This window comes from Neopelma chrysocephalum, unplaced genomic scaffold (genome assembly GCF_003984885.1).
Source record: "Neopelma chrysocephalum unplaced genomic scaffold, ASM398488v2 Primary Assembly neopelma1_73b, whole genome shotgun sequence".
Classification (NCBI taxonomy): Eukaryota; Metazoa; Chordata; class Aves; order Passeriformes; family Pipridae; genus Neopelma; species Neopelma chrysocephalum.
The window spans coordinates 4,128,689-4,270,297 of record NW_020897734.1 but is presented as its reverse complement, the minus strand read 5'-3'; the positions used below and the strand labels follow the sequence as shown (position 1 = coordinate 4,270,297).

At 45.5% G+C, this 141,609-nt stretch overlaps 4 protein-coding genes, 2 long non-coding RNA genes and 1 other non-coding gene across 13 annotated transcripts in view; 4 read left to right on the top strand and 3 right to left on the bottom strand.

The window, feature by feature from the left end:
- The window catches only part of LOC113969537, a 30,373-nt gene extending 13,675 nt beyond the window's left edge, over positions 1-16,698 (bottom strand). The window contains exon 1 of the long non-coding RNA XR_003534885.1: positions 16,596-16,698. This is a non-coding gene — a long non-coding RNA (uncharacterized LOC113969537). The remainder of the gene's footprint in view (positions 1-16,595) is intronic.
- A 6,354-nt stretch (positions 16,699-23,052) lies between these two features.
- On the bottom strand, positions 23,053-51,091 carry LOC113969451 (transmembrane 9 superfamily member 2-like). The gene is made up of 17 exons (XM_027687162.1): positions 50,890-51,091; positions 50,444-50,511; positions 49,051-49,144; positions 47,247-47,374; positions 46,894-47,023; positions 44,643-44,770; positions 42,656-42,767; positions 40,178-40,257; positions 39,176-39,284; positions 36,776-36,908; positions 35,444-35,563; positions 35,209-35,266; positions 32,995-33,154; positions 32,224-32,375; positions 30,610-30,721; positions 30,031-30,202; positions 23,053-23,676 (listed from the first exon to the last, which is right to left on the bottom strand). The coding sequence occupies exons 1-17, from the start codon at positions 51,004-51,006 to the stop codon at positions 23,609-23,611; spliced, it is 1,941 nt and encodes a 646-aa protein (XP_027542963.1). The 5' UTR covers positions 51,007-51,091; the 3' UTR covers positions 23,053-23,608.
- Positions 51,092-51,145: 54 nt separating this feature from the next.
- LOC113969452 lies at positions 51,146-52,792 on the top strand. The gene is made up of 3 exons (XR_003534860.1): positions 51,146-51,240; positions 51,937-52,104; positions 52,457-52,792. It is a non-coding gene; the product is annotated as an uncharacterized LOC113969452 (long non-coding RNA).
- A 2,643-nt stretch (positions 52,793-55,435) lies between these two features.
- Positions 55,436-68,987, top strand: RBMX (RNA binding motif protein X-linked). Of its 4 annotated transcripts, none has more exons than XM_027687288.1 (11): positions 55,436-55,544; positions 56,819-56,945; positions 57,137-57,243; positions 62,628-62,799; positions 63,888-64,004; positions 64,359-64,473; positions 64,588-64,713; positions 64,805-64,893; positions 65,395-66,637; positions 67,531-67,625; positions 68,227-68,987. In XM_027687288.1, exons 2-9 carry the CDS (start codon positions 56,837-56,839, stop codon positions 65,700-65,702), a joined length of 1,143 nt encoding a protein of 380 aa, XP_027543089.1. In that variant the 5' UTR covers positions 55,436-55,544; positions 56,819-56,836; the 3' UTR covers positions 65,703-66,637; positions 67,531-67,625; positions 68,227-68,987. The 4 variants fall into 4 exon arrangements, with proteins under 4 accessions (XP_027543089.1, XP_027543088.1, XP_027543087.1 ...); XM_027687287.1 differs by having other exon boundaries at positions 64,790-64,893; XM_027687286.1 differs by having other exon boundaries at positions 64,338-64,473.
- On the top strand, positions 56,993-57,066 carry LOC113969546. The gene has a single exon (XR_003534889.1). It is a non-coding gene; the product is annotated as a small nucleolar RNA SNORD61 (small nucleolar RNA).
- A 3,050-nt stretch (positions 68,988-72,037) lies between the features above and the next one.
- Positions 72,038-112,489, top strand: ARHGEF6 (Rac/Cdc42 guanine nucleotide exchange factor 6). Of its 4 annotated transcripts, XM_027687280.1 has the most exons (22): positions 72,038-72,248; positions 73,273-73,356; positions 81,442-81,526; positions 86,308-86,435; positions 86,856-87,057; positions 89,621-89,691; positions 91,107-91,201; positions 92,665-92,760; positions 93,592-93,714; positions 95,008-95,146; positions 96,998-97,057; positions 99,201-99,347; positions 100,174-100,260; positions 101,165-101,243; positions 102,072-102,205; positions 102,490-102,615; positions 105,408-105,428; positions 106,240-106,333; positions 107,432-107,521; positions 108,243-108,342; positions 109,196-109,250; positions 110,149-112,489. In XM_027687280.1, exons 1-22 carry the CDS (start codon positions 72,084-72,086, stop codon positions 110,287-110,289), a joined length of 2,322 nt encoding a protein of 773 aa, XP_027543081.1. In that variant the 5' UTR covers positions 72,038-72,083; the 3' UTR covers positions 110,290-112,489. The 4 variants fall into 4 exon arrangements, with proteins under 4 accessions (XP_027543081.1, XP_027543082.1, XP_027543084.1 ...); XM_027687281.1 differs by lacking the exon at positions 105,408-105,428 and having other exon boundaries at positions 72,039-72,248; XM_027687283.1 differs by lacking the exons at positions 72,038-72,248; positions 73,273-73,356 and adding an exon at positions 78,469-78,487.
- A 4,060-nt stretch (positions 112,490-116,549) lies between these two features.
- CD40LG (CD40 ligand) lies at positions 116,550-122,442 on the bottom strand. The gene is made up of 6 exons (XM_027687225.1): positions 122,233-122,442; positions 120,315-120,452; positions 119,726-119,765; positions 119,399-119,455; positions 119,036-119,098; positions 116,550-117,130 (listed from the first exon to the last, which is right to left on the bottom strand). Exons 1-6 carry the CDS (start codon positions 122,386-122,388, stop codon positions 116,766-116,768), a joined length of 819 nt encoding a protein of 272 aa, XP_027543026.1. The 5' UTR covers positions 122,389-122,442; the 3' UTR covers positions 116,550-116,765.
- Between the last annotated feature and the right edge of the window lie 19,167 nt (positions 122,443-141,609).

Genomic DNA, 141,609 nt, shown 5'->3' with positions numbered 1-141,609 from the left:
TCCTTGCCCCCTTAATCTCCCACACCATGGAGAGCACTTTCCCCTCAGTGCCTGCTACTCCATCCTCTTCTCTCCTGTCACCTTGCCCTCACCTCAGTTTATATTTTAAATGATAACAATCCCTCACCCAGAATAATTCCTCTGAAACCAGCAAGAATGAAACACCAGTCACAAAACCATCCATAAGCACCAAATCCAACCCACTCAGCTGTGCATGCTCCATTGCTACCTGCAGTATCACCTGTGCTTGTGGTTTCTCACTAGCTTTATGTCCTGAACTTTTTACATCCCCTCTCCTGCCTGCATCTTTCTGCTGTGGAAAACACACGTGCAGTGCCTGTCACCAAAGAAGGAGCTGTCAGAGGGCCAGCATCACTGTAGGCTGCACTGAGGTAGGCTTCAGTTTTAAGGAGTAGGGAAACAGTGGAATAACTCTCAGGGATTTAAATCAAAATTAAAATAATTGCTTGCCATTGCCTTATTAAGTATGATCCTGTGGAAAGCCTCAGGCTCAGCTCTTGGAAGCATTGCTGCATCACATCCCATATAGGGACATGGTTGTGTTAATACCATTCCACCCCAAAACTAACAGTTAGAAAGTGCCTGAAAAGCAAAATTCAAAGCTAGTGGTTATGATCACAACTTGCTCTTCCCTCTACATGGTCCAAAACCTCAGTCTCTTTAGAAATGCCAGTAATTGCCATTCCAACAGCAGATTATTCTCTATCATACATCACTCCTACACACTGAACACAGGCATGTCTTTACTTTTCCAAAGACTCTCTAGCAGCTGTTTCTCTATCACACCAGATTCCTAATAGTCTCTAGGGCACAAGGAGGAATGGCAACTATCCTGGTGTAATTAAAATAAATAAATAAACCAGCACTCAAAATGCGGTTTCAGTGACTTTTACAGAAAAAAATTATCATTTCTTGCAACATTCTGCTTTGCTGAACTGCACACCCTGTGAGCAGCCTTCAAAAAGCAGGTGGGAGAACTAGAGCAATCCTACTGAAAAGTAAATATAAGGATCAAGCACTGAGTTATCAAACCCCACCCCTCCCATTACAACTAGTTCATACAAAAATTAGGGAATAAAAAGTCTGTTACAAAAAAATAAATCAGATGTCAAACACTCCAAATGTGAAATATTTGGTCTTTGAAGTGCTTGAGGTCTAGTCTACCAGATCCTTAATACATATTTACAGACCATTCTGTGGCTGGAGATGCTCCAGGTTCCAGTGCCAGGGGAGCCCTGGCTGAGCTTGCAGAGCCTGACTCTGGTGAGGGCACCTTCCCACAACACCAACCCCGTGGGATGCATCACCCCGGGAGTGAGACCACAGCCTGGTGCTCCCCTGATTGAAAACACTGTGAGATGGAAAGGGGTGTACAAAGATGTACAAACAATAATGATAAAAAGGATAAGGCAGAAGCTGGGCTGGAAGCAAGAGGAGATGAGACACCACAGCGATGGCCGCGCATGAAAGGGAATATCCCATTAGGTGATGACATCTTTGAAGAACATGTACTGAGACCACAATACTGGTAATCATTAATGTGTCATTAAAACCATTCCTGTTTATCAAAACCACGAGCACGTGCTGAACTGCACCAGAGAGTTCCCCCTCAGTGTCTGGGCTGCTCGAGCACGCGCTGAATTGCTTTGCTGCGTGTGGCCTCAATGACGGGGAGCTCTGGTCCAGGATTCCTGCAGGGAAAGGCCTCCATCAGCATCCAAGCAGGATGAAATCCTCCGAACTTACACCAGAGCCCACGAAAATTTTGCTCAGTGGTAAATGTACCTTTCTGCCGGGATCTCCCAAGAAAGCAAATCGTCTCAGTGGCTCATCTCCTGGCTTTTTAATCCGGTATTCAAATCACATGCACGCAAAATCATGTATAACTATCAAGATTAATAATGTAATCAAGTCTCATTTGGGCAAGATATCATCTTGCTTGTACTAATATTTGATTTCTATTACAAATTCCTCATGGTACTAAACCTTCCCCTCCGGACTAGTCTGTAACACTTGCTGCTGAGGATGGATGTAGGGATGAAGAAGACAATGGAAAATGCCAAACCCCCACATCGAGGCAAATCTCAGATAATTATTTAGTGCATTTACATAGAGATAGTTCCAGTTTTACAGTAGGCTAAAACACTGGACCATGTGCAGAATTAATCTGACATAATGAAGATATTTTTCTGGGCTTATATATCACAGATCTCTCATATAGGCAGATGCCAAGGACCAGAAAGGTTTTCAGATGGCAGCACTGCTGCTTGGCTGGCAGCTCATTAGCAACTGAGCACTTGTTTCAGCAATGCTGATGCAGCTACAAGTGTTGTATAAACTCCTATTAGGTGATGTGGGCTTGATGCCACACGTTTCTTTAATAGCAGTTGTGTTTTTCAGGGCAAACAAATTTTATTCCTTTCATGTTCAAATATGAAACACTTTCATGCCACATAAAATTATGTTAAAACACCCAAACTTACACACTGAAGTTTATTTTCACCAGAGAGGCATCAGACATGTATAGATAAAATGGAAGGATATTTTTGAGTTGTATATTATAAATGTTCATTGAAGTCAAACAGAGTGGCTTTCACTGACTTCAGCAGACACTGGATGATATCTTTGAAGATCAAAGGGTACAATTATATCTTACTTGCTGCTGTGAATCTGAGTCTTAAACAAATTATTCTGTTGGTCTCTTTTTTTTTTTTTTTCCAGAGCATAGCTCTGTTCTGAAATAGAAAGGACAGCTTTGGGGTTGGAAGCTTGCAAATATCGAAAAAAGAGAATTGCTGTGTTGCCCAAAAGACATCTGAGATACCTGCCCAGCTCCTCTAGGGTGGGAAAATTTATCTGTAGAGCCATATTGCAGCTAAAAAGCCTGGGGGAAAGTGAGTTGTGCATGTAAGCACACCCAGCCCCTCTTCATCATCAGGGAGTTGTGTGGCATCCCTGGCACCCACACAGCCTGGGGACACCACAGCTGCCAGCTGAGGGTGCCCACGATGTACGAGTTGTTCACCAAGGGCAGCAGAGGTTGGAGGTGCAATGAGGCCCATCATCCTCATGTCTGACAGTGGGTGCTCTGGATTTTTAAAGTGAAGGGGTGACCAGCAGGATGGGGCATTTGCCATAGGATGGGACAGGCTACAATTAAGAGTAGCTGATTTTCCAGAGGACTGGAAGCACTGTGTGACATCAGTGATTGCACCAGGGTCAGGCTGTGTCCCAAGGAGGCCTCTGCTCTTGCAGCCCACCCGTGGGCAGGGTGGGCCCTTGGCTTCTGCTCATTACCTGAATTACACACTCATTACCCTCACATGAAGGAAGACTGGCAGTGTGCAATTATTTATTTCATCAACTAATCCCTTCCAATCCAAGTTTCCACTTGACTTCACTTATTATGCAATTTTCTGATGCACCTTACACACAGTTGAGCATTTCTCCTTCCAGGGACACTGGTCACCGCGGGAGTAAAAGCCCAGCTTGTTTCTCCAGTGATGGGCTGTCTCCTATAGAGTGTCTGCAGGCTGGGGACATGGCAGATGACAGATCTTCTGCAAGATGTAATTACACTGCCAAGGTACACAGGCACGGCAAGCCCCAGGAAAGGTGCAGACCCATCCAAGTACCTTGTTCTGTACAGGGCTCTGTATCCACTGTGATCCGAAAGAAAAAACAAAAATGCATTCCTATTGTCCAGAGTTTGGATGGTTCCAGATCTGCAGCTGCCTTGGCCAGTTGCCACCTCCAGTTTCACATGACCATCTCAGGGTGGTTGGTCAGTGCAGCCTCACAAAAATCCCTGCACTCAGAGGTCTGAACCAGCCCAGCTCCCAAAGGACCTCGCTGGATACAGGCTAAGGACCTGAGGTCCCATCCTCCAGGACAAGGGGCATTTTTAAACCAGCCACAGTGGTATCAGTCTGACTTTCACCCAGCTGGAGCAAATCTAGCATCTGGATAGTTAGCTAAAACTTCGCTGAACCTCCTGCACTTTATCCTTCCTCCCATCCCGAATTCAACCTGCCCTCCTAATCCCACAGCCCAGGCATTCCCCTTGCCATTCCTCTGTCCACAGCCACGCACGCCCCAGGGACACAGCTGTATCCCGACATCCCAGCAGGGCTGGGACAGAGGCACTCAGCGTTCCACCACCCTCGAGAGCCGCGGTGGGTTTTTACTCAGTCGACACTGTCACCAGCAGAGCTACACAAGAACTGCAGCTCCGGCGGCAGCAGCCCCCGCGGTGCACAGAGACAAAGCCGGAGGCTTTAAGGAGCTTTCAGTGCTCAAACAAACTTTCACCCGCCCCAGAAAACCGAGAGCTGTGTGCAGGGACTGTCCCTTCCTTGGTCCAAATCAGGAACCCAGTGCCACCTCCGTGCCTCTGCCCCCGTGCCAGCACAATCATCCCAGCTGCAGGGCAGGAGCAACCCAGAAATCCCACCTTGGGCAAATACTGGTGGCAGAAACCCTACATGGCAGTAAACTCATGTTTCTTCCCAAAATAAAGACTGCTATCAGACAATTCCCAGCAACCAGCCCTGACTGCTGCTGGCCCTCACTTTCCATAGGTGGAAGCAGCCAAGCACTCCTAAATGTGGCTAGTGATGAGCAAGGGCAAGTCACTGACAAACAGGTCAAATCAGGTGGGATTAATTAATTAACATCTGTAAAGAAGTCTGAAGGTGACAAGGACTCGTAGCTGTTATGTGTTGGACTCCAGTGGGCCCTCAAGGTCAAAGCCCCTGTGCCATCCCCTTTCCCTTCTGCAGGCATTCCTGCGGGTATGACCCACCCCAGGGCTGGGATGGCTCCAGGGGCGCAGTGCCACACCTGGGCACATGCCTTTGCCTAGCAGTCCCCAAGGCTATTTAAACAAGAACAGGGAGAGCAGAGGCCCAAAGGTGCTGATTTTATCCCCCACGACGCTCATTCATTCCAACACTCCCTCACTGCTCCCGCCTGGGAACTGCGGTTCACCTGCGCCCCAGCTGACAGCAGACAGTGAATGAAATTTGCATTTATATAGCACCCTCCATCTATCAGTATCTCAGTGCTTTGATTAAAAAATAAAAAATTTAAAAAATCACCACAGCAGAGATTAAAAACCAGTGGTGAAAAGTGCGGTCGCCCCTCACAGCCCCCCCCCTCCTCACAGAGCCCTTTCCTTTGGCTTTCCCACTGTCCCACACAGGTTAACCTTCCACCTGCAGCTGGAAACACTTACATTTAAAGTGCAGCCTTAAAAATAAAGCCCCAAAACTTTCCTTGTGCTTGTGATCAAACTCTGTAACACGGACAGCAAGTTTCCTCTAATCAAGGAAGTAAAGTAAATTATTGCAATAGCACCCCACAAGTTGCAGCAGAAACCTTCCCAGTTCAGAGGGTTTCGGGTCCAGCTGCCCATTTGACAGGCAGATTTTAAACAGATAACGTGGCAAAGATTAGTATAATTAGCCCTAAAGTAAAGAGTCCCTCTTTAAGTGCGTTTTACTGCCATGTGCCTGAACGGTTTTCTAGATGAGCTCGAACCTCTCCTTTCCCCCAGCGGGAACCCCTAAGTTTGTGTGTATTCATTAAAATCCTGTCCTAATTGCTCCCTCATCAGCTATGAATCTTAAGAAGCTTAACTGTTAAGTGGTTAAATTGTGTTTACTGACAGAAAATAGAATATTCACTAATGGGAGATGGTGATGACTCAGGATTATTGCGGGGCCTCACACCTAAGGCTTTGGAGATGAGGTAGTAATGCTTATGCTGGGATTTTTGGTCCTTTAAAGATGAAACACAGGCTTTGTCCAGACTGTACAGTGCAAAACACAACCCTGCAATGCTGCTGGAGTCCCCTCCAGCCAGGGAAAGCTGGAGCTGCAGCCTGCAACCCTAAAAACCATCTTCCCAAGGCACCTACCTGCCCTGCAGGAGCAGGGCCCCCAGCAGCCCAGCACAGGGTGCACCCAGTTTGACACCACCCCTCCCATTTCTGGGTGACCTGCACATCAGTGAGCTCAGTTTTTTAAGATTTAACCCAACAGAAAGTCACTGCTGAACACAAATATTAGTTTAATTTTCAAAACTCCCATCCCCTGGCTTGGGCTCGGTGGTGGCTGCTGTGGGGCAGCCCCGAGTCAAGTACTTGATATATTTATGAAGTCCTAACTTCCAAAAATATTGCCAGCAGCAGCTCATAATTCTCTGACGTGTGACCTATGGTTTTTAAATACTGACCTGAACAGACTGGCTACTGGGAATAGATGTGTTTCTTTCCTTCCCAAGTTCTCCTCTGAGACATATTTACTGAAATACTTTATTACCTCATCACTGAGCATAATTTAAAACTGCAGTTAAGCACTCAGCATTTAAGTAAGAGCATGCATCATTCTGACAGCCTTCGGCTGTGAGGGTATAAAAATCTCACAAATGCTAGCCCCAAAATTTCTTAAAATCCTCAGCAATTTGCTCTACAAAAATGTTCTGACTTCAGCACGTTCACTGACGTGCATGTTGAAGCTTTAGCTTTAGCCTTCTGTGTTTCAAGGTAACTGTTATGAATTGGCAAAATGTGTGAATTTAATTAGTGTAATCTAAACAAAAGAAGTTGCTTTAATCCATATGAGACCAATATGTTGATTTGTCAATGTGAATTTAATTAGTGTCTTCGAGTCTAAACTCCAACTCCCCCTTCTTTTATCTAATTATCACATTTATAAAAAACATTATCACATATTCCTTGGCCTAACTGTTTTGCCACGCAGTCAGACTGAAGTCCCAGAGTCAACATGCACTTCTAATAAGCTCAATATGTTTCAAGAGCACCGGGCTGGGCTCAATAGCATCCCATACAGCCACTGCACACTCCCTCTCGAGAGGCCGAGGACAACTCCACCAGCATTGTATCTTTTCCCCTCCTTTGCCATGCAAAGAAAGTGAGATCCTTCTGGTGTAACCATCAGTGAAATGCATCAATTATGCACCATTCTGGGGACGGCCACTACGAGGCATTCACTTATATATGACTAATTGAGCAGAGAACAATTGCTATTCATTTCACAAGTGGTTCCCAAGGGCTGCGAGGGGACTGCAGCAATTCACTCCTCATCGAGTAAACATTCAAGTCATAAGCATGACCCAAATCTCTCCCAGGTGGTTAAAGAAGTTCTCATTTCTCCCTACAGCCCATATTTGTTAAATCCAGCAAGGCAGTTCCCAAGGCCAGTGCTTCATCTGGAAGTGGGGTGCCAGGCCCTGGGGAGTGGGCAGCTGGAGCCAGGGTCGGCTGTGACCCCAGCAAAGCTCTCAGTGCCCAGGGATGTGCAAAGGAGCCCCGGGGCAAGGTGCTGCACCTCCACTCAGGCCACCTGGGCAGCAGCAGGGAAGCTTTTCCATACAGAGGGAGACAGTGCAGGGAGTGCCCACCTGGCCACACCCTGACCCTCCAAAAGTGTTGCACCCACACTCAATTTCTCTGCATGCCAGCAGCACCAGGCTCCAAAAACTCCTTTCATCACTTGCCAGAAGGCCCCATCCTTAAGCTTTAAAGACGAGCTGACAAACTTACATTACAGTGAGCAAAAAATGTGTAGTTGGGCAAACTCAACCTGCTGGAGCCATGCAAGGAAAGGCTGATGGCTACACACCTGCACTAGGGCAACGGATTCATGCACCCCCAGCTACAACAGCACTGCAATGTGCCTTTCCCTAAAGCAAAGAAATCCATCTGCAGGTTATTTTTCAGGAAGCTCAGCAACATTGTTCAAAGGGGCTGTAAGTTTAGGGCCAGATACTGGGCTTTTTTTCTAAGTTAGGCAGATTTCCCTAAATGCAACCTCTTGAAGGTCATTCAAATTATATGTGGTCAGTGATACCAGATCATTTTGTTCCCTTTCACATTAGAAATAAGTCAAGATCCTGAACTTCCCTCTTTTCCCCAGGATAAGCTAAAATCCAGTGGGTCAAGGTCAAGGGCTGGATTTCAAATGAGCCCTCCTCCCCAGTACAGCAGCACCCCATCCTCCAGGTCATTCTACTGCCTGTCTTCCTTAAGCAGGGCAGCAAAATACAGCACAGCAACATGCTGAGTGATTTTTCTTCTGCAAATAATTATTGTATTTGAAGATAAACTGTCCTCACTTTGTCCAGTTGTGATTGTCAGGCAGTTTGACTAAGAGATACTGTGAAGGAACTTAACCACTGAGCTACTGAAGAAAATCAGAGCTTTACAAAAGCACTGCTCAGAAACAGGCAGACAGCTCTGCTAGAAGAGCAAAATTCTTGAAATGCTCTTTACCGCACTTTAAAAACTAAAATAGTGCCTGGATTGGTGCCCATCTGAGGTCCTTGGTTACCTCTGCCTGTGCTACCAGCAGAGATCCCCCAGGGGTGGAGAGGAGCTGAGCTAGTGGAGGGGAACTGCACACCCACCTCAGAAACCAGGTGTTGGAAGTTAGAGAAGAAAACTTGAGAAAAGTGGCCTGGGAAAGTTAATTAGGTCAAAATTCTCTGCAAGTCTTGAACTACAGAGGATTGAGGAGCCGTTGGCCTCTAGAGACCTTGCCTCATGCACACTGAATTTGGTCTCCTTGAAGCCAGCCTGGGCAATGGGATAGGACAGAGCAGGCGATTTTTGGGAGCTCACTTACACACATGGTACAAAGAGGAAAAGCCTAGTCTCACTTTGGATGAAGAGACTTAGGGAAGTATCCCAGCAAAGCCAGGTTCAACTGATAGCAGCCAAATCATTATGAAGCTTTCTGAAAAGCAAGGAGACTCCAGGACAAGGCCGGTGCTGCAAGCAGCAGAGCTGTGCAACGTTCTCCAGCAGCTGAGCCCAAGCAGCCCAATATTGAGCTTGAGGAGCAGGTGCCAGAAATCATAGGAAATGGAGCTAGAAGAGATGCCTCGTCCATGCCCCCACTTCAAGATAGACTGTATAAGCCTGCATGGCTGCAAACATACTCACCATGCTGCTCTCACACCCCACAGAGCCCCAGATGCCCTGGGCAACCCCATCCCTGGTGACTCTTTGTATCTAGGAAAGGTTTCAGAGGATGAAGCCTACCCCTTGCTGCTGCAGCCCAAAGCCCTGACTTCTCACCTTAGCCCTTACAGATACAGGGAACGAATTACTTGTGCTTCCTGCAGCAGTTTTGGGTATTTGACTGCCATGTGTTGCCTCCTGCATGTGTGCGAGATGGGGTGGCAGGAGAGGGGGAATCTCCATCAGCAAGAGCCAATCTTTGTCGTGCAAAAAGATGAAATTCTGCTTTTTGGCAAAAGTGAATTTTCATTAATTCCCCCAGCTGGAGGTTCACCATTTTCCAGAGGAATTTGGCCATTTTCCCAGTGTGCAAAGTCTCTGTGGGTTAGCACCAGCAGGGTTTCATTTTCACAAGATCAGACTCCAAGTATGCAATACAGCCTATTGTCTAAATACAGTATGAGCACAGCTCAAGCCACCTGATCGGGGCCTGCTTTCCTGGCATTTACTTTCTCCATCTGTTGGCTTTTAGCATAAATTGAAGCACGAGTGCCTACTAATGCTAGTCTCGCATATGAACGTGCTCACGGAGCCATAATCTAACATGCAGAGCATATTGGACCCAGTTCAGTTTGTGTGAAATGCAAGGCACATCCCCAAGGCAGAACTGGAATTGCTTTGAGGGTGTGTTCTTTGCCCAGACCTCTTTCTGCTGCACATGCTGGAGAACTCTTCTTGAAAAGAGAGAAATGCACGTAAATGGGAGCTTCCCTCAGGCTCACTCTGATCCTGCTTCGTTTCTCATCCGACTCCCAATCACGTTCCAAATGAGCTTGGAGAAATCAAGGCCGTTATGAGAGAGACACGGAGTTGTGAATGATGATCTCCCCAATTTCCTCGCACGTTAATGACTTGGATGTGCGAAGCAGTGACGCAGCCCCGCGCAGTGGGATGGCTCCCTGCAAAGCCACACGCCATCCTAAAGCCAGGCTGGCGTTTCCATGCTGCCCACGGCTTTTGTAGCCCTCAAGAATCCCCTCTGCTCAAGGGCTGCAATAAACCTGAGCTGCTGGGCCAGGTTAAACAGCTACCCTCCTAAAAATGCAGAAACCGAAGCTAACGTTTCACTGCCAGTCATTTTCAAAGGGCCTTCTCTAAGCATCACAACTCAGCACTGTCTTGGGAAATTGAGACTCTGGGGAGTTGGGGTTCGTTATCTGCCCTTGACCATTTCCTTCATTCTCCTGCAGGGCCCCTTGCATGCCACCACACAGCCCTAGGGATTGCCACGCTCATCCCCGACACGGGTTTCTGAAGGTCAGTTTCCCCACAACCCGGGCAAGGAGGGATCATGCCAATTAAGAAGCTTACCAAAATCAGCACCTAGACCTAACCCACGAGGCTTTTCTGGATTTGTGTGCCTGTAATTTCAATAAAGGAGCTTCTTCCATATGTGCACCTTCTCAGCATCTCGATTTACCTTTATCTCTTTGATTCATCCTTAAAAACAGCCATAAAGGTTTGCACCACATTTCATCTTCTATTTCCAAGAAGTGGCTCCAAATGACAGGGATGCACCAGCTCCCTTCTCAGGGATGGGCAGAGTGTGATTGCACTGATGGAACATATACATCCCTGTATCTGCACTGGGTGATGTATCTAATACTGCTCCAAGGACACCTCTGGGCCCTGCCCTTTGAGCATCCAAGCAGCGGCACTTTATTCTTGATGGATCCCGTTCAGGATGTTTTGCTTTACTTTCTCCACTCCCACGAAACCATGCTATTTTCTACTTCATGTTCCTTGGGAATTTCAGACAAGGTCTTAACCGCATCCTTGCGTGTAGACAGCAGACAAAACTCCCCTCTGAGCCCAAATCTCCGTTCATCTCCTTCCCCCAGTGCCACATGCACATTTTGTCCTCCCTCAGCGTTGCAAGTACTTGAGAAGCCAAGCAGGCACAAAGCCAAACGGGCAACATGGGGCTCAGCAGGAGGGCTGTGAGCAGGTCTGACATAGTCTGATGTGGTCCCAGGAGAGCTGCAGCACTCGACAGACAGCAGTGACTCATGGACACCGTGATGGTTGCATCCATAAGCCAGCTTTGTGGCACTCCCAGGGTTGGGGCAGATGAAGGGGCTCAAAGGGAGCAAGAACATCCCCAGATGATAACAAATATCTATCACAGACCCCTTTCCTCCCTTCCTTGCTCCTGCCCAGGTCTCTGCCCAAACCCCAAGTGTTCAGGTGTATTTTTCTAGAAGAACTTTCACACCAAAGCTGGACCCAAAGGAAAAGGCATGGGTGCCCCACATATCCTGAGTCTCTGGCCCAGGCAGCTGTCTGCTCCTGGCATGGGGCCCTCAGGACGGGGTGTCATTCCCCCAGAAAATGGTACTTGGCAGGGAATGTCCTGTTCCTCCAGGGTGTGGGTTTGAACAGCAGCACAGACATCTCCGTATATAGCCCTGTGCTGTTCCTATCGAACACAGCCCCTGCCCACCCTGTGCTCACATGCTGCACCAGAGGCACAGTCAGGGGGGTGCCCAGGGCACCACAGCAAGCTGGGAGAGAGTTCCACAGCATCAGGACTGTTTCACGTGCCCACACAGGGTGCCTCACAGATCCCAGCCCTGCTTCCACCGGGAACTGTGCAAACGTTCACTAAGTGATGCCACACCCACATGGGCATTGCCCCGACAAAGGTTGTGCACAGCTCGGCCAAGCATCTCTCCAACACAAAACAAAGGGCTTTGTGACCCCCACGTGCCCAGGGCAGCTCCAGCTCCCCACAGACAACGTTCTCAGCTCTCCCCATGGGCACAGACCACACAGGGAAACAGTCACTGCTCTGCAATGCCAGGAGATCCACTCCACCCTGGAGGGGTTTGCAAACTGCATTTGACCAGCCCTGAGGGCACACACCACTTCTGCCCCCTGCCAAACTCCTTTTAAGAAAAAATAAATTCACCTCTCAGAGCACCAGCAATTGCTTCGCAATGCATCTAAAACCACCATTAATGGAGCCAAACGGCCCAGCCTCCTAAGTAGAAAAGTGCACAGGATATGGCAGAGGGTAGGATTCATCAGCCAAGGTAGGAAGGTAATGGCATCGTGGCTTGGGGAGTACTTACACTGCAGGGGATTTAGCTGACTACACTGCAGTGCTCAGTGTAAGTCACATAAGCCTAATATTTCTCAGTAAATACACTCTCTGCCAAAAGGAAAACATCACTGTAAAACTGGATTTGCCCCCAGCTCTGTCTTTTATTACCCCAGCAGGCAGCTTTGGCTTTTCATGGAGATCAGGCAAAGACATGTGTCCTAAAGAGGAAACCTCCCTGGCCCAAAATCTAAGTGGAATTCAGTCCAAGCTGGCCACCAGCTCAGGGTGCTGCTCTCTGCCTCCTCTGTATTGCACCTGCAGCACGGGGTGCCCCTTCCCACTCCAAAGCGCTTCAGACTGTGGCTGTTCCACACCTGGGAGTGACTGCACCACCTGTCAGATACGATTCCCATCCCTGTCTACCTCTGAATGTTCAGAAACAGAGCAAAGTCCATGCCCAGGTGGGGTTCTGGATGCCATGGCTGTGCCTGGGCTGGGTTCTGGATGCCATGGCTGTCCCATGCAAAATACACCACCAAGCTGTCACCTCTAGGGATCCCAAGCTCTGTCCCAGTCCTGGGAAAGATGTTCTGAGCTGTGACCAAGGGCACCAGTGTTACCCTACTATGAACAGTCTCTTCAGGCTACAACATAACTTTTCTTTTCAGCAGAGCAGGGCTGTGTCCTCCTCCAAGCACAGGTAAATATTACATGCTTTTAAAATACAAAGCACAGCACCCAGCCCTCAGGATGAAGTTTTTAAAATGGTCAGTGTGATGTGAACCAATATGTATTATAGATGTGTCATTCAATATTCAAGGCTAAGCAATGATTTTTTGAGTTTTACAAGGTAAAACCCCCTTTCAAATAGCAGTTTTGTGGCAAGAGCATCTTTCCCAATGGCATGGAAAGGGGCAGCTGGCAGGCACGGGACTGAATACCTGGTGCACTCGAGGAGGTGCCTTTGCACACATAGCGTGCGGAGAACCCGAGCTCCTGGAAAAGCCTGCCTCAGTCAGACAAATCAGGCTTATAAACTCACCCCTTTTTGGGGAGGAGGGAGTGCAGGGAGGGGGCTAATGGCTGCTTTATTGCATTAGTCAGTATCTTCATTAAGGCAGAGAAGAGTAACCGAGGGGAATGTGCACGTAGCGTGACTTCTTTGCTAGAACCCCCCAAACCGCCAACTGGCAGCTCCCTGGCTCCCAGCCACCCAAATCCAAGAGACCATCTGGCAGCTAGTTCAGTTATCCCTCCCCAGTTAACAGATGTACGCTAGATGGTGTGGGAACAGCATTTTGCAGAAGCAATTAGTTTAATCCTCAGCTAAAGAGTTTAAATTCCAAGTGATTTGGAGGAAAAAAAAAGAAAGAAAGATAAAAAAAAAAGGGTGGAAAAGAAAATCCAAAAAACAAACCAAGTTGCTTCCAATTTCAGTGAGAATAACTAATGAAAAGCCAATTTAGCTGGTTTCATTGCTGATGTGTGCCCATGGGACTTGTTCTTATTCCCAGCTCCACATGCTACACACCAGAAATCCTCCAGATTTATTCAGAGGCTGCAACTGCATGGCCACCACTTGCATGGCCTTGCAAGAGCTGCACCCATTGTCCCATAGACAAAATCCAACTGGGTAGAGGCTGATCTCTGAAACACAGATCTGTCCTGACTTCAGCTCCTTGTCTGGCCTTGGGCAAATCATTTAACCTGGTTAAATCAATTTGCCTGGCACACACACCTCCCTGTCTCCAGAAAATGAGGTAAATTATGTGGTCCTGCTACAGGGAGTAGTAAGGTGGAATCAATTAGGGTTTGTGAAGTACTTGGAGAGTCTTGAATGGGAGAAATCATAGAAATAGAGAACATCCTTATTAATTACACTAACTGATTAATTATTATTAAATTAGGACAATTTTTTCTCTTGAGAGGAGAAAAATATGTTTTCCAGCCATTTCTTTTGCTCACATCCTTAAAAGAGTGACTTTACAACTGCAGAAGACTGAATGAGGAGCTTAACCCAAATAAAATAAATTGCCAGTAATTTCTGGTATCCCCTATGCCATTATTGAACAATTTGCATTTGAATTGGGGCTTTTTCCATCACAATCCAGCTTCACCTGATCCTGCTCTATAATCACCATCCCCATTTATGAAATCCCAGCATGTTGCCACAGAAATTATGTCACAAATTCATCATTATGACTTCCCCAGCAGGAGCAATTGGAGCTGAAGATTGGCTGTAAAAGTTGCCTTTTTACCAGTCCTGCTTTAAAGATATTTTAGTATTTTTTTTTTAAGGTACAGAAGTGAGATTAGCAACCATGGGGAATTAGATGAGCATGTCATGAATATCCCAGGGATATAAGATTACACCCGTGAGTCAGAAGAACCATAAAATATGATCAAGGGACTTTATAGAGGATGATCTTTGAAATCAACTCCTAATCTCTGAGCAGTTTACATAAAACCAACTATTGGTTTTTTAAAAAAAAGTAATTCAAAATTCAAAAGTGAACCAGACTGATAATAGCAAGTTACAGCTATTCCTGTCAGAAAGGCTTATCTGTCAAGCCACTCCAAACACCACAGCTTACAGGTTTGCACACTCCTTTGATAACATGGTAATTAGTCAGGTACCATGGCAAGAAACATTCAGAGAGTAAACTTTTGAGGTAAATAATTTATATTGAAATATTTTAGGCTCTTCCTGCTAGGCTGCACTCCTCTCACTGACACTTGTCAAAAGCTGGCATGAGTTGTATTTCCTAATGAGAGCCACTGAAGAACTCTGACATGGGAAAATCTCAAAACAAAGACTATGCTGTAAGAAATGCACTTTCCCAGAAATTGTCTTATTAGCCCTCTTAATTATTGAGAACAAACAACATTGGAATAAAACTCTCTGTTTATCGGTGCTAAAACTGTGAAAATTCATTCAGTGAGGAAACAGCAACACCTTACAGAGAGTGCAACACCCAGTTTGGGGACCACACACTGATGTCTTTGCATGAGCTTGAGTCTTGATCCACTCACACTTTCCCCCCTTCCTACCAGTCACCCATCCCTCCACACGGCTGGAGCCCTCCCACTCCTCTGGGTTTTGCAGCCAAGCCTGGGTGGCTTGAGAAGTGGCTGCTCCTGTGGCAGAGGAGATCAAAACTACCATGTGCCAGGCCCTCACTGCATCGGCTATTAACTCAAACTGCCATCAATTCTCATTTGAGCTAACACAAACTATGGCAGCTGGAAAATTACCCAGCCATAAATCACCACTGCTTGGTTGTCAACCATCAGTCCTCCCGTTGGATGCACAGATTTCTCCTCCTCTCCCCACCAGCTTTCCACCTTTTCTAAATTAAAAACGAGCAAACTAGCCAGCAGATATGTCCTGTATTTATTACAAGAAATCTCTTTGCAATGTTGTTGAGCAGTCTGGCAGGTTAATTAGTTCTTTGAGGTATCCTACACAGCAAGGTTTGATTAGTAAGGGAGACACCATCCATTTTTAAACCAGCTAAAAACATTCAGGACGAGCAAGAAACCCCAAGACTTTGCAAAAAAAGCCCTAACCAACCAGGGAAAAGAAAAAAAAAAAAGGAAGACTATGACACAGGCTCAGGCCTCCCCAAGTACCCAGAAGAGCAGCACTACAAGCAGTGAGTAACCACCAGGCTTCAGGTAAATAACAGGGACTTATTTAGCTCCAGTAAGCCTGTTACACTACAGTGGAGCCCTTCCACTTCCCAGCTGTGACAAGCAATAATTAATTAGTAGCAAACACTCTAATGGGCGTTTGATCCTTACTCCAGCAATTAGACACTCTCAGCCAAGACGTCTGTCCCAGTGCAGCACAACTCATTAAGGGAAAGAACGGGAGGAAACTTGGGAGCCATTCAGAGCTGGAATAAGAGGGAGGTAAAAAGGCAAAGAGGCCTGGTTCCACGCACCCTGTGGCAAGATCTCGAGGAGCTGGGGAAGTGGATCAGCACTGACGCGCGATTTTTGTACACAGGGAGCTTGTTTCTGAAGCCTGGACACCTCTAGTCAGGCTGGTTTGGGGTTGAGTCACAAATTCGGGAGGTAAAAGACACCTTCCTCCCTACATCACCCAACACAACACTGTCCTACAGGGTCTGCAGGAGTTCTGCATGCCCACAGCCCTTTCACAAAGTCCAGCCCCAAACACAATATAGGCATGTCTTCCCCAGACACAGCACAGGCCACAAGGTGACAGGAGAGAGATAAACAGAACATGTGCCCCGATAGCCTCTCCTGGGCAATCCCAGCCTGGCACCAAGGGCAACATTCAGCCACCTCTGAGGGGCAAACATTGCAGCCACGGGACAGGTGCCATCCTCCAAACAGAAAAACCCAGCTGAAGAGGGACACTGATGGGGTTTCATTCCTTGCTTTAAATTTCCCTATTTGGACACTTCACCATGAAATCATTTGGTCCCTGTTAAGCACAGGACAAGTTGTTACCCCACTTCAGGGTCCTGCAGCACCAGGGTTTTGCTGTTTTCCAGGCAGCATGTATTTGCCAGCTCCTTTGGAGGGACCCAGTCTGTCACAGCAAGCTGTGACAGTGACATCACAGCCTATGGAACACCCAGCTGGGACACACCACAGCACAGCCACCGACCTGCCCAGAGACACTCCATGCTCCAAGGGAGCCTCAGAAACCAGCTCCCACCTCCCAGATGACCACACAGCCCACTTCTGCCCAGAAAACCCTACCCCAAGGCAATATCACCCCGTTACTGCCACAAACACCCCTTCCCCCCCATCCCTCAGAGAGGGGAAGTTCAACAACTGTGGTTTGTTTAACTCACACCTTGTTCTGCAGTTTGGGATCGAGGACCAGCAGACGCTCCAGCCAACAGCCCAGCACACGCAGCCTCCCCCAACTCCCCTCCTCAGCACACCTGAAAGCCCCAACAACCCTGGAAAGTTAAAGAGTCTTACGGGCTCTGCTGCTTAACCACCCTCAGCTGCACAATCACCACCAGTTCCCCCAGTTCTCTGCTTTCCCTCTCGGAGGCTGGAGCAGCACAGCTCCCCCAGCCTACCCTGCACAAGGCTGTCCACACAGCCCCCCGAGACACATGCTAGACCATTTCACCTGCTTTTACTCTACCTCTGCTTCAGCTTCCCTAATTCCCACAAGACTTCCCACAGCACAAGCTCACCCTGCAGCACACAGAGGATGACGGGCAGCTGTTTCAAGTAAAGCATCTGCCTTCTTTTCCCCTCCTTCTTAACCAAAGCTTCCCCGAGGATGCAGCCTCCAAAGGAGGTGTTTGGAGAGGAGAGACAGGAGAAAGCTGGAAGCCAGCTGAGGCTGTGTGGAGCCTGAGGACTCACAGTCAGCTGTGTGACCCCACTTCCCATCCCTACTGCTCCCAGAGGGATGCCTGGCCACACGCAGCCATTTCACCCTGCTTGAACATCCCAGGACCCTTGCAATGCTAACAGTAGTTCTCTTTCTGCTCACACACCACTGCCACTGAGAAATCCAGAGGGTCTCTCTTGCTGCTGCCTGGAAGCATCAGAAAACATCTACTTGCTGCACCTCTATTTGTTCATGGCAAATAGAAGACAGACCAAGAAACAGTAGCTGTAGCAGGCAGGATGGAGATCATCCTGAGACACCCAGGGCCAGCAACTGTAGGAAATTTGCTAGAAAAAGTACCCCATGCTAACCTGCAGGGAAAACCACATATTGGCCCCTTCCAATCTGATGGGTTGTCTCCTAATCTGGATTAAATTTAACCTTGAGTGCACATCCAGGCTGTACAAAGTGAGCACCTGTGAATGTAAAGGCATGAGCAGCATCTGCTGGATGAGCCGAGCCAAGTGCAGCTGCAGCTTCTGCAGAGTTTGGGAAAAATATTCTCTCTGCTGGTCACAGCACCTCCAAGGTGACAGTGTTTCCCTGCAAACTGTTCTAAAATACCCAGATATCACTCACATCAGTATTGCAGAAAACCCATGAGGCAGGGCTGTGGCAGTCACAGGGATTTCAGGACAGCGGTGGGAAAAGCTTTCCAGGTAGAGAGAGTGTCTTAATGAGTAAATTTGAGACAGCCAGGACACCCAGCTCTGAGCTGTCCTCCCCAGCTCCCTTCTGCTGACCAGGCTCTGGCCATGATGCCCCAACGCTCCCACCTGCTGGGGTTTTTGTGAGCCACCAAGCTCCAGCTTTCCCTGCACAGCCATTCCTGCTCCCTTTCTAAAAAGTGAAGTTTCTTTACTGTATCTCTTTTTACTTGCAGTTCACCGTCCTTTGGGATGAGTGTTTTTGAGGTGCTGACATCTCACTGAGAGCTCCAATGCAGTTCAGGAGCATCAGCTCTCAATCCACTGCCCAGCCATGCTCCTGGGATTTCCTGTATTGCCCTTCTCCAGGAGAAGTTTCAGCCTATGGAGAGCTCAATTGCATATGTTTCTTCTCTATTAATAGAGGGAGATAAGCAACCTCTGAACATACAAATGTAATTCTCATCCTGTGGAGTCCAAAGGACTTCTGCCAGGGCTCCCAGGACTTTTCATTCTACTGCAGAGATTGTCAAGGAGCAGCACAGGAGGGAAACAAAACCAGGAAATATGGGAGGCACATGTGCATGTCTGATTAACTCGACGTTTTATGATAAACAAAGCAGCTCAAGGGCCCTGTTCTCTCTGTCCCTGTAATAAATCTCCCAGTTTTACTGTTTTATGATGTCAGACATCTAAGAGCTTTCCCCAAGTTGCAAATACAACATAAATTACCTTGGGTAAACTCTGCAGACGCTAATGTTATCTATAAAAACCCTGGCACTAATAACTTCACAGAAAGTCTGAGGGCTCCCAGTTTGTATGAGCAAAGTTAATTAGTGTGTGCAGCCTGTAACTCAGAGGCACTGAGATTAGAAGGATGAAGTGCCAAACTGTGAACTCCTGAACCACAGCTACTTTGGATGCCAAAAGAGATGGTGACCCTGACCCGAAGTTTTGGGTACAGGCTTGCAGCATCTCAACAGAACATGAAAGAAATCCATCCTGCTTTTATCCCAGCAAAGTCAAAGACATCCCACCCGGGTGCAAAGAAGCCATACTAAGAAGGATGAACCATGTCTCCAGGAGAGTTGCATTGCTGCTTATTATCTTAGGGAAAGCCTAGGATGTTGTTAAGCCCTTTCCCACCCAGTCTTTGCCATAAAACTGTCCTCCACAACCAAATCACACCGTGGGCAAATCGTGACTTTGGCCTTAATGAAGAGGCTAAAACAGTTTGATTGCTTCTCATGTGCACTGTGCTGCAAGGGCTGTGTCCTCCAGGATCAGTTCTGGGCTCAGTTCCTGCAGCAGTGCACTGGAGAGCTCTGGGAAATGAGGTCAGACCCTCTTTTTCACATGTTTCTGGCAAAAGGAGCTCTGCTCAGGGCAAAGTGGTGTTCCCAGGCGTGAAAGAGAAAGGGAAAATGGAGGCCACAGAACCCAAAGCCACCCACAGGACCCAAAACATATTTTCTAAAAATAATGGTTAGTGGTCAGATCATATTTAATAAAAAAATAGGAATACTGAAATCACTCAGCTCCACGACATGAGTTTAGCAGACACCGTTTTTAAGATTTAAATCTAAGTTTAGTTGAATTAAAGTTACAATTGCAGTTGAAGAGCACAGCAGCTTCATCTCTCCATTCTTAAGCCTGGAAGCAGTGGCAGCTGTTCTGTAGAAATGCTGTGATTTCAGTCCTGTTTGCAAGTGAAAATGCAAAGTGATATCACAGCCATGAGAGAAACAGCAACACCCCCATACTGAACTTTAATGCCATATTCATTGGGTTTGGTGATACAGCTTATGGGAATGGGACAGCAGAACATCTGGTGGAAGACTATAGAGGACACCACACATCCAAGAACCACCCTTTTCTTATGGCTTGTGACCAACATGACCTAACTTTTCCCATTCACTTCAGCAGTCATGGACCTTGGTCCCAAATCTTACAATGCACAACACTTAACATTCTTTTTTTTTTTTTTTTTAATTCATGTGTGATTTTCATTGCTGGATCTTCAGGTGGTGATTGTTGTTAAAGATCTCACAGGTCCCAGAAGCAATCCCATGTCTATACCAGCATTTAACTGCATCTAAATTTGGTTTAGATTTCCTCTCTCCCCGTCCTTTGCAACAGATCTCTGTAAATAATCGAGCTATCGGCGTAACTTAATTAGGAGACAGATTTTAAATGTGAACTGGGAATGTGTTACCAAACACAAAAGCACAACTGGTATAAGGAACATCAAGCAAGCCACTGCAGACAAGTTTATTGCTGTTCATCAAACATCCCTCCATCACAACTCGTCATGAATGTGCCACGTGTTCCCAGCTCCCGCAGAGCAGCACCATTCCCGGTGCTCCAGGAGGTTCACACAGGTGTGGGCGTGGATCCCACACACACACTGCCCCTGACTCCCCTCCTCGCTCTACAGCTCCATGTTCTTGGCACTTCCACTCGGGAATGACGACGAGGCTCTATCTGTTCAACACTGATCAAGCAAGTGGAATGAAATGTAAAACATCAGCACGGAAATCCCTCCTGCCTTTGAGGTTCTGTTGTAACTTGTCAAGTTTCACTTAAAATATGACAAACGTGACATTCTACAAAGTCTGCTGGATTTGGGTGGTTATTACCAGAGAGTCTCACACGGGAGATGTTTTACCTCATCTATTACTGGAAGCATCACAAAAATGCAACGTAGATGCACACTTCAGAAAAGCTGAAAATTAGCCCAATTTTTTTCTTTTTTAGAGAGAGAAGGCAGGCTCAAGTATCTGCAACAGGATAGGGAATGCTTTACTAAGCCTCTTCTCACGAGAGTAGATAAATAATGGTTATTTCCATGTGACAACTATTATTCATAAATTAATATAAAACAGATTAGATCTCAAGGCACCAGTTACTGACAATCCATGTACTTGGAACATTCATGTCCCCATTGATGACCATTTCTTCTTCAAAACCCATCACTCTCAACAGAGTGGACAAGACCTTTAGTCATAGTTAAAAACCTCCCAAAGGTGCTGAGAATGCTCATCCTGTGCTCAATAAAATTAAAATTAAGAAGTTTGTCTACTACTTTCTGGTTAGGGCTTACACCACCTTTCAACTGGCAAGTGCTCAGAACCACCTCTATTTAACTTACAGCCTAGGGGTTTTCTCTCTTACTACCAAGCCAAAAGACAGTTGGCAGGTTTTCCTTGGTCAAAAAAAGATACCAGAAAACAATGTTAAAACAATGAATTATGCCAGATTTACACAAATAGGGCCTATTACACACACACACAAAAGTTCTCTGATAAAAGCTTGACAACCAATTTTACTTCATAGCTTTGACTCTGGACTACTAGCAAGCTTCAGAAACCTCTTAAACCCACTTTCTACCTTTTAGCTCACTAGTAGTCACAGTAAAAGCACCATAAATACAATTTTACAACCCATTTTACTTTGCCTCTTGTGAAATGCATATTTATTAATCCGGCAAAATATCCTGCTGGGAGTTTATGGCAACTGTAGCTCCAATTCTCTCATGAATTCATTTCCCTTTGAACATGAAAAATTAAAAAGCAGCTTCATGCAACAATTTATTTTTTAAAGTACTCAATAAAATCTCCCCAAACTTTAAATATAAGATTTATAAGGAAGGACCTTTATAAACACAGCAGCACCAATTTCAAGAGCATGAAACCTCTAATAGAGTGACTGGTGCTCTTGAACCAGCTGATAACCAACCGCAAGCTGATTTTCTCTAATGGCAACTCTGTTGTTTCCCACCTCTGGGAGAGAAGGGAAATGGAGATTCTGTTGGTAGGAGGGGAAAATATTTGCAAGGCCAAGGTGCCATCAAAAGCATACCTGAACCTCACTAGAAACTACTGTACCAGCTCCTTCTGGTACACCAATGCTTGGTTCTCCTTATTAAATTGCCTAAAGCCTCACTTTTATGCCACAGGCACTGCTCAAAAGCTGTGGCTTGGTACTCATCCCATCTTAGGTGATCTGTCCCAACAGTTCAGTAACCTGGAAGGAATAACTACACAGAGGGGAGACCTGAAGTCCTCATACCAAAGATTACATTTTGGAAAGGGTATTAAACATTTAACTACAGTTACCTGGTATTTATATGACTATGAAGAGATAGAGAGTCATTCTGGGTCTTGTTAAATGGTAGGCTTAGATGGTGCAAAGCAGCTTCCAGCGATGAATGTTTCCATATGCCAGTTAATAAGCTTCGAGTATCTCACCCATTAATCCCAGTGAACATCCCCCTACTCATCTCCAACGGCATCCGTGACACAGCCATTGGAATTAGGTGTCTGTGGTGACCCTCTGCTCAGCTTCAAGTGAGATTTTGGGGAGCCTCTTTAAAACCCTGACATTCCTGAGAGAAGAATCCCTGCAATTCTAAAGCTGAAGAGGCTATTAAGATACTCCATCTCATGTAATCCAGCACTTAAGCACAAGCTCTGCAGAGCAGGAAAAAGGCTTCACCTTTATGAAACACCCATTCCCCAAACCCATCAGATTCACAGCTAAACTTCCCAACAAGCTGCATCAATCTTCACAGGATGAAGAACAAGGAGATGGATGTTTCAGAGGGCTAAAAGAAGGAAAAAGGGTTTGATCTTTGATAGAAAATAATGGTTTGTCCAGCAAAAAATATTTTGGGGAAAGTAGAGTAACCACAGAGCTGAGTAAGTTCAGAGGCCCCTGCCCATCCTCCAGCCATGGATTCAAGTGACCCACCAGTCCTGCTTGCACAGACAATCTGCAGCCAAAACCATGGTCAAACTGCTCATAAACAATACACATCTCAAAAAGCATCAACTGGTCAAACTAATGTGATCTGTGTCCAAGCAGTGAAGGCCTAATTAACAAGAAAGGAAACAAGTCAGACAGAGTTGTGCAGTTTTATTTGAACAAAAACCAGTGTCGATATTTTTAATAAAGTCTACCTTACACTAAATGCATGTACATTTGTAAGAAGATACCTAGTTGTAAAGAAGGTGCAGGATAATATGTACAATCATAGTTAAGTTAAAAAAATTCACATTTTATATAGATTTACTTGACAGTCCTATGCTTTAATGGTATATAAATGGTAACCAAAAGAGGTAACAAAAAACCCCCCCAAATCACAAGAAAATTCAGCTGGAGGACTGCACACATTTTTCAAATAAACCAGTTCACAGAATTTTTATTTGTCCTAAATCAAATTCTGGATATAATTTCTGAATTATTGGAATGAACATGTTCAATGAGTATACCGACATTTTTGTTTTTATCAAAATGGCAATGGTGCCATTTCCTTCCATAAAAATCCGTATTTTATGCTGTAGTCTGGTCTTCAGTTTTTACAAATTAGAATAATTACACAGGATGATTTTCAATACATGGTAAAAATTATCAAACAGCAAGGGAGATATGTTCAAAAGACGCTTTGAAGCTTTTCAGTCCACTTTCACAACACTGTAAATCTTACTTACAAACCAGAAGCAGGCAAAAAATCCAATAGTCCCTAAAATGAGAAAGCGAAAAAGGTTAGTTTATTTTACAGTTTGCTCTGAGAGAGAAATCTAACAAGTACTTTCCAGCAGGACAGAATATAACATTGTAATCCAGCCAACTACCCAGAATAACAGCGCTTCTTAAATTTAACAACACACATTCATCCCCCTAAGTTATTTATTTAGAACAAAGATGACTTTTAGGACCAGGCTGCTGTCATCCATTTAAACCACTGAACGTGATGCCACCACCACCAGCAGACACACAGGCACTGGTTAAGACACTGACTTTTACACAAAGTCAGCCCCTCCCTGGGTTTTTGAGTCCATGACACTTCACTGCCACCTGTGAATGGGGGGTAACAAAGCCTTGGAAAAATTCACCTGGCCCAGTTTTATATTCATCATGCTCTATTTATACTCAAGAACAGGGAACTTCTTCCTCTGTATATCCTGTTACCTCCTTTTGCTAAAACAATGCTCTGAGTGCCACAGCAGTTGGGAGCAAGCAGCAAGTGAGACTAACAGGGACAAACCAAAACACTGTGAGATTAGTACAGACCAATTTTCTGTCTTTAACTAATGAACAAGCCTGCAGTTTTCACCTACAGCCATTATTACGGGGCAAGTGCAAGGACATCATACATCACATTTACTTTTAAATTACTTTAAGAACTTCATATGCAATAATACAGAGACCCAGTCAATGTATTTAGTCTTCAGCCTCTAAGGAGAGTGATGCACTGTTCCTCACACCTTTACCTAGGGGTCAACTGCCTTAACAGCTAGAAAAAAGGAAGGTCTGACTTCCAGGTGAATTCCCTCTCAAGGACACAGCCACATGCCAGCCCTGTGATAGCCCCTTACCAGCTACACTGCAGCCAATTGCAAGATCATGCACTCAGCTCCTCCAGTTTTACATTCACCCTTTTCTGTCTGGTTTTTTTCACCATTTAATTGTGACTGATTCACTAACTAGATGGTTCTTTATTAAGCATTTGTGTTTTTTGCATCAGTTACATTTCTTTCAGACGACATCCACACATTTCCCAAGTGAGAAACCCATCTTGGGAAGCTTATTATCTACATGCCAATTCTTACATTCTTCGTGCTACCATGTATATTTGCAGTTAAAGGCTTTTTGACAGCCTACTATTATATGGCACAGATTACCCTTTCCCTCCAAGTTTGCAGTTATCATCATCTGAAACACTAAGACATAGCAGATTTATGGCTGTTGATAGGAGATCAGACACCAACCACAAAAGTAATATAATTCCTTTGTAGGCTTGACATCACTAAGTCTTTGCAGTTCATGGTCAATTCTTACTCCTTCCTACTGTGTCAAATACTCCAATATCAGCATTGTTACTCTAACCCTTACTCTCATGATTTTTTCCTAATAATGGTTCTCAGCATTTGCTTTCTAGTTGTTTCTATAATAAAGCCCACTCAAAGCTTTTTATGGTTTTGAAAGCAATGTTTCTTCCAAATGTTTAACAGATGAGATAACTTAAAAATTTATCTGTTGTTCTAGAACAAAAGTATAGTATCATAACAAAAATGTACAACTAACACAAGAATGAGAGTCACCACAGTTCTGCGAGCATGCCACAACTTAATATGGGAGCACACTCTAAATCCACAGTATTTTCCTCCAATCCTTGTTAGTCTGAATCTTTATAATACATCAGTTTTCTACAAAACATTGCCTCAGTCATAACAGAACTTGAAGACTTCACACTGAGAACAAGCATTTCATCTATAAACAGATTTTCACAGGTTTCAGTAACACTGATTTCCAACTTCCCCTCCTAAATAAAGTCTGTTTAGCAAATCAAAGACTAACTAACTACCCCATGCTCCTTTTTTAAACTTTATCAGAAATTTTGCCAAGGTACCAGATTTGAATCATGAACTTGGGAGAGAAAAGCAACACACTTTACCAAGATACAGCCTTATGTGGTCAGAACTTTCTCTGGTGTGCAGATTCCTTCAGTTGTTACCTCCACATCAATAATTGAGGCTTACCAGCATTGTAATTTCTTCTTCCCTCACATGAACAAATATAACCTACAAACTCCAGATCTGGACAGCTCTATAGACTAGAAACTTAATCTTTTTTTTAGTTTTAAAATAACATGGGCCAAACAGATTAGATACTTCCTAAGGCTCAGGTCACCATAGAATCGTGTTGCTATTACAAAATCACTATTATTGGACAGATATGAATGTCAGCTAAGGGAACATTATTTATAAGGTTTCCCTGTACAGCTGCTTTACCTACATGATTGCTTATGTAGTGCAACGAAAAGCTTAACTTTTGCTTTTATTAAGAACATAAACAGCACAGTGCCTGGTTCCACGGAAATTCAGTGTTTTCCACCTCAGACCTCGGGGTGCTTTTGATTCCATGAACCACTACAGGGCCCACAAAAGGTAATGCAGTCAAAAACCTTCAGATTTTCTATACAGGAGTACATACTCCAATCAAAGTGATCTGCAAATGACTAATAACTGGGGAAGAAAACACTAAGTACTTAAACCTCTCCCCCAAAAACAACAAAGACCTCAACAAAAACCCAAACAAACAAACAAAAACCCACAAAAAAACCCCAACCCCACAAGCAAATAAATATGAAGATGCCACTGGCTGAAAGAGCTGAGACCTCTAAAATTATTTTCTGCTTGGTCTAAACTCCATGTCACTGCAAAGTTTTTACAGCTTTCAGATGCACATTTCTATGAAATGACCCAGCACCAAGCCTGACACCAATTCCTCTAATGAGCCTATAAAATCTGTTTGTTTGGTTTAATCCAATATAACAAATTAGTTTCTTGGCTCATGTTTATTTTAACAAATCCTAAGCACTCACCAGCTTAAACTGAATGAAAGAGCACCTGGTGGCCTGCACTGAAGAACTTACTGTTGTGGGGTAGACCTTTATTTTTCCCTAAGTGGGTGACCTGCACGTTTTAAGATTCTGCCTTTCCCAATAATCCCTACTACTCTAAGAAACTGATGCTATCTCAGTGCAGAGCAGCCTGCAGTACATCACTGATTGTGCTAGGGAGGTACTGCTAAAAGATCTTTTGCAGGAGCTATTTAAAATTCAGGAACACAGTTGTGAAGATGTCTCGAGCAATTTCTCTAGCCAAGAAGCCAGATATGTCCAAAAGTCCATTTATACTTAGTATAAAACACCTCAGCTGTTTTTTGATCTTTTTGTCCTCAGGTTTATAGACTGCTGAATGCTCCACAACATACATACTACCACTTTCTGATACACACAAAGATGATGTTACACACAGAAAGCCGGCATCTGACTGGGTAAGGGAAAGGTATTAGTAAACATGGTTTAAATTCAAAATTAAAAACAAGGATTATTGCACAGAATAATGTCAAAATACATTAAGCAGACTCTTCTGCTCTACTCGTCCCTTCTAGCTTTATTGTTTAATGAAGAAAAAAGAATTCAAAGCACGAGCAGATTGTAAGAAAGCAAACAGAAAAGCACTCTGCACTTCGCTGATACTTCTCATGTCCCTTAAAAGCTCTCTGTATCATACTGGTTTCAATCACCGCTCAGTGGTGGGTGCTTCAGAATCTCGGATTCTAAACACAATCTACCCAGAAGATCAAAACTCAATTTTGAAAATGGCATTAACTCACAAGTGAAAATGATGTTCAAAAATAGAGGTCACTGTAAAGCAACATGCTTTGGCTACGTTCAGCATTTTTTCGTCTCTGAGAATAAAATGCATGTAATCACGTAGCCATCCCCATTCACCCACCCTTATTATTTCTTGAAAGATTAGCTGCACTTTGTACATTAAAACAAAATTGTCTGGTTTGGGGGTGCACACTAATTATTAGATTTCACTGGTCAGATTGTATTATTGTCGTTGTTGCCATACAAGCACTCAGTTCCTATTTACTTATTCACTATGATCTCTTTTGTAATGCCCAGGGTAACACAACACGCTGCCACCGAGGAGGTATTAACACTGCCCTTTATACTTCTGTCACAGTTGCTGAGACCTAACAGGCAAGAATAGAGAAAATCAAAATACCTAGTGCTAACTTAAGTGGAACAGATGAAGGTCCCATTTTGGGAACTCTATTAATGCAAACAGTGTGTAAAATTACATTAGCAAACTCCTTCACCTCCAGAAACTCACGAGGGGCTGAACCCTTATTTTCTAAAGCAAGGGCTATTAAAGAATATTTTACAAAACAAAGCAAAGTGAGGTGTCTTTTGCTTGTACCATCTGTCTAGAATAGCTTGCATTTCAGACCCAAAAATCTATCATCAAACTAAATAGGGAAAATTTATCACAACATTTTACATTATCAAGGGTTTATTACACACTCCATGTCTCTGTTATACCCATTACCTTTCTAGTGACTAGCTGTTTTATTAAATGTTAAAAAAAAAAGGGACCATGTAGTAGCTTTCCTCATGAACTACAAATGCAGCACAGCCAGCACTATTGTGGGTTTATTTCAAAATAAAAAGAAAAAGAAGACACTGCAGCACAGTTTATTATTGTACTTCTGGGGCCTCACTGGCCTCCACATCAAGAACTCCAGGATCAGCACATCTGAAGCTTTTAATGCCATTTCAGCTGCTGCCATGACAATTTCAATTATCATTTTATATATGAAAGGGATATTTTTAATTCTACCAATTTGCATCTTGTAAGTGAAATTGAAATTGGCAGGATAGCAACTAACCTATGCTAAAATCCAGACACATATTAACATATTGCTTTAGTTTAAAAGTAATTAAAACATTTAGACTATAGTTTGAGGGTTGTTTTTTTTTTCTTTTCATATAGATAGAGATATATTATAGAAGACATCTGGAGCTTGTCTGTTTCACCAGGATTTAGGCAGGGGTTTAACTGGCAATATGCCAACTTCTATGTTTGTCTTCTAATAATTAAAAAATAGAATAATTAAATCCTCCCCTTTTTTCCCCACCCACTTCTTTTAAAAACTCCTTTTGGCTTTCTTTTGAAGAGACACATATCTAAATAACAAATAAAAACTTATCAGTAAGTGCCAGTTAATGTTATTAGATACAATTTCTAGAGAGTAACTGCTTTGTTCAAACACATACAGTAATTTTCTTCAGTGTTTATCATGAACAGTGCTTCTTTTGCCTCGTGTCAACCAGTATTAGAAAAAATAAAGATGAAAGAGATTTTTCTCACTGCTGCACTGACTTGGTCTGAAGCTAAGACTTACCTTCATTACCTATTTTAGCCACTCTTTTTTAACTGCATTTAACTGAGTTAAGGGATGCATTTCATAAAGTGAACACAAAGCAATTACAACAGGTTTCAACAATCAGTCAGAAGAAGTTAAGAAGTAACAGTATAAACCATCATGACATCCACAGAGAAATCCTCTATCACAAATCTTTGGAGTGACTACAAAGGTTGGTTTTATGAACAACCAATCATATATGAACCAGCATTTTCTCTAGTTCTGCCATTGCTGTACTTCATGCCAAGCAGCGACACCTAAAAGATCTGACTTCATGTGTTAAATCTACATATACAACAGCAGCAGTACGATGAACACCAAGATAAAATGCTCCTGGCTATTTTTAAGGGCCAGTACCCTTCAAAGAGCTTCTAATTTCCTCTAACACATGGTAAATCTGGCACAGATTTCTCATCAAATCAACCTCGAAATTATAGTTTCAGTCAAGTGATTATGAATGTTAGAGTGAGTAATTCTGTAGAAGACACGTACTCTGCATGAGTAACAGCAGAGAAGTTGGACAATTAAAACTGGAGAGCCCTATTTCAAATAGGTTCCTTTAGTTAAGGTAAATTCCTGCCATTAAGAAGTGGTGCTTAGTGAGCAGCTGAGGCCACCTCTAACAATACTAAAACTTTCTCTTCTCAAACTCCACTTCTTCCCCAGCCCCAGCCTCCTTCACTTGCTGAGAGGGAAGGCTGAAAACATTATTTATCTGCCATACGCAGAGCACAATTATCTTTAACTCCACAACTTCTAGAACCAATTACGAAATCCAGAATCAAGTTAACACTTGATATCAAAGTGAACAAGAACAGCCCTTTGAAAAATATAATGGTTTGAACTCATTGCTAATATAATATTCAATAAAGGAAAATTAATTATGCTATAAATAAATGTAATTTCAAGTTAGGAAAAAACCATAAAGAGTACCTTCCTGTGATGTGTGGTGTCACAAACCATAAAAGTAACACCGCCTAAAGAGTCACAGATTGTATCTAATGGTTCAGAGAGTCTAAATTTCACCTAATGCTTCTCATTTCAAAAGCAGAACCCCCGGCATTCACTTTAGATTGAACACCGTACTCACCTGTGAAAAGGAAAAAAATCAAGACCATGATCATTGTGTAACCAAAGTATAAAATGGTGCTGGCAGTTCCTGTTATCTGGAGTTTGGAGAAGAAGTAATGAACTGCATAGATAAAGAGATAAACTGCTGTAAAGCTGCTGGTCAAGAATGACCTCCACCACCAGTGATAATCCTGAAAGAAACAATAAACCAGTCACCAAGAGTCACCAGGTAGAAAACAAAATATAAATAAGCTGGTTAAAAAATAACATTGTCTTCTGAAACACATTTGATTCTGCAAAATTTAGCTTAAAAAAAACTCCTACATAGCACGTAGGTACTTTTTTTCCTACAAGTCAGCTGATTGCTTCCACATGAAATTATTCTAAGATCAAGCCTGTTTATTTTTGCTTATCTGTTGCCAGTGGTGGATTTTGAAGCAAAAGGCACATTTCAGAAGAGTGGCTAAGACAGGCATGTCAAGGCTGACAGTGCAATCCATTCAGTGTCCAGCACTTCACAGTACATGTGAACACCTCACCTCTATTTCTAACATCTCCCAGCTACAAGTGGCATCTACATCAGAACTGTAACTTTTACCTCTGCACACAGATGGAAGTAGCACAGCAAAACTGTAGCTTCTGAACACGTAATTAGAAGAATTATAAAAACTAGGAACAGGAATCCAAACATGTAATACATCTGATGAGACCTAAAATTAAAAACAAAGAAAACAAGAGTCCCATTTTTGGTTGAAGTTCTGAGTTAATTGTCAGTGTCATATTGTCAGATGCTAAGTTAACCAAAACCCCTAAAAAATCCAAACAACAAACCCAAAAAACCCCACACCATTAGGGTAACTTTATTGACTAATTCATAAAAAGTTTTCTTTACCTGAATGTACTCAGTAAATACACATTTATTTAAGGTAACAGTAATGAAACCTCTGCTCTACAGAGCAACAGTCTTCAGTTATACTTCCCCTGAAATCAGCATCTATCTTTCACAGAAAAGAGTTAAGGACAATTTCCACCAGAGATGTTTATCACCTCAGGTCTCTTTGTCAGGAGGACCTTTAGCCTCCCTGACTCCTGCATCACCTGTAGCCTTCCCTAGTTCCAATACCCACTTCCTTCCTCCTACTGCAGCTAAGTTTTCCAGGTGTCTCTGCATCTCATCACTACATCCAATCAGATGTTCCTCCCCTCCCACCCTATCCCCAGGCCAAGTCTGGCTCCAATTCCAGTGCTAATCAAACACAAAATCACTCACAAAACTAAATATGTTAATTTATTTTTAATCTGGTAAGGGATAGGGGAAATAACCAAATTAACTTTCTTGGGTGAAGGTGACAATTATTGCAGTACAGGGTTAGACAGAGGGAGTATTATTTGCACATTCCCTCCATACTTCCCTTCTGTAGGATAAATAATGAGAAACAATTTGGAAACTTGCTAATTTCAGCTACAAAATCTAAAGATACCTGTTTGTCAGCTGATTACATTTTCCAGCACAGCTATATTACACGTTTCTATTTTTGTTGAGGACAAATATGAAAAGCTAAACTAATATATTTGCATTTAGAGCTGGTTTAGAAAACTGTTCTGTAAGATCTCGACATAAACAGAGGACACCATATAAAAACCTGGCACCTTTCAGGACAATATTTTCCATTGAACAACAACGTACTGACATTTCGTGTTTCACATCATGAAAGTTTGAAAGACTGCACTGGTTTAATTTTTCATGCACCTGCTTGATTAGGTTTTGACAAGATTTAGGAGTGGAGTGGATGGTTCCTGGAGAGCAGAGTTTTTGTTTTGCAGAACATGGAATCCCAAGATGTTGACCCAATTCTGATCTAACAGCTGAACCTGCTAGATCGTATTAGTTTCATAAATCATAATATAGTTACACAGTGGATTAGGCTCTACCTAACCACAACATTATGAAACCACACTTGTGCTGTTTGAACCAGGAAGATAAAACAAGGCAACAGGATTCTAACATCACACTTTGCAGTTGTCATTAAAAAGAACTAGTTTCATAAGGTCTAAGCACAGAAGTAAATATATAGATTCCAGAAATTCCACAAAAGTTTGCATGATGATCAAAACTTTTAGAACTGGACTATTCCTTAGACTAATTGGTTCAGGATGTCCAAACTCACTGTGTGTATTATCAAACCAGAGGAAAACAAATAGTGATGCTCACCAAATGCTATTCAGAATGAAAAACAGTTGAATAAAAATACAGCCAAAGGGCAAGATACCACCCATGATGATCCCAGGCAATGGCTTTGTGAAAAAGGACTGCTCCGGGATTTGACGAGGAATCTGGTTTGTACGCACGGGATGTTCAATGGGCTGCAGAGAAAAAGAACGTAAATAAAATATAAATTCTTACACCATAAATAACATTACTTTTCCCAAATATCGCCATCTGAAGATTTGATAAACATAGCTATATTTTCGTTCATAAGCCATCACAAGTTTTCAAATAAAAAACCCTACAAATGTGATGCCTATCATTAGGAAAAAGCACGTGTGCTTCAGACATTCCATCTACTGGCCAGTAAGCAAGTCAGAACATGAAGGAAATAAATCTGTTCAGTCCTTAATTAAAATTTAAAAAATCCAACACCACCACCTTTTTCTGAGTTGTCTGGCATTATCTCAAACTAGTGAAGTACAAACTGAAGCCCTTCTGAAGTAGTACTTCAAAAATGAAACTACTGAGGTATCGCTGAGGCAAAAAAAGCATACAAAACCTCCAAGAGCACTATGAAATTCTGATTCTAGTGAAAAAAAAGTTAGTGTGACATTACAAGCATATACTTGATTTCAAAATCATGACGAAGTGAAACATCATTTTACAATCATTGGGCCACAGATGCCTCAATGTGACCAGTTCCTGTATGCTTAGAGATTCAGTGGCTCAACTACAGAGGACAGGTGTATTTCAGATCTGTACTTGGACCCCTACCTTCTCTTTGAAGCCAAAATAGGCACCAACAAAGGTTAGTGGGACTGAAATTCCAAACCACATAGCTAGGATAGCAACCAAAGTGCCAAAAGGGATGGCAGCTGAAGATCCTTTCACCCACAGAATGAGATTCATAATGAAGAAATCAGCAAAGACAATCCTGAAAGATCAAAAAAGATATTAAAATATTCAGGAAAAGAATATATGTATCAGTTAGTATTAAAAAACATAAATCAGTTGAAAGCCTGCACAAGAAAAATGTAGCTTCTAGCAATTTTCCAATCCCCCAACAGTCCTAATTCCTTTCACCAACAATGCAGTTGAACTAAAAATGCCTGCACCATCCAATGCTTGTAATACAGGTATCTATGGCAAAGCCAATATTTAAATAGACTCCGCACACAAAACCAAAAAGCAACAGAAACATTCCACTGCAAAAATCTATTAAAAAAAAGGAAAATAAAATAAATAAATAAATAAAAACCCCTCTTATCTGAACCACCTTTCCTATTCTTACCAGACATATTTTCTCTATTTAGGTCCTTTGTAAATAGTAAATTCCTTCTGAATAAATACAGTGATATCAAAATCTCATATTAGGCAGCCACATGTCACTCTCACAATAAATGTATGTGCTGCTGCAGGTTGTGTCACAAGCAGAAAGGGGGGATTAAAGAGGGCTCTGCCCTACACAGAAACCTTTGTATAAGTGGACTTACACATATTAAGTAGCCCACACCTTTGGAGAATTTAAATAGACACTGCTTCAGTCATGACATGTCTCCAGACCTGTTCTTCCCTCCCCGGTTAAGCACATCTGTCTCATTTTCTAAACATCCTAGGAAAACACTAGAAAACAACTCTGAGACATATGATGAAGATTCCAAACATCCCAACCTGAAAACAAAGCAAAATGTACTGCAGAAGAGCCCCATATAAAATAAAAGCTTGCTTGAATTGCCATTATTCATAGATTCAAGGATGTACCACAGAAAATTGAGCCTCAGGAAGGGCCCCTGCAAAGCACCATTGTCTGGGTTTTGTTAAAAAGGTGCTCCTGAGGAAGAATTTAAACTGCCCTGAAGTGAACATGCATCCTCCACTGTAATTTAAAAAGGAAGGAGGGAAGACTAGAGCAATAGACAGCCTCCTTTTTTTCCTAGGAGAGGCCTGAGATTTGCCAAAACAGTTTGGGGGAACAGACTCGTTCAATAAGCACACCCAAGCGACCCCTGCTGTAAGCATCTTGTTGAACAAAAAATAAAAATCAAATCCATTTTAGAAGTCTTGCTAATCTTTATCATCCAGCCAAGCTCGTAACACAGACCCCACTTACCCCTTCCAAAGTTAGAAAAAAATACTGCAAATAGGAACTCTCATCAGTCTACTGAGACTAAAAAGACCTTGGGCTGTTTATGATATTATGCAAATTCACTGAACTAGCATAGCATAATCAGGACATCTGTTCCTATTCTACCAGCCCCAGTCATTTCACTTCCTCTGTGAAACTCAATTTATTTGGGAGTTTAAATGACCAGCACAATATTTTTTCCATGGATACATATTTTCTTCTCTCTCCTGATAATATCTAAATGACAGCAGGGAGACTGAAGCACATTTTGTTCAGAAGTAAGATTTCTATAGAAATACTACACTCGGTTGTTATCGAATACATTACCTTTCATTTGATGAAATTCTACTTTACTTGAAACCAAGCCATGTTTTATTCATTCTGGGCTTTTTGGGGGGAAGAAATACCTTATGAAATTTATAATCTTTTCCTCCACTTTTGCCAAGGACATTTGCCAGTACCCAAAGCTGAAACCAAGAAACTGGACATTACCTACATTTATGTATGAAGACATCCAGAATTACCTGGAACATACCAAGTGCTCTGGTACCAGACTGGAATTACCCCATCACTGTGCCTAATGTTCTGGTGCAGTGACTCTCAAAGGCTGTGCCACTACCTTGCACGAGTTGCATCATTCCTCCTACCCCCACAGCTGACTACAAAACAAGATGCTAAGAACCTGTGTTCTAGAGTACCGGGCTCCAGCTCCTCAGAATTCTCTTTTCTTCATATTCACACACAGGCAGTACACAAAGGGAACAGCAGTTTGGAGAACCATAAACAAAATCACACAAACAAGCTTCATAACAATTCACTTTTTTTTCCCCCAACTTCTTCCCACAGGGGGAAACAATACTAACCCAGGGCAAAGCAGAGCTGTAAGCAAGACGTTTGTCTTCCACTTCTCACCTCTGAATGCTGAGGGGAAAAAGTAAAAAGAATTTCAAGTTCAAGACTTTTTCCAACTGTGTTACAGAATGGCAGCAAGAAGCAGATTTGTTGTCTGAGACACCAGCTCCCATCTGAGGTTTATATTCAGCCCAGCAATTCTGAATTTAACATGTTGTGTCACATTAAATAAATGCACATACTTACTCTTGTACATTCTAGCAGACACGTAACCAGCTGGAGTTCCCAGCAAGACCCACAATACAACTGCACAGGTCATCAAAGCACCACGGTTGGCAGGGGAAAGAAAACCAAGGCAAGCCAGGACTGGAGAGACAAAAAGATTTCGTTATTTGTGGACACATGTCAAAATTCCCCTGTAACAAATCACTGTGAAGGTTTATCCCTTTCACTACCAGACATTTAAATGAAGACTGTGTGCATAAGCTTGACCATACCTCTAACAGCACTGTTTCATTCAAAAGCATTCTTTCCACCTTGACTCTTAAGTAGAAAATTTCTCAAAGCCAAAAGGCTGAAAAGTAAAATGCCACCATCCACCATGATGGACGTTTTACTCAAGAACACGCTATCCTGAAAATTAGCCTCTTTAATTAGAGGCTGCCTGAGTGTGAACTAATTGTAGAGATCAGCCTAGAGATACTTGCAAAAAAGGAGTTTGTCAGTAATCTCCAGTGTACAGTTGTTTTTAAAGAGAAAAAGGACTTTCTTTCACCACCAATTTCTATGCTACACTGGTTGCACAGGAAACTATCGCAGTTAAGTAAGATACAGAATTGTGACCAACACTGAAAGACAAGCCTATCAAGAAAATTCTACTGATCTTAAAGCATCATGTAATAAATAGAAAAAAAGTAGCTCCCCTATGTAAGATCAAAAAAATCTGAATCAAACTTGGAGAACAAAATTTGAAAAATGCTTCTTGTGTAGTAAGTATCAGTGTACCTTCTAAATCAATTATATAGTAAGAAAAGGAATGGTCATAAACTTTACAGATAACAGATAAGAAAACACCACCTTGTGACAGATGACATCATCACATGCATTTATAGCTATCTGAGGTAGGCTCTCATTATCTCAATGTTGTGTCAGTACCATTTCATTGGTGTGCACTCTGGCTCTTATTTCTGCATGGCTGAAGATTGTCATATCAAACATATTGGATAGAAAGTGTTCCCAGAACATTAAAGCTTTGATTACATGTCTTTGAACTTGCATTACTGGACCCTTGCATAATTTACAGCATGACAAATTGTTTCTGTTTTTTAAAAAGAAACTTGTAAGAAGGAAGTTTGATTTCTGTACTCATGAAGAATCTGAATTAGCCCAGATAGCACAATGTTTTCAATGACAACACAACAGCATTACTGAAGCTATCCAGATTAGTGTTATGAAACTGCATTAATATTTTATTTTACTAAAGAAAGGACTTAAAGGCTTCTGTCATTTGTTTAATCATATTGCATCTTTCTTATCACTATTACACTACAAACTCATCACCTTAATGAAGTTACTTACATAAAGTAATAAATGTCATAATGAAAATTTGCGTTCCTTGGCCCAAAAAGACAGAGAGTAACATTCCCTTCCTTGGAGGTCTAAACACATCTCCATGAACCAGCTTCCAGCCAAATTCCTCTTGGGCATCTTCCTGTATAAAATCAACAAAGTCTTTAGCAAAGATACATAATGCAGTAGTGATTAACACAAACAAGATGCAAAATACATATTTAAAGTTTGATTAACTTCCAGTTAAGATCCAAAGCCAGACTAATTGCATCTGATTCATCACTCATTGATTTTATAACCCCCTAATGGTTCAGTGAAAAAGGCAGGATTTATCAAGAAAATCCTCATCTCTTAAAGCAAGAAAAAGCAAATGTAATTAGCCAAACCACAGAACATCATTCTAAATTTAAACTAAAACAAAGCATTCCATTTAATTCAACTTCAATCTAGTTCAAGCATTTATCTTTTTCTGCTTCCATTTCAAAGCACATCAGTCTCAATGACAATACTGGGAAAGAATGAAACTGTCTCTGTACTACAGAAGAGAGTTTGTTCCCTGGAACCATGAGGGACAAATATCAACACACTGTCCCACTCCCAGAGGTGAAAAGATGGATGGCATGGGCAGGGGGATCCCAAGGAACCACTGCTGAAGAACAAGGCTCTTCAATAAAGTCACTCAAAACAGACACTGCCCCTCACACAATAAACCAACCAAAACCAACACACGGCCACAAGACCACTTTGCTCATAAAATTAAAAGCTACAGGTTTCATTTAACCCAGGAATACTGAGTTCAGGTCAAAGGACTGCTTACCACTAGAATTACAGCATGCAAAAAAGCAGGGGAAGAAAGAATGCAGATGACACTGGCAAATGACACAGAGCATCTTAAACTGCAACAGATTATGTAACATTTATTTTTGCTGGAATATTGTCTTTGACTTCCCCACAATGATACACCTCTGCTTGCTAGAATTTATCTTGGTTTATGAAAAATAAAGAGAAACCAAGTTTGGCAGATTGAGACCCCTGTATTGGCCTATGGGCCACAGTGTTCATCTCAAAGCTCAGTTCTTAATAAAACTCTTTCATTACAGGCCAATTATTTGAGTCAGAGTATTCTGTTTTAAAAATTCAGCAGTGTTTTATATTGCTAACCTTTATGTTCAAGATAAGGATAAGAATTGTACAGCTAAACCAAGTAGCATGCTACACTTTGGAGTTTCAAAGAGTATTTGAGGAAAATTACTCTTAAATTTTTTAGAAGTGCAGTAATCCTCATTTTATCCATTAATTTAGCTTAGTCCTCAAAACATTCTAACAAAGATTGAAGTCCTCTACACTCAAGTAGTCATTACCAAAGAGATTTGGAAAAAACCAACTCTCACTGTTGAAAACACGCTGACATGAGTTCTCTTCAGTTCTGGAATCCTCTCTTAGTCATTAGACCCTCAGAGTAATCTAATGATTTCTAAACAGTTCATTACTGTTTGTCTCACTAAATCCACAACACACTAAAAGTCAGCTGGCATTAGCTGAACATTAAATGCACATATTAGGACCACATCCACTGGCTCCTGCATCGATTTCTTTTCAAGTGCAATCACCAGCACCCCCTAAGTGTGAGATACTAATTTGCTTCACTGCAGATTCCTCAGCCCAGCTCCTCTTTTGCACAAATATTTCACACCTTTTTAAATAAGTTCCTTGAATTGAAACAGATCCTTAAGTCTCTCACACCTGGCAAGAAAATAAAAAGTGTGGTTTTCTGAAAGTCACACCTATCCCTGCTGTTATCCATAAAAACTAATCAAAATTCTACAAGTCTTGCTCTTTATTACATTAAAAATTATCAACTAATAAAGAGAACACAGTATAAGATATTGAACATAATTTAATTGAGAGCTTCACAGAAATAATCAGTTAAAGGATGTGGGAAAATTTTTCAACTTAAATTACTGTCTGGATTTGCATTAACAAAAGATATTTAATATCAAAACCACAAAGAAGAATAAAAGCATTTTCAGATGTTTTGGTTTCAGTATGAAAATTTGTTGTGCATTTTTAAGTTTCTCTTTAACCAGACAGACAGCAAAAACAGTGAAAATTCAAACCTTTGTAGCATCTGACATTACTTCTCATGCTTAGGTTGCAGATATCCCTTTTACCAATGAGAATGAGTGAAAGGCTGAGTAAAAATTACTCTGAGCCTACTGGTCAAGTATTTTAAGTCACAAGCAGTTCCATTCTCCTCCACTAGAGGAACCTACTTTTAGCCCCCAGAGATATTAGCATGTTTTAAATTCATCATGGTTACACACCTCTCTAGATGTACTCAAAACTAATTGATAGACATCACTATCACCAGAACAATGTGCTCATGTAAAAGCTGTAAATTTTACTCACTGAAGAGTCAATCTGGTTGTATCTTGCAATATCTTTATGAAGAGTCCTCAGAATGATCATAGCCACCATGCCAGATAAGAAGAGAACAATTACGAGGGAATTCATTATACTGTAAATAAAGAAAAAGTCAAACTTTCAATCCAGTTATTCAGGTTTCAGGACATGCACTCAGTTCATACCAAATGTACAGCTCAAGTCTGATGAAACATCTTAAATATTCAGACCTTTCAATGTTTTCCCACCCAGAGAAGAGAAACTGTTCTCAGTTGTGTACCTCTATGATTTCTTAGGAGACAGAAGTGAGAAGAACAGTATTTCATGATACATTGCTAATTCTCAAGACAGTTACATATTGCTTTTCTCTGTTTTCCTCCTTATATACCTCAGAAGTAATTTCCCTGGTGAAACAGCTACAGCTCTTAAAGCAGACTGTCATGTAGATTTTGTATCTATCAACCAATTAAATTGACATCATGCCATTTAATATTTTGTAGAGATCAATTTAATCAGATTAGCCTTTTCAAACACTTACATTGCAAAACACTAACACTTCAACACAAATTACGTGCTTACTTTTGCATGGTAAGGAGGGAAATAAGAAAGAGCTTTTCACATACATCTTTTACTCATAAAAAAAAGACCTCCTTTTTTACTGTAAGCAGCAGCTGAGTACAAAACACACACTACACTTATGTACCTCTCACTTGTCAGTCAGAGAGAGACAGACAGCGACAATAAGAACACTGCAAAGGAGCAAAAGTTCTCCAGAATGGAGGTGATAAGAGTAAAACACTGGAAGCTGCTTTCCCTTTGGACAATAATGATGCAATCCTTTTACAAAATGCAACACGACAGTTGCTCCCAGGTTTTCTTGCCTAAAAACTTATGGACTTTGTTCTACCATAGCAGACATTTTATTTATCTATAAATCCCTACAAGCACTACTAAGAAATCTCTGTGCTCCCCAGCAAGACTTCACCCCCCAAAAAATGCAGATCTTACCTAAACCACTGGATGTTTGTATGAGGCATGGACTCCAAAATGTAGTCCCACCTGGAAGCCCACTTAATATTATTCTTTTCCTATAAAGAAATGAAACAGCAAATAATAGAAACAAGTACAAGTTCATTGCAGTCTCCAAGAAGGAATAAGCACACCAAATCTTTCCATAAACCTTCCAGTCAGCATTCATATCTAAGCTTGGTATCAACCCTAGATGTTAGACCTCCCTCTTGCATTAATTCATCTCTTAAGCCTCTAAAAGAGTACCTTGGTTATTGAAATTCCCTATTCACGTCTTCTACCTTCAACTGAGGTTTCACTAAGCCTCAGCTTTCCATGATTCAGGATATAGCTGCCTGCAGATCCCAAATACAGGCTAAAAAACTATCATGCCATTACTAGAAGATTCTCTCAGTACAACACACTGATCTTGAAACTTCAACTTTGTCAAACATACTCCATAAACATATTTCTAGTTTTCCCTGGAACTGTTCTTTCTCATCACATTCAATGCATTTAGCACAGGCTTCTTCACTCTGCCATAACACTGGCTGATACAGATTATTTTCCACTCTGAGTCATGGGAGACAACTTTCATTTCCAGATAGTGTTGTGATGGATTTAAGAAGAAGTTTCACCCCAAAAGATGCTTTTATTCTCTTCTGTTTCCCTTCTCTAAAATTTATGTGAAAGCTGCACAAGTGAGGACTCTTTCTGACCCACAAGCCTTGTCCTCTTCAGCTGGTCTCATGGGACATACACACCTTGTCCTGCTACCAAATTTCATCCCCTGACTGGCATAATACTCTGCAGAATTTTTCATGTATTTACCAGGTGGTAAATTGGTACAGTTCATTCTCAAAATTTAGACTGTATCACCAGCTTAGAATTTTTAAGTTCTGGATCAAGAACGTGACAATGAAGAACTGCACCAACACAACAAAGTGGCCAAAATTGCCCTAAATTGCTCTTTGTCAGCCCAATCAGCAGACGATCAGTAGTTCACGGCTCCTTGATCCAAGGTTTCAGAAGTGTAGTTACATGTTTACATTTTTGTGCCCCTGTGTACTAAACATTAAACCCATGCTGATGTATACTTTTCACATACACAGAGCTACACACCTTGCCCATTTCAACTAATTAAAGCAGACACCAACACTGTCTCACCAGAAGTCAGCTGCTGAATTGGAAAGGACCACAAAACAGTTACATATTTAACTGCTTTATGTATTCAGGCTGACTGAAACTAATGTTCTCCTATTTAAAAACACTTTTTGCTGATAAACACTCCCTTTTAAGTTATTCTGAAACCACTAATAAAAAGTAAAACATATGAGGTGTTATTTCAAATCAAGGCTAAGGGATAACAGACAGAATAAGCAGTTTTGAAGTGCCATCTGCTGGAAGCATCTAAACTCACGGGATCTGAGCTCTACCTGCTCCGTGCTGGAGAAAGAGGGAGTAGGTACCCAGACACCCAACACATTGCGTGACTAACCAGCCAAAGTTCACATTGACATTCTAAACTGCAGTTTACCATCAAGATTTAAACAGAAATGTTAATGACAGAAGGCTCATTCATGTAGGAAAATTAAGAGAGTCTAAGGAGGATTGGGTGTCTCAAGGGAAAAGTAACAGGATATGGAGTCTTGCACCTCAAGGTCATTGGTTCAAATCAAATTCAATTTGGTAGGATGAAAGCTGTTCCCCTGCAAAGGCTGCCTGACTGCCTGTACAAAACAAGCTGGTGGTCTCAAGCCAAATCCTCTAAGATTGGCATCTGACATTAGAGAAACAACCACGCTTTTGGGACAGACTGGAACCAAGGTACCAAGGTTTGAGGTACCTTGAATCAAATTACTGTCACCCCCAGAGAAGGTTCACTTTCCATGCTGGGGTAAACACCCATTTGCCAGAAAGCCTAATTTCCTCCTGTCTAAGTCATTACAGGCTGAATAAAGTATTAGAGTGTTGGTAATCATCAGAGTATTAATTCTAAAAGATAAATGGCTGCCTGCTCCAAAAAAACCCTTCTGAACGAAATAAAAGCAATACAAAATAAGACAAACCTTTCAGCTTCACTAGAAGAAAAAAAGCTTTACAATCAACGTTTAACACAAAAGTGTCCCCAAACATATAACACAAAATGTTCTTTAATGTGAGATTCTCAGCACCCTGACCAAACTCTGAAGGCAGAGTTTACCTCAAGGAAGATAACACTTGCATTTATTCAATCTGCTACCTTTCTATTAGTAATAAAATGGGGGGGAGGGCAAAGTTGTTATTTATACATTCAAAGCATCACTTAAACTACAGTGATGGAAAACCTACTAAGAATTTCAGAAAAATACTTCACAAGACCATCCTCATGGAATTTACACTGCTCTAATCCAGTTACAGCTATTAGCAAATTATTCAATTCCTTTGATTTCATTCTTTTGGGGAAATACATATTCACATAACAGACTCAATACTTACTTCAAACGTCACAGAGTAAGTGTAGATCAAATTCAGTTTATTGGTGAATTCTCCAGGAATCTCCATAGGTGGACCTTCACAACTTAAGTTGTTTTCATCTGTATGTTTGTAGCTAATGGGGAAAAAAGTTAAATAAATTGCATATACCATCCTAAGCAATTTGAGGTTACAGGTAAAGTTGTTTGCTAAACATGTGGGGGACGAGAACTGCTGACCTCTAAAGGTCACAAGATGTGGTTCCACCCTGTCCCCTTTTCTGCTGTGATCAGAAGGAATCCTGGTCCTAAGATAAAATGGTGGGCTGCAAAGTGTGGAGATCTTTACCTGGAAAGATGGTTTTGACACAAAATATCCCTTCTCTGCCATCATCCCCCCTTTGCACATTTTAACAAGACTGCATTATTGGCAACTCAACCTCAGTGTGTGCTTGTCAGCCAGGAAGGCTGAGAATCTCTCAATCTCCCACAGCTTCTCACCTCTCGAGTTTCACAGGGAGAAGGGAGTTTATTTTGGTGGATTTGGGTTTAAAAGTTCAAATATGAAACACCTTCTCTGCAGTACTTGAGAAACACTGCAGCTATAGAAGCACAAAGGCTAAGAAACCTTAAAGTTTTCTTGAATTCACTCCTGTAAACCCCCTCTAACACTGGAAAATAGCTTTCCTCTCATACCCTCTTGGGCAAGTTGTATTTACCCAATTTAGATTAACAATTCTACCATACATTATTACATGTCCACAACTAAGCCAAGCCACAAGATAATAAAAACTTGCATGCAAGGTTAGGGTCCTCTAACCACAAATATTGCCCCGTCAGGAGAGCTTCAAGGTTGAAGCAAAGCACCAAGTAAAACACCAGGACAGAGAATGACAAAATTAAGGTTATGTGCAACCTAATTGTGCCCCCTCGTGGTCTGCACTGCCAGGGAAAAGGCAAATGCTCATTTTTTCACTCACTCACAGAATCACAGAATGGTTTGGGTTGGAAGGGACCTCAAAGATCAGCTAGTTTCACCTCCCCATTTAGGATGCAACTGATAAAGCTTTAAAAAAAATGGAGAAGGCTGGTAGACTCTTCTTGCCACCACCTCAGAGCATATGTAAATGGAAGGAATAAACCTGTATAGCAATTATGATTCACTAAAAACACACAATACCATCACAACAGAAAAGACAAGTGAATCTGAGTCACGCTGTACCACACGTCTGTATGATTGAGAAACTCTGGTAGCATAATTTAAGTGTATTTAACCTCTGTGGAAAAGAGGGAATAGCTTAGCTAAAAAAAAACCAACCTACTTTGAAATTTTGTAACTGGACTGCAGTTTTCAAATGTAGGGAAGTATGAACTGTGCATGAACAGACTGACTAGAGGCCAAAGTAATTGCTTCAGTCTGTTCCTGATCTTTAAGTTGTTGCACCTCCTTTCTGATCAATGCAGAAACCATTAAACTTCTGTTTAAGAAAATCGGTTAGTCTTCTTGGGATATTAGTTGTCACCATCTGCTGTTCTGAACACCAGTGTAAATTTGGTATTTCACCCATACCTCAGTATCCAAACTTACACAGGAAAAGGTACACCTGTACTGTACACAAATACTGTACATTCATACAGAGTACATCACGGGGAACCCTTATTTAGTTAAAGGATGTTTCTCAGTGTATCTTGAAACATGCACACCCCGACGCAAATCAATCGACACACGAACAAGATTATTGTTTGTGTCAGGTTCTAGGAGTCTGCATAAGCAGCTTTTCCATCAGGAGGGACTTCGGGGAACATTTTAAAAATAAAGTTAAATGACATTTACAGTTGTGTAAGTGTCCTTGTAACTACAGTTCCAGATATGAACAAGCATATGGAAAGCTTTACCAGAAGTCAGAATAACGACTTCCTCAAAACTTATTAACACCAAACATCATCCCTAAGTTTGGAAGTGCTGTCAGGACTCCTGAGTACCAGAACCTACTGCTTTAATGCACAATTACCTTTGTGGCCTCAGTCTCGCCATCACCAGTCTTGCACCAGGCCAGTTTTCATCCTTCCCGCTGTGGTACATGATTGTTATGTCAACATGGTTGAAGAGGTAGAAAGTGTTCTTCTTGTTAAACTCTGACTACAAAACATTACCAAGAGATTGAGAAACTTCTCCAACAGGAGAGGGCACGAGCAGTCAAGAACTTTAAAGTGAGACTGATGTTGGATGAAGGAAACACTTCAACATTAATACATCCGTATAAAATATTTTTATATTTTTCTATATATGATACTGAGTTATATAAATAAAAGCCCACACAAGAAACTATCACATCTGTGTTACTACTAAAATTTAAATGTCTTTACCAAAAAAGCTGCCAAAGGTACAAGTAATTCAGATTCACCATTTCTACACCTCCGTTCCAGCTACCAAAGCTTACAAACCATGTTCTGCTTCAAAAAACTAACCTTCACCTTCAGCAGCTTTTCTACTTTGTCATCCCTATGCTTTCAGAATTCAGAAATATGAGATGATATCAGAGTCAATTAAGTTGACTTGGATTTTCTTTTCTTCTCAATTCTGTCACTGTTTAAAAAAACTTTAATTTGAATTAGAGGACCAGGATGACAGACTGCTACTGAGTTTCCAAGTAAAAAAATTCCTATATTTATTGTGTATACCAGCCATTTTCCAATTGACATACAAATTCCATTCTTTGCCCACTACCAGCAAAATATGAAGGTGTCTTGCATTAAATTTATCTGGATTCTTCTTTTATCACTAAGATCAAGATTCTCACTGGGAGAAGACTGGAATCATCCCCATGTCATTCTATAACCCCATCTTTAGGTCTCTGTACCCTCCACTTCCAAAGCAGCAGTTGAAGTAATAATGTAGCTCAGCAGCTGCATAACTGCAAGGATGAACTGTAGCTGTGCCACTGCATGTTAACAATTCCTTTCCTGGCCCCATTTTAAAGAGATAATTATGTCTGTGGGAACAGGTATTTGGGTATACTTGTAAAAGTATAAATCCCAGAGATGACAGTCATATCCATGGTGCTACTTTCTTATTTGTCCATGGGTCAGCCATCCCTCTGGCACTACACCATGCAACATTCCCACTGGAATTAGAATTCACAGACCAAAATCGACACTGGGTACACTGGCAGAGCCCCCACACCACTGCCAGCACACACAGTTTGCACAGCACTTCATGGATACCCACTAAAAGCTCTGTAGGCTCTCTCCAGGAAATTCAGTCACTGATACCAATGTATGAAGGCCTCCCAGTAAAAAAAAAACAAATCAGCTTTTCATCCACGTTGCTGACTTTGCTTTCTGTGTAACAGACAGCTCCCAACACAACATACACCAGTATCAATTTAACATACACCTCACATACAAAATAATGAAGTTAAACACCAAATTGGAACAGGTTATTCAATCCACAGATCACTTTCAACAGCCTGGGGAGCCTGAGGAGTAACTGAGTTGGAAGGTGACTGTAGACAGAGTAAACTGAGCAGGCATGATAAATGCAACACTTCAAAGAAGCATCACACCTGCTGCACACAAATGAACTGACTGCACTGCACACAAGCAGCAAGACGTGGCAGAGCAGAGTCATAGAGAGCTCCCTCCTCCCTGAGGAGTGTGGTCCCTTACTCCAGGAGAGATAAAACTGTATCACTATTATCTGTAACTGTACTAGTTCATCACAGAACTCCCAGGATGACTGACACATTTCCAATTGTTGTCAATATCATTTTCTCTGTCGCAGCTGTGTTTGTTATCTTCCAGCCATCTGGGAAAACCCTGACACATTTAACTTGTAAACTGTGCTAGACCTAACTTTTGCAACTAGAACATAGTGCTCATTTCTAGGTCTTCACTAGAAAGCTTCTATCTGAAAGTGATTTAAAAGAAGGTCTTGCACACTGACACGGACAAAGAATGAATAGGTACAAGGATGGATACACACGAAATTTCAAAACAAACCCACAATTTTCTAAGGCTTTTAAACACCCACACCAGTTATAAAACATAAATAGGTCAAAAGACCTAGATAAACATTTTATTTGGACAATTGTATCAGTGAGACACAGCATACAGCAGCAGCACTCAGCACTGTCAGTGCCCACATTCTGAACACTAACCATGTTTATAAACATAACTGTTCCTTCTCAGGAAAAGAAAGCTTAAAAATAAAACCACAAATTAAGCCACATCTATACTAACAAGAAAAGTTCCATCACTTACATTTATAACACAAGCATCTTTAACTCTACCATCTGGAGTAACAAAACATCCTATTGGAAATCCTGGATTACAGTATTTTTGTCCATCTTCCACATCATAGCACCACGTTACAGGCATGTTATCGATAATCCTAGACAGAAATCATCAAAGAACACGTCCTCAGAAAGGGATGCACCTGCTTTCACACTGACATTTCACATTCATGTAATGCACACAGTTTTCACTAGTGCCCACAAGATGCATGGCAGAATCCATCACATAGAAGGAAGAAAGCAACCACTTAGAACATAGATAACAACGTCAAAAAGCAGAAAAAAACCAACAAACAACCTCAAGGACACATCTCAGCTTACCAGTGATGCTGATAATTCAACTGCATTCCTTTCTTCAAAAAAGCCAGTTTGCTTTTATCACCACTGTTTCCTGGATCATATGACCTTGTACAAACCTTCTTGCATGTTTCTTGCTTTTTAAAAGTGAACTGTTAAAAAAGCACACAAAAAGAGCCATTTCAGTTTTGCTTCAAAAGAATTTTAGAGTATTTTTTTCAGGTTAAGCTGATTTTTTTTTTAGTTGCTTCACTTCCTGACTATAAAAGTCCCATACAATGCCTTTAACTTCAATGTCAAGATTTACATACATCCAGCAGCAGCAATCCCCTATTAAATTGCTAAAAATCTCTTCAATAGTCCAGATAAACTACGCCTGGATAAACCCTGAGGACTGAAAATGTAAAATTAGTAGAAAAGGTATTGCTTTTTTCTTTTACCAGTTTGTTTTATTTTGGTAATTTCATCATCTGCTAAACCAGACTTTCCCTACATGCTTTTTGAATGTTCCACGTTAATTTTAGCTGGTTTTCCCCATGACTAAGTTAGTAGACAAGGCTGCCAAAAATCCAAAAAGTTGCACAACATCTAAGCTTCAAGCACAGACACCACCTAACACAAACATGCTCACATTTGCATCTCAACTTCTAAACCAGTTAGGATTTACCTGCTACTGAGCTAACAGACCTAAAACACAACTGAAAATTGTAATGGTATCAAGGCCTAAGTGCTAACGAGGAACAGCATTTCCTAATTGCTGCAGTGTGCAGCCATTTCAAACAAGTAATTGTTATAATACTAATCTATTCAATAGGTATCCAGCCCAAATGATCCATCATGCTACATATTTAAGATTCTTGTGACCAGCAGCCATAAAACTTAAATATTAGCTCAGAGAATCAAAGGAGACTTCTAGGAGCAGTTTACATAAGGGAGGGAGCATCACCTGCTTAGGAGACTGATGAAAAGATGTGACCAGGTCCCTAATGACTGAGCAGCAGCAGACTCAGAAACTGCTGCCTTTTTCCTCACAGGGATTTGGAGTATCTAGCAACCCCACACACAAACATAGTCCAGTCTTCAGCTTCACTGGCAGATCCCAGTCCCAACTGCCTTGAACAGTACCCAGCTTTCAAACATTAAGAGATACTGTTTGACCACAGCTCCTCTATTGCTAATAGCTGGCCCAAGCTGATAGCAGAGCTTTTTAGAGATGCTACATTTGATTGTTGCTAATGCAGGGCATGAGACAGAAAAATATCACATACTTAATCTATAAAGTATTTGCATACACTTATTTTACAGAAGATTTCAAGTGATATGCATCAATAATGAAGAATTTGGTTTTAAGCAACAGATGATAAGTGTGTCCAAGCAGAAAAAGCTGCAAGTGAGCCCCAACTTGACTTCCCCTTCCTACTCTGGAAGTTGCACAATAGTACTATCACGTACACAAAACAGTTCCTGAATCACCACTTTACAGCCTCCAATATTACACTCAATAAACTAATGATTTCAGATCATGTAACACACCACAACCCAACTATTAAATAACTGCCTAAGACACAGTTTCTGGACTTCTCTACCACAGAGCAATAGGAAAGAAGGATGATTACTGGCTCAGTTTCCCAACTTTAATTAACCACCCCAAGATGCCTCTGGGCTGGGAGGAGTTTTGTTTTTATTACATAAACACTACAAAACTTACATTAAAAATATAAACAAAAATAATCACACAGTCATCAATCTTGAGCTATGTCCATGGATTACAGCCATCAGAATGAAGCTATCAAATTTAAATAGGATCAACTGCAAGGCATAAAATAACCTTATATGGAGATGATGCTATTCTCTCCCCAAAAAGCACTTGTCCAAGATTTTCTGAGGGTCTTTTCTCTTCCTTATCTTGACAGAAGTCAAAACTGGAAAAAAAGCAGCAAAAGTTACCTTTATTTCTAATTGACATATAATTGTAAACATCAGCCTAAAGCAAATTCTTAAGTTATGTCCTTAACATAGCAGTTTTCATTATTCTTTTGACAGTTCATCCACTGCTAATAAAAATCTGAGTGGCTTTGCAAAGAAATCTGGCATCTATTTTAAAATCAATTTCAACCAAGATATTTCATAGCTGAAGTATCTTTAACAAAATGCACGATGTTCAGTCCACACACCCTTTTCAAATGGCAATTTAAACAAATAATAGAGTATTTCATATTGGTGGAAAAAAAAGAGGCTGTGCTATGGACTATTCATTTCTCTTGCAAAACAAAGTTTCTGAAAAGTGACACCCCTTTTAAAGGAGTCTTTACAACTAGTATTTAAAGTGAAACGTTTCAAAGAAGGGAGATGCCTTCAATATTGATCACCTGTCAAATGTCATTCACAAATTCTTTTCATTTACATACAGCCCAAAACTGCTGAATATGAGAAAGATGTTTTCAGTATTTAAATTATGCCAAATATCTGGATTTCCATTAAACAGAGGTAGCAGTAGGTTGTGGAGAAACAAAAACAACAAACAAAACCACACTTATCTTTGGTGCATAAGTACTTTTTCTCAATAAGTGGTCCTAAATGTACAGGCTTTCCTAAAGATTAATGTAAATAGAGACTCTGTGGGCTTTTTGAGCTAATCTGTGGTCTTGCACTGCACAGAGTAAGATCTACAACAACCTGCAAGTTTCTCTTTTCTATGTGCCCAACAGCAAAACTGCAAATCATGTGTATCACTGCATTGTAGGCCTATAAGTATATGCAAAAGCAGGTAACAGTTTTCACAGACAAGAATCAAAAGAAAAAAAAAACAAAACAACAAACCAAGAATTAGCTACAGAGCTTTGGTGCCAAAATGAAAATTAACAGTGACTAGTCTCTGGGCTTTAGTTACCAGAAAAAAGAAACTCAAAGCTCCTTAGATTTGCATAACAGGAAGAACTTTCAAATATATTAAACTGCCAACACTAAATCTTGTACTCAGCTCAAAAGAATGCACCCATGAGAAACCCTGCAGCCTTGTTTTAACAACACCAGAGGATGGTCAGGTGGCACAGGTGTGGCCTTCGTCCCTCCCACCCTCTTGTACTTCATTCCTGCCGCTGAGACCTGGATTTACTCTTCCATCCCTACAGCCAAAATATCGACACCTGTACGGTATCAGGAGCCGAGAACAGAAAACAGCCTTTCCAAACGCTCCTGGAAGCCTGTTGTAGTGTACTTACGCATCATATTCGTATGGCAGAACTGATTCAACCGAGTCCAGCCTGTTCACGAAGAGCTCAATTAGCGACTGAAACAGAAAAAGAGAAAAAAAAGTATGAAAATACAGACTTTCAGAAACCAACGCGTGGCTGATTCGAGACGCTTAGCTTAGTGGCAAGTGCTGCTATCCCACTGCTATCCCACCCCTGGCTCCTGACAGGCCCCGGCCGCTCCAGGAACAAGGAACCAAGGATCCTCCCGGGAAGTTCAGCGGGAGAAAGAGAACCAAGGAAATACGCGCTGGGGATGTCTGGCTTCCCGGAGCAAAGGTTGTCCCTGCGGGAGGACACCCAGGGCGGCCAGCAGCGGGGTGGGGGACACCCGGCGGTCCCCCCTGGCCGCGGAAGCCCCGAGCGGGTGCTGAGGAGGGACCGCCCGCGCCGGGCCCGCCCGTGAGGGCTCTCACCTTGCAGCTCTCGGTCTCCTCGCCCTCCTCGCAGAAGCTGACGGGCGCTAGCCCGGGCAGGTAGAAGGCGGCGCAGAGCGGCGCCACCGTCAAGAGCGCGGCAGCCAAGAGCCTCATCTTGCAGCCTGGAGGGGCCAAGGCACCATGAGGCGGCTGCAGCCCCAGGCAGCGCCAGGCGGAGGCGGCCCCAGCCCAGGCGAAGGCGGGAGCGGCCGCGTCACGGCCGGGTCGGGGCCGCGGCGCATGCGCGGTGAGTGCGGGAGGCGCTGGGCGCCATTTTGGGGAAGGGCAGCCCGAGGTTCGGGAGTGACAGGGCAAGCGGGGAGCGGCTTCAAACTGACAGAGGGCACGGTTAGGGGGGATATCGGGGAGAAATTCCCGACGGTGAGAGTGGTGAGGCCCTGGCACAGGCTGCTTAGAGAGGCCGTGGATGTCCTATCCCTGGAAATGTTCAAGGCCAGGTTGGACGGCACTCTTGAGCATCCTGGTCTAGTGGAAGGTGTCCCTGCCCATGGCAGCGGGGTTGGAACAAGATAATCTTTAAAGTCTCATCCAACCCAAACCGTTCTAGGATTCTATGATACCAGAACCTTTTTTCAGGTTTTAGCCCCCACCATTGTATCACAGAATCAATTAGTTTGGAAAATACCTCTGAGATCATCGAGTCCAACCTGTGACCTTGTTGACTAGACCATGACACTGAGTGCCACATCCAGTCTCTCCTTAAACGCCTCCAGGGACAGTCACTGCACCACCTTCCTGGGCGGCCCATTCCAATGTCAAATCACCCTTTCTGTGAAGAAATTCTTCCTAATGTCCAACCTGAACCTCCTCTGTGGCAGCTTGGAACGATGTCCTCTCATCCTGTTGCTTGTTACCGGGGAGAAGAGCCTGACCCCAACATGGCTACAACCTCCTTTCGAGGAGTTGTAGAGAGTGAGTGAGAAGGACTTAAATTGGATTTTACCAGCTCAGAAATTAGGGGTGGAAATCCAAGGTTTTGCATAGCAACCTTGAAGAATTATATTTGATGATTTTTTGCTGCAGCTTGCGATGTTTGCAGCCACAACGGTGGGATGGTGCCCCATGGCTCCTCGATACAATGCAGCTACAGCCGTGCCACAGATGTGATGCCAAGCTCCAGGCTCACCTGCTCAGGTGGCAATGGCAGGAGCAGCACTCTGGGACAGCTGCAAAACCTGTCTGAGAAGCAGGGTAAGTGCAAGCAATGGCTGCAAGCCCAGCTCCATGCAACCATGGCAAGAGAGATACTCATTGTTGTCTGAGACATTGTGGTAAATGCATTGCTGTCAGTACTGAGTAGCAAACACCTGCATCTTCCTCTCTGTATTTCCCATTCATGCAAGCTGTTGCCACTCTACTTTTCAACATTATATTTGTATTAGCCTGCAAAACCTTCATGTCCAACAATTTTAACCCATTTATCAGTCAACAGTGAGTTGCCCTTACTGTAGGACAGTACCAGGCAAAAGGATAAAGAATAAAGAATAATTGCTTATCTTGTGCCTCTTCAGCTGAGCCTGGAAAATTTGTGTTGTCATTTCAGGCAGCTCCAGCTATGTCTTAGGGACCTGTGATCCACCTTGTATTGATAAACTGAAAGGGGCCACAATGAGATCCCAAACAGATGATTTGGGAGGAGTACATTAGGGAGTTCCAGTTTAGAAATGGCTGAGAAGGTCAGTGCCAGAAACAATTATTTTGCGCTGCTCTCATCCACTCTAGCCTGAGTTTTCTCAGTTTTGCTGAATTTCTATAAATAACTATCAACTGACAGTGCCTGCAAAATTGCTCCTTGTCACGAAAATATTAAACTGATCTTTTCAGTTATTAGTTTTTGACTATATATCTCAAGGGAATTACATTTCCTTTTTTATTCGTTCTGAGTGAGCCCTGTGTGATCAGATTATTTATGTATTCATTAGTCCCCATCCCCCAGCTCTCCTAAACCCTTTATCCATTTTAAACCACAAGTATGAGGAACTTGGTAAAAGGCCAATGTTTGATGATAATACACAGCATGGTACAAGGGAAATCCAAAATATTGTCCTCTGCGTGAAAAAGTTTGTAGTTTAAAATCAACCACATTGTTAAACATCCTAGGATTCATTTGAGAGAGTGACATTTTAGTCAAAAGCTACCATGAAAATCCAGCAAATGCTACCCTCATGGATTGTTGTCCACCCCTCCCATCTAGTGGGCTCATTTTTAGGATTACATAAGTAACATACTTAATTGCATTTTTTCTGCTTTGGAAAATGTAAGGAAAACTTCCTAAGCTGTGATGATGCATGGGCAAGTATATCTGTGCTGGTTAGAGAGCAGCTGTCCTCTGTGTAAAGGTTGGTGGAATTTTCCAGGTCTCTGTCTCCCCTGTTGTCCCATCCAAGTCCATTTCCCATTCCATAGGGGCCAGTATTAGGACCTCATATTACTACCTTAATTTCATATTAGAAGATTTAAAGTTGAGAAATCACTTGCAAAAGAAACTGTCATGGCTCTTCAGCCTTGACCTTCTTACTAAAGAGGGATTAGTTTCCTTTCAGACTGCAGTTTGTTCTCTGATGATTTCTGTAGTTTCTCTACAAAAAATCAAATTTATGGGGATAAAAAAAAAGGAAAGGAGGGGGAAGAATTGTAAGAATTAAAGTTATGTATCCTCTAATCCTCTACTAAAAGATCTGTCTCACTGAATTTGGAGTGAGACTACTCATGCTCTATGCAGCGAGAGACAGTAAAATTCTGTTGCAGTTTGCACTGAGGATGCACCTAGATTTTGATGAGAATCCTGATGAAGATATCTCTTAGGACAAAGGACAGAAGAATTAGGCCCTGATACAATTACAGCAGTAATGTTCAAATGCTGTTTCAAACATAATTATGTTCATGCTGATCCCACCAAGCTACATGTGTTAATACACGAGCTACATGTACAGAATGTTAATAAAATGAAGCCTGGAGTTACCAAATATTTTACTCTTGTAATCATAGAAGGAAAAACAGACTTTAGTTTGCACATGCTTATCTTTCCAATTACTTGCGAGGCAGTCAGCAGATACACTGTGGGTCAGAGAAGCACACAGAGACCACACATACATAGAGACCTTTTTTACCATGTTTCTTGCAAGACTAACAATTCGCTTTAGTTTTCACTATGCATCCCAGGGAGCCTCTGAAGTTTAAATTCTTTTGTATTGAAACTAGAATTTGAAGCTTTTTTTCATATGATAATTGGATGAGAATCTGGCAATGCCATTCTTCAGCAACTGCATTGATATCACGGGAAGTGCTCGCCCACTTCATTACCAAGGTCATCTTTCCCTTTTCCCATGCACAGTAACAGCATCCAGAAACTCTGAACATCCACACTGGAAAGGTGATTATCTTCAAGAATGTACTGGAGTCTAGAGCAGTGTTTGAGAGCTCCCTTCCTTTGTGTTCTCAACACAACTATGAGTGAGTCTGAAACGATGTTGCTTCCTGCTTTCCCTAACACAAAGAGGAGCTAAATATCAGTAGCTGACAGAGGAGACTGAGAAACTGAAGATAGGAATAGAGTCTGATATTCTCTTATCAGGATGGAGCAATTATGCAGCTCTGTGACTGTAACAGCACTGGGCAGTGTCTGTGGGATGCACAGACCTTGTGGCACATCCCAGAAATAAAACGTCTAGAGAACATGCAAGGGAGAACTTAGAAGACTGGGTGTTGATTAGACTGGGTGACCAAGAAAACAGGCCTTGATGACTATTAATATGTTTAGATAATCTACAAGTTCATATTATGAAAATTTAGCCAATTTTTCCATGCACTTATTTCCTCCTAACTTTTCTGCTATCAGGTTTAGCCATCCAAAGAAAATTTCCACAACTGAACTTCAGGTATAAATAATTTAAAACTGGAGTTAGTTGAACCAGTGCAAAACTTTGTGCCATCAACAACACATTTCATTTTAAACCACACTTGATTTGGTTTGCTGTGAGTCTCCAAGGAAGGGGTACTGACATGGACACGTATTGATCAAACTAATTAAAAATGCCTTTAAGGCTGTTTCAGCTGAACTGGGTTAAGCTCCTGCACAGACACTTCTGACAGTACTGTGAGTGATTTTGCTTCCAAAGCAGTGACAGATCCGGTCCTTCACAGAATCACAGAATCATTAGGGTTGGAAGTGATCTCTGGAGATCCTCCAGTTCAACACCCCTGCCAAGGCAGGGTCACCTGGAGCAGGTGACACAGTAACATGTCCAGGTGGGTTTGGAACACCGAGGGAGACTCCACGCCCTCCCTGGGCAGCTGTTCCAGTGCTCTGCCACTTTCAGTGGAAAGTTCTTCCTCATGTTGAGGTGAAACTTCTTGTGTTTTAGTTTATGACTCCTCATCCTGCCGCTGGGCACCACTAAGAAGAGTCTGGCACCATCCTCTTGGAGATATTCACATGCACGGATGAGATCCCCCCTCAGCGCCCCCTCTCCGGCCCACCCAGCCCCGGCCCCGCTGGCCCGCGCGCGCCCCCTGCCGGCCCCGGCGCCGCCGCATCCGGGGCTCGGGCGGGCGGGTGACGTCAGCGCTATAAAGGGCCGCAGCGCCTTTGTTCGCCCCCATTGCGCAGTTGCGGCTCGGCGCGGGCGGAGGTGAGCGCGGGCCGGGGGCTCTGCGGGCGGCACCGCGGGGCCATGCGGGGACCCGCGGGGAAAGGCCCGGTCCGCGCGGAGGGAGCCGCGTGGCGCGCCCGTCGCCGCGGGGCGGAGGCGCGGCCGGGCCCGTTTGTCTGCTCGCCCGGCCCCGCGTGGGGCGGCGGGGTCCGCGCGGCTGCGGCGGGAGAGGGGGGTCCCGGCGGCGTGAGGCGCGGCGGCCGCCATTTTAAGTGTGAGCGGTCCCTCCGCATCCCCGGGGAGGGAGAGCGAGGGACGGCGGGAGCGCGGGGCCAGTGGCTCGGGCCGGGGCCGAGCCGTGGGGTGGGTAAGCGCCGAGGCGGCCGCCGGGCGCGGGGAGGGAGAGAAGCTGCTGCCAACGGCGGCCGCCATTTTGTGGCGGTGCCCGAGCCCGCGGAGGGTCCGGCGGCCCCCCGGGCCCGTGTCCCGGAGCGCGGCCCCACACGGGCCCCGTGCGGCCCGGCCCGGCCCCGCCGGCCGCCCGCTCCCGGCAGCGCTTTGTCCGCGCTCCCCTTGCGCCTGTGCCGGGGGCTTCCCTCCATCGGCCCGGAGCCAAGCGGGCAGCGCTGGTCCACAGGCGCCGGGCGCCCTGCCAGGCACTGAGAGCTTGGGCTTTGTCTTCGGCTCATTTTTTTTTTTTTTAAGCCCTCCGCCCCCGCCTTGGTGTAGTCGTGGCCTTGCTGTGTAGAACTGCAGTGGTCGTCTGGTGTCTGTTCAGGCTCATACGTTGTGTAGGCCAGGACTTCGGCTCGAAATACTTGAAATAATACAAAGAATGGGCTTCATTTGGGAATACTGGCCCAAGATGCCTTTAAAAGTTAATAATTTAATATTACTTGGACAGATTAAGTAAATTTCTTGAAAAATCCACGACGGGATTTAAAGGAGAGGAGTGGTAGGATTGACATCAAGGGTAAAAAGAACAGCACCTCTGAAAGAGTTTTCATAATCACCAATATGGCTTGATCTTAACAGGGCTTTGTTCCACTTTTCAGAGTTCACTGAATATTTTTGAGAGACACTGTATGATGTGAAGAAGTAACTGAAGGCAATACTACTTTCAGATGCTCCAATTACTAAAAAAATTAAATTTTTCTCATGTACTTTATATGTCCTATTTCTTAATTAACATATCCTTCAAGAAAATTCACTTGTACTTTTGAGGAAAAAAGTCACTTATATTCCATGAAGTTGCATGGAAGTCTCTGTTGTAGTCTGATGTTTTGTTAATAACAGCATTACTCTTTTAATAGGTCATTTACGGCATCAAAATGGTTGAAGCAGATCGTCCTGGGAAGCTGTTCATTGGGGGCCTGAACACAGAGACTAATGAGAAAGCCCTTGAGGCTGTATTTGGCAAATATGGACGCATTGTGGAAGGTAAAGAGAAATTTTTTATTAAGATAATAAAAATGAGCAACAGCACAGCTGTGATGACTTCTTTTGGCGTTGATCATCTGAAATGATGGCGCTTACATGTCCTCTAAGAAGTTCTGAGCTTAAAACATTTAATAAAGCTGAAATGTTCCTGCCTAATTACAGGAAAGGGTAACGTGATTTTCTTTCTGCAGTTCTTTTGATGAAAGATCGGGAAACCAACAAGTCCAGAGGATTTGCATTCGTCACGTTTGAGAGTCCAGCAGATGCAAAAGATGCTGCCAGAGATATGAATGGAAAGGTAGGACTTAAGACCTTTTACAATAACACGTTGCTGTTGCTATTGTCCAGCAGGATAAATCTTTGAGATAAATTAACTTGTAATAAAAGTTGGAAAAACAATGGATTAGAAGATCTTGGAGACAAGTCAGAACATCACATTTGGCAAATTGTCTCAGTCTCCATGATGCTGGAATTGCTTTCTCCTGGTCATGGCTTTGACAGTAGAAAGTGAAGTCTAGCTGTCAGTTACACTCTTTATTGTTTTTAGTCGGCAATGGAGGGCTTTTTAGTAGTCAGCTCTCCATTTTTGTGTGTTTCTAATGTTTGTTTATTTGTTTGGTTGTTTTAAATCATACTTTAATGCAGTATTTTGTAAAATACACTTCAGGGAAGTGACTTACCTGAAAACTGTTAATTGTTCCCTTAACATGGGTTGAATATGACTTTCCTGCTGTGCTGGAGCATTGATGAGCTCTCTGGTATTCTGTGAATAATATACTGGATTTGTGAGATGCATCATCAGTCTGCTTGGCACTTTGCAGTTGATGGAAAAGAGCTTTGCAGTTAGCCAGCAACTAAATTTGTTTACACCCTAAAATGCAGTGGTATGACTTTAAAAGGGAGTAAAAATGTAATGTACATGTAAGGTTTTTAAAAATACAGGAATCTGGAGCAAAAGTTCTGAGATCAATGCTAGGATAGTTTGACAAAGAATTGTAGGCTGCTATGATCAGTGTCTATTGCGGCGTGTGCTTGGAAAGGTAGATGTAAGTTGGCAACTTGAAGGTCATCAGCTGCTTATCTTCATAGAGGTGCTGTCTGTTCAGGCAGTGAAAGGCATCTTAGTTCATTTGAATTTCAGACTCTGGTCCTCCATGCGTAATCTGAATGGTTGTGTTGAGGTCTAACTGCTTTGGCCTTCTCAGCAGTGTCTCTTGAGATGACATTCATGTAAGGTGAACAAGCCTCGTCTGATTGTGATTAAATAAGTCTTGGGATTTTGTTATCTGTTTGTCTGGTTAGCATAAGACATAGAAGTGAAAGAAAGATGTCCGTTACTGAAGTCAGTAAGTAAAGTAACTTTAAGAATAAGAAAATGAGCTTGTAGTGTTCATGGTGAACACAAATAGTAAAATTTCTTTGATTTGAGTTATAGTAGGCTTTCTGCTCCATGTACTGGTGTTTCTGGGTGCTTTAGGACAACCTCATGACAGTGCTACTTTCTTTGAAGACTTGCTTCCTTTTTAAACAAGTTAGTTTTTGTCAAGGCAGAGAGTGACAAATTCAGATAATGTTCTTTCTAAACATCTTTAAAGGTGCTCCTTTTATTGAATTTATTTCTCCGTCGTGTAGTTTGCTGCAATTCTGAAGACTTGTTTACTGCTGTGTTCAGACACCTAATTTCCTCTGAAATAGTCATTACCCTGAACCCTCACATAAGGTACCTTCAAGCACCAATAGGTAATTGTCAGACTGAAAGGAATTCAGTCACTAATCCTAAGTGTTTGTGGAGTGCAGCTTGCAAATGAAAATCCCTTTGAAAATAATCACCAACTGTTCTACCTCTCGAATGTTGTGCCATGTGTTTGGTCACGTTGGAAACATTCGTGGAAGTAATGCTTAGCAAAGTAGCTAAATGAGACAGTGTTTGTGGCTGAGGTAATGTCTGCTTGTTCTGGAATGCACCATCTGCATCACTGTCAAGAAATGCTACAAAGGACTGCCTTGTGGATCATGGTTCTCATGGTTTTGTTTTCAACACTGTAAATCTAGAAGTATCTTCATCTGCATGAAGTTTGAACAGCAAATAATGTATGAAAAGAACATTCTCAATTGGCATTTGGCCTAGAATGTCCCCTGGTCCGGCTTGCTTTGGCCATGGATATGAAAGATGTTCATGAGGTGGTCTCTCAGTCTCTCACACTCATCTGCAGAAAGCCTTCTGGACAACAGGTACTGCTTGTAATCTAAAAAGACTCTGCATTCAAAGTTTGAGGAGGAGTGGTGTTTGAGGCCTGCTGTGGGAAGAGATCACTGTCATACATCACAACCTGAAGTTTTTCTGGTCATTTGGAAAGGATGGATTGGAGCAGTCTTGAGGATTTCAGGCACTTAAGAAGCAGAAGCCCTGTGCAGACTGCAGTTCAAGCAGTCTATAAGGAATTAGATGACCTGTCCAGCCCGGGGAAAGCGTTCTGCATGCTCAGTCTGTCATCCCAGGGGAATTCAAAGTTGTAGCCAATCGAAGAGACTGTCTCAATATATTTTGCAAGAGTGAATTGTCATTTGATTTTTTTTACTTTGCAAGTGTTCATGAAAATCGTACAGCCAGCATTTTGCACCTATCCAGGTGGAGGGGGAAAGGAAGGAGATGAATTGTGTTTCATTCCAAATTGGGACAAGCATAGACTAGTCAAAGCTTGCTTGTTGAGAATTCATTTCAGTCCTGCTGAAAGAGATCAGCGGAATTATTTTGGAGGTGTGATGGGGATTTTTCTCTTCAACCACTTTGTCTGCAGAATTGTATCAATGTTAGCGTGTCTGAGCAGCACAGAAGAAATCTACAAGTACTTTATCACAGCAGGTTATCTGCCTTCTTTAAGAAGAAGTTTAATTCATGGCAGTCTGCATCCTGATGTCACGAAATGCATGTGCTTACCTGGACACAAGCATGCTGGATACTCCCAAGTCATTCGGTGCAGTAGGCTGTTCCTCACAGTCTTCTGATTTTAAATCCTTAGGATGAAATGGATAAGTAAAGAGAGTATATGACCTCAAGGGAAAGCTCCAGGACAAGCCAAAGATTTAATTCCAGTACAGACCTGCCAAGCCAGCTGGTCTTGTTAAGAGGATGGAAGCAAATGCTGCAGTCCAAACAGTGTAAAGTGTACTCAGCACTACAGAAGCTTGTCTTCCTTTAATTGGACAGACTTTCCTTTTCCTTTGGAGAAGAAGTGATATACTATGTAGAAGCTTGGCCTGATAAGAGATGATCTTCAGTTCTTGAATATATATGGTGAAAGGAAACCCACTCTGTGGCATCAAGGAACGTGCAGAAATGGTGAAGTCACTGCAGCATCAACCATGAAATGATCCGTTGGAGAGGAAAGCCCTGTGTGGTGTTAGGTCCAATTTCATCCAAATTTTTGGAAATACTTTGATTTCTGCCCCACTCCCAAAATTTCACGAATTTCATTCATCTTTTGTGTTGGAATGTGGAACAGTTTGCAGGACAGTTCTCTAATTGTGTTTGGTTAAGGTTCCCTGGCTCACCTTACAAAGCTGTACAGATTGTTCATGCCACATATAGGAGACTTTGATTGCCAATCTATTATTGTCCTTAAATGATTTGTATCTTAAATTATTTTTCATGTGTTTTAGCACCAAGGTGACTCAACTTTCTGGTGCTCATATGATACTAAAAATGCTACTGTAACACTCTGAATGAGGGTTCTAACCAGGAATTAATGAGTGTTCATGTTGACAGCTGTTGCTTTCAGCTTATTGAAAAAAATCCCATATTTTGAGATGGACTGTGTTTTATCTGTTCGGTGAGATAAGACCTTTCGTCTTTGAGCTAAGAACCTGTAAAATGTTGTCCCCTCTGCTTTAAAATAGGACAAACTTTGACAAGTTCTGGTTAATAAAAAAATTATTCTTGGACCTAATGAAAGGTCCTGGACATAAGGCATACCTTTTTAAAACTGCTTGTGTAAAGCAGTCTGCAAAGAAACCTGTCTTTTGCCTAAGTCAGATGCATAAGTGCAAGGCAGAAGAAAATAGGAGGAGAAATAAGGAAAACTACCTCCTACATAAAAAAAAAAAAGAACTTGAACCTAGCATGCAGGTTTTCAGAACCCATGCTAGCAGAAGGGGATGGTGTTTGCTTTCTAAACTTCAAACAAGCTGTCAAGAATATGCCATGACATTGAGGATGGCAGTGGACATGATGGCAAAGCTTAAGGCTTCAAGCCCACTGTTCCTGTCTCATCCTGAACGATGAGACATCTTTCAGTATGATTTATGATGGCAAAACAATGTGATACAAACTGAGAAGTTCCAGTGATTAGAGGTACTAATGCTGCTGGAATGTTTCAGCTTGCCATGCCAAAAGGCTTTTTGAGGAACCTTCTGTAAGTAAAATATTTTCATTAAGTCAAAGACAGAACCAATATTATTTTGCTAGTATTCCTTATTTTTTTCCCCTCAAATGGATCAAGTTGGACCTGTGTACATACACACAGATTTTCCAAACAGTAGCTACGACTACATGTGGCAAAATACATGAGCTACTAAAGTGGATGGTTTCAGAGAGGGCTAGATTTTGGTGGAGAACAAAAAAAGATATTGTACTTCAATAAAAATACTATCAGTGCACATTAAGACACTATGAGCATTTCTTTGTGTTAATTTATTGCAGCAAAGAAGTGCATAAACAAAGCTTCCTACCTGATAATTAATTAGTTTTTAAGGCAGAGTTAAATATTTAACTGCTAAAAAGGGCAAATAAACCATGTTTGCCAGGATAGGTGTGCAGTAACCTAATTTCAGCAGAGCTTGTGATCTTAGTTCTGCTATAATTGCCAAACATGTGGTGCTTGAAAGATTATACAGAAATTTGATTAATTAAGTTGAGTTACTCAACATGTGTTACCACCTGCTCACCTTCGAGGTATAACTGCAGGCTGCAGAGGTCCTGTTATTGCAGATCTGTATTCCAGAAAAAGCTCCCATTTTTGTCCTACAAAAAAAGCCCTCCAACCACACAACAGAACCCACAAACAAAAACACCCCAACCACATGGAAAGCAAGTAATAGAGTAAATTGGGACAGTCACCTTGTTTGAAAACCCAACTTGAAACACTAGAAAGAAGGGGTGAATTGTCATTCTCAGTCTGCCATGTAGATGCTGAAATTACTTCTAAATGCATCAGTGATCACCGTGTTATCAGGACATCAAGAAAATGTACTAAACGGCCTCCCCATTGCCAGAAATCCCAACTGAAGCTAAGTTACGTTCAGCTTAATCCTGTAACTACTGGTGCAGTCCTAGTTTGGTACAAAAGTACGTGGCAATTGAAAGTAAATTGTAGATCATATATCATGTTTCATTTACAGAATAAATGACGTGGGGCTGCCGTAGTCATTGGACACTTGTGTTTTCACTGAAAGTCCTTTCTGATGCTGCTCTGTATTTTTTTTTCGTCAATACAACAAGAATGAAGTACTGTAGAAATTGAAATTAGGCCCAACATGCTGCTGAGTACTAATACTGAAGACTGAAATCAGTTCTAGAGTTGCTCTAACTTATAAAATGGAAGCCCTATAATAGTGAAGCAAGAGGGGCTTGATTTAAGAAATACAAACATGACTGAGCAGTAAGTAAAGCAGCTTCTTCTTTAGTCATTAGATGGGAAAGCAATTAAAGTGGAACAAGCAACCAAGCCATCCTTTGAGAGTGGTGGTAGGCGTGGGCCGCCACCCCCTCCCCGAAGCAGAGGTCCTCCCAGGGGCCTTAGAGGCGCAAGAGGCGGAAGTGGCGCGAGAGGACCACCTTCAAGAGGGAGTCACTTGGGTATGTATTGACCTCTCTCATTATATACTTGGACAACATACAAGACAATCCCATTGGAAGATGACAATAATCCTACTGGAAAAAAAAAAAAGTCAAACAGCCAAATAGTGCACTCCTTGTTCTGTATTAAAATGATGAAATATGATTTCGGCAGTTTAGTAAAATTTTTGATTAGGCAAGTACACCTTAAGAAAAGGCTTTCAAATATGAAGATTCCTTTCTACAACTAACACTCCACTTGACTTTTGCCTATGAAAGAAAAACAAAACTCCTGCCTTGCACGTGAGAAAGGAAGCTTTCTGGTATTCAAGTTGAAAAAGTGATTCTCTTCCACCAGGGAAAGGGAACTGTCTTTCATTCTTACTAGCAAGAGGACTGAACTTAGAAAATTCTAGGGCTGATCATTCTATATCATATTGGGAGTTAGGGCAGCTAAACCTTATTTGTTGTTACAAAATAGTGTGCTGAGTTGAAGCTTTCTGAAGCGGAACAATAGTACTGGATATATTACTTGATACTGGATATTCCTTAAGATATAGCTATTGATTCAGACTTCAGTATCAAAACAAAGCTCTCTAAGAACAAGCAAACAGCGCCTGAGGTATAAGAGTAAAAGCTGTAATGCAGAAAAAAACCCTGGAAATAGTGAAACTTCTCTCTTGCAGAGTCTGTGTAGTAGGTTCTACAGACTCGGTAGTGCCTCTGTTCCCTCTCTGTAGGCTCTTACCTAGTACATCTTCCCAGGTGGCTCTTGTCTTCTGAGAACAGTAACTTGTTGAGTATTTAAGCTGTGACTGATTACAGATATCAGCTGTCTTTTTCCCCTTCTGTCACACCCTGTGACTTTTGGATAAGTTCTAAAAGACAATTCTTGGCAGTAATTTAGGCTGTGGAAAGTTAGGCTCTCAATTCTGCTAGTAGCATTTAGTATGGGCTAGAAGACAAGGCTTTAAGAGATCTAATTTTAGCGGTTTACTGTTGATCACATAGTGGTAATAATGGTACTTAGGTTACTGTAGTTCAGGGTTTAGGGTCATGCAGTTGAGTATCACAGAAATAATAAGTTGGTTCATGGCTTATTCCTCTAGGGTCTTCTCGAGGACCACTTCCCATGAAGAGAGGTCCACCTCCACGAAGTGGAGGCCCTCCACCTAAAAGATCGGCACCTTCGGGACCAGTGCGTAGCAGCAGCATGGGAGGAAGAGGTAAGGACTTTGACTTAATTAGTTGCTTGGTCAGCTGTAGCACCAGTTTTCCTTCAGAAGCTGATGCAAATCATTGATTCTAACTTCAATCTACAGTGAGATTTGTATATTTTTCTAATTTTTAATTCCTTTCATACCAATATAATTTTGTAGCTGTTGGGAACAACTTGGTGTGATTTGAGCATGCTGCTTTTAGTGCTGCTTTTAAACTGTATGAGCAGAAATGTAAAGTGCTGTAATGTGGGCTACAGAGATACTTTTAAATTGCTCTAAACAATCTACTAATACATGCCAAGAGTCTCTTGTCTGACTAAATGCTAATTAAGTTTAAAGATCTGGACTGCTTCTCTTCAGCTCCTGTGTCACGTGGAAGAGATGGTTACGGTGGTCCTCCACGCAGAGAACCAATGCCATCACGGAGAGATGTCTACATGTCTCCAAGAGATGATGGCTATAGCACTAAAGATGGGTAAATTCTTTTCCTATTTTTGGTGGAGTGGTTTTTTTTTATTCAGAGAAGAATGTTGGTTCCTGATCTTTTGCAGTGTGGCATGGCTAATGTGTCAGTTCTTGTTCTTTGTAGTTATTCAAGCAGAGATTACCCCAGTTCCAGGGACACGCGGGACTACGCGCCACCTCCACGAGACTATGCTTATCGTGACTATGGTCATTCCAGTTCACGTGATGAATACCCCTCCAGGGGATATAGGTACCTACTGTTGGATTTTTCTCCTTGTCACTTTATTCTTGCTGTTATGTTACTGATCTGTACTAAGTCTTAGTAGTCTTTCCTCCTATAGCGATCGTGATGGATACGGTGGTGGACGTGACAGAGACTACTCGGATCATCCAAGTGGAGGCTCCTACAGAGATTCATATGAGAGTTATGGTAAGAATCCATTTTGAGGATCATGTAATTGTACAGGTGTCATAAAATCTGATTTTTACTAGGTTGCTTGCTTTAAGGGGAAGTGGCACGCTTTTTTTCCCCTACAGTGAAAGTGCAGTTGTTGGTTATCATTTGATCATCTTGTTAAATAAGCTGTAAGCTAAAGAAGCAAAAGTCTGCAGTTCAGAATTACAACTGTCTCTGGAAAATATGGCTGAGTTTCTTCTCTAAAATAACAAGCTGTTCTGGAAATCCCAGTAAAGAGCCTGCCTGAATAAACAAACACCGTCTTCATTCCTTCAGAATCTTTAAATCCACTCACTGCCTGATACGCAGTCCCCACTTTAAGTACCATTAATGTGGCAGATTCTATTAAGAACATCTCAATACATACAAAAGAGTAGCAGTAAACATTTAAATACAGCAGTTCTGTAAATTCAGATTGAAATTGTTCTATATAACTCATGGTGTTGCCGTATTACCTGACCATTGACCCTGCAGGTAACTCACGTAGTGCTCCACCTGCACGAGGGCCCCCGCCATCATATGGTGGAAGCAGTCGGTATGATGATTACGGCAGCACACGAGATGGATATGGAAGCCGAGAAAGTTACTCAAGCAGCAGAAGTGATGTCTACTCAAGTGGCCGTGATCGTGTCGGAAGACAAGACAGGGGTCTCCCCCCCTCCATGGAAAGGGGCTACCCACCTCCTCGAGATTCTTACAGTAGTTCAAGCCGCGGAGCACCCAGAGGTGGTGGCCGTGGCGGAAGCAGATCCGATAGGGGTGGAGGCAGAAGCAGATACTAAAAACACTCTTAAACTTTTGGACCAAGACAGATTACTTCTCAAACGTGGAAGTTGTTCTATCTTTACTACCAGAGGACTACTAAAAGGAAAAGTTGTTTTTAACCTTTTTTTATTGTTGCCTGTTAAGTTTTCCCCTCCATGACTTTATGCTTTTGTGAAGCAAAGTTCAAACAATGTTTAATTTCATTTCAAAATTGTTAACATTTCTTTCAGAAAGCAGATGTTAAATGTATAAACTTGAGCTGTGTACTAGTGTTGTAATTTTCAAAGTAAAGTTTCCCTGAAATGCCACACTTCCCATCTGATTTTCGTCATGAATGGAAAAAGCAGTTCTTAAGATCTTCCACACAACATCCAACCATCTAACATGGAGATGGATTGTTCTACATGTTCAGCATCTCATTCTGAAAGTGTTGCTTGTGATTTGGAGGGTGGTGGGGATGATTCCACACAAAGCTCTGTTGTGCCTAGAATTTGAAGTCACAGTGTTCCCAATACTAAATGCCTTCAGATCCTTGTGTAAAGGAAAAGAGGATTTCATTCACTTAATCTGAAAAAGCAAGTGGATAATACTATTTTCTGCCTTCCTCCTGTTTCATGGGGAGTTTAAAAAGATCTCCCTTCCAAATAAGTCATGTACATGTAAGTCAGCTACAGACTACTGTTTAAAAAAAACAAACAAACCCCACAAACCATTGACCAGTTCCATCAAAGAAGCTGCAAAACGATGCTTGCTCATACTGTTTCAAATTTTTGCAACTCTGTAGTGTTTCACTTTTAAAGGAACATCTTTGATTCCAAAGGAGAAAATAAGATAAGCAAAGAAGTCTTTCTCTCCAACTTCTCAAAGGCTTATGGCTTCCTAAAAACAAGTGAATCTTTCAGCATTCCACAGCTGATTTAAAGCATCAAATGCCTGTGAAACAGCAAAGATGGTAAGCAAAGCAAACTAGTTTTTCAGTCTAAGTCAAAATTAAACCAATTTACCTTCCTCTAGTACAGTAAGACAAGCTGCATGTCATGGCAATGGAAGTGCTGTCTAGATTAAAAAAAAATGCTCCAGTGCGTTAGAAATTCTCCAAATTCAACATTTCTTCTTGGATAAAAGCATTTATGGCACCAATTTTGAAACTAAAGGTGTAATGCAGCTCACTGTAGAAAGAATATTGCCACGTAGGGTTGGGAGGGGGTATTTTGTGCCCAGTATGTTTCAGTGAAGATGCTTAAAGAGGCTGCATATACAGTATTCTAGCAAAATTAAAGCCTTGTGAAATCAGAAATTGGTTTAGGTTGACAACCAGCTTGACTAGTGAGAGTTTGAATCAAGCCATTGCAAACTTGACATTTAGTTGGATGCCTGACTCTGTTTAGTTTGACACTGCGTGGCAGGGATACCCGGTACATGTGGCAGAACCTGTGGCAAGTTGTTATGGCTCTGGTAAAGCCATGAAGTTCAAAAGATGCTCTTGACTATAGTAAACATGAAGACCTCCAACTAAAAAAAAAAAAACAAAAACACCAAACCACAAACCCAAAACCTTTGTACTACTGTTTAGTCCTCAGTAAATTTTGTCATTCAACTTATGGATTTAACATGGCAGTGCACCACTGAAAAGGAGTGAGAATCCATAAGCCATGCAACTTATCTCTAAACCATCCCAGTCCATTCCAAGCCAGTGAATCTTCCACCACTTAAAGAAGTAGTAGAACTTGCAACAGACTAATCTGCAAACCCAAGCTTTTGTCATCTTTTGAAATGGGGGGAAGCATTATATGTTGACATGTGCTGTAAAATGTATTTTTCTCAGTTTATTATATCTTCTCTTAGTTGCAGGGTGATAACTTCCAGAAGATACCACTGGAATAATGCTGGTTCATCTGCGATGATGGCAGAGATGAGTGGTGCCTGTGCCAGTGCATAAGGTAAATATTACAGCAGGGTAGTAGCTGGAAGAAAGATTGTGTCTGTAGGTTTGAGTGGAACGTCTTCATGTCTAATTAATATTTTTGACTTCTGTTTGAAGTTTGCAGGGGGAGATTTAAGTAGACTTTATAAGCTGACTAGTCAGGAATGGCAGTGAGAGGCTACTCATCTGCAAAAAGGGGTCCCATTTGAGTGCAGCTGAGCAAAAACATTTACAAATGCACTTCAAATCATATGCAGAGAGTACTTAGTCTATGAATTTTTGCAAGAGCAGACCATAAAAATATGAATTTTTAATAAGGTGTCAGTATAGACATTTAATCAGTCTGGTTAAATGTGCAGGGTTAGCAGTTATACTGAGTATAATTTTGGATTAGGAATTGATCTCTGCAGAAGTCTTTGGATTGTATTAGACTTCAGGCATCTCTGGAATGGTTTAAAACTGTAGATGTGAGATGTGTTGATGTACTTTCATATTCTTGGGACAGATCAAATACAAACCAAATGTATTCATTGTGTATAAAAATTATTTAAAAATGATTTAGCTTTTTTGTCTCCTGGCCTCTCAAGAGGAGACTAACTTGTGTTTCCTCTTTTCAGTTACGGTGACTAGAAGGTGGCAGTGCAGCAGTGGATATGCATTGGAAAATGGAAGGATAACAAAACACAACTGCTACAGCCTGGATTTTGAGTGTGGTGTTGCCCACCATTTGTTCTAGAGGGTTGTGTTAGCATTCAGGAGTTGCCTTTGAAAGTAGCACTACTAATCTCTTGGATATACAGAAAAATTCTGGTGGAAGCCAACTGCTGTGTGCCATAGCTGACATCACCCCAGAGTGCAGAGGGAGCCCACGGGTTGGGCAGCACACACAGGGCAGCACGTTCTGCAGCAGAGAAGTACTCGGGTTGCCCTTCACACGTGTGCTTGCCATTGAATGCTGAAAAAAGAGCAAGTTGTACAGAAATTAGTCTTGGTCCTCTAAAATACAGAGGACTAAAGTGTTACAAATTCTTCTTCACCAAGAAACCATTAAAAGTTCTATATTCTTACATTAACAGTTCTGTTCAGGCCTTCTAGATGAGAGGAAGGAAGTGTTGATGTACTGAGGCAATGTTAGTGATAAATCCCCAGAATAATTAGTGTGGTGTATGTACTCCAGACAGCACTGCATCCCTTGCAAGTAGGTGCTTTCTTCAAAACTTTGCCTAGGTTTTGATGCGCTTTTATCTTGGATACATGTTGATGTGCCAGTGTATGTGAGAAGAATGCTCAGGCACTGGTACTTCATGTAGAAAACTCTTGACTTCAGATTGACTGAAGTACTTAAAATAATCACTGATAATAAAGTTTATACTGACTTCCGTGATAGACATAAAGTGATCTCATTTAAGAAACACTGAGTTCATAACGCGTAGCTAAAGAAGAAAAAGTGTGCATACGTTGTCTACGGATTTAAGTCTGGGTTTTGGGATGAGGATATCACTTTACACTTCAGTTATGGGCTGCAGATTGTAGGAATAAGTCTGCAAGCACGTAGCAGATGGGTAGGATTGCAGTGCATGCCAGGGCTAATAAATTTACTGTTAAAAAAAAAAACCAGCATCAGTTTTGCTTTTTTTACTGAAGTAGAAAAAAATTTGTATTGGTCAGAGACTCTTATGGTGGAAAATATTCTGAGGGTTCCATCTTGGAGGATTATTGCTACAAAGTGGTCTCTGTGTCTTTTCTGCAAGAAAGAGTAACGTGCTGTGCTGTTAAGAGACTCTTATTTCAGCAGTAGCTTATAGTCTGGATGCTGCTGTTTATGCTGAGGTGGATGATCCTATGTAAAATGTAATGCCAACATGGCAACTATCATAAAAAAAATAATACCTGCTTAAAATGCTAAATAATGAGGATGTCCCCCTGATTTAAATTAGTGGTGCATGTCAAACTTTGTCATTGAAAGCCACGAGTTGAAATGTATCAGTAGATTCTGCTGCACACAGATAACTCCAGTGATGGTCTTTGTGCTGGGTGTTTTCTCTGCTGGGAAAAAAAGGGGGAATTACATAAACGTGAGTGACTTTGAGGAGAACCACTCAAAATGGGGTTTGAATGTGTGACCGCTGTTCTTAACTTGGTCCTGTTGCTGTGCTGTTTTGATGTGTGTGCTGTTAGAGTTGCTTGGTAATTGGCTATAGGACACATGCCCCCTTTTATTTTTACCTTTTAAATAACACTGTGCTATTTAGTCATCACTGGTTTAAAGCAGGCTGCAAATTACATAACTAAGTTGACTCTGCAAGAGATGATTGACAATTCACTGATTCGTCCCTGTCAGCAAATAACCAAAGTTGAAGCCTTCCCAAAGACCAGACCAGACACTGTTCCTTCCCAAGTCGCTTTACCTTCATACTCTGGGTTTGCCACAGAATTAATTTCAGTGTGGAAATTGGTGAACAAGCTGCAATGTATTTAGATGAGTCCTTTATAGAAGGTGGAAGGCTGGTCTTCAGGTGGCTAATCACAAACTCCATAAATTTTGGGGCTGTCTGAATATGCCTATCTGCAGGTCTTTTAAGCAGTTGGTAAGTGTTCAAGATGTGGGAAGTATTTTCATTTAATTGTGGTTGCGACCACTAACATCTGCAACAGCTGAATGTGAAATAGTCTTGAGACTAAACCTGCCCATTGACACAAAAGGTTTGCTTTAGAGAAGGAGTGGGTGAGGTACTTGGGTGTTCAGGTATGAAGCCAGTGTGCAATTTTCCCAGTGTTGGAAGTCTCTCTCTTGCTCTTTACATGAGAAACTGCTGTGTTCTGATGAGGTGACTGAAGTGTCTCCCATATCAAAATGCTTGTCCCCAGCTGATCAGTGAGCATTAGCAGTTACCTTGCCTACTATGGATTTGGAAAAAGAAACTATGAAAACGGAAACTGCATGTCTGCATTTTGCAAAACACTAAAAAAGACATTCAAAACAGTAGTGCTCATCAGAACTGGAAAAAGAAAAAACAACTAAAGTTGCAATTAGTCATAATTTTGAAATGTTTTGCACACACTGATAGTTGTAGATGTGCCTCATGCGAGAGCAGTGAATTGTGATTGAGCTGCATCCAGTGTTGCTGTTCATGCTGTGCTGGCTACAGCCTTGTGTTAACAAGTATTTCCACACAATGGAGAACTGGAATTCATCCCCAAGTCCTAGAAAAGGTCAGAGGTCTGTCTAACCCTGAAAGGGTAGTTCTGATTTACTGGTGGCTGTTAAAAATGGCCCTTAGGTAGGTCCCAGTATGAGTCATAACACCTGGAAAGCAGAGACACAAATCCATGCACATTCACAGTGTACAGTTTATCCTTTTGCTCTTCCGTTTCTCCCTACCCTTTAAATCACAGGCCTAAACAGTTTGGGAACACTGATGCCTTGAAAACAGTTCGTTCAAGTAACAGGGTGAGGAATTGGCTCAGAACATTGTCACCAAGAAATTCTGGTCTCCAGGATAATTTGTTCCTGTTGGATTGCTTCAATCCATGATGTTCCAACTTCTTTGGCATCGTCAACAGAATTGCTTCATTTTCCATCTGTTGTGGTGAAAGGACAGTTGAGATGACTGGACTGTTTTGAATTGCTGTGATAAGTAGTGATGGTTAGAACTGCCCCGAGCAGGGTGGAAAACTGATGGTACTGATGATCCTACAGTGAATCCTGAAGAGCTGGTGGAAAGGGACATCCTAATAGGGCAAGTGAAATAGTTGGGAAGTTTCATTCTCAGCTTTGGATCACTTAAATTTCTGATCTTTTTGAAGTTGTCCAGATGTTATGAGAGATTATCATCTTCCAAAAAACCATTTTGTATTATCTGTGCACTTGCACACGATAGTTGAAAAAAACATTATTTGTGTATAAAGTGCATTATCAGAATTTAAAAACCAGATAATAAAAAAACTACTGTAAAAGGCAATTTTAATAACTAGGTCTGCCACATAAAATTGAAGATGTCTATTTAAAGTTAGTGTGACAATCCTTCAAATCATCATCACTGTGAATTCAGGTTTAACAATGAATACCTCATTATTTACAGTATTGACAAAACTACTTTGGGTAATAACTCCAAGTTCAGACCCAAGTTTACCAGGTGATAGGTGGCAGCTGCCACATCCCTAGACGAGATATTTTTGGTGCAATAAGTATTCACATGAAATACTTCTCAATAACGTTGAAAATGTAGTTAAAAATCTACTTGCTCTGTCTCTTAACAGAGCGCAAAGAACTATTTTATTTTTGAAAAGAGTTTCTTACCTTAGAGGAACTACTGGTTCCTAAGATTTGGTGAGTTTCTGTGCTGAGCCAAAAAAAAAAAAAGTAGTTTCACACTTGAGCTGTGCAAGCAGCAGCAGAGGCAGGAAGATGCAATCACGGATGTGGGTTCCAGCGCTGCTGCACAGGACGGCGCCAGCGGCACAACTCCCCACGATGAATCCAGAAGAACAAACTGTAACCTGGCTTATTTCATTGGGAGTCTTAAATTCCCCCAAGAAAATAGTAGATGATCCAGAGGAGTTCCTGAAAACTTCTCTGAGAGATGGAACGGTGCTTTGTAAACTCATTAATCGACTTCTTCCGGGATCTGCAGAAAAGGTAACGCTTTCCTATGCATCTCACTGCCCTGAGACAGAGCCCTGCTCAGTGAAACACTGCCCTGGGCATTTCGGGTCTGGTTTCCTTTGGTGAGAGGAGCTTCATGGGGGATAAATGTTTTACATTTAAGTTTCTAACAGAGCAAAGTGTGATTGTAGATTTAGTTCCTTGATTTTGTCTCTACGTCCAGAAAAAAAAAAACCCATGAGATTGCACTTGGCCAGGTTGCACGTGTTCGTTCAGTGGCAGGAAATACTGGACCTACCAGAGATCAGAATATCTTGGCTTTGAATAGAAGGATATGCAGTTTGTCTGTATTTACGTAAATATCATTAATTTTGACTGTAAATATATTCACTCTTTCAGAAGTCTCACTGCAAAATGCTTTGTTAGTCAGGAAATACACTGGAGAAGCAGATTAGGGCAGGAATAAACAATAACCCTTGCATCCGGGCTGTTTGATCTGTCCCACAGCCAGCAAATCCATTGGTACTGAGGCCATGTGAGTGCCTCCTGTTACAGTTTCATGAGGTGTGTATTTGCAGTCCAAAAGCATGATAAGAAACTGCAGGAGAAAAAAAGGAAAGGAGTCCAATGACAGATAGGAACTGGCAACACAGAAGAGAGGCTGTTTAATTAAGAAAAACACCACCACAACAGGTTATCCACCCTATAAAACAGGAGCCTTTATTAAATTATGCAAAGATCAGTTTTGCCGGCTCCTTTTGCTTACATGTGATGGTTCGGGGCAGTGTGTTGTTAAAGGTCATCAATTTCCCACTGTCACTTCAGGGCACTGTCATATGTTGAGATTTAAAACAAGATGCCGACCATTTCGATGCATTCATCACTTCCTCCAGTGGCTTTCTTCCTGCTTCGACAGCTTGCCTGCCACCCCCTCCCGCCCCCTGAAGAAGCTTCCCTAATTCAGTATAAAACGCACATGTCAATATTCATGCAGGCCCTCTCCACACAGGCGACACGGGAGGTAATGCAATGAGCTCAGTGGGTTTTCTTTCTTTAGTATTGCCTGGAGCCTAAAAATGAAGCAGATTGCATCAGTAATATTCAAGAGTTCTTGAAAGGCTGCGCACTCCTGAAAGTGGAGGTAAGTCAGCTTGGGTCCTTTCTTATATTGTTTTAACTTGTCTGTTTAATCAGCCTTGGGAAAGGGAGCCAGATATCAGAGGGACTAAGTCAGTATCCATTCCTCATCTTTTGTATTAATAATGTAAATCAAAGCATGGGTAGTTTAATATTCTGTTTGGAGAATTTGGAAACAGAGTTTATTGACCGTGAGCTTAACAGATTCCTTCTTGTCTTTTGAGACAAACCTAAACATTCAAGCAGACATACATGCAGCAATAACAGGAGGTCTGTCTAAACAGACTTAAACCTGAACCTGTTTATGTGGGGTTTTTTTCATTATTAGAGGGAAGGAATTGCAGGTTTTAGCCTTGCTTTAATACAAGGGTGAAATACTCTTAATACTGCAGTATTTTTTCATCCCCTTGCAACTGTTGTGTGAGATTCTGCCAAACACAAATTGTTCCTTACACATAAAAACAATCCTAATGAAATGAAAAGAAACCTTTTCAATGGCTGTTCCTAATCCTATCTATGCTGATTCTTATGCTTAAGCACAGCTCGTGTTTGCAAGATCAGTCTACATGAATCACTTCAGAGTTCAGCTAATTTTGCCATCAAATTTTTTACTATTTGCCTATAGACTTGAAATTTAAAGACTTTTGTATCACACTTAAATTCCTACAGTAAAAAAGGAACCTGTAACTAAGAATCATCACTGCCTTGTTTGAAATATGCTCAAGGTGGTGGAAAAAAGTATATTCTGAAGACAAATTCTGCCAGAAGCAGGGACAGCATCCTTGGGCATTACATAGAATACTCATGCACCACTGTGAGAAAAGTCCATCCCACAGTAGCTCTGTTCCTGCATTTTTTCTTTGAAGGTCTAAACAAGCAAAGAGCCTTTTTTCTCTTCAGAGCTTTTTAGCTAACCAGCATGGGAATGTGCTCATTCCAGGACTAGCCTGTTTCCCAGTAATGCATTTCTCGAGCCTGCTGCAGCAGCCCAGTTTTAAGAGCAGATATATATAGAATCCCTGAAGGCCTATCACATCCAAAATCAGTTGTTGCCAGTCCTCTGGTACTGACCATGTGATTTCCTCCATTTTTCTGAGAGTTTATTTTTCTATTTGCAAACTAATCATAAAATGGCTGTGGTGGAAAATATTTTTAAAAAAAGGAATTTTAAAGAGCTAAAACATAGGACAAGGGAACAGTCCTCAACTGCTGTGCTGTAACATCTCACAGTTTTGAGAGTCCATTCTGCAATATTGCACTTACACTCCACAATTTTCAGATACTCAGAACTTCAGATACTCAGAACACACTACTTGTGTGTCCAGCTCTGTGTGTTGCTCTGATCCTCTACGTGCATTTTCTTCCTTGGCTTTAATAAATTAAAGGTTTCTGACTTCTTTTTCTCTTCTGATTTATAACCTACTTCATCTTTGAAATATTCTGAGCCTTTAGTGAGTTTTTCCTTCACACTCATGTGGTTGCCCGTCTTGTTTGCTGTCAGAGGAGACCTCAAAAGCCGAATAAAAGCTCAAATCTGTCGAGCTCAAGTTTAAATTTCGCAGTGAAATGAAAACAATTTCATCTTCCCCCCCCAAATACTGTCATATTAGAATGCCAAGTAAAGACAGGAATTTTGCTTTTTCCTGGCTTCTCTCTGTAGCCTCAGGCAGAGGAAGGCTTGAGGTAGGACAGCTGAGATGGTGGGCAAGACATGGCACAGGCAGAGTGCTTATGCTTCCTTCTGACTCTTCTCCCGTGTTGCCAGCTTTTCTGAGTCCTCTGAAGGCAAAGCTGGAGGAGACAGGAAAACCCTCTGCCATCTGTTCCTTCTAAAAGCTGCCCTGTTTGGACCCCCTTGGCAAGGGGTCTCTAAGCAGCACACCTACGGATGGTCCTACCTCATGTCTGATCCCTAGTTTGCCTTGGGAAGGGCCACTGCCCTTCAGAGGGGGGTTCTCTGCAGCACATTTACTCTGGAAGCAAGTCGAGTATCAGAACAGGCAGGGAACCTTCTGCTTCCAAGATCTCTCAGCACTGAAGTTGCAGAGATTGGGTATTACGTCTAAGGATGATGAGCATAGGATAGGGAATCTTTTCTGCTCCAGCAACCTACCCTGGGAAAAGAGTAACATCAGGAAAGATCTTGGCTTAACACATTTGAATTCCCTGACAGCCATTCTGCTACTTACCCAAACCTTGGATTTGACAATAAAACCCTGATTATTCTCTCCAATTCTGCCCCTCTCCAAATGCCACAGGGAACTCTCCCTCCTCAGATATGAAGAAGTAGCCTGGGACTGGACCTGAGCCACTTCTCCTGTCTTGAGACTGACAAGTGCATGTTAAGGTCAAAGATTTTGTTCCTGTTGCAGATGTGAGCAAAAGAGGATGTTCTGAGGAAACTGAGAACTCACAACTTCTCCCCTGGATGCTGACTTATACAGAACGGCCTCATCCTGGGGAATGTCAAACATGATACCAGCATCCCATCCTATCATCCCATGGCTTTATTGTTCTTTGCCAAAGCAGTGCCTACCTTCATACTCTGCCTTCAACTTTTTTTTTTTTTGTAGTAGATGTTTGTGCAGCTGCTGTTTGGAGCTGAATACACACCACTTCACTGGGCATTGCTGGCATGCAGGAAAGGTGGTCAGGAGTGTGGAAAGTAAGGTTTGCAGCAGTTTTTAGTTGAAACCCAAGTCTCACCTTCCACTGAACAGATACTGCTTGCCAGTCTCTTCCAGTAGGAGGGAATGCAAAGAGGTACACATATGCACTTCCCTCCCACCCTTCTTTGTTGTCCTGGTAACTCAATCTTAGGAAGTGGAAGAAAGACACAGTGAGGCAAACAGCAACTTCTCCTGTTTTACAAGAGCAGTGAAACATTTGGACATAGTGGACACTTGGACATAGGGGAAGAAGGACACCGTGTGACCTTCCTGTTTTGAGTTGGCTCCATTAAGTCAAAGGAGTTCTACAGGCTGGTTGTGTGAGCTGGAAGAATCCATCTCATGGCAGGGTCTAAATAACCAAACTCTTCCTTAGCTTCAGTCCAGCCCAAGCCTGAGAACGTTCACTGTTTCACTTGTGTTAGTCCTAAAAGAGAAGGCAAGCAGGGGAATCACCACCTCCTTCTAACCAGGCAGGTGCTGTAATGAGGTGAAACAATGAAATCGTGTCCAAAATTTTCCAACTGCTTTTCAGTGCTAGAATTTAATCTAAATTATGAGAATGTCTGTTAATCCAGCTCTGCTGAGCCAGAAGACTAGGCAAAGGACATGGGCACCTCTCTGGAGTTTAAACGTCCTTAGAGGATTCTTGCATGGTTTGGACTGAGGAACAGTGCAGATAATCTGTGTTTAATTTACACTTTGGCTTCAACCTCTGAGCTGTGTATCTGACTCAAGAGCTAGTCCAGTGAGTACTGCTAAGGCAGTGCCAGCTGGACGCAAGTGGGTTGAGGTGAAAAGTGGAAGGCAAAAGGTTCTGTCCTGATGACCATGTGGAGTCTAGTGTAGAAGACGGGGAAAAGATCACGAGGAAAGAGAAAAATCATAGAAAGCTCCTGGCCCAGCTTTTTCTTGAGGACACAAATGAGAACTGTTTGCTTTTGCTCTTGACATCAGCGTGCATGTAACAGCAGCTCAATAGTTAAGCATCATTTGCTGCTGAAGAAGCACAAGATCTTCATTCAGCAGCAGAATTTTATTGCTAACACCACAAAACTTCTGGCAAGGTGCTGAATTTTGTGAGCTAAGAACGGTACCTGCCTGATAAATCAATAGCTGGATTAAACCTGGCCCAAATGATCATAGAGCATGCAGGGGGTTGTTGCCTTCGTGGGCAGCACAGAGGCTATTTCTGCTCTTGGAGGTGCTTGCAACCTTCACCAAACTGTTTGTACCTGGACTGAGGGTGTGGGAGAGCAGATAAAAAGTCATCACCCTCTTGGCTCCCCATCCATCCATGCTCTCCCAAAACCTGCTGTCCTTTGGCTTCACTCCAAAGCAGCATTACCTTTCCCAGGTGGATAACATCAGAAGCGAGAGCTCCTGGCCAGCAGCGACCAGCACAAGCACTGGGAAATGGGTCTGTCTGAACTCTCAGAGTGACCCAGTGTCCCAGAGAGCCCCAGGTCCAGGTGTGGGGTGTGTCCCTGACACCCGTGTCCCTGCGTGGGGTTGGGATCTACAGCCAGGCTTCACCAGGGATGTCAGTGCAGTGCTCCATTCCCTGTTCATGCTGCAGCCCGCTGGTGTGCTGAGGCGTCTGGGGATTTTCATGTTCCCTGCAGGAGAATGTTCCCCGAACAGATGGGCACAGGCAGCAGAGGCGCCGTGCTCACCGCGGCGAGGACATGCCGTCTCCGAGCATTCACTGCCTCAAACTGAACTGTGCCTCATCCATGGGCCCTTCTGCAGCTTTTCTCTTCTCATTGCTGCAAACCTGCTGCAATTACTGTTTCAATAGCCTGGGTATTCTTTCCTTGTCCCATCCTTTCCCCCTCATCTTCCCTGTCCTTTTTCATTTTCCTTTCCTTTTTTTCCTGTTTTCCCTTTCTCCTTCCCTTCTGCTTTTCCCTTTTTCCTTTCTTTTTTTCTTTATGTTTTCCCTTTCTTTCCCCCCTTTCTGCTTTTCCCTTTTTCCTTTCTTTTTTCCTTTCCCCTTTCTGTTTTCTCCTCTCCTCTCCTCTCCTCTCTCCTTTTTTTCATTTCCTTTTCTTTCTTTTCTCTTACTCCTCTTTCCTAATCCACTCTTCCCCTATTCCTCCCCCTCCTCCCCTCTCTTATCTTCCCTGATTTACTTTTACCCTTTCCCTTTTCCCTTTCCCCGGCCTTTCCCTTCTTCCCTTCCCTTTTCCCTTTGCCTTCCGCTTCCCCCTCTCCCGCCCGCGGCCGGCGGAGGGAGCTGCGGCCGCACGGCCCGCCCGGGTCCCGCATCGCCCGGCGGAGCGGGGCGGAGCGGGGCGGTGGCACCGCCTGTCACTTCCCCTTCCCTTCTCTTCCCTTCCCTTCCCCGCGCCGCGATCCGGCTCCGGGTCAGAGCCGCAGCGGTCGCCCCGCAGCAGCGCCCGCCGCCGCCGCCGCCGCCGCCGCCGCCATGCCCCGGGGCTGCGCGCCCGCCCGCCCGCCGCCGTGAGTACCGAGCGCGTCCCATCCCGGCCGGGGGGCCCCAGCCAGGGTGTCTCCGGGCAGCTCCCACGGGTGTTATCCCCGCGGGTGTCCGCGCTGGAGGGGGTGAAGGCAGCGCGGTACCGGCGCGGGGGCTCCGCTCCGGGCGCTCGGCGGGGGCAGCGCCGTTCCCGTGCCCGGCTCCGCGGGGCCGGTGCCGGCGGAGCTCCGGCCGCAGAACGTACGGGCAGGTCCGGCGGGAGCAGCCGCGGGCAGCGGGCGCCCCGAGCGCCGCATCGCCGGCGGCCGGAGCGGGCGGGGGACGAGCGGCTCCGGCTCCTTCCTCGGGTCCGGGGCAGTCGCGCCGGGCTCCGGGCTTGGCACCAGCTGGGGGTTTGCCAGGGTTTTTGTCTGACTGTGGACGGCTCGGGCTTGAAACGCAGCCCGGCTTCCCCGAACTTTTCTGCACCTCCCGTGCCGGGACCGGGATTTTGGGTGCTGGTAACTTGCCGGCTGCTCGCGGGTTTGGTTTTCCGCCCTTCCCGAATAGCCGGGTGCTCTTCTGGTGGCGGAGCAGCGGCCCCTGCTCGCCCCGCCGCTGCCTTTGGCGGAGCGCTGGCGGTGCGGCAGTGCAGGGTTTCCCTCTCCCGGTGCGATACCTGACGGAGCAGCCGGAGCGTTTCGCCGAGGGGAGCTGCGGTCTGGGATTCTGAAAAGTCAGGAACGCATTTTAATGGAGCTCTTCAGATGACAACCGTAGATTTAAACGCGGTTTTACTTACATCCACCAGATCTTCCATGAGTTAAAAGCGAAAAAAGACTTTCCCCCTTTATTTCTCTTCTAGATGCAGCTTGTCTCTTAGTTAGGAATGGAATTATGGATGGATTGTGCTGGAAAAAGTAATTTTTAGCTCGTAAATGAGGACTTTTCTGTACACTGAATTTATTGGTCAACAAGCTGTAGAATGTATTTACATTACAGTAGCTGATCCAGAAGAGTTTTCCACATTGTCTTTGTTACACAGTAGCTGTTCCAGACAGTTTTTCCATGAAGGCCTAAATGTTATTGCTTGCTTTTGTGCTCGAATTTTTTGCATATCCTTCTCCCCACCATTTCTCTGTGGACTTTGTCAGCCTGATGACTCTGAACTTACAGCATTATTCTGTGCAGTGAAGGATTCAGGATGTATTTAACTACTTTGGTCCTTAGAAAAAAAAAAGCCCTTCGTTCAAGGCAGGACTTGTTTTTCTGGAATTACTGAAGTGGAAGAAAAAGGGTATGACTGAGAAAATGACACACCAGGGAGATGCATGCAAACATCCCACTCCGGCTGTTTACTTTCCTCCTGTGCAACTGTAACATCGCATCCTCTAGCAGCTGCCGGCCGGGTCAGTGCACGCTGGGGCTCTGCTGGGGCTCTCCATTACCGGCTCCCTTTCCATGGCGACACAAACGTTTGTCGCTGCTCAGGGCTGGAGGCGATGCTCAGATAGCGCTGCCTGCAATTGCAGGGCAGCAAAACTAGTTCACGCACCAGCTGGCAGAGGGGATGGTGTCTGCGAGGTCCAAAGGAGCAAACCCAAGCAAGTGCAGGTGATAGATCAGCTCGAAAACAGCCCAAGGTAGGTGGGGATGTCCCCAAAGTGTGCAGAGCAGCGGACATGATCGGAGCTGCGGAGCTACTGGTTGTAATGTTTGTGATGACAGAATGTTGTTCCCCCTCTGAGCGTGGATTAAATTTCTTCAGGGTAAAGGCTTCCTCCTGGTGTTGAGTGGCTGACTCAATTTTAGAATATATTCTCAACGAAGAGCAGTGTTTGTGCTGCTTGTGTTGGACTTTGGTGCTGCACTGGTGTGTCTGTGGAGAGGAGGAGATGCTGTGAGCACCCAGGGCTGTGGAAGAGGCCAGTCCCTTTCCTGTTTGAAATATGACAAGCGTACTCAAGAAGCTGTATGTGGAAGGCAAGAAAGGGCCATTTTAAAGGGCAGTTTGAATTACCCTAAGGGTAATTAAGACTTGTGTCCTTATTTAGCAGGATACACTCTTTAGTGCATTTGGAAATGTTTCTAATTAGATGGTGTCTGCCAGGACAGCTTTAAAATCATCTTCCGTGTTCATTGAGTTTGTGTATCTGTGGTCTCCATCTGTAAGACAACATGTATTTGGGGATTAGCAGATGGTGCTGTGGTGGTACCCATTAACAGGGACTTTTTGTATCTCTTATATTTGCTTCCTTAATGGTAGGATTTGTACAGTCTGCGTGAAGTTGAGGGCATTTCTCAGGTGTTAGAGGGGATTTCAGTTTTTTGGAAACGCAGGATGCCCCTCACTGTGCTGGTGGTGATTTCTGAAGGGCTCAGTGTACAAGGTCCAGGCTATCAGTCATGGAAAATAAGCCCTTGCTAACTCTGTATTTCTGTTTTGCTGTTGAAGCTTAGCAACACCAAATTATTTAGGGTGGAATTTTTGTATATAAAATAGCTGGTTTTGGCCTCCTGTAAAAATGTGTAAATGTTCTATATATGCCACATTGCAGTAGCAGAAAATTGTGTGTTAATTCTACTGTGGAAAATATGTGTGTGTTTATACATAGATCTGTATGCACAGCCTCAAATCTCTTCAGCTTTCGATAACAAAAATAGCAACAAAATCTTGCCTTCCCCCAAGGCCAGCAATAACCTTCTCGGTGATTTTCAGAGGAGTCCCTGCTCTGCAGACAGCACCAATTCCTTCCTTCCCTGTCCCCGGCGTTACGCTCCAAATGCTGCTGGGTCCCCCTGCCCTTCCCACACAGCCGTGCCCCGGGAATCCTCTGGCTGTAAAGGAAATGGGACTTGTCAGCCCTGAATAAGCACCCTTCCCCTGCAGAGACACACGGGCTGCCTGATCCTCACTGTCACCCTCCAGCAGCGTGGGTGGCTCAGGCAGCCAGAGTGAGATGTTTTGGGCTCAACTGACCAAGTTCCTCTTTCACAGGTGTTTGATCCACATGACTTGTACACCGGAGACCGGTTCTCCAAGGTCCTGAGCACGTTAACAGCTGTAAATAAAGCTACTGAAGGTAAGAGAAAAGGGTTTTTTTTTCCTGTCATCCTTTCAAATTCTTTCTCGTGTGTGTGCAGGGCTGGTTTTTATTTTTTTGCTAATTCCTAGTTTATGATGATTTCTTGGCAAATTGTTCTGCCAGCACTGATGGCTGATGGTGGATGGTGGGATTGGCATTTCATGCTTCTACCAACTCTGTGTTTAAATGCTGTGTTTCACAGGTGCTGTGTGCACTCTGCAGAGCTCGATTATCGCTTTGCACTGAGGGACCTCTGCTCAGTTTTGACAGTATTAAGGGACTTCAAAGTAGGTCATTGTAAGGGAGCCTCAGTGTAAATGAGCATGCACCTCCCAAAATGCAAATATCAGATTTTAAATAGTGTGTTTTAAAGCCGAAGAGAAAAACAGCTCCATCTGCATAATATCTTTACTGAATGTCAAAACAAACGTTGTTGCCAGTTGCTCAGTCAATTGTATTGATGTTTTTCTCTCTCTCCTCTCCCGGGTTCCATAGAGTGGGCTCCTGGATCTGAAAATCAAGCTGATAGCTTGTCCTGCATCCCTGGGAGCAGGAGTAGGCTGCTGAAGCAAAACAAATCAGCTGATCTTGTTTCCATCCCAGATATGTAACTGTTCCCTGCAGGCTGCTTTAAACTGATCGTCACACAGGCTGTGAAAGGAGAAGTTCAATGGGGAGGACAATGGCAGTGTGCTGCTCTGGGGAAGGGATGAAAAGACCTTCATTCTGAGGGGATGAGGAACAGATCCGCATGAAGGTGGAAAGCATTTATAGCCCCCTGTCATACAGGTGGATTGGGACAGAGTCCTGCATACCCACTGAAGTCCAGCCCCAGGAGAATAGTTCAGTTTCCCTGTTGCAGGTCACATTTTAGGTGATTTAAGGGAGGAGAATTCAAAATCATTATTTTCCTCTCATGGGAAGGTTTTCTTCTTTGCTTACTGCATTTTACCTACTTTTGGTTTGTTTTGCTCTCTTATTTTACTTCTCTTTCAACTGAGTTTTTGCTTTTGGATTCTTTTTTGCTAGTACAGAAACTGCTCAGGTGAAACAAACTCTTTGCTGGGAGTAGACCCTCTCCTGCTTTTTTCCTCTTTTCTGTTCTGATGCAAGGCTTTATAAAATCATATACATATAAATACTCACTATATTTATACATTATATAAACTATTGTATAAACTATCATGCATATATTGTACATCAACATAGGTAATAATATGTGTATAGTAATAATATATAATGTATAATAATAGTAGTATTTATATGTACACACACACGAGTTGTACACACAGATATGTGTGTGTAATGCTGCTCTGAAGAAATTCAGGTTCTTAGGCTGCCATTCTGCAGCCAGCACTCGGCTCTGCCCACAGCTCATTCCCTAGAAGTCTGGGAATGGTAATCTGGCCTCAGCACATCATCTCCTCCCAGCCTCAGCATCTCTCACAGCCTCTCACCGCTCCATTTCCCACAGCACCCTGTGACCCTGTGTGGAAGCTCTTGCAGTTCAGTGGGATGGGGATATAAAATGTAGGTTACCTCGACCGGGAGCAACCTTTGCAAGTGCTGCTGTTGTGATCGACAGTTGCTTTATTTTTCTGAAAGCAAAAAGAGTGAGAAGCTTTCCTGCCTCTGTGCTTGCCTGTTGCTGGACCAGAGGGGTGTGATGGGTGTGTGCTGATGGGATGGCAAGGCCACTGTGCCATTCTCAGAAAGTCCCCTTATTTACAGCCCCAACTGCATTTCTGCAGCCACCCATGTCCCAGCTCAGCCCGAGACAGGGCTTCTGGGAAATAGTTCCAGTCATATGTTACTGACAGGGTTATAGGGAAGCTGGGATCCTCCTGGTTTCATGGCAAACATCTGTTTGAACATATGCTTTCTCTGTTGAAATGTTAAAAAGCGCAATGCCTGCGATATAATTAGCTGCTCAGGCAGAGAGCACCCTTGGGAAAAGTACAGGGTAAAATAAATACATGCCTAAAACGTTTGCTTTTTGGTGGCTTGGCCGAGTTCCTGAGGAGCAGGAGTCTGTGTCCTACAAACCACCACTGCAGATGGTCCGGTTTGTCCGTCTCGTCAGAGGCCAAGGGCTGAATGGAGCATCAGGACAAGCCTGGTGCTGGCTACTGCAGTTCCTGCCATGGCCAAGGCTCTGGAATGCCTGCGCATCCCGGCACTGGCAGCGCTGCTGGATCCCAACACCCTCGTCAGAGGCAGAGGGGAGTAGGTGTCAGCTAAGGAAACGCCGTGGGAATGTGTTTCTGAGCATCCATTTGAAGTCCAAATCCTTGTGTGTTCGTGGGTCTTGTTATGCAAATAACTGGAGGCATCGTTTGTAGAGGATAAACTCGTAGTTCAGCAGCTGTCCATCAAAACACAGCAATACAGAGCTCGATGCTTTTATCTGCAAGAGAGGGCAGGGGAGGAAAACCAGCTGTGCTGGATCAGACGAGGCTCATCTGCCAAAAATAGTGTAGGAATGTGAGCAGAAAACCCAGCTATTTTAACCATAGTTTAAGCAACATATGGCAGCAGTGTTCCAAGCTGGACCAGGCATAAAATAGGACACTGTCATGATGCAATATAAATGATACACTTCCCTGCCAAACTGTCAAAGTCAGTTTTACATTTGTTTCTAGGTTGCTGCAGATATTTATAAAAGCTTTGGAAGATTGGGAGGGGCAGGGAGAAGCATAAAATCTACAGTAACCGAGTCATTTCCGTGGGACTGTGGCTGATGACTTGAACAAGCGAAGTCTGGACTTGTGGTTTACGCCCTCCCTTTCCAGAAGGAATCAGGGGAAGAACATCTCACGCTGGCAGCCAGCCACCCCTCTGGCCAGTGAGTCGCCAGGAGCAGCCAAAACCACTCCTGCTCAAATCCCGGGATGCTTCAGAGAGAAAAACCCACTCTGTTGGCAAAGTGGGTTTTCCATGTGGAAGGGTTTTGCTGTTGCTGCAGCCCGGGGAGTTGGGAATTCACCATGTGGTCATCAGGCAGTTGTGTAACGAGCAGGGCAAAGAGAAAACTGACTCACTGACAGCACACAGGATTTATCATGGATGTTGTCCTTCGCTAGAGCACGGACTGGGTGTGTGGGTATGGCATGGCTGGGGGTTTGTAAGACAGCAGCACCTGGAAGTCATAGTCACGGACCTGGTCCCCATTGTGCAAGGGGCTGGAGAGAGACAAAGCAAGTCCCTTCCCCAGGAGTTCACAGTCTGTGTTGCTCCAGGTCCAATCTAAGGATGAGGTGTTTTCCTGTTGAAACAAAAATGCTCTGGGGAGAATAAAAGCCCAGCTGAGTTCCTGTAACTCCCACCAAACTTCCCCTTCGGAATGAGTTTTCCATGTTGACATTCAGACAGGAGGAGAATGGGGGAACAGCAGCCTTAGAGTTTATGTTTTCTTATTCCTGTGCATACTTAGTGGCTGGATCACCCTCTCCTCTTGCAGCATTTTCAAGGAAGAGCTCCAAACGTGACCCAGGGACTTGCACACCCAGCACAGTGATTCCTGCAGACTGCTTTTGTCTGTCCTGCTTTTGAGGTCCATGGACATGGTAGGTCCACACTGCAGGTGGAAACCAGCAGCTCTGGAACACAGAAATGTTCTAAAATCTGAAGCAAAGCTATGAGGCACATCTTAAAAGTCCTTCACAGTTTACTGGAATGCTAATATCTGCTGTTGCATTTTTTGACCACCATGGCACATAGAAAGAAGGTGATCTGAGTCGTGTCCCACAGTGTGGTGTGGGGTACAGTAGCAGAGAAGTACTGGAAATTACTGGATGGCTTGAATGCCATGGTTTTACCCCTCTGCAGCATCAAGCAGGAGTCTGGGGTTGAGCACTGCCAGGTCCTGCAGGAGCTGGGACTTCTCTTAGTGACAAAGGACACTGACTCAGCCTCTGCATAGTTGTGACCAGGAAATTTTTTACCCTCTGGCGACTTTTCATGTATTAATATAGAAACAAATCACTAATCATAAAAACAGATGTGTCAGAGCAGCAGCATTGCCTCCAGCATCAGGCAGGTGGGGGCAGGAACAAGCCTGGAGACTGGTTTGCAAGGCAAGGAGCTTTGAGTGTGTGAAGGAGGCAACTCCAAGAGCTGCTGGGATAATCTGAGCCTTTCCGTGGGCTCTCCATCTCCTGGGGATGACACTCCTGTCCTTCCTCAGCGTGGCTTGAATCCCTCTCTCACATGGCTAATGGCAGCAGTCCATGAACAGTAATCAAAATAGTGCCTAGGCTGTTTCAGCTGGATAATGAACCCAGAAGGACTCCTCTAAATAGAGAAGTGATTGTGTTGACCAGCTGTTCAGCATTCTTCCCCACTCGGCGGGACAGCCCACGCTGCAGCTGCAGAGGTGACCTAAGAGCACTTGAGAGCTAAACTCTGACACACCTTCAACAGTGCTTGCTTGGATCCCAGAAACATTCCCCGTTGGGCATCACTGGGCTGAGTACTATTGTACTTTTCTACAGTTTTAAGGGGGATTTTAAAAAAAAATACTGCAATTGGATGTGTGGCTGGCACAACCTAGGAGTGCCTCAGGATGGAATTCAACTTCTTCCGTGATGGAAGGGTCATCCCAGCCCAGAAAAACATCCTCGCTCTTGACTGGCAATACTCACGCTGGAGATACCGTCTTGCTCTTTCAACTGTTGTGCCCTGTTGTTTTTCTTTACAGGCTTTATTCTTTGCTTTGCAGTGATGTGGAGGGGTGGTGGACAGTTGGGTAAAACTCAGATGTTGTTTCGTTTCCCCAGATCAGCCACCCAAGGGGCCATGTTCACATCTGTCGTCTCGTAGCTCCGCGGCTGGAGACCCCCAGGCTGAGTCCGACGGCACAGCTTCACAGTCAGCGAGGGTGTTACGGAGGCAATCCAAGCTTGTGGTATCCCTTATTTAACATCTGATTATTATGGGGTTGATGGCTGTGGGAGTGGAGGGGTGTGAGTGGTACCTCTGGGTCAAGAACAGCAGAGGAGCTTTTTCTCCCCTGGTCTCCATCACGGCTTTGCTGCCTCGGCTGGAGGGAGTCTCGCAGCTTCTCCAAACCACAGTGCTCCTCTGTGTGACATGAGGAGAGCGATTCTTATCTGCCATCCATTGCACTGGGAAACTAAATTAATGCTTGGGAGGGACCTTGTGGTCCTCTGGAGGGAGTGTTTACACAACAGCAAGACATTATTGCTTGTTATACAGAGCAATACTGAAAAAACAGCTGTCACAACAAAGAAGAACAATGGCTTGTCCTAGTGGTTTCTGCCTTTTTGGAGGATTTACTGATGTTTTTCCATGCTTCTTTCCTTAGGAGATGACCGAGAATGGCAGTCATCAGCTGGTGGTAAAGGCCAGGTTCAATTTTAAGCAGACCAATGAGGATGAACTCTCCGTTAACAAAGGAGACATTATTTATGTCACCCGGGTTGAAGAAGGGGGCTGGTGGGAAGGGACCTTGAATGGAAAAACAGGCTGGTTCCCAAGCAACTACGTCAGAGAAATCAAATCCACCGGTAAGCAAATTGCTTTCCAGGGCTGATTGAATGACAGCAGTATAATGCAGTGAGGACCCTTGTGCCTTTGGGAAATTGCTGCTATTTATTAAGGACCATTTGTGTTCTTACATCAGCCGGGCTAATGGAAGGATGAATGAGGCCGGAAGGGTAAAGCCTTTTGGATGAGTTGTTTGAGAGCTGCTTCACCCTCTTCCCAGTGCATCGTGCCTTTCTGCTGCTGCCCCAAGCCCCATCAGCACGGAAGCAGGGATGTTGCCAGAGGATGAGGCTGGGGACAGTTGCTTGGTTCCCCTTTGTTCTGGGGAGCTGTCGGGTCGTTCCAGTGTCTGAGCACAGAATTAGCATTTTGTTAGAGACCTCGGTCAGGCGATGTGTTTGTGTTTGATCCTGCCATTTCTGGCAGCATTGGAAGGGATGCTCACCGTTGTGGTGTGCAATCCAACAAAAACTGCATGGCCACAGGGAACGGTGCCTGGTTTTGTCCATAGTGGTGGCTGATTCCTCAGGGTACATTTTGCCCCTGATGCCTCTTCTGCTGTGATACTGAGAAAGGAAGAAGGAGGCTACAATCCATCTGATGACATCTGCCTTTATTGAGCTTTGTCTTGAGTGTCCTTGACATTTTCTGGGATGTGATCATACCCAGGCATGGGGGGGATGACATGAAGACCCTGGCCAACTGCCCCGTGGTGTTACATGTCCATTCAAGTAGCTCAGCCTGTTGTTCTTCAGAGGCCACTGTGTGACAGTAAACTGTTTTTTTACAAAAAGCAACTTAATTCCTTAATGTGCCTGGAGGACTTACCCTGGACAGACACCAGTTGTGTGCTTGGTGCTGGTTTTATGGTTCAGGGTCAGCCCTGGCCTCAAACACTGAGATGCCAGCAGTGGTCTGCAAAGAACTGCAAAATGTGCAGCCCCCATTAGACATCCTTGCTCCCACACTTGCAAAAAAAAAACAAACAAAGGAGGGAAGAAAAAAATTAATGACTGAGTGCTCAGAATTAGGTCAGTTTTTGTTTAATTCTAAATGAAAAAATCATTGTTAGAATATCTCATCTCCCATTGTTTTCCTCTGGGAAATGATGTCTGAGCTAGAGCAGGACGTTGCAGCAGGGATTGAAGGCTTGTCTGGCACAACCCAGGAATTGCTAATTAACTTAGTGAAGGGAGAAGAGAGATGTTTTAAACAAAGGAGAGCAAACTTCAGTCCTATGGGGAAAATCAGATGGGAGCTGCCTGAAATAACACCTCACTGTAGGGCAAGTCTCCCACAGATCCCGATGTGAGAGCCCATCAGATTTTTACATCTACAGAGCTTTTCTCTCCAAATCCTCTCTCCAGCATCCATTTCACATGGAAGGAGGGTTCATTCCCCTGGTGTCTGCATGCTCAGGAGATGTGGCCATATTCCAAGTGATATATGCAGAGATTATCAGTGAACCCTCCCCAGGAGCGCTGCCGGGGGGGGGAGCTGCTTTCCTCACCTCCACAGTGTGAGACTTATCACTCTAAATGGAGTTACTTGTTTTTCAGCAGTATCTGTATGTCCACTGTCTCCTAAATGTGCCCTTTGGGTGGAATTAGCGATCTGTGTGGAGGAAAGCTCCTCTGAGTCTTTAGATGAGGCACGGAGCTGCTGGCTGGAAGTGACAGGAAGCACTACAAGAGCAATAATTAGACAGTACATCAAGCTGCGGCTTCCAGGGGCTAAATTTATCAATATCAAGCTTCTCCCCTGCTATCGGTGTGAAAGTAATTGCCTTCTGTGAGTGATTGCAGGGAGACAGGAGAGCCTGGCTGCTCTGCAGGGCACAGAGGTGTTTCAGAAGGATGTGTGCAGCGTGGCCAGGGCTGGGCAGCCTTGTACTGCCTGCCTGTCCCAGTCCAGAGGGGATAATGGTGCCACTGTGGTTCTGGGAGAGCTGGGAAAGCTGTGCTGCTGGCAGGGAATGGGCTTCTCTAGTGAAGGAAAAACGGAGCAGGAACTTGTATGTGTGTGTGCGCGCATACCGTGCTGGAGGCATCCGCAGGGATTTAGCAAATGCCAAATGAGAATTAACTTCCAGGTTTGTGGGAGCTTTTCATTGAAATCTTCCTTCATTCAGAGAAGGGTTTTGCATCACCAGTGACTGCAGCGATCATGGTTCAGCATGTTGATCGGGGTTGGCTTCAAGTGCCTTGTGAATCACCTGGAACAGAGCATGGTAACCGTCATTTCTTACAGACACACAGTTTTAAAACCCAAATTTTGTGGGCCAGGTGAAGTCACACTGTAGCTCCAAACAGTGCCAGACACTGGGCTGCTGCCAGGGATTTTGGAGCAAACCTGTGAGTTGGTTGGCAGAGGCTGCACAGAGCTTCTGGTGTGACTCGCTCGGCCACCGTCAGCGTCGTGCACGCCTCTGGTTTGATCCTAGCAGGGAAACAAACTGCAATTGAAGTTTTGTGTTCACAGGGATGAAGTTATGTCTGCTGGACATGATGTGGCAGTGTCTTTTCCTCCTGGAATAATGAGAGCTGTGCACTGTAATTTATTTATGTATTTTTTTTTGTACAGATAAACCACTCTCTCCCAAAGCATTAAAAGGACTTGAAAGCACTCAGCTGACAAAGAATTATTACCCTGTGGTAAGTTTTAAAGTGCTGATCATACATTTTAATAAGTAGCATGTTATTAATCTTCTGAACTGGCTTCTTCCCTTAAAAATCATTGAAGCAATTTGTAACAATAGGGGATGTGACTCTGTGTTTAAATGCAGCTGTTTCCATTCCCTTGATTCAAGGCTGTCGAGACAATAAACCTCAAATGGAAGTTGCTGCAAGATGTCAAAAGGAGAGACTTGAAGTAGGTGACTGAGATAGTTCAGCAGAGGTGGCAGCTTTGAGATCAGTGTGGGGGAACAAGGCACAATGTCTTTGGTCCAGTCCTTACCATGGACTGGGACTATCTCCCGTTGATAAAGATGGGGAGATGGTGTCATGGTGCAAGCAAAGCCAAATTAGGGCTCTGATCCCTTTCTTGGGTTCGGCTGGAGATGTTACACCCCGAGCTGCCTGCCCTGTGCCTCTGCCAGCAGCTGCAGCCCTCGGAGAACAGGCAGCCACTGCAGCTCACAGCGTGGCTTGGTAACTCAGCTTTGGAGCAGGTTCACAGCCTGCCAGGCCATGAACTGTGGCTATAGAAGGGGTGGGGAATCACCTCCTCTACATCTTGCTGCCAGAGTGAGGAGGTCTGATAAAGGTGGGGCAGGTGCCTTCCCCCTGTGTCCAGGCTGGAATAAACCCTGTGGTGTAAGAGAGTGAAGATGCCTGCATGTGAGCATCCCTGGCTCTCAGTGCTGGAGCTAAATCATGCTCATCAGCATGTCTAAATATATTTCAAGCAAAGCAAAGCAGTAACAGTATGTCCAGAGAGCTGGGAACCACCTCCACTGTCTCCAAAGCTCATCCACACTGAGAAACTGGAGTGCTGACTGGGAGGGTGCAGGTACTGGGTTTTCCTGCCACGAGGCCAGGGGTGAATTGGCTGCTGAGGTGGATTAGCAGGAGCAAACCCAACTCTGCATATCCCTGAAGTGGCAAGTGAGCTGTGCCCTGGCTTGAGCTGCCACAGGAGCCATCCTTGGTGCAGCCACTGCTGCATTTCAATTGTGCTGCCTTGGTGCAAACAGTGCTCCCAGGGTACATGCACAGGTTGGTTGTTTGCACACCTTGGCAGCCAGTTGTGTGTGCAGGGCCAGGTCATGAGCCTCTTGAGGGTCAGATACTAAACTCAGGTTGGACCTGACATTGTCTTCATGCTTTGCCAGAGAAGAAGGAGCAGCCTTTAACACCTGCTTTCCAGGCCTTGCCGAGTTTGCAAAGTAAAATCCCAAAATTAGCCCACCAGGACTTTGCTGAGCATTCTGGGTTCTGCATTAACAAGTGTAATTTCTGGACTTAAAATACACTTCCCTGCACTTCCACATTTGGAAGCTGATGTCATGTTCCTTTGACTAGTCGCTAGTACAAAGATCTACTCAGTGCTCTGTCTCTCACCCTAGGTGTTGCAAAATATTCTGGAAACAGAACGAGATTATGCGAAGGAACTACAGTCACTTCTGGGAACTTACTTAAGACCCCTCCAGTCTTATGATAAGTAAGATATAAGGGCATCTGAGGTGGAGAGAACACCGTGAAATTCATCATAGTTCATTACTTTCCTGCTTTTGAATGTTTAGGGACTGTTATTGCTGCTCTTATAAAGCCTCACAGCTTCTCTGTGAACCAGAAAACCAGCCCATGTTCTGCAGGTTTCTGCCCTTTCCCATTGCTCAGTGGTCACGCAGGCACTGGGCTGTGTTAGAAACGGGCATTTCCATCTGGGAGAGGGCTGGCTGTTCCCACCCATCTGCAAGCTCATGTGTGCCTGTCCCAGCATGTGTGTTCCCTGGCAGCGTGCCTTGCATGGCTTCTCCCCTTGTCATTTGCCTTGTTGTGACTTCTCAGCCCCAGTCATCTCTTCATTTCGTGCGTGACGACAGGTATCCTCCGTGGTTAGATCGCCTCTCGTGAAATCCAAACTGCTGCTCAGCAAAAAGTGGCTCCCCTGTGTCCCTGTCTGTGCAGCCATTGGCACTAAGTACCTCTGTCCTTGAGAAGAACACGCTGCCATCCCTCGTGGCCTGAGCAACGCTGGGCTGACTGGGGGGTTTGTCCAGGCTTACCCGCGGAAATAAGGCCACGTGTTTTCCATCCAGCACACTGCTGCCTGTCAGCAGGTCTCTTGGTAGTTTCACCTTGCACAGAAGACCCAGTGCAGTTGACTTCACCTCCTGTTCTCTGCATCAGCTTTACAGTTGTCTCTTCCCAGCGGTGCCGTCTCGGGGACCCTGTCCACGAGCTGGGGCTGGGGTCCCTCCAGCTGAGTGCTCTGCAGGAGGAGTGGGCAGCCTTGGGGCATCACGGGTGGAGAGATGATGTTTAGACATCGTCCAGTCTGGAGAGATGGGAGAGTGGTGTCCTAAGGCCTCTGTATTTAAATCACTTCTCCCTTCCCCAAGTCTTCATGTGGGAAAATTTCTCACGCTCTCAGCCTTGTAGGCAGCAAATGGCCTAAATGAGGGTGGTATGAGGGTGACTATGAGGATGGCTCTGAGGATGACAGAAGCAAACACATTAGCTTTGGCTAGGAAAAATCCAACCTCACTCGAGGAACAAAGCAGTCCCTACCTGAGGTGCTGCTGTGTAGGACCCTCCTCCCATAGGGAAACCCACAGAATGAATCCCTGAAGACAAAGCTGTCTCTGTGTCTGTGCACACACAGCCCTCCCCACCCCTGGCTGAAATCCCATCTGTCTGTGCCTATTAGACAGCTAAACGTCTGAGAAGATTAGTGTGATTAAGTGATTAAAATCCAATTAAGATAATCCTTGGCAGCAGACATCTTCTCCAGGAGTCTGTGGTCTGTAGCTCACAGATCATGAATTTTGTGTTTTCCCGTGTCCCGTATCTGGGGAAAGAGAAATTCTTGAGTCTTTTTGGAAGGACCACTTACAAATATGAAGGGGGTGCTCCTGAGAGCAAGATCTCTGATGCTGACTGGTGATTTGACTCTCACAGGCTCAGCGCCGTGGACATTGCAGCATTGCTGGGAAACATGGAAGAAATCTCTGCATTCCAGCAAACCCTGAACCAAGCCTTGGAAGAAGTTGCAAAGTAAGTTCTTGCCATAGCACTGAGGTTGTTAAGCTATTAAACTGCAGCTAAAAATAATAGAGAGACGTTCATTAATCTTCCTCCTGGGTGCTGTCTTAGACTTCTTAAATATAGAAGAAAATAACAGGATTGAAGAAAGGTGGCAGGTAATGCTTTGGCAGGAGGGAAGGTAGAAGGAACTCTGACATTTTTAGTGCTAAGGCAGCTGCTGAATGAGAATGTCACTAAACCTGACACAAAAGATGCAGGCACATGCAGGGTGGGAGATCTGGCAGATGCCAGGAAGCAAAGAGCAAATTATTAGAGGTGCTAATTTCCTGCAGGAGAGCTGACAGACATGTTTAGCCTTAGCCCAGCCTGTCTTTTGGAAGGGCTGAAAAGAGACAGAGAAAAAACTGAATTACTAGAAATATGTTCAGGCTGTGGCTTCTCTTTCTGTCTTCATCTCCTCTCTCATATTCACGGGCAGCCCAGAGAGTGGGACCACCCCTACATTGCCCCCAGTTCTTTCCAGCACATCCTCATCAGGCACAAGGGGTTGCAGCATCCCAGCTGCAGCTCTGCTGGTGGCACAGGTCAGGCTGGGTCACACCTTGCCCCAGGCTGATAATGGGTTGTGATTCTCACTGCCTGTTCCACAGAAACCCAGACCCATCTGAGGGTCTCCTTTTTCCTCCTCCCCAAGTGGCAGGTGTGGGTATTTTGCTGGGCTCTGCAGTGCCCTGGGAATGTCCCCGTGCAGCGGGTGGTTCCTGGGCAGGTCCCTGAGGTTGCCACAGCTGCAGGGTGCAGATCAAGAGGCTCAGTGTGGCAGTGTGTTGGTGTCTGTAGGCTCCCCGAGAACCAGCAGCGTGTGGGAGGCTGTTTCACGAACCTGATGCCCCAGTTCCGCTCCCTGTACCTGACCTACTGTGCAAACCACCCGTCGGCCGTCAACGTGCTCACGCAGCACAGGTGAGTGGTGGAGGAGGAGCTTCAGACTGAAATCCCTCCTTTAAGAAAGTTACTGTTCTTATTGATACTTGGCCTGCCACAGATGTTGAGATGTGTTTTGACAATAGGGCAAGGGGATAACGTGGGATCCTGCTGTTGAGAAAACTGCTGGGGCTTTGGGCTCTTCAGCAAAGCCTTTCAGCTGCAGCATGGAGACAACTCATTGCTGCTTGTGTTCAGGGCTGGTCCTGTCTGCACATACAGGATCCCACCTTGGGTAAAACAGGCAACCCCAGCTCTGGCAGTAGCATCTCCTGTGATTGTTACTTGCTGAAGGACCCAGATGCTGTTTCAGACCTGCTCCTCCAGATGCTGTTTCCTCCCACCTGCTCACACACTTGCAGGTGGGAGGGTGCTCCCCTGTGGCACCACAGTAAGGGGCACTTTGTTGCAGAAGGAGGGTGGTTATCGAGTCACCCAGAGTTACCCAGTTTATTAATTGCTCTTAAACCAAATGGTCGATTTGCAGGGTCATTGGTAGATCACTTTAACAGCATCTTTCTCCCACTTGAGTAGACACTCAAATTTGTGTGATGTGCCAAGCCAAAAGGCTACCACTGTGTCCTGCCTAGTGCAGTTTAGCTGTCCTTCCTGCAGCAAGGAGAAAGCCAGGATGCCATCCATACTGTTTAAGTCTTCCCATTCTGTAATGGGAACTTATGTGGTGAAATCCAGCTTTAATTCAGCGTAACGACAAGCCTGGCTCCAGTAAATGACTCATTCATGTAGTTCCTCAGTCTGACCCCTTTTCTTAAATCAGTCAAAGAATCAGCTTTAGCAAATGTGCTGACACACACAAGCCATGTTTTCTGGAGCGATGGACGTGCTAACACCTGCATCATGGCTCCCAGCAGGGTTCCAGCATATTATTGCAGCATCCTCCAGCACAGCACCGGCCTCTGCAGTCCACACTGTCCACCAGGCACCTGGCCCTGTGCCACCTCACTGTGCCTAGGGACCAGCTGCTGGCACTGTTGTATCCCAGGGGCTGTGCATTCCAACACCTGCAGCCACACAGCATCCTCCCCTGCATCCCTGGGGAGCAGGGTCTTGCTTGGCTGGAAGCTCACAGCTCTCTGCCTGCCCTGCTGGGTTGATGGGGGGTGCTTGAAGGGGAGGCTGGGCTGCCCTTAAAAAGGCACAGCTCAGAGAAGAGCCCTGGCCATCAGGAGAGAGTGTGGGAGGCAGCAAAACACAGCCCTCGGTGGTGCGAGCCCTCCTCGTCTTTGTTGTTGTTGTTGTCTCTATTTATAGTGATGAGCTGGAGAAGTTCATGGAGGGCCAGGGTGCGGCCAACCCAGGCATTCTCATCCTGACCACGAGCCTCAGCAAACCCTTCCTGAGGCTGGATAAATACGTGACACTGCTGCAGGAGCTGGAGCGGCACATGGAGGTAGGTGGGATGTGGGGCTGCTGGGCAGACTCTGCCCCTTGGTGCTGCCAGAGCTGCCCCCTGAGCTGCAAGAGGCACATCTGCCCTTTGGTATTTAAGCACCCTGTGGCTAAAAGTGCTTAGCACCTCTCCAAGGAAATGTCCCACTTCCCCGGGACATTATCCACCTTTCAGGTTAAAAGTGGGAAAGCAGTGGAGGAGTCAGGGGCTGTTGTGGGAAGGCATTGCCTGCTCTTCACCTCAGCCCTTCCTCAAAGACGGGCCACTTCCAGCACGAGCAAAAGCAGAGTTCAGGGCCGGGCTACAGCTGGTATTTGTTTGCACAGCGGGTAATAAATCAGAGTTTTTATTATCGTTTGATGAGATTCCTAAGCCTGGCCACTCGTTCCTGCGGCTCACAGGCGCATTCCTACCCCTCGCCTCAGGCTTGTGCTCCTGGGTGGAGGCAGAGCTGCACAGACAGACGTGCCTCTGGCAGCCAGCACAGACACGGGGGCGGAGGAGCGAGTCCTGGGAGCAGGGAGAGCAGCCGAGGGGCACAGAGACTTCCTTGGCAAGTGGCAGATTGGCTTCAGGACATTTCTTCCCCCAGGCAATGTAGAGATCTCTGCTGCTGGAGCTCTCCAAATCTCAGAGGTGGTGCAAGGGGGTGAAGAAAACAGAAGTAACAGTCTATTTTTAACCAGGTTTGCTTTTCCCCCTCTTCCAGTTTTAATTACCAGTTAATTACTCGGCACACTTATCCGTGACCGTTCAAATCCACAACCCAGCCAAAGGATTAAAACCTTTGTGCTTGAGCCAGGGGTATTTCTGCATAGGAGAGGCCATGAGAGCCTGCAGGGTAGGCACACACAGACCTACCTGTCCCACTCTCACCTGGCTTAGCTGAGCTGCAGCCACCATGCCCATGCAGGGACCGTGTGCTCTTTGCAGGATGCTGTATGGGAATCAGCAGTGGATTTGGGGACACACACATCACCTTGTTTCTCTTAGTTTCTAAGATGAGTGTGGGAGTTTTGTTGCATGAATCAGTAGGGCTGAGGTTTAAGCTGTGATGCCGTGGGAAGAACATGGATGAATGCAGTATAGATGTATGCAGTGTGGATGTATTGTACCATAGCATTCCCTGCACTGCTGCACAGCTGGTGATGGGGCAGGTACACTCAGGGCAGCCCTCATCCCACATTCCAGGCTGAGCAATTCCAGGCTGCAGGGACTGCTTCATCACAACCTAGACACCTTAGGATTTGCTTGACATGAGAACAGGGTGGTGAGGAGCTTAGAATATGGGGCCCTGGACATACAGCTGTGGTCAGAGACAAGGGACAGCATCCTGCACTTCCCCTTCCTGAGCTCTCTGCTCAAACGTGCCCTCCCTTAAACCTGGTGGTGAAGCTCCCGTTGATGCTCATGGATTTCCACCCTTGATGGGGCAGTGACTGGAACATCTTGCACACCAATAGTTTTCTTTCTGAAGGTGAAACCACAAATCCACCCTGCACCTCTGCCCGTTTTCATTGATTTTCTTTCCAAGTCAAATTTGCTATGAGTAAAATAATATCTGCTCTTGCTCTGGCCACTTTACACTCATTACATTGGTATAGCTGAATTGCATAGCTGCTTTCAGCCACGTCATGTTGAAGTGGATAGTGGGGAAGGTACCTGGGGCACTGTGGCCCCCTCCTGCAGCCTGTGCTGCCTGCACCCTCAGCCCCACAGCCCTGGTGTGCTGGGACAATGATGCTGCTCAGGGTGGGTTGATGCTCAGGGGATGTGATGCTCAGGGTATGTTATGCTCAGGGTGGGTCCTGCTGCAGCTGCTGGCTGAGGTATTTTCTCTCCCTTCACTAGGAGGCGCATCCAGATCATGAAGAGGTTTTGAAAGCTGTCACATCCTTCAAGTCCCTTGTGGTAGGTGGCAATTCTTAAAATAGAGCGCTCCATTTCAGGGCTGCATTTTACAAAGAGTGAGTCAAGCCTGACATTTGTCTCCTCATTAGAAAGAAAGGTCTTTTGGAATGGAAAAGATGGGTTATAAAGAATACTAATTTCAACTTTCAAGCCTAGAGCTGCTCCTCTGGATGTGTGTTTTGGCAATTGCACTCTGGCTCCGTGGTCCCAGAGCAGAGATGGCAAATCTCTGACTTTCTTCTCCACTGCTGAAAGCCGCGTGTGGGCAATGGTGGCAGCGGGGTCCCTTTCATCTCCTTTTGCCTCCATTCCCTAATCATTTTCCACCTGAAACTAGACCACCCCTTGCTCATCGAGGTGAGCTGGGAAAGGTTAACATGGCTGTGACTGACTCAACTGCTGGTGCAGCAGGAAATTCCCCTCTGAGCCCATTGAGTAACTCTTGGTTTTGTTGAGGTTTGCTCATGGGCACTGGGATACTCTGACCACATTGCAGGTAATTTGTGGCTCCGGGTGCCATGGCCATCGATGGGGAACAGAGCACAGGGATGAGTCAGAGATAACAAACCAATTTCTGTGAGCTGTGTTACCTGCACCCCTCAAAGTCCTGCTGCACTGAGATGAAACAGAGGGGGGAAAAGCCATCCATGTGCACAAAGGTTTTACCCGGAAAAGCTTTTTTCGGTTATTAAAAAAGCTTTAGTCTCTCTCACTATGTAGCCACTGCCTTTCACTATAACCACTCCAGATGTGGTCCAACTTCCTTCCTTAGCACAACAGATGCCAGTTTTCAGTGTTTAGCAGTGCAGATGAAAAATGGAGAGGAGAAAGTTCATAGAAAACAGGAAAGGGCGATCATGTTGCATTTACTTAGAAAAACTCATCTCCCTTTCCATTTATTCTTGTAGCTGACAGGGGAATAACTCAGTTAAATTACAAGGTGTCATTAATCTTTAGGAAATCTCGTAAGCGATGAACGGGTTTACTTGAAATGTGTACTTGGGTGATGAGTAATTTAATGTCGTTATGACACAACTGAAGAGGTTCAGTGCAGATTTGAGGTTACACAGGCAGAGATGCCCCTTGCCATGGACACGTGGTCCTGTTACAGGACCAGGGAGGCTCCCAAGCATGGGCAGGGAGGGACCACAGAGCCACTGTGATTCACAGTGGTGCCCCTGCAACGAACTGCTGTGGCTTTTGTTTGGATTTGCATCCTGGGAACACTGGATTGGGACACTTGGGGCACCATTAAAACATGTAACAGTTGTAAAACCGGAGGAAGCCCCCACAGTTTGGTTCAAATGCGTGTGTTTCCAAAACAGAGCCAATGCAGCCTCTCTCTTTGAAGACTTGGATAGTCAAAGAGTTTGTATGAAACTAAGGTGGAAAGGAGGAAAATCTCTGTCAGAAAAAGGGGTTTGGAAAAAACCAATCAGCTGGGGAAAACTGACCTTGTTTTAGCTTTGCAGCAATTTTCCCTGTTGGCAGAGTGGTCAATTAAAGGGAGTTTTGCTTGGATTTGCAGGACTGTCTTTGTTCAGCCAGCATTGTCCTCTGCTTGCTGAGAGCTGCTGAGGGACTGGCCGTTCCATGGAGCTCCTCCAGTCCCCAGCTGCAGAGCATTGGTGTGGTCTTTTCAATTACAACGCTTTCAGTAGATTATTTTTGTGCGACTCTACAGCACCACCAAGTCCTGCTTTTGGGTTTGCAGATTTTGGTTAGAAAATATCCACCCATCTGATTCTTGGGGACTTTGCGTTCCTGTAAATACAGCTCTGCTGTTTGGACAAAAGGAGCAAAATCTCTCTAAGCAGTAGCAAAATTAGAGACATTTAACTCTGCAGCTGTCTTGGTTTGGAAAATGTGACCCTGTACTCTCATAGGTAGGGCTGGTTTGGAAAGAAAAGTTTACTCAGTGCAGTTTGCAATTTCTTTGACATTTGAATACAGTCATTACTTCATAAATCACTAGGGTGTGATTTTTTAACAAACTTTGTGTAATAGGGCCAAAACAGGCTTTCCTGATCCCTGACATGACCAGCCCTGAGCCCACAGGGCTGTGGGAGTGTTGCTGGTGAAACTGGGGTGGTTTGGGTCTGTGCCTGCCCTTCAGCTAACGAAGCTCTGCTGTGATTCCCAGTCACAATGCCAGGAGCTGAGGAAGAGGAAGCAGCTCGAGCTGCAGATCCTTTCTGAATCCATCCAGCGCTGGGAAGGGGAGGACATAAAAACAATGGGAAACATCATCTACATGTCCCAGGTTATGGTGCAGTGTGGGGCAAGTGAGGTGAGTGAAGTCAGGTCCTTCTCCTGACTAAAGGCATTGTGTCCAAACACCCCCTTGCCCTCAGGATCAGTGATGTGGGGCAACAGCTCCTCTCACTCCCGACCAGGAAACTGCTGACAAATAATGGTGATAAATAATTTTACCTGGGGAAGAGCTGTGCAATGGGACTGTGCACATCTTTGGAGTGAGTCAGACACCCTGGGAGCTTAGCTTCAGGCCATTAGTGTCGCACTTTTGAAGCAAAAAAAGCATCTCAGTGTCATAAAGCACATTAATTTCCCTCTTTCTCCCCTGTGACTTACTCTGAGAAAGGAGAGTGACTTGAAAGCGTCCTGTGCGCAGCACAGTGGCTGCTGTGACGTCCCAGTCCAGAGCTGAATGTGCTTTGGAACTAACTGAAGGGATTCCTGTGCTACTGGTCCCAATGTGTCACACCAGTGCTTGCCACCACCTTCACCAGTGGTGTTAAAGCCGTGCATGCTGCGTGCTTGGTGTGGGAGAGTGCCTGTTAGCACTGAATTTCTTGATGTAGCAACTTTTCCCTGAGAAGACCTGTAACGCAGGTTTGGGATGTGAGATGCTGGGAGACATAAGGTCTTCTGAGATGCTCTGCAATGATGGGAAGGGGATTATCAGGATGCAAACAAAAATCTAATGCAGGAAAAACTAGTACAGAAATAAGATGCTGTAAAGAAAAAAAGCCCAAATAATTGGTTTGGGGGTGATCTGACAGGCTGTGATTCCAGCTGCAACAGGTTCAGTTTGCTGGAGGCAGGTGCTTGTGATGCATTGCAGACTGGACTAACCTAAATTCTTATCCCTGCAGGAGAAAGAAGAGCGGTATTTCTTGTTGTTTTCCAACGTTTTGCTGATGCTGTCTGCAAGCCCACGGATGAGTGGGTTCATCTATCAGGTAGGCATGCTTAATTTGAAGTTGCAAGGCATTTGGTGTAAAAAAGGAAATCAGATAGCTCTTATCAAATTCAAATCCTCTGCATCCTTCAAACCCTCTGTTGTGATGCAAATGCTGGGAACCAGGGCTTGGTTTTACCGTGGGGACTTTCAGGGGCTTTGTCCTGCCAAGTGGTTAAGGAGCATTTGGTAAGTGAATGCTGTGAAATTAGGAAAAAACAACCCACATCTTATCCTCTGTGCTGCTGTGAATGTGAAGTGTCCTGATCCAGCTGTCCACACAACCAGCCATCCGACTCTCACTGAATATTTCACTACTATAAAGCCCCACTCCATGAGGTGCCCCAAAACTGCATTTCTCATTTTTTACCATTTGAATGGCTGGAATCAGGCTGTTGGGAGCTTGGCTTTTCTCCAGCTGTCTGAGAACATCAATACTGTCAGGAAAAGGCTGCTCTTGTGTTGATGTGTCATTTATCACAGAAAGGGAGATGGGAAAGATTTGGGAAGGATTTCACTGGGTTTTCTGACTTGACCCACTAGTGGGAGTAAGGTGAGCAGGCAGTTCAGCATGCAAATCAGAGGGACAGGGAAGGCTTTCAGAAAAACCAGGGGAAGTTGATCCTTTTGACTTAACTGTAAAAAGGGTTTGCTCTGAGTGAAGGGAAAGGGCGCCAGATGAGCCGGGATGACTCAGTTGTCATGGGAGCCGCATCTCCGGGGTTTGACCTAGTTGTGCGGGGAAATCTAGATCCATACATTAAAGGAGACTCTTCCTGCAGTCTGAGGCTTCACAAATTAGTTTTAAATGGTGATTCCCAAAGAGAAAGGAATCAGCAGGAACAAGCAGAACAACACCTGCTGGGAAGCAGATGCAGACACTCACTCCTCTTCAATTCTCCCAGGGAAAGCTGCCTTTGACAGGAATGACGCTGACAAAGCTGGAAGATGCCGAAGGGAACGAGCACATGTTTGAAATTGCAGGTCAGTAGGGCCCCTGCCTGGAGTCGTCCTCCCAGTCCAAACAACAGTTGCCACTGGAAGTACTGGTCCTCCTTCCTGCATCATGCTCTTCTTGCTCTTTTACCATGTGTTGTCTGAGTTTCTGAGCAACTTCCTCCCAGTGCCCTTGCACTCTGCCTCTGGCTGCTTTTAGAGACTGGAGGGTTTTGCATGAGACAAATCCCCTGCCCCAGTAGCACTGCTCTGGGCTGTGTGCCCCGTCTGTGTCCAGCGTTGGTCCGGTGCAGCTCTGAGCACCTCATTTATTGACAGATTAGCAGCTCTGGTCATCAGGAAGCTTTCCTAGTTTTCCTCATTTTTACCCTTCAATGTATCTTGTTCCTATACACAGTCATTCGTGCTCAGTGCCTGGGCTGCAGTGCAGCTGTCTGTGCTGGTGGCATTTGGTGTCAGGGTTCTGTTAATCAGGGAAATGTCATGTTTGCTTACTTTCAACATAAAGTAATTCTCAAACATTCATCTCACCAGTTCCCTTAGCCTTTCTGTGCAGTTCCCACTCTGGCTTTCAGTGGTTGCCTGGAGCAGGATGGGCAGTCACATCATCATTGTAGATGTGGTGCTTAGGGACACAATGGCAGTGGAACTGGTTGGACTCAGTGATCTTAGAGGTCTTTTCCAACCTTAATATTTCTATGATTCCATGTTTCTATCTTTGCCCTGGCCTTTTTGCAGCCACTGGGCTGTGCAAACTGAGGAGCCGCTTGCCGCTGCAGTGAGCTGATCTCACCCCGTGCTTCCTCCTGGGTGTCTGCCATTTGATAAAGTCAGTTATTTAACCCTCTGCCACAGGGAACATGACAGAGCGGATCACTGTGTCCTGCAGCACCAGCCAGGACTTGCACGAGTGGCTTGAGCACCTGCAGAGGCTGACCAAGGGGACGTGCAGCACCGTCTCCAAGACGCAGTCCTGGAGCCCTCATTCGGTGAGTGTCACCTCCCCGCCCTCTCTGCTGCCCGGGCTCCTCAGTGCAGGCTGAGCTCTCTGTTTCAGCAGTGCACCCTGATACTGAGGTAACATCACGGCTGTAAGACACATCCTGCCGTTTTGTTTGTAACCATGTCACTCTTGTACCATTTTACATGTATCCTGCCCTCTTTTTGTTGCAACTTAGACATCTCAGAGTTCACAGTGAACGCTTGTCCATCCCGCTTCTCTACATTGTTTGGTGGTTAACAGTCTTTGTTTGCTTCTCATCTATTTTCTCAGACATTTAGTTCAGCTGGGCAGATCCGTGGGCCTCTGGAACCGCCCAAGATCCTCAAGCCCTGGAGCTTGAGCTGCCTCCGTCCTGCTCCTCCACTCAGACCGTCGGCAGCGTTGAGTTACAAAGAGGTAATCATCCCACCTGCCTGTGCAGGACCCTGATTGCACACAATCCCTAGAGCTTGTGTCCAGTTCTCTTATGCCATAGCGAGGGCACAGAAGTATGGGTTCTTGGGGATGTTGGGAGAAATGACTGCCAGGTTTGGCCCCAGTCCTGCCATGGATGCTGGTTGCTGCACCGGGCTTTGTGCTACAAGGGATTCATGAGCACGTGTGTTTGCAGGTTGGATGTTTGCTGTTGGCTGCTGTAGCCAGTGCCCTCTGCTGCTGGATGTCACCAATCCCGCAGCAGAGTGTCCCATCAAGCGCTGTCCTTTGGCAATGCCATGGTGGAGCTGTGTCCTCTCCTCCTCCTGCCTTGGTCTGAGCTGTGGGTTGGGAGCTCCCTGCCGGGATGTGTTCTGGCTCTAGCCGGAGCAGCGGCTCAGCATTGCAGGATTGAGAAGCAAAACTGCACCAAGAGGAAGAGGCAAAAGGCCTGCTCACGTTTGTTGTGTCTTCCACCTTGTTTTGGTGGCTGGAACAAGGCTCTCTGCAGCAGCCATGGGCCTTGACCCTCCTTCGCTGCCCACCCGATGTTTTACACAGCAATGCCCTGCTGGGAGGCAGCAGCCTGAGGGATCACTTCCCCTGCAGGAACCTCAAGCCTCGGAGCTTGGAGGAGGTGTGGGGAAACCCAAAATACAGCCCAGCTCTGATTCTCACCCCACACCACAAATGTGGTGCTCTTCTTCCCTACCTCATGTTAAACTTTTGGGATTACTCACCAGTAACTTGGGTAATGTTCCCCTTACTGAGTGAGCACTCTGGATCTGAGTCAGCTGCCTTTCTTGGTACAGCAACCCTGGGAGCGTCACTGCCCGTGCTCCCAGTGGGGATGGGGATGGGGAAGGGGTCTCAGACCCCCTCACCCCACCAGCACTCAGGGATGGAAAGCCCAGTAGCCAGGGGGCTGTGGGTCCACTGATTCAGGTAGAGATTTTAGGTAGCCTCATCATATTTTGTTGCATTTTATTTCTTAAAATTTGTAAAAGAACGCATTTCAGTTTGGGAATTAAATTGTTCAAATACCAACTGAGCAGACTGAAAATGACCTGTAGCCTTTGCATGGTCCAAGTCACTAACAGAGGCTAAACTGTTTCTTGCTTGTGTGGTGAATTAAAATATATGAAGAGGCTTGAGGTAGAGGAGAAATTTTTCTGTGTGAAAAACCACAGATTGAGGGATATGATTAATACTACAGTCCTTTGCAGTTTCTTGTCCCCTGCCACACATAGTAGGAGTTAAACTCTGTGTCGAAACCAGGGGAGAGGTTTTTGCAATAGAGGCCGAGCAGGCGGGCAGCCCCTAGGGGCGGAATGCTGGATGGTATCCTGTGAGTTGTCAAAGGACCAAAAATGTCATTTTCATGGGAACAGGCTGTGCTGGCCAGTTGGTGGAGAACCAAAGGCCAACATGTCCAGCAGATCTGGGCAGGCACAGCCTGGTACCCAGTCAGTCCAGTCTGAGCTCCCCTCTCAGGGGAGGGACTCGTGGACGTGAGTCTGTGATGACAAATGGGAAATAAGTCCTGTTGTCCCAAGCAGATCCTCATCTGCCTCGTCCCTCCCTCTGGGGTGCTCAATCACTAAGGGGAATCCCTATTCCACTGTATTTTATTTTTTTTTTAATTTAAAGTAGGGCACAAAATAAACTATGCAAACAGCTCCATGCAAGTCACCTTCCTATAATGAAGATAAAATAAAGAAATACAAACTTAAAGATTATTTGCAGGGAAGCGAGTGGGAGAGTTTGATTAAAAGGTTAGAGATTTTCAGACATCCATGTTACTTTAATTGGCTTCTGGTAGTGTAGGACGGGATGGCACAGTCTTGTGCATTTCCTCATACCTTGCTGTGCTCAGGAAACCCCAGACCCTGCTTGCGTACTGCACCTCACTCTTGTTATTTCCATTGAAATTGGGTCATTTTTCCTGTTCTGTTTCCAGTAATCATTTGAAATAACAGAACAGGTAAGTTCTGCGGGTAAAACAATGTGTGCGGATTCAGGTTAGCAAAGGAAAAAAGATTTACCAAGCGTTTCTTCTACCACTTTTTTTTTTTTTTTTAAACTGGCTGCTTTGCATTAAGTGAAAGATTTATAACATCAGGATTCAGGATTTTGCTGGTCAGACCTGCAGGAGAGCTGTGTGGCTCCCTGGACAGAATATCCCAGGGATGGGACCCTCCACAGGGTGTGTAGGGAGTTCCCCATCCTGCCAGCAGAGCAGGGAGATGCTGCAGCACTGATGCCCGGTGTAGTCAGTTCCCCAGCGAGGCTGGCAGGTCCCCTTTGAGAAGATGCAGTCCTGGGAGGCTGTCACCAGGGTGGGCAGAGCATCCTGCCATCCTGGCTGGGGTTGAAGCCAGCAGGACTGGTGTTGAGCACGGGGCCAGACCCCAAGCTGCTCCCCAGGGCTTGGATGGAGCCAGACACACACGGGGGGTCTGGCATTTGTAAGCATCATTTTAGGCAACCAACATCCACAGACACCTACTACTAACAGGAGGCATGTTCTCTATGTGTTTAGAGTGTATTAATGCCCACTTACCATGCGTTTCACATGTAATTTTTTTCAGTTTTGCATGACACCGTGCTCCTTTGCATGTTGATAGTGCTCTAAAACCAGTACGGAGGGTTTGCCGCATTAATCGCAAGACTAACATTTAAATGTGTTTTAGAATTGTGAATTTGATGGACTTGGTCAATAAAATCATCAGTCTCTCACACTCATCTTCTCTTTCTTTGCATATTCATTGTAGAGGATGTCTTATATCTTAAAGGTAAGGGTAGATACATCTCTTTGGCTTATCGTGGCAAAGAATGCTCGTTCCTGTTCATGCTTCTCATGCTTGCATGACCCTAATTTTGCCTGGCTGTATCAGTAAGTTATTGTGAGAGTCAGTAGCAACTGGCAAATATGTTTTGAGATAACTCTCAAGAAGGATTTAGTATTATGGTACTTAAACTTCCTGGCATGCCTCTTCTCCTGCTTTAAATCCCTATTGCATGTAACCTACTAATACACTAATTCTCTCCAAATCAGCAAGACTTGTAACTGAGTGAAGGAGATAAAAGCTTGTGTTTCTTACTCGTGGAGTCATAGCAAACACTAACTTTGTGTGTGTTTGTGTGTTCTCTGTGTGTGGGGGATTTATACTCTCAAACAAATTGTGGGCATTTAGAAGCAGTGTTATTTGCCAACTCTTATATTAGAAATCAAATCAAGTCAATGGAATAAACAACATTTTAGGGTTTTCTAGCACAGACCACAGAGTTGGTAAGCACACTGAAAGTGCTATGAATGTATTTGGATTCTTTGGCTAAAGGATTTTAGACACAGGTTGAATTTGCTAGAGGAGCCTGTCCTGGCCCAACCCTGCAGGTACAATTCCCACTGCTGTTCCAGGAAACAGTGGGTCACAACTGTCACATGGGAAAGGCAAACCCCATCATTTTCCCTGACTTTATCGTTGTCTGCTTTGTAGTTCTCTAACGTGTTGAGCATAACAGAGATAACTGCACCAGCTGTGCTGCTCCACTGTCCGAGCTGCCTGTGGGTCTGGGTAAATACAAGAGTCTGTTTCTCTGTAGGATTCCAGCAAAAGCCCAAAAACAATGAAGAAGTTTCTTCCAAAAAGGAAAACTGAAAGGAAACCATCTGATGAAGAGTTTGTTATTCGGAAAAGTAAGTGTTGCCCAGAGAAGCTGTGGTTGCCCCATCCCTGGCAGTGTTTAAGGCCAGGTTGGACGGGGCTTGGAGCAACCTGGTCTAGTGGAAGGTGACCCTGCCCATGGCAGGGGTTGAGACTGAATGATCTTTAAGGTCCCTTCCAACCCAAATCATTCTATGATTCTATTTTTCTTTCATTTCTGGAGGTTTCTGTGTTCTCAGTGATCTCCATGGGACTTTGAGGACACCCTTTCTTTACAGGCAGGGTGCTCTTATTGTGATGAGCCCACATGAGGCTTCTGGAGGTGCACTGGTCCTCAGCCTCTGACAGATCCCCTCCTCCCCTCCCAGTTATGACTGCCACACATGCCACCACCCTCCTCATGATTGCTACCACAAGGTCACAGGTTGTGGGTGGTCTTGTTCTGGGTATGAAGCCAGGGAACTACTCCCAAGTAGTTAAAAACTGCAGTAAAACTGCACATCAGGAGTGGCCAAAATACGTCTAAGAGCTGGGGCAAACCTGGCCACACCAGCAAGTCCTAGAATAGTTTACATGGGGAATCAGGGAACAAAAAAATCCCAAATCCTGCCAGGGTGTTCACCTGCAAAGAGGGATGTCCTGACAGCTCCCTAAAGCCCACTTGGGACATTCCTCTGGGGCTTTATGTGAAGGGCCATGGGCACCCAGGCCATGGTCAAGCTGCAGTGTGCAGCTCTCCCTCGAAAGACAGCACTGAGGGGAGGCTGGAAATTAAGTCTTCATGTTTCCAAGTCCTGCTCTGGTGCTGATGTACCAGAGCCCCCATACAGGGCTGCTTTGCCTGCCCATCTCCCAGCGCTGCCTGCACCCAAAGTCAGGTATCACCCCCTGGGTTTTGCTGAAATGAGCAGCCAGAAGTGCATTTTCATACCAGTTAGTCATGGTGCTCAATGCCACACAGGCACAAAAATGCAAAGGACCTCAAAAGAGAATCGAACAAAGTCCCAGATAGAGTGTCAGCCACGGAAACAACACAATCTTCTCTTAAGGGGCTTGGGAGCAAAGGCTGGGAGAGGTGAGGCCAGAGCACCTTGGTTTTTGTGCGAGCTGTTGTTTGCAATGTTTTACAGGTACTGCTGCGCTGGAGGAAGATGCTCAGATCCTGAAGGTGATCGAGGCATACTGTACTGGGGCAGGCTTCCAGCAAGCTCTCAGCTCAGGTGGGCACACAACCAGATTATTTAGTTCATACTCTGCCCACAACACTGATAACCCCTCTGGGAAAAAACAGATGTTGCATCATACAGCAATGAGACTCATGCTAGGAAACTGTGTGGTGCTCAGTCTTCGAGATAAGGGAGCTTTATCTGCCTGGTGGTTTAGTTGCCATTGTTTTTCTTCTAAACACAGAGAAGAAGCAGGTAGGAGGGCAGATGAGACACTGCTATTTCACCAGTGATTACCTGATGGTAATCTCAGGTTGCTTATAGCTTTAGAAAGGAAGCATGAATATTATCTCTCAATCAGCTGCATGTTCAAGAACAAGCAGCTTCATAAGAACCTAGCATCTTTAACTCTGGAAATATAACTATTTATCATTGCTGCTGAGATGTCGAATTAAATTACTGAACTGTCAAATAATGGCACATTTAAAAAAGGGAGGCCGTGGTTCTTCTGGGAGCTCTTGCCCCTAATCGAGTGGTTTCATTTATAAGTCATGATGTAACTTTAGATGCAATGAGCACTCTTGAAAACTTTCCACTTGCTGCTGTAGCTCCGGGATGTAGGAGCCTGCACTTAGCCATGGCAGGGAGCTGATGTCTCCAGCCTGCCCCAGGCTCACAGCGGAGCAGGGAGAACAAGGGCTTCTGTCTCCAGAGCAGGGTGGGCACCAGGGAAATTTCCCTATTTTTCTTCCTGATGAACAATTCTTGTACACAGGCTCCCGTAAAGACTCCATCCCCCAAGTCCTTCTTCCTGAGGAAGAGAAAATCATCATAGAGGAAACACGAAGCAATGGCCAGACAGTCACAGAGGAAAAGTAAGTGTGGTTGCCCTCCACCTGCAGATCCCTGTGTCACTTTTTGGAAAGGCACTGAAAACCAATGCCCTCTCCTTCTGTGTCCCCACAGAGGAGCAGGGCTGGTGTCACTGACCGCTGCCTTAGTTCTGGCAAAGAACCACTGGGCAATTTCAGTTGATGTTTTGTCCCTTTTAAGGGCAGAGCTGCCTTCCCAACTGCCCTGACGTGGCTGTATCCCTATGGATACTCCCTCTGGGAGTCTGGATCCCCAGTTTATGGCTTATCTGGATGTAGCTAATGGGGTCAGGGAGGACAGAACCAAACAAGTGACTCTTTTTTTTTTTTAACTACTGACATGCTGGGCTGCTGCTGCCCCGAGGGAGCCTGCCTGGCACCCTGCCTGTGAGTGCTCCCAGCCTGTTCCAGAGCTTCTGCATCTGGGTGACTGTGTTGATCTGCTCCCTTTCCAACCCAGATGGTGCATTCCTTTCATGTTTGGTTTTTTGCAGCATAACCTCAAGGAATCAAGCTGCTTTACAAAAGATTCTCAGGCATTTCCATGTTTAAAGACATTGTTATTTATTGCTGTACATAAACAAGGAAGCCAAAGCCACAGACCATTGTTGATAACTTAAAGACAGCAGAACAAGGTATTGAAGTTTGAGAAAAGAGCCCTGAGTTTTGGACCAGTGGCCTATAAATGCTCCTGGGCTGTGTTTCCAGAGTCCCTTTACAGGCAGCAGCCTGATGCTTGTGAAACAGAAGCTGGAAGCACCTTCCCAGTCAGTGCCTGGGTCATGACAGCTCCCGTGCTGTCACTGTTTTCCTGCACACCAACTCTTCTTCTTTTTTTTTTTTATTTTTTTTTCAGGAGCCTTGTTGACACAGTTTATGCACTGAAAGATGAAGTCAAAGAGCTAAAGCAGGTAATTTGAGCGGGATTGTTTGTGCTGGGAGTTGAGGAAAAGCCAGTCAGGCTGTGCTGGGTCATCCTCGACTGGTCAGTGCCCAGGAAAAGTCCTGCTGATGCTGGTCCCACCCTGCAGCTCCCTGAATGAACATTAGTTTTCTTCTGGTTTAGCTCCTTCAATCACAGATTCATAGAATCTTCAAGGCTTTAAAAGACCTTGAGGATCATTGAGTGCAACTGTCAACCCAGCACCACCACCATGTTCACCATGCTCACAAGTGCCACATCCAGACGTTCCATGAACAATTCCAGGAATGGTGATTCCACCACTTCCCTGTTCCAGTGCTTGACAACCCTTTCTGTGAAGAAATTTCTCCTAATATCCAATCTAAATCTCCCCTGGCACAACCAGAGGCCATTTCCTCTCATCCTCCATGCAATTACTTGAGCACCAAAAACCGCAGGAGGGAAGGAGTAGCTGCTCTTGTGGTAACATGAAACTTTCCCCCTATTCTAAAAGCTCTTTCAGCCTGACTGTCCATCTAGGGGTCTGGTGGATACCATTTCTTATAGACTCAGAGAAAATATGTCCTCCACCCTCCAGCCCCAAGCCTGGAGGTGGGAGAAACCACCCCAGGAGAAGAGGGTTCTTCAACCCAGGCTAAAATTACATTTCTAGGGAGGATGTTTCTTCCTGATTAAAGTCAGGAGACTGTTTTGCAGGTCTGTGAGGTAGTAATGATCTGTTTGGGTTAATTGTGGTCCAGTCCACTTATATTGTCATCCTCAGAAGCTCCTTTCAAATGTCCCTGATATTTCATCACCTCTGAGGCACCAGGCACGTGGAAGTACCTCATTGCATCGAGTGCCTGGGCATTAACTGCGTCTTTATTCCTTTATTTCTCACCTTGCAGGAGAACAAAAGGATGAAACAGTGTTTGGAGGAAGAGCTAAAATCCAGGAAGGACTTGGAGAAGCTGGTTAGAAGGCTGCTGAAGCAGACAGACGAGTGTGGCAGGGAGGACACGGGGCGCAAGTCGTCCCTGATCGCCTGAATTCGGGGAGAAGCTGCTGGCAGTGGTGTGTGACCTCAGGTGTTTTTCGGGAAGCGGAACTGGATCCTTTGCCTCTTCTTGCTCCTTATTTTGTTGGTTTGGGGAATTTTGTTACCAAAAAAAAAAAAAAAAAGTCACAGAGAAAAAAAATAGTTTTTCTTCCATCCAATGAGGAAATAAAGCAGAAACAATCGATCACAAGCAAACCAGTAAGCAAGCGGTCCGTGATTCACAATTCATCTGCAGCAACTAATACCTCATCGTACCTGCTACTGGGAGCAAATACAAACTCTGCTGATGATTACTGCTCACAAAGGCTTGGGCAGCAGTTTCCTAGAGGAAGCTTAGGCACTTTTTAATGCTTTCATTCTTTTCAAAAGCACCGGTACCTATTTATTGAATGAAAACATTATTGAGGCGGCATTGAGCAGAAACCAAAAAGCACCACGCTCCTCTTTTCAGATAATCACAACTGGGGAAGCTTTTCCCACTCACCTTCTTTTTCCCCATTAGTTGACTGTAGCGAACTAGAGCCCAGCAATACTGTGGTTCCTGTGTGGCCTTGATACTGATTAAAATGTGCAATTAACATGAAGACATTTGAACTCCTCGGGGAGGTCAGATCTGGAGCACCTGTCAGAGCGCATGGGAAGGTGTGTTGCACAGTGCTGCCTCCTTACAGCTCGTGATTAGCACAACAGGTAACTGCTGTTCTGCCCCCCATCCCTTTCTTATGCATGACCTAAAACTCCTACCCCCCTGCTTTGTTTTCACATTGAGTGTCCAGGTATCCTAGGAGATTATAGTTTTGCTGTGCTTCCCCTTGCAGGACGTGCTTTTCTCTGTATGAAATGTAAACACTGCTTGACAACAAAAAAACAACCCCAAATGTGCTGGTTCCTGCTCCCTCCTGCCCACGTTAGGCTCTCCATCACTCCTTCCCAAAGGCTGGGAATGTAGCCAATGGCCACTTCTCCCCCCATCGCCCCAAAGGGGCTTTCTGCTAGAGAAAAGGAACTTTCTCTTGGAATAGGAAAGGTATTTATGCTTTGACAAGAGCTGGAACGCTTCTGGGAAAAGGATGTGCAACACCCTTCCAGATCCCTGCACAGCTCCTCGAACACAGCACACAGGCAACATGCATATGTATCAGCTATCTTCATCTTATTTGGTGTTATACCCTAGTTTAGATCTGATGTTTTCCTTCCTTCCTTAACAGCATTATAAAAATAACCTTCTGTTAAAGTTAATGATAAGTCTTATTTATCTCACAGGGCAGCATGGTCCCAGGGTGTGCAAAGGCACCACAGATCATTACAGTCACACTGTTACGTTGGTCATGAAGGACATAACAGAGGCAATAATTACAACTCCCTCCTTGCCATTAAAATTCAGCCAGGACATAGGAAATGGTGTTTAGGGAGAAATAGGCTCAAAAAGATCATAAGGAGTGTAATAAGAAACGCTCTTTAAGCTGTTTCTAGGACAAAACAGAGGTCTGGCTACATTTGCCATGCCCAGAGCATCCCAGCTGGATGGCAGCTCCCCACATCCCCACCCAGGCACACAGTTAGTTGAGTGGTTTGGTCAGCAGCTGGGCCCTAGTGTCCCTGTTAAATCGTTTTCCAGGAAAAGGACCTTTGCTGCACACTCTGCTGCCCTGGGATGCCATGCCCAGACACCTCAGCACTATCTGAGGTCCTGCTGCCTGCCCAAAGCTGGGCTGGGAACTGGGCTTGCAACGTGCAACCAGTGCAAGGAAGCAAACCAAGGACCCTTTACACTCCGAGGAGAGGGTAGAAATGTGTCCTCGCTGCCCCCAGGTTTAGTTGAAGCCCGTGCTGTGTACATATGCATGTTTGTGAGATGTAATGTGATGGAGGGCACACTGGGACTTTTTGGATCAAGCGTTTTGTCAAGAGCTAGAAGCCAAAAAAAGACAAGAAAATAAAAAGGAAAAGAAGCCATGCCGGATGGACAGCAATGTTTCCATATTTACTTTGTTTACAGTGCTTTGTAAATAGGTTCCAGTGAGTCTGTCTTTAGATGGATGTTGTGTCAGCTGCCTTCCAGTTTATCTTTGTCATGTAGGTTTATTTACTGTAACTACTTATGCAAGTTCAACTTTTCTAACATGTTTTTATTTTGAACAGTTTTTTAATTGACATTTTCAACAAATAAAGAAGGATAAAAGTCTCTTCTTAGCCCTCGGTGCTGCTTCCTTTGTTTCCGTCGCGAAAGCAAAGCCAGGACTTGCTCTGGGCATCGCTGATTTGCTCAAAATGCCCGTGGCTGCATTGTCCTGCCTCTGATTTACTGGATGCTGGTGGGGATACAGGAGCGAAGGGTGATGCTGGCACTTGGGCTGTTATTCCCACCATCACCCAGACCTGCAGCGGGGAAGGGCGCCTGCTCCCAGGGGAAGAAGATACACTTCCATCCCTCAGGCCCTGCATGCACTCTGCTCACAAGGATGCTTTATGGAGAACAGGCTGCTCTCTGCTGCACCAGCCAGTTGCTGTAGATAAGTGACTTCCTGCCTGTTTGAGATTTTTTTTTTTTTTTTAGTTTAGTGTGTTCTTTTCTGGGGATTAGGTGTGGTGACAGGATTTCCTTTGGTCTACCACTTGGACAAGACTCTCCTGCACACTGGGGTTTTTTTTAACTCTTTGGTAGAGACGTGCCACGCTCTCAGTGTGCAGCCAAAGCGCAAGGAGTGAGAGCAAGAGGACCGGACCCTGCTCTTCCTCTCCAAACAGCACTTGGAGTGGAAAATAGAACATGGAAAAAAAGAAATACTGGCCTTGGGTGCATCATGGAAAAACACTCAAGTCTGAAACTGATGGAAGGCAGGTTGAGATGAGATATTAAGAAGAAATTCTTTACTGTGAGGATGCTGAGGCACAGGTTGCCCAGAGAAGCTGTGAATGCTCCATCCCTGGAAGTGTTCAAGGCCAGGTTGGATGAAGCTTGGGGTAACATGGTCTAGTGAAAGGTGTCCCTGCCCATGCAAGGGGGTTGGAAGTAGATGATCCTTAAGATCCTTTCCAACCCAAACCATTGTAGGATTCTGCAAGACAACCCACTTGAACCCAAGTGGCACTTTAGAGAATTGTTGCAGAGGCAGAGCAGGACCACTTCCAGACCCAAGAGCCTTGGACAGGCATCCTGCAGTTCCTGCTGCCTGTCAGCTCTGAGCTCAGTGGCCCAAGCTGGAGAGACCCTGCTTGCAAACTCACATATAAATCTTTTTTGGAGAAAGAAAACCCAAAATCTCATTTCTTGTACAAAACTCAATATATATATATGTATTTCCAGCAAGTTCAGTGTGTCTTCAGCCATGTAAGCACCTCTCTCAGCAGATGACTATGCTACTGCTTACTCCTGCCACTGCTCATCTATCACCCCCTGTGCCAGTCCTGCTGATGTGTCCCACATAATCACCATCCTCTCTTCCCCTTCTTTACTCAGAGAGAAGAACAAAAATCAGTTTGGAAAACATAAAATCCACAGCCCAAGGACTGACATAGAGGCCCGACGTCAGGGGAAAAGTCAGTGTATTGACAACCTTCAAACTTTCCATGGGGAGAGGAAACCTGTGCCTGCTACAGCACCAGGCAGGGCAGTGGAGGAGAACAAACCACCCGGGAGAAGGGCACAGCTGGATGGCAGCAATCGAATCTCCTCCCCTCCCACACACTACCTCACATCTGAATCCCACAGGCTATTTTTGGCAAGCAAAGAAACAGAGGCAAGAAACAAAAGCCCTGGGAAAAGCAGCGGCACGGGCAGGGGCCAGGGTCAGGCAGGCAGCCCACGGGCAGGGGAGGTGGCAGTTGGCATCTGCTGCGGAATTTACGGACTTGTTTTATGCCTGTTTTTTGTCCCCTCTTTAATTGTGTCCCCCAACCATGTGATTTGCAGCTCTTGGATCCCCTGTCAGTGATTTGGGCTGGGGATCACAGCCCAGCCCAAAGTCTCCAGCAGGTGCCCCTGGCCACTGAGTCTGGGGCTGCAGGGGCTCCAAGGCTGTGCACTGATCACAGTTTCCCCTGGCTCCTGAAGGTTTTTGGCCACATGCACGCTCCTCATGGCCCTCCCCTCCCCATCTGCTCACTCCCAGCTTTTTCTGTCTCAGACCATGCCAGTTTGCACCGTCTTTGGTTTCTCCTGTGGCTCCCACCCACACTCCCACCGTGACCAAGCAACTCCACCTCCCCAGTGGAGGTTTGGGGCTCTCAAGCCACGCCAGCACTGCCTGGCTGTGTTTCAGCAGCAGCAGGAATGCAGTCAGACCTGTGACACTGCAGGAGGCCGGGGGAAGCAGCAGCTGCCCAGCTCCACACACAGCAGCCACAGGATCCCAGCTCGTGCAGCATCCATCCTCTGCTCCAAAGCAGAGACATCCATGCAGGCTCCATGACCTTAGGACAGGCAGGAATAATCCTCTTCCAGTCAGGTGTCCTCAATCCTGTTAAACTACTCCCCACTGCTCTGCTCCACAGCTGTGCCTGTGCTGCACCTCCAGTGCCCTGCTGCCTTCCCAGGGCAGGGGCTCCCTTCTTCCTCCTCCAGCCAAAATGTCCCCAGTGATGCCTGGCCCTGGCACCCCAACATGCCCCAAGGAGCGTGGTGGGATGGCTGCCCCTGGAGGCTTTTGGGACTGGCTGTCCCCAGTGTGCCCCCCCGGTGCCACCCCACTGCACTCTCGGCCTCCAGGCTCCAAGCAGGACCCCAGGAAATCCCAGCCTGGGACTGGGAAGGCTGAGCAGCTTTCAAAACATACAAGGCCACCTATCTCTTAATTCATAAATTGTATTAGCTGGGTGATCAGTGGACAAAACCCCATACTGGGAAGGGGAAACCATGAATATTGAAATAGGCTGCAACAGCATCCCCTGGCAGGCAATCTCTCTCTGGTTACAAATATAAGACCGTTTTAGTTAAATAAATATTCCTTATGCATGGTGTCAGACAAGAGTGGTCCATTCCCTGATGAAGTTAGGCAGTTTTGGAGCACAGCCAAAAAATACATATTGAATTATAGTGCAACCAGACTGTCTCTGAGCTGCATTGATTTTGGGAGGGGGCTGTGCTGGGCACCCAGCACTGCAATGAGCTGTGCAAAGACTGCCCCGTCCATCCCATCACTGGTGGCACTCAGGCACCGTATTAGGACTAGACCTGCAGCCTCCAGTCAAGAAAAGCCTAAGGACTGCCAAAATCTGAAAGCTCTTCCTGTTGATTTCTAGGAGTATCTCCAAATTTTATAACTCTGACAAGTGTCACCAGTATAACACAATGCCCCAGGCTTGCCACCTGTGTCATCTTCAAATACTTTAATAAAATGCTGCATCAGCATCCTTGTGCCCTGCTCACCTTCCCCGCATGCCAAGCTGCAGAATAGGGTTGGGAAGACCCCAGTGTGCAGCATTAACCAGATACCCCACCCCCTGCCAAAGACAGGGTCCTGCTCTCCTGGAGCTCAGGAAAAGTGCCACTGTTGGCACATCCTCATTGAGGACAGCCAGAAGATGCTCTGCACATGCCCCTTGGAGGGCTTGGTCCTGCCACCCTTGTGCTTTTCTAGTCCTCCTCTTAGGGTAGGAGGGGTCTCAGGAGAAGATGCAGGTCCAATTTTGAGGTGCTGCCCAATGCCCCTTCCACAGAGGAGTGAAACAGTCCACAGGCAGAGGGTTTTCTACCTGCAGAGGCAGGAGGAAGGACAGTCTGGTGAGCAGACTGAGGTCACCGAGGGCAGAGCACCACTGGTGCCTTACCCTCACTCTGCCTTGAAATCAGCAGTCCCACCTCAGCCACCAATCACTCCTCTGATGTGGAGCAATTGTCACCAAGTACGAACCCAGCCAAGGCAGTGACACACTGGGAGGACTGGTTGAGTTTCATAGATAGGCATGGATGGAAAATAGGGTGTTCTCAAAATACAGCAGACAGGGTGGCAACAATGCATCACCAGCAGCCAGAACGTAAGGGCAGCGCTGGGCTGACTGATTCCTTTAGAGAAGACGTTCCTAAGCCTTTTCATGTTTTTCCGTTGATGTTTGGTAAGCAGATTGGTACAGGAGATACACATGAACACAGCTTGGCTGAAGTGCCCCAAGCCATCCTACAGTTGCTAGGAAAGAAACGTTGATGGTAGTTTGCTAAACAAAGATCTTGTGACATAACGGGGACAGTGACCCTGCCAGGAACGTGGGGTGTGTGGACCCAGACACACAGCACCAGCATGCACCAAATCATTGGCAGTGGTAGAAGAAAGCTAAAAGCAAACAACAACAGCCTCAAACTTTGTTCCATTTGTGTTCTCAGGGCCCCCTGGCCCTCATTAATAAATAACAAAATATACAAATTAAGAAACAAGAAAAACAAAGAGGCAGAGGAACATAAATAAAGGGAAACAGGGAAAGGCACGTTGCTCAACAAAGTTGGGCTGGAACCCCAGCTCGGGTTCCTCACTACAGCTTGAACATGCCAAAGTAGTTGTTGCCATGGTTGTAGTTCAGTTTTATGGAGTCTGTCACGTTGACAAAGACCATGTCATCTTCCCGGAGCCTGAAGACACCTCCCACCCGGATGGACTGGAGTTCACATACACTCTGGGTGCCCTGTGTCTGTAGTCCCTTCAGCAAGAGCCGGTCCTCTTCCTTGGGGAGATGCAAGTAAACAAAGAGGGTGAAGGGTGCCGAAGATGCTTCCTTGGTGCAGAAGCTGACTTGGGAGTAGATGTAGTAGAGCCCTGCTTCCTTCACCTTCAGTTTCCCCTCCTGGTTGGATATCAAGATGTTTGTGGGGCCATACATGGTCTCCTGCCACTGTAGCACTGTGGAGAGAGTGTGGCAGGTGAGTTGGGAGAAGGAGACATCCAGTTTTTGCAGGGACCCCCTACAGGCACCCGGCCTCACAGCCTCTGTTTGCCTGTGGGGTGTGGAGGTGGGTCCTTCCCACCCCAGGACACCAACCCCAGCCCATGGGAGCATGTCCCTTTCCCCAAGGCCAGGGCAGGTTTAACCCATGTTGCTGGTCACTGGCCCTGACACCCTGGAATCGATATGCAAGTGGAGGAGCATTTTACTTCCTTCATTGGGCCAAGGGGAAATGCTGAGGGAGGAGGATTGCCCATGGTTACCACCACAGACCAAACACACTCCTGTGCCAACTCGTGTAGGGTTTCTATCTCCATGGATTTCAGGGATACAACCTCCAAGCCCTCAGAGCGCTGCCAAAGCACACTGCAACTCCATCATTCAGAACCTCCCATCCCAGGGCACACAGCCTTTCCTCCAAAGTCCCTCCTCCACTTGGCCTCTGGAGATGGCAAGACTTTACCAAGGAAGCACAAAACTAAACACCCCACAATTCTGATCCCCGCCTGGGTGCAGAGCTGGAAGGGCTTTGCACAGTGAGTGCTGCTTCCCACCACCGGGACCACGGCTCCCACAGACCAGCTGCTGCCATGGCTTTTGGGGCACCACTGGTGCCATCATGGCAGCTCACAGAGCTGGTGCAGATAAGCCAATACAGAGATCGGGAAACCACAGGGACTGAGGTCAGCTATGACCTCCGGGAGGGAATTTGAACCTCTGCCTTCCCCAGCCTACAGAGACACCTGCAAGAGCAGCCAGAGTGAGCAACCTGGCTCCAAGGGAAAGAATGGGTTCAACTGCCCCAGAGTCCCAGTCCCTGTGGCAGGGTGGCACGGATGATCCTGGGGGAGCCACGTAGCCCACAGTCCAAGGCTGAGCATCCCACAGGGACATTTGCCCACACGGAGCTGAGCACCAGGCAACTGCTGCTCTCTGGGCTATTTCAACTTGCTTTATGGGCTTAACAAGTGCTTGAGCAAGGAGTTTTAAAGTGCAGCAAGTTTCTCACTTCTTTGATCTTATCTAACACTAAGCTTTCCACAGATAAACTATGCTCTGGGTGAAATGCTGCGTCAGAGATGGAAAGAGCAGTTGCTGATTGCTGTCAGTTACTCCACAATTAAATCAGAAGTGCTCAGGTTGTGAAAGCCTTGCCAGATGGAGAGACTGGCCTTCCAAGCTCATACTCACTTTAGTAATCCTTGCTCTTGAGGGATGTCCCTTAGCTAAGGCTATGCTGGGGGGCAGAGCAGTCAGAGCCCCCATGGTCAATACAGAGGGGCACACAAGTGCAAATGGACACAGGTAGATCTCAAACCTAGCGTGGCCATGGCTGTGAATAAGTGCAGCTTGCCTAAATCAATTTTGATCTATGTTGTGACTGTAAAGTCCTCAGCCAGCCCACATCGCTACCACGACCACTACGGGTGAGAAGAGGATTAAATCAGCAGATACAATATGCCAGCAGAGCCCTCCTGCCACAGCCACCCCAGCTAGGTGTGGCCAGGAGAGCAAAAGACCTCAATTTGAAGAACAAAAGAAAAGTGGGAAGTTTTTTTCCTTAAATATGATGAGAAAAGTTTTACCACTTGTAAAGATCAAGCTGTTGTGGTGCATTTCTAGGAAGGCACATCTATACAGCTACTGAGGACAGTTGGCACGGGATGTGTGAACCCCTTGTGGCACAGGAGCGCGTGGTGACGTGCACTGGGAGGTTTGCTGTGCTTTGGGGACACACTTTCATGCTCGAGTTGCTTTGTCCCTGTCCCTGCGCTAGAGAGCCACGGGGCAGGACTGGGGATGCCCACTGCCATGTCCCACTGGCTCCATGGCTGAGGTCGGACCGAGCGGGTCTGTCTTACCTGAGCCTCCATTGTCGCTCTTCTGAACTGCCAGGTGGACTGCAATTGGCTGCCTCTTCTCTGCTGCAATTCCAAAAGGCCAGTGTTACTAATGCCTTGGCACCCTGTCCCCCCGGGGCAGCACAGCTCCTCTACAGGGACTGCAGCACCTCCCACTATGATGTTTCTCTACAGGCCAATTCCAGCTCAGATACACTGTCTCCAGATTCCAACCCCAGCTCTGAGTAAAGCAGGACCTGGCCTCCACTCAGCAAAGACATGCGGTTGCCTCTGAGGCAGATCCTCTGAGGCATAAAGCCCATGGAGGAGACAGTGCCACCTTTCCCACTGCTGGGACAGGCTCTGGATGTGCCCACACCTCACCTGCCACAGACGTCTCATTCTTGTGTGTCAAATGGGGATGTTCATGGTGCTCATGACCTGCAATGCAGAAAGACCATGTATTTAGTTTTTGGTTCAATTTCATCAACTTCAGCCGTTGTGCCACCCAGAACTGCCTGCCCTGGTGAGACATCCATGCCCAGTGCCCCCCTCCACCGGCCCCATGCTGTGCACAGTCCTACCCCCATGGGGATGCATCAAACCCTGCTCTGTCCCCTGCCTCCATGCCATACCCTGAGCTGCTGCAGGGTGAAGGAAATCCCTTTTCAGACCAAGCTATGGGTGCACTGGTGACAGCAAGAAACTCACCTCTCTGCATTTCAAACTTGGGCTCCTTGATGGCTCCGTCCTGTAACAACAGTAAATAAACATATATATTTTTTTGAAGATGTACAAATAAACGATTTTGAAAGCTTCTGTATGGTCACTGCTCGAGTTGGTGCTGTTTGGCCCTGACATCTCCTAGCAGAGGTGTCAAAAACGACAGAGCCCCTCCAGCACCTTCCCTAGCATCATTGTGTGCAGCAGGGGGTTTGTTTATGATCTTAGTTTTCATGCAATTAAAATTTTGTCAAGGGGAAAGTCTATTTGAAAAAAAAAAAAGGAAAGAAGTAAACAAACATCTCCTTTTCATTTAAAAACATGTCAGAGAGCTTTAAGTGCTGCCAGGCACATCCCTGCCCCTACAGCAGGGGGTTTCAGGGCTGCTGAGCAGGGCCCATCTCAGACACAATTTTGGCAGTCAGTCGGGCACTGATGCAAACCTGAAGGTTTAGCTGAGGTCATTGTTGTCATCAGGCAGTGACAACGAGGAAGAAATGTCCCCTTCCTGCCTGCTTTGGCCAGCACAGCCACTCCTAAACAGAGACCCCTTCTTTATTCGCAGAGCAGCACGTACCTTGTACTGGAGATTCTGGAAACCCTTTAAAATCTGTTCACAGTCCAGTAATGTCGACTTCTGACCTTCTGGTGTCCGACATCTCTGTACTTTCCTCAGGAAGATGTAATCTTCGTCTAAGCTCAACACCTCTTCCATCTGCCAACAGGGGAGAGAAGAGAGGGTGAATGGAATGTTAGTGGGAAACCTGCAACAGCTGCCAGCAGAGCCATGCTGTATTCCTGCCAGGGATAAATTACAGCCTGGGAAGCTCAGGGTCAGATGTTCAGCACTGGGATGAGCTGGGCAGACAAACTGTGGGTACCGAGAGCTCCCACCAGCCACCCAACACAGCATCTGCACCTCCTCTGGGAATTGCACCTACAGAGCTCACCCTGATCGGCAATGCTGGGTGAGAGGATGATTGTTCTGGATCTATTTTTCTATCACCTTAATAATGAGTTTAAATGTCTCTCTCTGCCTTTTCCAAAAGGCACAGAAATCTCAGGAAAGCCCACGGACTCAGGGTTTGCAGCTGCTTCCCCAGTAGCCCCAACAGCTGGGCTGCTTGCTCAGCCCCTTGTTTCCCTGCCCACACAGGGGGCTTGACATTTTTTACTCACTTATTGATTAAAAGAGCTGCCAAGAAAACAAAACGACTTGTGGGTTGGGGCTGAATTGCGCCAAGAGTTTCAGATTGAAAAAAAATGGGAAACCAATAAATTAATAAATAAATGCATCAAAATGCTGATTCGTGAAATTATACCTGGTTTTGTTCTTTTTTTTTTTCTTTTTAAACCTAGCACTCAGCTAAATGGCAAAGAGAAAGGGCAGCTGGACACGAAGACACATGGCTGGGCAGAGCGCTCAGCACAAGCAGCACTGGGATGTGGAGGGCTGGGTTTGAAGTCCTGCCACAAGCTCTGAAGGCAGCTGAAATCCTCCTGCCACCTGTGACTGCATTTCAGCTGCCTCTAATCCTCTGTGGTGACCCCATGCAGTCACATTTCACTCTGCTGGGGACCCTCTACTCACTCCTTCGCCCCAGGCTGCAAACTCTGTGCAGCAAAGTTCCCTGCCACCCCCCTGACCTTTAAGATCCTCTAGCTCAAGACTGCTCTCCATCCTTGAAGATCAGAAATCACCCGCTTAAATTTCAATTTAAGTTGAGACAATACATTTAAAAATCAGTAATGATGACCTTATTGGTGCATCTGGCAAGAAAAACTCGGTCTGGGTTTTAGGCATGGATTTCTTTAGCTGGCAGTCTTTTCTGGTTTGGAGGAAAGTAGCTTTAGATTGGTGATTTTAAGCATTATGCAGTGTGGCTGCAATCACGGCAACCTCAAAAACAGCTTTTCAGACTCTAACTTTTTGGTAAATATTGTCCCAAGTATGGGACAGGATCACCGATACCATGTCTCTTCAAAAAATGATGAACTACTAAGGTCCAGTCTTCTCTTCCCTGAATTGAAAGACAGCACTGAAGTGAGACATTGGTAAAATTCATACATGAAACTCTAAAAAAAATTTCATTTCTGGACCTTTCATCTTCACAATTAGTGTCACAGTGCGTGCCAAGTGCTACAAGACCAGAAAAACCAGCACCAAGCCTAAAACAGCCACTTGCATGCCTAAACCACACTCTCCCGTCCCCAGACTGGCCATGGGCTGCCAGGTTTGCTCTTAACAGCTCTTCTTGAGCGATCCATTCTCTTTTTGTTAATGAAGGGAACGGATCTCTTCCCCAGTGTACATCTTCATGTCAAACTAAAGCAGAAATGAGAACACGGGTGAGATAAATGCTACTGCTGCATCCCTCCAGTGGTCAGCATCGTCTTCTGCCACGTTCATCCTTTGGGTGAGCAGCCTCACCACAGCTGAAGTCAAACCGTGCCAGCAGTCCAGCAGAGACAGGCAACCTCCTTTCTCCACTTACCTTATCCATCTTCATGTGAAGATATAAACAGAAGAGTACGGTCCCGATCATCTGTGCAACAGTAAATACGGTGAGGAAGCCCATGAACATCTTCATGGTGCCAGGCGAGGTGCTGCTGATGGGTCGGGGTGTCTCGGGGCTGTAGGGTTCATTCATCCTCCTTGCACTTGGCTGGGGCTCCTTCAAATGAGCTGCTTGCAAGTAGCATGAGAACTGTTGTGCGAGCGCCCGCTGCTCAAGGGATACAGGTTGCAGCAACCTACACTTCCTGGAAAAACCTCTTCGTAGTGGGTAGGTTTGTTCACTACCGTCTCCCATAACAACAACTAAAAAAAAAGGTTGCTTAGACTTTCTTCTCGCTGTTGCACTTCCATACATTTTTCCTACTGTTGTACAAGAAACAGAGAGAGGTTCTTATTCTGTATATTCATACTTGCCCTTGAATCACTCCAAACTATTCCTTGGTGGTTTTTTTTCCTGTTGGTGATGAAAGTTTTGTGGCAAGTTGTCTTCAAAGAAATGAAGACTATGAATACAGGTAGAGAGCTGCTGAGCAGCACTGTGGGCTGCCAGGGGCTAAGAAGCACTCAGAAAGTTGGTTGTTTCTCAAAAGGGGAAGAAAGGCTTTTTGCTGTTCATTTCCTTCAAGAGAAGGATGATTTTTGGCAGTGAAGATGCTTGGCTGAGGCAGGTGGGTTGTGCTGGTTTCTGCCTTCCCTTGTGCTCCCCAGGGGTGAAGTCTCTGCTTGGGGAGGCTGGATGATCTGGGGGAAGGGATCAGCTTTACGGGCACCCTAGTGACCCTAGTGTGGGCACAGCTTTCATGATCCTCAACAGATAGTGGGACTTTGAAGCCAAAAGTTCAAACCCCCCTCTCCAAATCAATTTGGAGAGACAAGTTTTAAGCAGCTTTCTTAGTATCTTTGGGAGATGCTCACCTTGCACCCAAAGGCACCAGCCATCTCAGACCCTGCATCTACTTATCCATGTTACCTATACCTACATATCGGGGCATGAAAAGTGCTGCTGGAGATGACAGGCACTCCTGTCAGCTGCTGACCTTCCAGTATCACCACCAACTTTGGGCAATGCTTGTCCCCTCTATGCCCTTACCCCTCTCAAGCTGGCAGCAGGGAGGTGAGGTCCTGCCCCCAAGCTTTTCAGGCATCCGACATTCTTGTGTACATGTAACTAAAATAATTTAGGGTAAATACAGAGGGGTCCTCACTGCTTTCAACAGGGGACAGACCTCTTTTTCTCCATATAAAGAGAATAAATGTGGGGGGTTGTTGGGGTGCAGAGGAGAAGGACTGTGAGGCTGTACTGTGAGGAGACTTGGGGCGCTGGTTTGAAGGCATCATCGAGCCATCATGTAGAGCTGTTTTGAAAGTGCAGAAGGGATGCTGGAGGCAATGCTCTTATCAGATGTGCACGCAGCAAATAAAGGGTTGGATCCTGCCGAGGCAGTGGGTGCTGAGCAGGTGCTGCTCGCCACCAGTCCCAGGAGAGGAGGGCACACAGTGCCTTTCAGGCTGCTCAGAGCGTTGCAGGATTGAGTCTAGCGTTTCTTTTGTTCTCTGCCCTCTCTCCTGCATCCTGCCCTGTGTGGTTAGGGCACTGTGAACTGCAAATGCAAAAGCTGGTAACAAAGCACAAACATCTCTGCAACTGAATCAGAGCTTGATCTCAGCAGGTCACTTTTGCTTTCTGGAGGACAGATTGGCTCCTGGAGTCCCTGCCCTGGGGACCCATACCCTGAGGGCTGCCCATGGACCCTGACCATCCAAGTGGTGCCTTGGTGTTCAGCTCACCAGGGCTTCCCATCCCCCCCAAGAACATCCTCCTGGCAGAAGCAAGGTGACCCAAACAGTGCTGGGGATGCACTGTGCAGGTACCAAAGGGGGTCTCCTTAGCATTGCCAGGTTTTGGATCTGGTCCCTTGGGCCTGCAGCCCCGCTGTGCAAAGGACCAAGCCCACACACAGCCTGGGACCGCTGCCAAGTGCCAGCTTTTATTCCTTTTTATCTTAAAATTGGCATCATCTTTGGAAAGGTGAGCCCTGGCTTCCTCACAGGAGTCTGGTCTGACATCAAGCTCTTGCACACACCCCCTGCCATAGTGAGCTTGCCACGGGCAGAAAGACATTTGGATATTCCCAAGAACACCCCAGACAGCTGAGGGCCATGAGGCCATGGTGGGGAGAAGCACTCGCTTCCCAAAGCCCTCACCCCGTGCCTTAGCCCCATCACACTCACCAGCACTTTCCAAGGCTCTTCAGAGTTTCCTCTGAATTTAACACATGGGGGGAAGTTGCTACATGAGAAACAAAATGATATAAGAAATCATCACTTAATATCATTCCTGAATGTGCTGAGACAGAGGCAGCCGATAACATGTGAAACCACAGCACTGAGTGTTGCAGAGAGGTTTTGCACAGCTACTCCTCAGCCCTGGCTGTCCCCAGCAGACAAAACCTCTTCAAAGCCATTTCTGGATAGCCACCTGTCACTGCTTCACCGAAAGGAGAAGGACCTGTAGGTAATGCCGGAAAGCCCAACACGTCACTGGCCCCGTTGCAGGCACCTTGCTGGGGAGGCTGGAGCCGGCAGAATCCTCGGAGGGGCTGATGGGTTCGGTGAGGAGGATGGGGAAAGACTCTGGTTCTGGGTACCCAGCACAAAACATCACCAGAGGCTTGGCCAGCTTGTGCTGCAAACCAGGAAACTGAGTCTGTAGTCACCGGCACCCTGATGGGAGAGACCCGGTGGAAAATGTGACAGTGGGGATCGTGGCAGAGGCTCATCAGAGGCAGCTCCTCTTCTGGAAACCATTGCTCCACGTCAGTGATCCAGCCCCTTGCTGCCCTGGCTGGTGGGGAGCAGGCCCTCGGGAGCCATCCACCCTGCAGCACCTGGTCCTTCAAGCCAGACTACTGTGACTGCTGTGCCAGTGTCAGAGCGACCAGGGGGTGCCAGCCAAGCTCGGTGGGAGGCAGAGCCCCAGCGGGTTGTTCTGTCACTGTTGCTGTTCAGAAGAACCAGGCAGCCTAGGAGGAAAAAACTGTTGCAGGGTGGGGGGGTGTTGTGCCTTGGGGACATGCTCTGTTGCCATCTCACTTCCTCACATGGATAGTAGGGATGGGGGGAAAGACTCAAAATCCTCAAAGCCCGTGTTACCTCAATGCCAGGGCCAGGCAGCATCACGGTTGCACATCCCTGGCTGTTTACCTGCTGTAGGAACATGGGGGAGCATAGCAGAGGGGGAACACAGCTTTGGAGAAAGAGGGGCATGGTCCAGGGGAACGATGGGCAATGGAGAGAGGACCCAGCACCAGAAGGGTCTGCCTGCATGGGATAATCCCAGGGAACATGAAGTTACACCTTCACTTGGTGACAAGCCCACCACTCAGAAACCAGCTGGGTTTTCTTTTCCCACCCCAAATGCTCTGAACATAACCATGCCCATCCACTCGTGCACCCAGACTGGCACAGTTCCTCCAGCCAGATAACGCCCGGGTGCGACAATGGGAAAATGTGATCCATCACTTGCATTCCTACTGACCTAGTTGTGGTATTTCCGCTGATCAGCAAATTGTCTCCACTTGTACTCGGCGCTCTGAGTTTTGTTTACTGAGAAAATATCCGGTTGCCTGCCCCTGTGATCTGTCAAAGGCTGGGAGCATCTCTGAAGGCAACAAGGTGAAAGCTGGTAAGAGAGTGATTTTTTCTTTTGGTGTGCTTGCTGCGGTTTTGTGACTAGCTTTTTGAAATGTGCTGCTCACCCCACATACTCTTTACAATTAACAAAATCTGGGTGGTGTGCGGTGCTAAGAACAATACATTGAAAAAGAAGATTTTATTCTGAGTCAGAAAAGGAGTTTGCCTGCGATGCCGTGGGAGGGATGCAGAAGGGAATCTATGAGAGAAACCTAAATTAAGTCCCTTCAGCACAGGGCCATGGGCAAAAGGGAAATATGAGCTTTTCCACCATTTGTTTTGTCACTTCTTTAGGCTTTTCACTCTCCTATATCCTCTGAGCTCTCATCATCACCCTGTTATCAGAGAGGAAGGGGGGACAGACATAGCCAGAACACCACAGAAAACATCACCAGCATCCGGAGAAGGAAAAGTTGCGCTGCAGTTTCCGTTAATTTTCTACCTTGGTATGAATAAAAGAAAGTTCTTGGAGACCAGAGCAGCAGGAAGCAGCCTCAGGTAGAGACAAAGATGTCAACACTTGTGACAGTCACGTCTTTCTGTGGAAGAACAGAGCAGAAGATGGTGGTTGTAGCCACTAAGGTGGCAAGGGCAGGCTGCAGCCCCATCGCTTGCCAGGGCCCTCAGCCATAGAGACACCCATGTGGAGGTCACTAAAAATTCAAAATTCCAGCAGATGTGAACGCAGGTGGTCCTGGTGGATCAGATCAGGGTGTACAGTGCCATCTCCACTGCGTTTTTCTCACAGATAGGAGGGGACATCTGCCCCTCCAGTCAACTGCCCCTTCTCTGCCACCCTCTAGAGCAGCAAAAAGCAATGGAGAGCAACAGGTGATGGCACTGGGGTGCTGCTGTCCCTCTGAGCCTCCCTGCTCCGAGGGTCATTGTCATCTCTGCCCACTTCCCTCCTTACCCCCTCACCTCCCTGCCCTTCTGTATGACCCAGGGGCACACCCTGTGAGGAGCAGGGAACAGCAAAAACACAAGCCCCAGCGACCCCACAGAGGATGGAGGGCCTCAAAGGGCACGTGCCTTTCGTGCCACATCGGGGTGGCAGTGCCAGCCTTGCTGTGCTGAGCCACAGAGAGCACCCGGCCTCCAAACTGCTGATGCTGAGCCTTGCCGGAGCTGCCAAACCACAAATGGCACTAGAAACTTCTTGCTCTGAAGGCTGCACCTACTTCTCCTGACTTCCTAAAAATAGAGCCCGGTGCAGAGGCCCCCATGGCCCCGGCCCTGCCAAACAAGCCCCTGCTGCCTGAGTCACGGCGGAAGGGAGCAGAGCATCCCGAGCGTCCCCCCGCACTCGGCCAACAGCCGAAAGCTGCTCTCCCCGGCACGGGGTGCGGGGGCTGTGCCCATCAAAGCCTCAGAGAAACGCCCCGGCGAGGCTCTACCCTTTCATGTTGCGAAAGGAGAGGGTAGGAGTGGGGAAAAGCAAAACCCGCGGGAGGCTGCAGGGCTGCCGATGCCCGCGGCCGCCTCCCACGGCGCGGCGCGATGGGTGGGTGGGGAGGGTCCCAGCATCGACTTTGCATCGCCCCTTCCTCCCCGCCTGCCCCGTCAGGAACAAAAGACAGACAGGACCACGTCTTCCACATCCGTGTGGGACACACAAACAAAACAAAAGGCTTGGGAGGAGACGGGGGATGCTGACATTCCTCCCCACACGGAGCTGAGTCCCGGATCAGCCGCTGTCCTGCTCAGCCTTTCCCTCCCTCTGTAGCTGGAGGTTTGCAGTGAGCCCTTGCACTGGCTGAGCCCCAGGCTGGCTGTGCCTGGTTATCCCACTGGGCACTGACACATCCTGCAGTAAATCATCTGGATCCTGGTTGGAAATTATCAAGAGATGGGCAATCTCCCAAGGCAGATTTGGCAGCCACTAATTCAATTTTCCCCATTCCTCTCCTTCAGTACACCACAATCCCCCTGCCAAGGCAATATTAATGCAAATTACTCATCTTTTCCAAAACCTTTTGCACCTCTTGCTCCATAAGGCTGTCATCACAGGGCTTTCTTCACCACTACGAGAATCACCTCTGTGGCTCTTCAGTCATACCCTTTCAACCTTTGCTGTCATTTGTCCCCTCTCCCCACTGATCTCTGAATCCCCTGGGAGGCTGTGCTCATCCCTCATGATCACTAGATCCCACTGAAGTCACACACAGCCCCAGGGCGAGCAAGAGAGAATGACACTGCTGTCAGTGGCAGGAGATGAGCCAGCCAGGGTGAGCAGCCAAAGGAGCAAAGGACGGACAGGGAACACTGCTCTGACCTGAGGGCTTTGGGGAGGAAATCCTCAGCCCCTACCTGGGGATAACTCTCCCCATGGAGAAGGCAGGAGGAAGCTGTGCTCAGGTGGAAATTCACATGCAGCCATGCTCCCTCTGGGAGCCCAGCCAAGGCAGTGCACACTCAGTCACAGGCAGCAAAACCAATCTTGAATCTCTTGGGAAGTGATGCAAAGGCAGATCAGCATCGCCTTCCATGGCGTGTGACAGACACTGCAGTGCTATCCCACAGCCCCTTGTCCTTGCCATGATGCTCTGAGCAGGGCATGTTGGTGTCATGAGGAGCCCTCTCCCTGCATGCTGCCAGCCCTGCTGCTGCTGCAGCACAGTGGTGGGAATGCTTGCCCCAACCCCAGCCCCAGCTTGCTCCTAGGCCACGCTAAAATAGACCCAGCTTTGGGGTGTCATCTTGATAACAAATCCATCATGAATTCCCTGTGAACCTGTGGGAGGCACAGGAGAGCAAACGCTAAACCAACTCTGCCATCTACTGACTCCTCGGTCTCCTCTTCCTGCCCTGTCCATCCTTCCATCCCTGCCTCACACAGACACCTGGAAAGTTGTTAAAAATGAAGGGTCTCCATGCTGGGACATAATGACACAGGCGATGCCAGAGGAGCCCTGAAGCAGAGCACACGTCCTGCCTTGCCTGCCCTGTGCCCCAGAGACGTGGGCACAGCTCAGGCTGCAGAGCAAAGGGCTTTGTGAGGAGAAGAGCAAAGTAGAGCTACAAAAGCTGCTCTTGACATAATAACGTTCTCAGTGCTCAGGCCACGGACAAGACCAGCTTAAAGAAGACAGTAAGTCCGGCTTCCATGAAGCACTGATGTTTCGGGAACTTCTCCATCTGAGCAGATCTTAGAGGCAGGTTTCCTTTTCAAGGAAGCAGCACCTCATGGCTGGCAAGTGTCTTGTCAAGGTCCATCGCTGCTTTCCCCACAGCCCATGGGAGCAGGGCCGGTGCAGAGCCCAGGTCTGGCTCGGCATGTGGCAGTGGGGAAGAGCAGGTGACAGCTCCAAGCCAGCCTGGCAGCCCCTACACCATGACCAGAGGGGGTGCAAAGCCTGGGTCTGGGCTGAGCTCTGACCTCGCTCAGTGGTTTTTGCTGATGGCCACTGGGGCAGAGACAACCCCCAGGCAGGAAGGGATGTCACCCCTTTTGTAGGAACTCCTGTCTGTGGGCTGAGCACGGAAACCTGAGCAGCACGATCAGCTCAGTGTTGCCTCATTGGTGAAATAAAATGTAAACAAGATATTTAGAAGTGGAAATAGAACGACCTCCCTGGTGCTATGGAAACCATCCTGCCAGTGTGGGAAGGTGCTTCCCGGACTAAATCCTGGCCACTGGGGCAGCTCCCTCTTTCCAGCACTGCAAAGCAAAGTTTTGGCTGCAGAGATCTGGAAAGACTCCCAGCCATAAGGACAAGGACATCACTGGCATCCCAGTCTCAGTTTGTGCCTAAGCAGTGCAGAGGCAGCTGTGTGTGATAAGTGGGAGTATTGAAACACCAGAAATTCATTTTCTCTTTTGATTTCCTCCACAGCAGCATCCCAGAGCATGGGGGTGCAGGAGCTCCGAGGCTGGAGTGGTCCCTGGGCCAAGGCACCACACTGCTGAGAAAGCAGCACAGCCTCAGCCCCAAAATCCCACCTCCACACCAAAGGTCCCAGCAGCTCGGGGGGCTTCTGCAGAGGGAAATGGTGGCAGCAGGATGGCAAATGTCAAGCTTGTATCTCCGGGCCTGGGGGTCAGCATCTGTAGCACTCTGGGTATTCACCAGATGGAGGATGGAGACTCCCCATGGCAGTGCTGCAGTTGGATAGTGTGACCAGAGGGACTGACATGAGGCCTTTAAGATGTTTCTCTTTCAAAACAATGAGAAAATTAAAGCCATGGTAATTGTGTAAATGAGCTGTCCTACCAATACTTTATTTTCCCAAGGGAGATATTTTCTTTTTACCAACACAGCCCCACTTTGAACATTTTTTGGTCACTGCCTAAAGAGATGCAGGTCTGCAAACACCCTCTGAGCTGTCTGTACTAATTGTCCTGTCTATAAAGGGTGCTGCAAGCTTAAAGATGAGCATGAGGTCGATAGAGGTGTCCATTCTTAGTACCTGGTGATGGTATGGCATTGGATATGCTGGTTCAGCATTCCCCTCTGCCCCTTTTAGCCTGGAGGAGTGGCATTTCCAAGAAGTTGCTCCAGCCTGGGTGAATCGCAGCCCAACACAGAAGCAGGACATGTCCCATCCTTCCAGGAACGTGACATCAGAAGATGCAGCAGCCCTGGTTCCTGTTCCTGCTGATGCTGGGAGTGAATCTGCTGCAGTTTCTGGGTAGAAGTCACTCTTACCAGCAGACACACGGTGCTTCTCGGAGCTTGCAGCCTGTTTACAGAGGCTGAGAGACGTCAGCTCATCTCACATTTACCACAGGGGCCAGGGACACACGCAGGCAGCTCCGGCAGAGCCGTTGCCCTGCTGGGAGCCCCACACCCAGCCCTGGCCCCTCTCCCACCGTGCTCAGGCTGTGATGGGCTGGAACTCCCTGGGAAGGACACTGAGCGTGTCAGCTGCTTCATCCTTCCCAGAGGTTTCCCATAAGGTGTGGAGAAAATGCTGTAGAGCTACAGAAAACATGGCTTGTTCAAGCACTCAGTTTTAAGGGATGATGGGGCTGAAAAACAAAAATTAAGATGATTTTCCAGATGCAGCTCCCCCAGGATCCAGTCACACCAGAGGAGTGGTGGAGTTTCTCATGGAGAAGATTCATCCAAACATATCTCATGCATAATAAACCAGACACAGAGCTATGTGCCTCATGGGTGAGTGTGAGTTACGGGACCGAGGGACACATTAGCACATCAGATTGCAGAGCATGGGATTTCAGCTTCTTTGCTGGTGCCCAGGCTCATCCAGAGTACCATCCAGCCCATCTCCACATCCCGTTGGAACCCATCACACCATTACTTAGGCTGATGAGAGCTGGCCTGGGGACACACAGATGCTGTTCAGGGCACACTTTTTCTTTCCAGAGCAGCTCCTCATACGCCCGGTCTGCTGGACACATTTCTCCTCACTCACTTGAATGAGTGACCAAATGCCAGAGGTTGTAATTCCCTTTTAGCAGAAAAGCAACTTTTACTTTAAAGTGGAAAATCTTTGGCCTAAACCCCCCCTGTACACCTGGAGGGAAGTATTACACAGATGTGATGCAGTCAGAGAGGCTTGCACACTGGAATGGCCACTTGCTGCAAAACACAGTGAAAGGGAAACCCCAAACAACCTGTTCAGGGAAAACACCCTACTGACACTAACTCTAAGGACAGTAAAAAAGGACCATTTCCCCACAGTATTCAGGGTGTGGAAGATGAACGCACAACAGTCAAGAAACTATCACCATTTTGCTGAGCCAAAAGAAAAGCTACCCACAGAAACAGTGAGTGTTGTCATCCCCATGACAGTCAGTGGGGGAAACAGTTACAGAAACTGGGCTCGGTGGTTTGAGAGAAGGGAAAGCAAACCCAGAGCACATCCCAGTGTGTTCCCTCAGCATCAGCCTCCTTACACCCCATTACAGGCCATGAGCTAGTCAGGATGTGGATCATGTGGGCCTTTGCCATCTGGGCATATAGATGGAGAGATCTGGAAGGCAGGACACTTGCTTTCTCTTGCTGCCTGTGTCCGATTTCTTATGATACCTTAGAAAGTCAGCTGGTCTCACTTTCATCACTGGTGAAATGAGGCTGTTGCTGGGAAGGGTGAATATCTAGAGATACCCAAAACAGATTGAGTGGATATAGAAAAAAAAATCACTATGTCAGCTCTAATCTGCAGAGCAATATAACTTTTTCAGAGTGGGTTGTCTCTCAAGGTGAGGCTGCAGGATTAGTAAAACCTTTTTTTTTTCCCCAAGTCTCTTTCAGACACGATGGTAATTGCTGAGTGATCCCTTATCTTAAAGCTTTTTCATCTTACCTTCTTCCCCTGTTTTGTTGAGAGAACAGCTCGGTGAGCATCTGGCAATCAAGTTCAACCCACCACAAGGTTCCAGCCCTCCAACAGCCCCATTCACCTCCTAACGGGCAATGCAGCTCCTGAGGAACATCACTGCCCCTCCTGGCTTCCTGACCCAGGAATTCACCCTGATGCTTAAAGAACTGAGCTGAATCACTATAGATAATAATTACACAGTGAAATGGTGAGTGTCAGTGCTACCACAGGCACCCATCTCCTGACCCTACTAACCAGCCCCTAGCCCGTGAAGCTCCATGGCAGTGACACATGATGCAGAGACAGCCTCTAAGGGACAGCCTAGATTTGGTGCAGGAAGGAAAATTTCCCCCAATTCCCTTCATAATAGCAGAGTGTGCAGCCTCTGGGGTGGTCTTCAGGCTCTTTGAAAAGAGGGCTCAGATGGGGTTTTTTTTAGCTTTGCAGGGCAAGAAGATCAATAGAACTGAAAGTAGGTTCACACCACAGAGCCCACCCATGCAAAACTATCACGAACCACAAAACCAGGCAATTACACAATCTCCTTCTAATGTTTACCAGGTTCATTTTCCGGGCACTGGCTGCTGTTGAAAACAGCCTCAGGAGAGCTTGGTGGTAGAAATGACCTCTTGGTCACTGATAGTCAGAAAACCCACTAAGCTTGTCCTAGAGGGTAGAAGCACATGATTCAGGTCTCTAAGAATGAGCCCCGGTCTTCAAATAATCCTGGAAGTGTTTTGGTACAAACCCAAAGCTCTCATATCACCATCTTTCACATATCTGAGATCAAAGGGGAAAGATGTAAAGCAAGTTTTCCCCCCTGCATGGCACGGATGGACAGGTATCTCCCAGGAAGATGGAGTTTGAGGTTCATCATGCCTGGAAAGAACCATATGGAAAGGACAGATCTGATTAACAGCAGACAATGGGTGGGCATCTCTTAGACAAACTATGTCCTTTTAGCTCATTTCTGGAGCTGCCAAGCACTGCCCCTGCCAAAATCCAGACCAGGTTCTCCAGTCATGGATTTGGTCATGGCCAAAAGCACTATCACACATGGCATCCAGCAGAGGAGAGGGTGGGTAATCACCCCTTCCTCTAAGCAGATTTACCAAAACCCTCTGCAGACTTGGGAAGAAGCACAATTTACAATCCCTTTGCACAGCGGGGCCGTGCCTTCCCCTCCCTGCAGGGCACAGGAGCAGCAACATTCCCTGGAAGATCACAGGGCATTTGAAACCCCTGCTCCCATGTCCTCCTCACAGCCTGTGGATAACGTGTTCACAGGATGGGTCAACTTTCTCCTCCATCCCAGAAGGAGGAAATTTCTTCCCTAACAGCCACCACTACAACACTTTGCTGCGTGGTGGCTTCTGCTGGGTGGTGAAGTGCCAGTGAGTCATTCATAAAATTATCCCTAAGGTAGGAAAAAGGCCAGAGCTCTGCATGGGAAATGAAATGCTCTTGAAATTACACGGCTGTCCTGGGGATATGAACATACAAAACTAATGAGGAGCCCTTGAGCGTTTCATACATCAGCCCAGCGTACAGCCTTGGTGAACACCAAACCTCAGCACTCAGCAGCTCTGGGACAAAACTGCGGCCAAGGAAGCACTCAGCAGATGTGAGTCCTGAATTGCTGTGTCCCTGCAGGGTGTGGTGGTGGCAGAAGGTCTCACCTGGATCGGTAGCACATTGCCCAGTGGTTTTGGTCTGCACACACAGTGTTAGAGGATGCAGGATGAGGTTGCATGATGCTCAGCACACACCATCACACAGGTCAAGGGCTGGATTATGATTCCAGCCCAGCTCAGCTGAAGCTCAGGAGTCTCAAGGCATAAAAACCATCCTACATTAAGATCAAAGATCCAGTGCCCATCCCCAGTAGTAGCTGATAACCAAGGAAATTAAGGATCTACCTTGTGCCCATCAAAGTTTGTTTGCAAATTCCTACACTGGGGGTTGCATCCAGAGAGCTGCATTTAGGAGAGACCTGTGCTTCCTGCTGTCCACCACAGCATCCCTCAGCTGGCAGCACCACAGTTTGGTCACACATTGTGACAGAAACACTTGTTTTCCCTTGTTCCACCTTGTCTGATGCTCACCGAGCTGCTCTACAGTTTCTGTTTCCTTAGCAGTGGGAATTCACCAGCTTTACTGATGCAGTGCAGTTATGTGGCAGTTCTTCAAGCTAAACCCAGTGGGAAGTTTGCTTCCCAGATGGCACTGTTTGACAGCAGCTCTGGGACACAGTGTGGCTCCCCAGGAAGCAGTGGTAGCTGTTGGAGCCAGGCCCTTTGGAAGAGGATTTGGTTTCCCTGCGTTCTGTTACTGTCACCTTTTGAGGACTAAGGCACATGCAAAGAACTGGAGCAGACATGAGCTTTGCATTAACTCTCTTCCACTGGGCATTGCAGGTGGTTTTTCCAAATGTCTTCCTTTTTTATAAACAGGAAAAAGGGTAGTATTTGTATTCCTTCCCTCAATACATTTCTTATTCTTGGGTCTTTTGCTGTTTATACAGCAAATGTACTGTTCAAAGGCTGCAGCAGCAGCAGCAGAGTGTGACAAACATCAAAATCTTTGGGATCACTGAGCATCTTTTCATTCTGGGCATCTCCACAGCAGATGAGCCTTGTCCTGATGTAGCCTCCTGGAATTACTGTGCCAGCATCATGACATGGTATCTGTCACCTGGGAGCTGCACCATGTATCTCTCACAAGCACCAGCAGCACGATGAGTGCACCCACAAACCAGAGGCAAACACAGTGGCATCTGTGCAAACACATTGCACACCCTCAGGCACACAAAGTGCCGCTGACAGCACTGAGAATTCCACTGAGTGCTGGAATGTGCAGGAACAGCCAGAGGTTTGGATTTGCTGTTTTGACTGTTCCCATTCTCCTTCCATCGCAGTGGTGGAAGTAACACAAGGCAGGAGATAAAGAGAAATACCCTGCAAAGGGATGGGAGGTGCAGCATTTGCATGATCCAGTGACACTGGGGACTGACTGTGCACGTGATAACCTGCTGCAGAAAACACACAGGTGAGATCAAGTGTCCATCCTGACTGAGCCACACTGACACAGCTGGACTTCCTAATTTAGGAAGAAACAAGTATTCTCAGGAGGAAGAGATGCTCATCCTCTGACCCTGCCACCCACCAGCAATACCCAACTCCAACACACACAAGCCCAGCACGCCCTGCAGGGTCACTGCAGAATGAGTGATGACAGGCAGCACAATCACCACTACTGTTATTTTTCCAAAGAGATCAGCTAGGAATACGTTTAATTTTTTGAAGAGAGATTTAGAGAGGTCCAAGCTCTGAACCAGGCCCTGAAAAAAAACAAAGAATAATGGGTCATCGTTATCCATGGATATTCATTTACATGGCAGCACTGAGTATTCAGGAAATGTAAGAAGTTTCCTACATGGGCAATAACAGTATCTTCTTTCATATCATAAGGACTTCAGGCTCCCAGTATTTTTCCTGTATACCAGATGGTTTAAATAGAAATACTTGATTTTAGAACCACCAAGGAATTAGACTGAAGTGACTGAAGCCATTGCTTCAGAAGGGCTCTTAGAAAAGCCCAGAAAAAAACCCAGATCCAAGTGCAGGCTTGAGAGAAGGGCTCGTAGTTTCACATCCAATCACATTTGGTCAGTGAAAACCTGAATGCTGGTTGTTTATTACCTGAACGATTTACCCAAAGCTACTTCTGAATAATCACAAATCATTAAAGTAGCTGTCGGCCGCCAGGCAGCCTCAAAACACACATCAAGAGCCAACATAACAGTTAAAAAAATCCTGCAAAAGTGTAGAATGATTTGACTCATTTAATTGCTTAAATCAAGCCAAAATCCAGTTTAATGATACCCTTATAAACAAAGAATATGTCACAAATAACGAGTCAACAGAAATACATGTTTAACACAAAGAAGTAAAACTGGTTCTGTGGCAGATGCTCGTTTACATATGTATTGATTTAATTACAGATTTCTCTCCCTCCTTTCAAGATTGCTAAAAAAGATTCAGAACACAATCCCAGAACTGCTCAAACTGAGCCAGAGAGACTAGAGACGCTAATTTTTTCCTTTGGTTGTGCCTATAGAGATGTGCAACATTCCTGCTCTTATTGACATAAACAAAGTCAGAGGCACGGGCGGGACTGCCACAGCTTCAGCTCCTGATACTCTGCTGCATGTGAGGAAGCTTGTGCCTGTCTTCATAAGCATAAAAGCCAGAACTGGGCCAGGAAATCCTCAGGTTTTCAGTCTGCATTAAAGCAAATTTCTGTGCATGCTGCAGCTGTCTGTATGAGAGGCGAGGAGAGTGGATGTGCACAGGGGAATAAACCTGGCTCTGCGTTCCCGTGCTCCCCAGTTTGCAAAGCCACAGAAAGCATTTTTCCCAGGCAAGGAGGGGCAATAGAGAAGGCTCTTATTCCCTGAAACCTCTCCCTTCCCAAGCGTTTCTGCATGGAGACAGGCAGCAGTTCTCATTAGTCACTGTTACATGGTTGTTTTGTGCCCTACAGCCTGTCAGTGTGGGAAATCTGCCTGGAATCAGAGCAGGCTGCCAGCCTGCTGCAGCCTGGACAGCACCAGCACCCTGCAGGATGATTCCAGAGCTGCTTCACAGACTGTCATTTCTCAACAGTATTGTCAGGCTGCTTTCCTGTCAAGCAAAGGGAAAAAGACCCAACAAAAAAAAAAGCACCTACTTTTTGGGATACCACCACACAGCCTGTGGGCAGACAACGGGTTTCTACACAGACAGAGGGGTCACCTTTTGTGCCTGTGCCGGGAGGATTCTGCACAGGGATGCCTTGAGGGACGACAGCGCGTGGTGCATCCCTGGACTCGCTGTCTGCCCGTGTCTGTGGCTTTGCCTCCTGATCTTCCCCATCACTGCACCATCCCATGGGTGTTCCTACAAAACAAGAGGTCCACAACAGCATGTTTTGAACAACAGACCTAGAAGCCTCCTCATCAGACCCAGCTCATCCTCCAGCCCTGCCCAGGCAGGAGTTAGTCATGCACTGTTAGCAGCTCAGCCTTGGCTTGGGGGGCAAAGGAACCCCACTGTTCAAGACACCACCTTATAGATGATGTATATGGATTTTATGCCTTAAATCTATCTAATAAATGGAATTCTCTGTAATTTTTTTTTTGCAAGAAAAAGGACAAATGATGCAACCATGATCCTGATCCTACATATTTGGATAAACATAGAAAAACAGTCCAACTTGCCCAGGGCAAGTGTTGGGCAATCATTTCATGCTCTGTTGGAAAATGAAGAGGTCAGCAAGAGGGTGCTTAGATCCTGTATGGAGCAGAGTGGAAACATCCCCAGCCCCTCCTGCCCCTGCCCTTTAACTCAGAGTAAATCACTCACCTTCGTGCTATGCAGAGACCTCAGGTCCTGTGCACCCAGCACGTGGTGCAGTCCTTGGTGCTGTTTTTCTAGCAAAGCAGGATAATGTCTGGCTGTTCTTTGCACACTTACAGCCAGCAGTCGTTGGTGCAGCCTTGGGAAGGGGAAAAAAAGAGTGTTTTGATTCTAATCTTTTCTTAAAACATGGCACAAATCCAGCACCAACAAATAATGTGGGATAGGTGGAACTGTGATAGTATCACACGTCTCAGATGTCTTGGTTATGTGACAGCTTGACTAAAGCCAGGAAACTTTCCTTAGGCTCTACTTAGTCTACCTTAAAAAACACAAACAAACAACTTTATGCATCAAAAAGTCCAGCTGGAGGACTTTCCTAATTGCCCATAATTTTTAATTAGCTCTTGTGTTTTCCCCTGAAGTGGCCTGAGTACAGTACCCAGACTGCACCCAGTGTTCCTCGTGCTGGTGAGCTGCACATGGTGACTGCTCTAAATATCATTTATCCGGCACACGCTTGAGACTCGACAATATTTGGGCAGTTTACAAGAAGCAATATTGTTCCTCCCTGCCCTGCAGAGAGCCTGGCTGTTCTGCATTAGTCCACACTGCTCTACAACCTGCACAGAACTGGAGGTTTTGGTTTCCAGAGCCACAACCAGATCCAGTCAGACTTGGGGGTTGCTGCAGTAGCTGGATGGGGTCCACAAAACTTCAAGATAATCAGACATTCAAGGCCTCCACAGGAACTAATCTTTAAAGACTATGAAAGGGTTGATCTTTTGTAAGGCTAAATCAAAGGGTTCTCGCTTGGCCACATCATTCACTGGTAACTTCAGTTACCAGTGAATGTCATCTCTGAGCATACAAACACAGGGCAACAGATGAAGCCTGTGTGTGCAGGGGTGCTTTCCCCCTGCTGTCCAGCCACAGGTAGACACTGTTCAACAGGTAGCTGGTACAGGATTATTTTAGGCTGTGCTCAGTTACCAGAGATGCCCTTTGGGTGTTTGGTACATTCAGTTTCCTGCCATCCACTCCATTTGTTTCTGTTTGGTAGAGGGATTCACCTAAATTGACACCTCTCTCTGGTAAAACACAGTATTGGGAGCTAATCAAATGCTTTATATTTCTGAGCATAGAAACTTTTTGTTTTAATTGTGCTGTGTGGGAAAGAGCTGTTGTTTTATCCCTATCCCAGGTGGAAAGGTCTTAAGCAGGAGATGCAATACTGCTGTATTTCAGAATGAAATGCTGCCTGATAATATTTTTATAACCCTGTGCTGTATCCAGAATTAGCCATGTGGAGAAACAGAAGTGGGAAAAACACAAATTTCCCTACTTAGACACAAATCTAGAGTCTGCAAAGCCCAGGTTGGGGCAATGGGGGGAGATGAGGGTACAGAGGTGAGGATGAAGGTCGGCAAAGTTGAGGGGTTTGCAGCCCCCAACTTAACCTCCACTTTAGAAACCAGGCTGGGAGGGAGGGTGAACCAGCAGCAGGGGCACTGGGCTCAGCCAGGTTCGTGGTGGCTCATAGAGAACTCAGAGTCTGCTGCTGGACCCTGTTTTGGGGAACACCACATCTGAGGCAGCTCACAGCCAGCTTGGCTCAGCCAGCTCTGTTATGGCTCCAGCCGTTAAAACATCCTCTGGGCTGTCCCAGAGAGCCCTTGGCCCTGTGTCACAGCCCAGCTGCTGATTGTCCACCCCTCAGCTGCCTTTACACCCCCTCAGCAAAGAAATTGTGATCTGTGTGAGTTGTTTGTGCAGTGATATCGTCAGTGCAGTGACACGCAGCCCTCTGACACAGCCTGTGATACTGAAACAGGGGAGCATCCCTCTCCCAGCAAACAAGGCACCAAAACCACCAGTTTGCACCAGTTTTCTGCTGAAATCCTCCAAGAAAAATGATATATGACAACTCAGGGGAGTACCAAGCTCTCAGTGGATCAGCAGCTAAGTGGAATAGAGCCTTGAATCCGAAACATGCAATGTATTAAACCAGACAGTACAGGAAAACAGATCACAGAACAAAGTGGTGCAACAACACTTCTACCCAGGAGCAGGACTGTCTTGCTTGGGAGAGCCTGCCAGGAAAGAGGATTAAAAACCACAAGATGGTAAAAAATTCCAGTGATGAGTGAGTGTTTACCAAAGGCTACATGCCACGTGGGTACATGAGGTGTCCCTTGCTCAGCTGGGGTGGGACAAATTAATTGACACCTGAACAAAAATGAAAGCAACAACAGCTTGTGTTCCCTTCTCTGAAAGGGATGATCCTTCCTGTCTTATTTATTTATTTATATAACCTTTAGGTATTTTTTTCATAGCAAAATCTCATTTGTCATTGCAGTCTGGGACTATTTTTAACACTAGTAATGAGTGACTAAAGTGGGGTGGAGTAGCTAAACCAGCTCGCTGCTCCCAGCCACCCACAGGGTTTATCTGACCATCAGAGGGGGAGCTGGAGCAGGGCCAGCCCTCGTGAGGAGGCAGAGCAAGACGCCTGCAAAGTGTCTGTGTCCTGGGACACACATGGTGAAAAAATGCACACCACTTCCTGCTGATTAAAAAAGAGCCCAGACTCCTCACAGGGCAGGCATGTCCAATGCTTGAGTATTTCTCTGCATCAGGCTCTGACCAGAGCCCACAGAGCATGTAGTTTGCATCTCACCTGCCCATCAGAAAAAGGGAGAAGAAAAACCATCTGTGCAAACAAGTCATTCCTGGACTAGAGGATGCCCAAAGGAAGGCAAATAGTGGTTTCTCACAGTAAATTACTAAATCAGTAAATTACTAAAAATCAGTAAGTCAGTAAATTACTACAAAATCGTGGAATCATTAAATTGAAAATACCTCCGAGATCATCAAGCCCAACCATTAACCCAGCATCGCCACTAAACTGCATCCCCAAGAGCCACCTCCTCGTGCTTTTTGAACACTTGCAGGGATGTAACGCCCAGCCCCCGCCTGTCCTTCTGGGCGGTCTCTGCAGAGCTGCGCTGGCACTCGGGGAGTCGGGAGCTGCTGAGGTGGATACATCCCACATCCCTTCTCCCATCACCACCACGACTGCTGCATTCAGAGGAGGGATCAAAACTAACCGTGGGAAGTAGCAGATGGCAGCTGCTGAACACAGCGAGCTGGCTGCCAAGTCCTTCCCAGCAAAAGAGCGCACGGACGGGGTGGGAATGAAGGCACGGTCACTGGAGCATGACAGCAGCAGGGCAGCACTGGGAACACAGCACCAGCCTCAGCTGAAAAGCAAGAAACACTCCACTCTGGACAAAAATATTCTAGAGGACCACGTGTGTGTATCTAGAGTTTTTTAATATATATATATATATTTTATACACATAAAAATAAAAGCCTACCTAATGTAGGGAACTGCTGTGAAATGTTCAAACCCCTGTTCATACTAAGTCAGGTAAAGCAAGTTGCGCTGATGGGTTAAAACTGTGTTTATTGCAGGAGAACAGAGAGATGCCAACAAACCCCAGCACGCTCTGGTGCACATTGCTGTGGTGGTGTGAGACAAAACACAGGAGCAACAGAGCCTCTGTCCCCCAGCCCTCCACCCTGTCATCATTCTTCTAGCAGCCAGGACAGAGAGCAAGCACACATGTGCCCAGTGTGGAGCCTGCACTGACAAGGGGTCCAGGCACCCTTGGGCTTCTTGGGCATTTGTTCCCTTTTTCCAGATCTGCCAGACAGCTGGACAGTGAGGACACAGCACTGCCAAACCTTGCAGCAATGGCTCACAGCATCACCCTGTCCAGGCAGAAGCACTGATGCCTCGTGTGTGTGCAATAAGGGACATGTATTTTAAAACAATATTTTTTTTTCCCCACACTGTCCAACCCCACTTGGCTGATTCATCAGAAACACAGGATTAATAAGTCACCTTGAATATTCCCAGCTGTGACATGCACAGGGCCAAACTGTTCGATGAAACACTACCTTTTAAG

What these genes read in the sequence shown, in the direction of transcription:
- LOC113969451 (XM_027687162.1), bottom strand. Translation starts at nt 51,006, where the DNA reads ATGAGGCTCTTGGCTGCCGCGCTCTTGACGGTGGCGCCGCTCTGCGCC. An exon ending in AAGATGCTTGTGTTATAAAT is followed by an intron (nt 44,771 to 46,893) that starts GTAAGTGATGGA and finishes AATGTTTTGTAG; the next exon opens with TCAGAGTTTAACAAGAAGAA. An exon ending in ACTTCCATCTGTGTGCAGAG is followed by an intron (nt 30,203 to 30,609) that starts GTAAAAGTTACA and finishes TGTTTCTTTCAG; the next exon opens with GATTATCACTGGTGGTGGAG.
- RBMX (XM_027687285.1), top strand. Translation starts at nt 56,837, where the DNA reads ATGGTTGAAGCAGATCGTCCTGGGAAGCTGTTCATTGGGGGCCTGAAC. An exon ending in CCAGAGATATGAATGGAAAG is followed by an intron (nt 57,244 to 62,627) that starts GTAGGACTTAAG and finishes CTTCTTCTTTAG; the next exon opens with TCATTAGATGGGAAAGCAAT. An exon ending in AGATTCATATGAGAGTTATG is followed by an intron (nt 64,894 to 65,394) that starts GTAAGAATCCAT and finishes TTGACCCTGCAG; the next exon opens with GTAACTCACGTAGTGCTCCA.
- ARHGEF6 (XM_027687280.1), top strand. Translation starts at nt 72,084, where the DNA reads ATGAATCCAGAAGAACAAACTGTAACCTGGCTTATTTCATTGGGAGTC. An exon ending in CATCCTTCAAGTCCCTTGTG is followed by an intron (nt 97,058 to 99,200) that starts GTAGGTGGCAAT and finishes TGTGATTCCCAG; the next exon opens with TCACAATGCCAGGAGCTGAG. An exon ending in GCACATGTTTGAAATTGCAG is followed by an intron (nt 101,244 to 102,071) that starts GTCAGTAGGGCC and finishes CCTCTGCCACAG; the next exon opens with GGAACATGACAGAGCGGATC.
- CD40LG (XM_027687225.1), bottom strand. Translation starts at nt 122,388, where the DNA reads ATGAATGAACCCTACAGCCCCGAGACACCCCGACCCATCAGCAGCACC. An exon ending in CAAGTTTGAAATGCAGAGAG is followed by an intron (nt 119,456 to 119,725) that starts GTGAGTTTCTTG and finishes TCTGCATTGCAG; the next exon opens with GTCATGAGCACCATGAACAT. An exon ending in GAGCGACAATGGAGGCTCAG is followed by an intron (nt 117,131 to 119,035) that starts GTAAGACAGACC and finishes CTCTCTCCACAG; the next exon opens with TGCTACAGTGGCAGGAGACC.